This window comes from Mytilus galloprovincialis, chromosome 12 (genome assembly GCF_965363235.1).
Source record: "Mytilus galloprovincialis chromosome 12, xbMytGall1.hap1.1, whole genome shotgun sequence".
Taxonomy (NCBI): domain Eukaryota; kingdom Metazoa; phylum Mollusca; class Bivalvia; order Mytilida; family Mytilidae; genus Mytilus; species Mytilus galloprovincialis.
Window position 1 is genome coordinate 68363323 of NC_134849.1, and position 144179 is coordinate 68507501.

The 144179-nt window shown below is 33.3% G+C and overlaps 1 protein-coding gene and 1 long non-coding RNA gene across 2 annotated transcripts; both read right to left on the reverse strand.

Moving 5' to 3' along the window:
• Positions 1 to 15080: 15080 nt before the first annotated feature.
• Positions 15081 to 90267, reverse strand: LOC143054666 (uncharacterized). The gene is made up of 13 exons (XM_076227687.1): positions 90175 to 90267; positions 89439 to 89546; positions 54454 to 54525; positions 43754 to 43805; positions 32783 to 33025; positions 30527 to 31018; positions 29329 to 29435; positions 23467 to 23920; positions 22258 to 23033; positions 20108 to 20138; positions 16952 to 17223; positions 16474 to 16501; positions 15081 to 15814 (listed from the first exon to the last, which is right to left on the reverse strand). Exons 1-13 carry the CDS (start codon positions 90250 to 90252, stop codon positions 15276 to 15278), a joined length of 3252 nt encoding a protein of 1083 aa, XP_076083802.1. The 5' UTR covers positions 90253 to 90267; the 3' UTR covers positions 15081 to 15275.
• Positions 90268 to 92713: 2446 nt separating this feature from the next.
• LOC143054672 (uncharacterized) lies at positions 92714 to 96586 on the reverse strand. Its single transcript, XR_012971778.1, has 3 exons — positions 96393 to 96586; positions 96122 to 96145; positions 92714 to 92799 (listed from the first exon to the last, which is right to left on the reverse strand). It is a non-coding gene; the product is annotated as an uncharacterized LOC143054672 (long non-coding RNA).
• Between the last annotated feature and the right edge of the window lie 47593 nt (positions 96587 to 144179).

Genomic DNA, 144179 nt, shown 5'->3' on the forward strand with positions numbered 1-144179 from the left:
AGTAAAATATTAACAGACGACAACACAACAGACGCCAATTGATCAGAATAGCACAACTGATGTGCCCAATCAGAAGGAACAGACCCTGTACCACTAAAGGCACTGTATTATGTAAAATGAGTAAATAGTTAACAGATGACACAACGGACACCAGGTGATAAGAATAGATGAACTGAGGTGCCCTGAAAGTACGAGCAGCGCCTGATCCACTAGTGGCACTATCTTGTTTAAAATAAGTAAAATGTTAACAGACGACAACACAACGGACGCCAAGTGATAACAGCTGAACTGAGATGACATATAAAGACGAGTAGCTTTTACTCCACAAGTGGCATATATTATGTTAAATAAGTAAATTGTTAACAGACGACCACACAACGTACGCCAAGTGATTGTCATAGCTGACGTGAGATTCACTGGAAAGACGAGCAGATCCTACTTCAAATTTTAGGAAATGGTTTTACGTTGTATCCAAGTATAATATGTGAAACATTAAATGATTTAAAAGGCGAATTTTCAATTTAAATCAATAATTATGTAGACTTTTGAAGCTAAAACTTTCTATTGCTTTAAATACGTAAATTTAAGATCTGAAAACCATACCAATACAGAAGGACATATTTTTTAAATTATAGCAGTACTTTTGGTTTACAAATTTAACTGGTTATTGCAAACAAGAGGCTCTCAAGAGCCTGAATCGCTCACCTTAATTCTTTTGGTTAAATCTCTCATCAATGATTATTTTGGCTTTTCAATTTATTTAAATGTTTTTTGGATCGTCCTATTTTCTTCAAAAGCCAAAAAAAATAATCATTTTCTCCTATGTTCTATTTTAGCCATAGGATTAGGAGCTATGTTTCTTGACATACAAGGAAATAAAATATAAAATTTATACTAGATACTCTGAAACTCATTTAGCCTAAGTTTGACTGAAATTGATACAGCAGTTTCAAAGGAGAAGATTTTTTAAAGTAAGTCAACATGATGAACAAATTGTGAAAAAAGTCTTTAAAGGGCAATAACTCCTTAAGGGGTCAATTGACAATTTTGGTCAAATTGACTTAATTGAAGATCTTACTTTGCTGAACATTATTGCTGTTTACAGTTTATTTCTATCTATAATTATATTCAAGATAATAAACAAGAACAGCAAAATTTCCTTAAAATTATCAATTCAGGGGCAGCAACCCAACAACAAGTTGTCTGATTCATCTGAAAATTTCAGGGCAGATAGAAATTGACCTGATAAACAATATTACCCAACGTCAGATTTGCTCTAAATGCTTTGGTTTTTGAGTTATAAGCCAAAAACTGCATTTGACCCCTACATGTATGTTCTATTTTTAGCAATGGCGACCATGTTTGTTGATAGATCATAACTTCGGATACAATTTACAAACTAGATATCCTAAGGAACATTCAGTTAAAGTTTGGAAGTATTTGGCCCAGTAGTTTCAGAGGAGAAGATTTTTGTAAAAGATTACTAAGATTTACGAAAAATGGTTAAAAATTGACTATAAAGGGCAATAACTCCTAAAGGGGTCAACTGACCATTTCCGTCATGTTGACTTATTTGTAAATCTTACTTTGCTGAACATTATTGCTGTTTACAGTTTATCTCTATCTATAATAATATTCAAGATAATAACCAAAAACAGCAAAATTTCCTTAAAATTACCAATTCAGGGGCAGCAACCCAACAACAGGTTGTCTGATTCATCTGAAAATTTCAGGGCAGATAGATCTTGACCTGATAAACAATATTACCTATGTCAGATTTGCTCTAAATGCTTTGGTTTTTGAGTTATAAGTCAAAAACTGCATTTGACCCCTATGTTCTATTTTTAGCAATGGCGACCATGTTTGTTGATAGATCAAAACTTCGGATACAATTTATAAATTAGATACCCTAAGGAACATTCAGTTAAAGTTTGAAAGTATTTGGCCCAGTAGTTTCAGAGGAGAAGATTCTTGAAATAGTTTACGACGACAGACGACAGACGACAGACGACGACGGACGCCAAGTGATGGCATAAGCTCAGTTGTCCCTTCGGGACAGGTGAGCTAAAAATGAACTTAAAATATCTGTTATTTTCTCCCTACCCAGATTACCCACATTACTTGTCATGATGTGGATAGCTCAGTGTTATTGAATCTTACGCAATTTGATTTCAAAATTTTCCCCCTCACAGTAGATAGATTATATTTTTAACTGCCTATTTTTTTTCGGAGAGAAATTCTGAAATACTATAGATGCATGGCCTTGCCAGGTCATTTTTTTTTATCGTAACGAAAATATACATCTTTTTCAGTCACATATTGGAGTTTTGTAATTTAAGCTAATCCAAAACTAAGGCAGCCAGTAAAGTCAAAATATGTCGATCTCCTTATTTTCAGACAACAAAAGTCAATACGATCTTTTTTAAGGTCAATCTCGTCTACTTAACAAAATTTCATTAGGCAATATTCATGATATAATGACCAAATTAATAAAGATATTAGGAATCATAATATGTACATAGTATGAAGAAAATTATATATTTTAATATGATTATAAGGTAACTATCAAATATACACATAATTATATCTTAAAACTTATATAAACAGAATAATTTGGTAAAAATCATATATATTTATAATCATATTGTAAAAATCATACTTAAAATTCAATAATAGGTTAAAAATCATATTTACATATAACTGTATGTTAAAACTCATATACAAACATTATCATATGGTAAAAATCATATATACACATAATTGTAGGTTAAAAATCATATATAAACATACTAATACGGTAACAATGCTATATATAAACATTATTATATGGTAAAAATCATATACAATTATAATCATATGGTACAAATCATATTTAAACATAATTATAGGTTAAAAATCATATTTACATTTGGCTTTGTAAGCCATCTCACATGTACAATTTGTGCCTCTTGGACAAGCTTGAAAATCAGTGTCAATTAGCTATTCTTAAAACAAGACATATCCCTTTAAAATTGCAATTAAGTACAAAATTACATTGTGAGCACTATCAAGTGTACAATTTTTCCAAAATTCTTGTGAAATTAATATCAAGGGATTATTTCAGCAATGTCTCGGACAAGTTCGAAAAATCAATGCTGATTGTCTTATTTTACATAAAGTCCCTTGAAAATGTATGGTCACCTTACAATTCATTAATGTCTCGGACAAGTTAGAAAGTCAGAACTATTTTAAAAGGTATGAACCTTTGACATATTAATTATATGAAAAATTCCAAAGTAAACGTACAGTTCTCTAAAAATATCTGTAAAAAGATTGAAAGAACACACATATTGTGTGAGTATGTGACATCTTCATGTACTAAATAATGATTGTTTAACAATAAGCAGGGACAATTCATGCATAAGAAATAAACAAAATCCTTAAATAAAATAAAATAAAAATACCATATAGTCAAACCATATCCTTTGAAAATAAATGGTCACCTTTACTATTCAACTTATTTTTTTTTGGAAAGCGCTCATCATAAACAATATACTTACAATATAGCTGATTGCACATTGGAAGGTTTAAGGCTCAACTTATATCGATTTTTTTAGGAGGAACCATGATACTTACATGTAAAGCTGATTGTATATTGGAAGGTTTAAGGCTCGACTGGTATCAATTTTTTTTAGGAGGAACCAGGATACTTACATGTAAAGCTGATTGTACATTGGAAGGTTTAAGGCTCGACTGGTATCGATTTTTTTTAAGGAGAAACCAGGATATTTACATGTAAAGCTGATTGTACATTGGAGGGTTTTAGGCTCGTCTAGAATCAAATTTGATTGGAGGCTCTAGGATACCTACATGCGTAGTTGATTGTACATTGAATGGTTTAAGGCTCGTCTGGTATCAAATTGATAGGAGGCTCAAGGGTACTTACATGTGTAGCTGTTTGTACATTGGATAGTTTAATGCTCGACTGGTATCAAATTTGATTAGAGGCCCCAGGATTCCTACATGTGTAGCTGATTGTACATTTGATGGTTAAAGACTCGACTAGTATCAAATTTGATTGGAGGCCCAAGGATACTTACATGTAGAGCTGATTGAACATTGGATGCTTTAAGACTCGTCTGGTATCAAATTTGATTGGAGGCCCAGGGTATTAACATGTGCAGCTGTTCGTTCATTGGATTGTTTAAGGCTCAATTAGTATCAAATTTGATTGGAGGTCTCAGGATAATTTATGTGTAGCTGATTGTACATTAAATGGTTTAAGGCTCGATTGGTATCAAATTTGATTGGAGGCTCTAGGATACCTTCATGCGTAGCTGATTGTACATTGAATGGTTTACAGCTCGTTTGGTATCAAATTTGATTGGAGGTCTCAAGATACTTTCATGTATAGCTGTTTGTACATTGAATGATTTTAGGCTGGCGTAGTATACAATTTGATTGGAGACCCTAGGATACTTACGTGTATCAGGTGTATAGCTGTTTGTACATTGAATGGTTTAAGGCTCGTCTGGTATCAAATTTGATTAGAGGTCCTAGGATACTTTCATGTATAGCTGTTTGTACATTGAATGATTTTAGGCTGGCGTAGTATACAATTTGATTAGAGACCCTAGGATACTTACGTGTATCATGTGTATAGCTGTTTGTACATTGAATGGTTTAAGGCTCGTCTGGTATCAAATTTGATTGGAGGCCCCAGGGTACTTACATGTGTAGCTGATTGTACATTTGATGGTTAAAGACTCGACTAGGTTAAAATTTGATTGGAAGCACCAGGGTTCTTTTATGTGTAGCTGTTTGTACATAGGATGATTTAAGACTAGTCTGGTATCAAATTTGATTGGAGGCCTAGGGTATTAACATGTGTAGCTGTTCGTTCATTGGATTGTTTAAGGCTGGATAAGTATCAAATTTGATTGGAGGTCCCAGGATACTTTGATGTGTAGCTGTTTGTACATTGGATGGTTTTAGGCTCGACTGGTATAAAAATTTGATTAGAGGTCCTAGAATACTTTCATGTGTAGCTGTTTGTACATTGAATGGTTTTAGGCTCAACTGGTATCAAATGTGATTGGAGGTCCCAGGATACTTTCATGTGTAGCTGTTTGTACATTGAATGGTTTTAGGCTCATCTAGTATCAAATGTGATTGGAGGCCTAGGGTATTAACAAGTGTAGCTATTTGCACATTGAATGGTTTAAGCTCGACTGGAATCAGATTTGATTGGAGGTCCCAGGATACTTTCATGTGTAGCTGTTTGTACATAGGATGCTTTAAGACTAGTCTGGTATCAAATTTGATTGGAGGCCTAGGGTATTAACATGGGTAGCTGTTCGTTCATTGGATTGTTTAAGGCTCGATTAGTATCAAATTTGATTGGAGGTCCCAGGATACTTTGATGTGTAGCTGTTTGTACATTGAATGGTTTTAGGCTCGACTGGTATAAAATTTGATTAGAGGTCCTAGAATACTTTCATGTGTAGCTGTTTGTACATTGAATGATTTAAGGCTCGCCTAGTATAAAATTTGATTGGAGACCCGAGGATACTTATGTGTATAGCTGTTTGTACATTGAATGATTTTAGGCTCGACTGGTATCATATTTGATTAGAGGTCCTAGGCTACTTTCATGTGTAGCTGTTTGTACATTGAATGGTTTTAAGGCTCAACTGGTATCAAATGTGATTGGAGGTCCCAGGATACTTTCATGTGTAGCTGTTTGTACATTGAATGGTTTTAGGCTCATCTAGTATCAAATGTGATTGGAGGCCTAGGGTATTAACAAGTGTAGCTATTTGCACATTGAATGGTTTAAGCTCGAATGGAATCAGATTTGATTGGAGGTCCCAGGATACTTTCATGTGTAGCTGTTTGTACATTGCATGGTTTTAGGCTAGACCGCTGGTATCAAATTGGATTGGAGGTCCCAGGATTCCTACATGTGTAGCTGATTGTACATTTGATGGTTAAAGACTCGACTAGTATCAAATTGGTAAACCCTCTAATTTGGCATTAAAACTAAAAAGATCATATCACAGGGAACATGTATACTAAGTTTGAAGTCGATTGGACTTCAACTTCATCAAAAACTACCTTGACCAAAAACTTTAACCTGAAGCGGGACAGACGGACGGACGAACGATTGATTGGAGGTCTCAAGATACTTTCATGTATAGCTGTTTGTACATTGAATGATTTTAGGCTGGCGTAGTATACAATTTGATTGGAGACCCTAGGATACTTACGTGTATCATGTGTATAGCTGTTTGTACATTGAATGGTTTAAGGCTCGTCTGGTATCAAATTTGATTAGAGGTCCTAGGATACTTTCATGTATAGCTGTTTGTACATTGAATGATTTTAGGCTGGCGTAGTATACAATTTGATTAGAGACCCTAGGATACTTACGTGTATCATGTGTATAGCTGTTTGTACATTGAATGGTTTAAGGCTCGTCTGGTATCAAATTTGATTGGAGGCCCCAGGGTACTTACATGTGTAGCTGATTGTACATTTGATGGTTAAAGACTCGACTAGGTTAAAATTTGATTGGAAGCACCAGGGTTCTTTTATGTGTAGCTGTTTGTACATAGGATGATTTAAGACTAGTCTGGTATCAAATTTGATTGGAGGCCTAGGGTATTAACATGTGTAGCTGTTCGTTCATTGGATTGTTTAAGGCTGGATAAGTATCAAATTTGATTGGAGGTCCCAGGATACTTTGATGTGAAAAGTAAAATCTTTTTATGAAAATTTGTACAAGAATAAAGACAAGTCAAAGGGAGATAAATTCAATAAACTTAAAGAAGGATTGAAAGATATAAAATTAAAAAAACTAACTGATGATGAGAAAAAAAATCTTGAAGGTGAAATAACAATTGAGGAAGCTGGTTTGATATTGAAAAATATGAAAAATAATAAAACACCAGGATCTGATGGTTTCTCCACAGAGTTCTTTAAATTTTTTTGGAAAGATTTGAAAATTTTTGTTGTAAACTCCTTGAACTACAGTACTGAGATTGGTGAACTATCTGTTACGCAAAAACAAGGAATCATTACATGCCTGCCGAAGGGAAATAAGCTTAGACATTTCTTAAAAAATTGGCGACCTATATCTTTATTAAATACAGTATATAAAATTGGCTCTGGAGTTATAGCAAAACGCTTTAAAACAGTTTTAGATAAACTGATAGATTTCGATCAAACTGGATTTATTAGTGGGAGATATATTGGAGAAAATCTTCGTTTAATTTATGATATTATGCAATTTACTGAGGAAAAAGATATTCCAGGACTTTTGCTGCTCATAGATTTCGAAAAGGCATTTGATTCGATTTCTTGGGAATTTTTAACCAGTGTCTTGAAGTTGTTCAATTTTGGAGAATCAATAATTAATTGGGTTAAAGTTTTTTATAACAATATCAAATCAGCTGTAAACCAGGGAGGAAATCTATCAGAATTTTTTTCTATAGAACGAGGCTGTAGACAAGGGGATCCCTTGTCGCCTTATATTTTTATTCTCTGTGCTGAGATATTAGCATTAAAAATACGAAATAATGATAAGATAAATGGTATTACAATTACGCAAGTTGAGCACAAACTTTCACAATTTGCTGATGACACATCTCTTATTTTAGATGGTAAAGAAGAATCTTTGAATGAAGCATTAAATGAATTAGATTGGTTTGGAAATATATCTGGTTTAAATATTAATTTTTCTAAAACACAAGTTATTTGGATAGGAAATAAAAAGTATAGTAATGAGGTATTATGCCAAAATAGAAACCTTACATGGGGAGAAACATGTTTTAAGGTACTAGGTATAAGCTTTGATGTTAATCTTGATAGAATTGTAAAAATTAATTATGATGAAAAAATTGTACAAATTAAATGTGTAATAAGACAATGGTCAAAACGAAATCTTACTGTTATTGGTAGAATTACTGTAGTAAAGACATTGATATTGCCTATTTTAAATCATTTGTTTATATCCTTACCAAATCCAAGTGATGATATTTTAAAAAATGTTATTCAACTTATGTACAATTTTATATGGAGTTCACCAATTGATAGAATTAAGAGAGATGTTTTACAAAATGATATTGAAGATGGTGGACTCAAAATGATAAATCATAGTGCATTTATTTTAGCACTGAAGTGTACATGGATAAGGAGATTATTTAAAACAGACAACAAATGGCAGAATGTTTTTTTGTCAAATGTTCATGTAGAACTTGAAAAATTTTATGGTTGTGGAAGTGTTTATATCCAAAAATTACAGCAACATATCAAAAACAAATTTTGGCAAGATGTTCTGAAAGCATGGCAACTTCTTAGAGAAAAAGATGAATATGACAGTTGGGAATGCTTTCTTGCTAGTCCAATCTGGCTTAACAATAATATAAAGGTAGCAAATAAACCTATTTTTTATAAAGATTGGTTTGAAAATGGTATAAGATTTATAAATGATATTGTAAATGAAGATGGGACCTTTTTCTCTCATCAAAAGATAGAAGAAATGTATCAGATAAATGTGAATTTCATGAGATATAATAGTATTATATCTGCTATACATCAAGCATCAAAATCATTTGTGGGAAAAAATCACAAATTAGAACTACCTTTAATTCCTTCTGCTATTAAAAGACTTGTTAAAAGTTCAAAAGGATCTAAAGATATGTATATTGTTTTGAATAAAAATGGAAGTGTTCCCACTAGTCAGTTAAGATGGACTGAAATTTTTGGCTTTGATCAAAATCATTGGAAAAAAATTTATAAACTGCCATTTGTTGTCACAAATAATACTAAGTTACAGTGGCTACAGTTTAGATTCAATCATCGAATCTTAGCTACAAACAAATTTCTTCATAAAATTAAGATTTATGATAATCCAAATTGTACATTTTGTAATAGAGAAATTGAAACATTAGAACATTTATTTTGGGAATGTGAACATACACAATTATTATTAGAACAGATTGAAAATTGGTTTCTAACCAATGGAATTAGTGTACTTTTTACAAAAGAAGTTTTTTTGTTTGGTAACACTGCAAAAATATCAAAAGGCAATGCAGAAAATACTCTTTTTCTTACCATAAAGCAATATATTTATAATTCCAGATGTTTAAAAAAAAAACTGACAATAAACTCAGTAAAAGAAAAGATAAAATATGTGTATGCAATGGACAAAAATATTGCTATGAAAAACAAATGTGAACATCAGTTTCTCAGAGAATGGAATGCTTTTGATATATTACTTAGCATGCTTAGTTAAGTATAAAAATGTATATACATGTTATAAATGAAAATGCTGTATTTAAAATAGAATTCAATTTCTAGATGCATTATATTGAAAACTCACCACACTATTCTCTCTCACTCTCTTTCTCTTTCTATCTATCTCTCTCTCCTGACACATGAGCAGTTGAAGTGATAAGATGTGTTTCTGCAAGCTCCATCTAATTATGGATAAATAATGATTTAAACTAATTTTTAAAAATATGGATTTAACATCAACATTCTTTAAGAACATTACATCTTTTCTTGGAGACTTTTCTGGATTTAAAAGTGTTTCAGAGGATTTTGACTTTCTTCAATCAAGTGAGTTATATAACATTGATGACTGTACAGACAGAACTCTGTCCTATGTAATTAACTTTAGAAATAATTTAATATACAACCTTTTTAAAAATATTTTGTTTGGAAACTACTCTGAAGAACAATTTGTGGACAGAGATCAAAATGGACTTGTGCATTCTTTTGACGATAGTGAAGGGAAAGTTGTTCTTCACATGTATGAGTCCACTAACACTCTACACATTCAAGGAAAAGGGTGTATATTTTGGTTCAAAAATACTTTTAAAATTTTTGCAGAAGAACTTTATCATTTTTATAACACACAAAAACTGGATGATTCAAAAATCGTGAAATTTAAAAATGTACATAATGAGGATAATGAAAACATCAGTATTATAAATGGATCTACACAAAATTCCAATGTGTCAGAGACCAATCCTAAGGTTGTGCAGTACATGACATCTGGCTGTGTAGAGACAGAATCAAAATTAGCACACAGCATGACATCAATCAACACAGATACTGTCATCACTTCCACTCCCAGCAGGAAGTCACCTGATACCAATGAACTGTTGTTAGATTTTAATACTTTATCTCCAATTAACATCAATCATCATGAAAGTATTAATCTACAGGAAGAAATATTTGAACTGAAGAAAACAGTTAGCCATCTAATGAATTTGATAAACAATAAACCCATTGTAACTGACAAAGGGACACAAGTTACTACTTGTGATGCTTCTACACAAACTGATGATTTCCAAATACTGGCAAATACAAAACCTAAAACTAGTAGCATTGGAACTCAAATTCATCCTGATTTAAAGGACAGTACCATGCAAACATCCCCTCCAGAGGTGCATTCAAAAAATGTTGAAAGGTGCATTCAATCAACTCCTGATGTTAATAATACGTCTAAATCGTACTCCCAGGAAAACAAGGACAAAAGACTTGTGAATAGATCCCAACAACAGAAAATTAGTAGAAATTTTAATAACAACAACATTCTTGTCATCGGAAGTTCCCTTCTGAAAAGCATAAATACAAGAGACCTGATTAACACCCGTGTATCAACAAACAGAGGTGCAAGAATTATTGATATTATCAATATTGTTAAAGATACTGACATAAGGCAATATCGATCAATCATTGTCCATATTGGTGGGAATGATATAAGCAATGGTGCCCCCCTGGATTTGATCCAAGAGAACTATGAAAGTTTGCTGTACTTGCTCAGATCTAAAGCAGATATGAACACCAACATTATTGTGTCAAGTGTACCCCCAAGACAGGATACAGATGTAGAACCGGTTAACAAAGTTCTAATTGATATGTGTGACTATTTCAATTAACAATATATAGATCATAGCAAATGTTTCTATGATGACTATGGTTATGTCAAAAAAACTTTATATCAAAGAGATGGCATTCATCTTACAAAAATGGGAACAATGGTATTTTTACAAAACATTGATCAATATGTAAAAATTCTTAAACTTTCATCAAACAATGATTACTGTCAATACTGTGGTGAAAGAGGTCATGACCTAACTACATGTAGACATGGTAAACCCGTGTCTTGTTTCTCCTGTAATTCATTTGGTCATAAGAAGAAATTTTGTGATCTGTATTGGAGTTAAAAAATTGGCAAAGAAGATATAGCCATTTCATCTTTGAAATTTATTTCTAAAAAAGAAAAAACTTCCACAAACTACTTTGATGTTTTAAATCAAATTTGTCAAGAATGTAATAATTACACATGTATCTGCCCTAAAAATGGGAGTCTAAATAATCTTTTTAACAAAAGTGAAAAAAACACCAAACTTAAACATTCTTCAAGTAGAATGGACAAATCTATTGGTAATTTTTCTAAAACTAGTATAAGTGATTTGAACAAGATAAATGCAATCATCAGTATGACTAATGCTGGAAATTTTACAGTGAATGACAATCTTTGTGTAGCCGTTACAGAATCTGATAATGTTACTTATGAATCTAATGATGAGGTAATTAATTTGCAATGTACTGATATGAATGTTTTATGCAATCCCCCTGAGGCCTTATCACCTGTTGATCTAAAGCTTCGTTTTTCTTTTGGATTAAGTGTATTATTGATAGCATGTTTATATGCCTTATTTAATAATAATTGTTATGAATTATTACCTAATTTACAAGAAACATCTGAAGAAAAGGATAATGTTTATGACTTTTCTTCAACAAAGGGTATAAAAATATGTTCACATAATGTCAACAGACTTGAACACAAGCTGGATGAAATCAAATACAATTTAATGTTTTCTGAAAATCCTCCTGACATATACTGTTGTTGTGAAACATTTTTGGACATTAACACCCAGGATAATTTTATACAAATTCCTGGGTTCATTTTAAACAGAAAAGATAGACTATTACGAGGTGGAGGTGGTTTGGTTGCTTATTTTTCAGAAAAAGTAACATTTAATAGAAAAGCTGAATTTGAAATAAGTGACATTGAAACAATGTGGTTTGAAATAAAACCAGCTCACAAAAAATCATTTTTATTATGTTCAGTATACAGACCTCCTAATTCACTAATTAATTGGATTGATGAATTTGAAAAAGAAATTACAACTGCTATTAATCATAATTCAGATATTATTTTAGTTGGTGATTTTAATATAGATTTTTTAAAACCTAATAAACAACCACAAAAATGGCTAAGTTTATTAGAAACTTACAACCTCAACCAGATAATTCAAGAGGCAACAAGAGTTACACCTGATTCTAGTACACTGATTGATCATGTTTATGTCACCAATAAAGATTTGATACTAGAATCACATGTTGCTAAATTTTCAATAAGTGATCATTATCCAGTTTGTTTAACTAGAAAAGAAAAAAATTCCACATATATCAAAAAAGATATTCATACTACCATTTCTTACAGAAATTTTAAAAATTTCAATGAGGCTAATTTTCTAAGTGACTTAGCTATTGCACCTTTTGATAAAATTGAACATGAAAGTCACCCAAATACATGTATTCAGATGTGGTATGACATATTTAATGCAGTTCTAGATAAGCATGCACCAATTGTTACTAAACGAGTAAAAAGAGACAGACAACCTGAATGGTTCAATAATGAAATTGCATATGCCAGAAAAATGAGAGAAAAATACCATAAATTAGAAATGTGGTCCGAGTTCAAATTTTGGCGAAACAGGACAAAGCACATAATCGATGAATCAAAAAGAAATTTTTATTCAAAGATGGTAAAAGATTCAAAAGCATCTGTGGAAATGTATTCACAGTCTTAACCCATCCCAACAAGAAAAGCCATATGAACTTTTAAATGAAGATGGTATTAAAACTAATAATATCAGGGACATTTGTAATGTTTTTAATAAGTTTTTTTACATCTTGTGTTGAAAACCTGAGGACTGACAGATGTATGAGCAAAAATAATGATTATGCAAAATTAAATAATTTTGTACAAAAGAAATTTACTAAGTCAGAACAAGTAAAATTTTCAATTCCACCAGTCACAATAAATGGTCTATTTAATGAGATGATCAAACTTGACATTAATAAATCCACCGGATCTGATAACATAGGACCAAAAATTTTAAAATTGAGTGCTCCTTTCATAACTTCATCTTTAACTTACATTTTTAACAGAATAATAGATACAAGTACATTTCCCTGTGTTTTAAAGAATGCAAGAGTAACCCCTGTTTTTAAAGCTGGTGAAAAATTCATGGCAACAAATTATAGACCAATTTCTGTACTTCCAGTTTTATCAAAACTTTTAGAAAAGCATGTTTCAAAACATTTGTTTGACTATCTTAAAAGATTAGATCTTTTACACCCAGCACAGTCTGGGTTTCGACAAGAACACTCTTGCCAAACTGCCCTTATCAATATCATAGATAAATGGATACAGGATATGAATGATGGTAATATCAACTTAGCAGTCTTGTTGGATTTTAAGAAAGCTTTTGATGTAGTAGATCATGATATCCTCTGTAAAAAACTTGAAATTTATGGATTTGATAATACTGCTGTTTCTTTTTTTCAATCGTATTTGAATGAAAGAACTCAACAAGTACAAATTGGTAATGCTCATTCTGAAAAACTTCATATCAAGTATGGTGTTCCCCAAGGCTCCATATTAGGCCCCCTTCTGTTTATATTATACATCAACGACCTTCCTATTTATATGAAAAATTGTTGCACTGATTTATATGCCGATGATTCAACCTTACATCTTTCTGGTAATTGTTATCAAACTCTTCAGTCAAAGGTACAAGAAGATTTACATGGTGTAGAGGCATGGTGCAATGATAACAATATGTTCATCAATAAAAATAAAACAAAATATATGATTATTGGAACGAAGCAAAGAGCAATGCCACATTACAATGAGAGTTGTTTAACTATTAACAATCAAGTGATACAATCTTCCACATGCGAAAGTCTTTTAGGCATTAAAATTGACCCTTCCCTCACATGGACAACCCAAATTGACTTGATCTGCTCAAAAATATCATCTAGACTATATCTACTATTAAAGATTAAAAAATTTCTAAATCTAGACTGCAGAAAATTATTCTATAATGGTTATATCTTGCCACTTATTGATTATTGTTGTATAGTGTGGAGTAGTTGTAGCAGTGAGGGTTTAAAAAGGATATTAAAATTACAAAAGAGGGCTGCTAGATTAATACTAGAAACAGACCCATTCGCTCCTTCTGCACCCTTATTCAAACACTTAAACTGGATGACAGTTGAACAGAGAATAAAATATCATAAGTTAGTGATGACATTTAAGTGTATTAATAATGATGCCCCATCATATCTTACTAACAAGTTTCATTATGTTTCAGACAGAAATCCGTACCCCTTGAGAAATGCTGTTCAAGGAAACCTCATACTCCCTAAACCAAAAACAGAATTATTCAAAAAATCTTTTATGTATTCTGGACCATACTTGTGGAATAATTTGCCAATACCGTTAAGAAATATTACAAATATTAATTCTTTCAAATACAAAATAGCAGATCATTTATTGAAATCAACCTAACTGTATAAATAATATAAAAAACTGATCATGTCATCATGTTTATTTTTTCATCACATTTTATCAAGTTGTATTGAACATTATTATCACACTTGACTTTTTATGCTAATGTATGTATGCAATGTACTAGTATATGTTTGTGTTTTGTTTGATTTTTCATTACGAGGGCCTCAGGGAAGATTAGTTATATAGCTAACTGTGTAACCCTCTTAAAATAAAGTATTGTTGTTGTTGTTGTTGTTGTTGTTCTCCGGTGTTCAAACTGCTTTACTCTTTATTTTATATTTGTATATTTAAAAAAAAAAATAATTGCTTCCTAATAGAAAGATGTATTGATTAGATAATATCTATAGATTTATGTATTATATATTGCTATTATATTTGTGTATATTATGTTGTAAATTGGAAGTTATAAATAATAAAAATAAAAATAAAAAGAAAACATAATGCCCCTCTACTATCGTAGGTGGGGCATAAAAATAACAGGTTATGGATTTGTTGAATGCTTATTAAATAAATAAAATGACAGAGGTGAATGATATCAAAGGGAAATTGTGACTACTTGCTAACAGACCTTGCTAACACATGAAAAAATATGAAACAAATGAAATACAGAAGCTACAACTAAATGCATAACTTATCTTTCAAACAATGCAGCTAATTTACGCACATTACTTTGCTGACTCCGTGGTTTCTGTTCTGATCTGATTTTTGGTTCTCTTAGAAATGAACCCTTTTTTGTCGATTGTTGTGAGACTGTCAGGGTGTCAATATCAATCTGTGACTTTCCCTGATTCTGTGTTTTCTGTTCTGATTTTATTTTTGGTTTCTTTGGAATTGTCCTTTTACTTCTCGACTGTTGTGAAACTATAAGGGTGTGCAGATCAATATTCTTTAAAACCTCTTCTAAACAACGTGCACCTCTCCCAATGTTAACTAAAGCCTGCATAAGGACCCGTATTGTTGGTTTGATTAGTTGGTCTTCTCTCCACTTAAATAATACGACCCTATTCTGTTCTGCTAAGTCAGAAAGATTGTTGCTCTGTATATTTTCTAGGGTAGGAATTGATAGTCCAATTTCAGTGCCAAGTTGGAAAAACACTTGACCAATTAATGGAGCTAATTTATCTAGAATTTCATCCGTTGGAATGAAATCCAAGTAATCTGCTGGAATATCTGAAACATTATTTTATAATTATTTCTTTTTAGAATACTGCAAAGTTCATTGATCTGTGAAGATTTAAATGATATGAAATAAGCAGTACCCTGTTCTTAATGTTTTCATTCTGATAATTAAGCCTATAGCCCAGTAAATAGAAAGATACCGTGTTATTTTTTTAATCAGTTTAATTGAGGTCTGGAGCTTGCATGTCAGAAAATGACAAAGAAGTCCTTTGTCAATCAATGTGTCATTGTCATTTTGATTAGTCTCTTTTGTTACCTTTTCTTAAATCGGACTCGGACTTTTTTGAACTGAGTTTTACTGTGCGTAATGTTTTGTGTTTGGATATTTTACTACATGGTCCAGATGTATAGGGGGATGGTTGACATCTCAAAAAACATATTTGACCTCTTGCATTTTTGCGCCTGAACTTAGTCAGGACCCTCTGTTGTTTGTTAGTATTGTATGATTTTTGAATTAGTTTCTTTTATATATTTCCGAGTTTAGTATGACGTCCATTATTACTGAACTAGTATACATTGTTGTTAAGGGGCCAGCTGAAACCCATCGGTGACCTTCAGCTGTTTTCTGTTCTATGGTCGGGTTGTTGTCTCTTTGATACAATTCCCCATTTTCATTTTTAATTTTATTAAGTGACTGTATTTCTACTTACCTGTTTCTGCTTTGATGATTCTTCTTACCTGCAAACAAAAATTAAATATTTGCTTTTCTGTATTTACAAAAAAAAGATTAAAACCCTATTGACAACAATATTTGATGTTATATATTTACTGAAACACACATAAAAAGTAAATGTATTTCATATATTTTGACATACGTCAGAGTTACGGACACTTTGTTAGCATGTTTGTAAGGCAAGTGCTGAAATCATAAATGCTAGAATACAACTTTCTCTATATTAGTCAGATTGGTTTTTAGCAGCAATTCCACCGTTGTCTTATTCCTATTCATCAATTTCAATATCATACTAGATTTCTGGGAATTCTATAACTCCCAAATTGTGCATTCAATGGCTGACATATTGTTACATACTTCGGGAGCAAGAGGACACATGTCAACAGAAAAGCAGGACAGTTTTTCATTCAAAGACGAAATGAAAGAGTATTTAAAAAAACTATGTACAAACTTACTTGACACAAAACATGGGTCGAGATACCCATGTTGATCAGAGCTTCTGACAAAGTTTTGAAATTGGATTTAGCTTTTATCTCTTTCCACTTTGATAACAGCAAAAATTTGGCAACCTGTATATCTTTAGGATGATTGTATTCGACATCTTTCCATATCCTAAGCATTCCAAGATGTGTAACTAATTCATGCATTTTATTTGATTCGCAGTGGTTTGAAAAACGCAACAGTTCAATATCACTTGGTGTCTTGCTTAAAGCGTCATCACTTAAACCTGAAATACACAATGCAATCATGATCTTAACCTTCAAAAAACATCATTAAAACATAAATTCAGATGATTATATGATGTGCATTACTCAACCAGCTAAACATGAGGAAAAGTGCTTGAAAAAATATGTAAGGGTTCCGCGGAACCTAGTTTCTCTGCTACTTTTGCTGTTAATCACAGACTCGACAAAAATGTGGAAAAACATTAATAAAAATATTCCTCTCAATACTATCTTTTGATTGTAAGAAGCTTCTGTTCAAGTTTGGTAAAAATCTAGAATAGTTTATGAATCTAATAATTGTTTTAAAAACTTTAACTGCAGACAATATAATGTCAACCGGAAGGCAAACTAAGTCCCTTCTAATTAGATACTAGATACTAGCTTTAGAAGATCAACAGGTTTTACAACATATATCACCATCTAAAGTACACAGAGGAGCACTTAAACAAACAGATCAACAGGTTTCACAATACAAGTCACCATTCAAAGTACATAGAGGGACACTTAAACAAACAGGTCAACAGGTTTCACAATACAATTAAGTCACCATTCAAAGTACATAGAGGAGCACTTAAACAAACAGATCAACAGGTTTCACAATACAAGTCACCATTCAAAGTACATAGAGGGACACTTAAACAAACAGATCAACAGGTTTCACAATACAAGTCACCATTCAAAGTACATAGAGAAGCACTTAAACAGATCAACAGGTTTCACAATACAAGTCACAATTTAAAGTACATAGAGGAGCACTTAAACAAACAGATCAACAGGTTTCACAATACAAGTCACCATTCAAAGTACAAAGAGGAGCACTTAAACAAACAGATCAACAGGTTTCACAATACAAGTCACCATTCAAAGTACATAGAGGAGCACTTAAACAAACAGATCAACAGGTTTCACAATACAAGTCACCATTCAAAGTACATAGAGGGACACTTAAACAAACAGATCAACAGGTTTCACAATACAAGTCACCATTCAAAGTACATAGAGGGACACTTAAACAAACAGATTAACAGGTTTCACAATACAAGTCACAATTAAAAGTACATAGAGGAGCACTTACACAAACAGATCAATAGGTTTCACAATACAAGTCACCATTCAAAGTACATAGAGGAGCACTTAAACAAACAGATCAACAGGTTTCACAATACAAGTCACCATTCAAAGTACATAGAAGAGCACTTAAACAAACAGATCAACAGGTTTCACAATACAAGTCACCATTCAAAGTACATAGAGGGACACTTAAACAAACAGTTCAACAGGTTTCACAATACAAGTCACCATTTAAAGTACATAGAGGAGCACTTAAACAAACAGATCAACAGGATTCACAAAACAAGTCACAATTTAAAGTACATAGAGGAGCACTTAAACAAACAGATCAACAGGTTTTACAACATATATCACCATCTAAAGTACATAGAGGAGCACTTAAACAAACAGATCAACAGGTTTCACAATACAAGTCACCATTCAAAGTACATAGAGGAGCACTTAAACAAACAAATCAACAGGTTTCACAATACAAGTCACCATTCAAAGTACATAGAGGAGCACTTAAACAAACAGATCAACAGGTTTCACAATACAAGTCACCATTCAAAGTACATAGAGGGACACTTAAACAAACAGATCAACAGGTTTCACAATACAAGTCACCATTTAAAGTACATAGCGGAGCACTTAAACAAACAGATCAACAGGTTTCACAATACAAGTCACCATTCAAAGTACATAGAGGAGCACTTAAACAAACAGATCAACAGGTTTCACAATACAAATCACAATTAAAAGTACACAGAGGAGCACTTAAACAAACAGATCAACAGGTTTCACAATACAAATCACCATTCAAAGTACATATAGGGACACTTAAACAAACAGATCAACAGGTTTCACAATACAAGTCACAATTTAAAGTACATAGAGGAGCACTTAAACAAACAGATCAACAGGTTTCACAATACAAGTCACCATTCAAAGTACATAGAGGGACACTTAAACAAACAGATCAACAGGTTTCACAATACAAGTCACCATTCAAAGTACATAGAGGAGCACTTAAATAGATCAACAGGTTTCACAATACAAGTCACCATTCAAAGTACATAGAGGGACACTTAAACAAACAGATTAACAGGTTTCACAATACAAGTCACCATTCAAAGTACATAGAGGGACACTTAAACAAACAGATCAACAGGTTTCACAATACAAGTCACCATTCAAAGTACATAGAGGAGCACTTAAACAAACAGATCAACAGGTTTCACAATACAAGTCACAATTAAAAGTACACAGAGGAGCACTTAAACAAACAGATCAACAGGTTTCACAATACAAATCACCATTCAAAGTACATATAGGGACACTTAAACAAACAGATCAACAGGTTTCACAATACAAGTCACAATTTAAAGTACATAGAGGAGCACTTAAACAAACAGATCAACAGGTTTCACAATACAAGTCACCATTCAAAGTACATAGAGGGACACTTAAACAAACAGATCAACAGGTTTCACAATACAAGTCACCATTCAAAGTACATAGAGGAGCACTTAAATAGATCAACAGGTTTCACAATACAAGTCACCATTCAAAGTACATAGAGGGACACTTAAACAAACAGATTAACAGGTTTCACAATACAAGTCACCATTTAAAGTACATAGAGGAGCACTTAAACAAACAGATCAACAGGTTTCACAATACAAGTCACAATTTAAAGTACATAGAGGGACACTTAAACAAACAGTTCAACAGGTTTCACAACACAATTCATAATTAAAAGTCAATAGAGGGACAGATATACACAAACACACGTTTCTACAGATTGGAGTTATTTTGAAGTGTTACAATATTTACCTTGACATTCCTCTTCACACTGTTCTTTTGTCTATAGAAAAATTAATATGAAAATTAATATTTCGAATAAAATATTATAAATATGTTTAAATGCGCATTATATTTAATTTAACTGGTATTAAACAGCCGTCATTTTGAGACAAAAATCAATAATCTTTTGTTCTTCCTTTTTTGTTTATCTTTCATCTGTGTTTCGATCAAGCAAGGTTATACTTACTTTTTGTGTGAAAAACGTTTGATACACGAAGGAATGGACGAAAAGACACACAGATAGATTAATGGACAGAGAAAACTATTACAAATTACTTCTAAAGAGTATTTTTTGGCAGCATAATTCGAACATCATGAATATAAATTGATGCAAAGTCTGCAATATAGAGCTCAACGTTAAACAAGAGGCTCTCAAGAGCCTGAATCGCTCACCTTAATTCTTTTGGTTAAATCTCTCATCAATGATTATTTTGGCTTTTCAATTTATTTAAATGTTTTTTGGATCATCCTATTTTCTTCAAAAGCCAAAAAAATAATCATTTTCTCCTATGTTCTATTTTAGCCATAGGAGCTATGTTTCTTGACATACAAGGAAATAAAATATAAAATTTATACTAGATACTCTGAAACTCATTTAGCCTAAGTTTGGCTGAAATTGATACAGCAGTTTCAAAGGAGAAGATTTTTTAAAGTAAGTCAACATGATGAACAAATTGTGAAAAAAAGTCTTTAAAGGGCAATAACTCCTTAAGGGGTCAATTAACAATTTTGGTCAAATTGACTTAATTGAAGATCTTACTTTGCTGAACATTATTGCTGTTTACAGTTTATTTCTATCTATAATTATATTCAAGATAATAAACAAAAACAGCAAAATTTCCTTAAAATTATCAATTCAGGGGCAGCAACCCAACAACAGGTTGTCTGATTCATCTGAAAATTTCAGGGCAGATAGATCTTGACCTGATAAACAATATTACCCAACGTCAGATTTGCTCTAAATGCTTTGGTTTTTGAGTTATAAGCCAAAACTGCATTTGACCCCTATGTTCTATTTTTAGCAATGGCGACCATGTTTGTTGATAGATCATAACTTCGGATACAATTTACAAACTAGATACCCTAAGGAACATTCAGTTAAAGTTTGGAAGTATTTGGCCCAGTAGTTTCAGAGGAGAAGATTTTTGTAAAAGATTACTAAGATTTACGAAAAATGGTTAAAAATTGACTATAAAGGGCAATAACTCCTAAAGGGGTCAACTGACCATTTCCGTCATGTTGACTTATTTGTAAATCTTACTTTGCTGAACATTATTGCTGTTTACAGTTTATCTCTATCTATAATAATATTCAAGATAATAACCAAAAACAGCAAAATTTCTTTTTAATTACCAATTCAGGGGCAGTAACCCAACAACAGGTTGTCTGATTCATCTGAAAATTTCAGGGCAGATAGATCTTGACCTGATAAACAATATTATCCCACGTCAGATTTGCTCTAAATGCTTTGGTTTTTGAGTTATAAGCCAAAAACTGCATTTGACCCCTATGTTCTATTTTTAGCAATGGCGACCATGTTTGTTGATAGATCAAAACTTCGGATACAATTTATAAATTAGATACCCTAAGGAACATTCAGTTAAAGTTTGAAAGTATTTGGCTCAGTAGTTTCAGAGGAGAAGATTCTTGAAATAGTTTACGACGACAGACGACGGACGACGACGGATGCCAAGTGATGGCATAAGCTCACTTGTCCCTTTGGGGCAGGTGAGCTAAAAAAGGTTGGTTTACAGTTAAACCAGTGTAGAATGATTAGAAAATCAAGAACATAAATTGATACAAAGTCTGCAAGATAATGCTCAAGACTATACAATAATTATATATTAACTATAATACAATTACTTGTTTGACTCTTGGATTCTTATTATATTCTATGATTAATAATTTGATTATGTTTCTCATTTGATTGTTTCCCTGATCATGATTATATTCATTTATTAATGTGTGTTGGCTTATTTATGTTCTTTATTATATTCTATGATTAATGAGTTTTTGATTGTGTTCAATATAATATTCTATGATTAACGTGATTTTAATTTGATTATATTTTTATGTTATTCATTTGTTTATTTACTTTTCGACATATATATAAAACACACCTGATCTTGATTCCAAACACGCCAGTGTCTTCTTTTGTGTGTTTGGTTATGTTTGTCACAAATCCATCCATTGGTCTGCTTGGCTTCTTCTGCATTGATGAAGCATTTTAAATTTGAACATGAATATTCAATGTGAAATGGCGATTGTTGGCTGCGTTTTGCATGGACTGTGGAGTGGTAGAAATCTGAGATTCTTTCCATTGTTACAACCAGGCATTCTTTAACACCTGTAGCTATATCAGGTACGATTAACCCGGAGGAGGTTCTGTGAATGATGTAAAGGAGAATCTTGTTGCCCTCAACGCATACAACGATGTCATGTGATTTGTCAAATGATAAACCAATAAATCCCGAGAACAGGAGTTGTCTCTCTTCATACTGCTTGACGGTCCACATGCTTAGACATGCACTGATCAGACGATTTGGTAGGGCTGGTGGTATAATAGTGCCTTTAAATAAAAACGCTAAGCATATAGCTCTCTCTGGTGTACATTCTTTGTCCATGAAGTTGGTGGTATTTCTCTCTGTAACCATACAGGGAACAAAGAAGTTTTCCACTGGTAACCGACTTCCTGTAGATGTATCATATCTTCGTTGCTCTGCTAGGATATCTAAATAAATCAAGCTGTTAAATATAAACTCTTTGTATGGCAATATTGCACTGAAATCTTTTTGCTCCCAGATTAGGAAGAGGTCTTCCCGTCTTATGGTCCCATATTCTGACATTCTTTTAAAAGTTTCATGAATTTTCTTTTCCTCTGGCCAAAATACTTTATCTGCAAAATATAAAAAACATAAAAAACGCTTTAAAAAGAGGGTTTGATTGCCAATGTAACAACTATCCACCAGAGACCAACCAACTTGAATGCAACTAAGGTTAAATATGTAATTAATCAATGTTCACTTGAAAGCAAATTTAATCTTGTTTTAAGCAAAATATGAAGGATCTCATAACCTTCATAATTTGGAATGACATAAATACCAGTGTCACAAAGGACCTCATAACCTTCATAATTTGCAATGACATGAATACCTGTCACAAATCAAAACCTCCGCGATAAGTATTCACATAAAGGAACTCATAACCTCTTTAATAAGTATGGACATAAATACCTGTCATAAAGGCCCCTAACCTTCATAATAAGTATTGACATAAATACCTATCACAAAGGACTTCATAACCTTCATACTAAGTAGTGATATACATACCTGTCACAAAAGACCTCATAACCTCCACCATGAGTAAGGGGTTGATGATTACGAAATCTTTAAGTTGTGGAGTCTCAAAGTACACTATCTTCCCCAGGGAGTGGTGGAAATTTAGGAAATCTTTGAGTTGGTCTGGGGACAGTACAGACACCTTGCTTATAGCATTCAATTCTTCTACATCCTCTAATGATAAGATTTGTTTTCCTTCTGCCACCAGCTCTGCTATCTCGAGTTCAAGGGGAACACACGCATTGGGCATCTTCTCCCCCCAACAAGGATGTTCAAACGTAAGTTCTGTGATGGCTTTCTTGAGGACTTCAATTTCTGTATCTGTGTTATCCCTTGCATTGACAAATATCCGTTGTGTCAGGACAAGATGGTTTCGTCCCTCGTGGTCCTTGAACAATTCCTCTACTCCATTGTACAACTCCTCACGCCTGGACTCCACATCCTCCTTCAAAGTGATAATTTACGATATGACATTATCAATTTTTAAAATTACATTTTTTTTTTAAAAGTCGATGATAGTAAAGTAAAAAGGGTAAAAAATAAATAAAGAATTTTACAAACAATGCATGTTTTTTTATTTTTTTATAGAATACAGTGGTTTACAAGATAAAAGACAAAACTTGCATCTTACTCCTATGTTCTATTTTAAGCCATGTCGGCAATCTTTTTAAACTAATTGCCGTAATGATGATTGCGGCCAAGTTTGATAAATGTGGACCAGAAGTATTTTCTGTTTTGTATATCTGGCCATATTGATCAGTTTTGCTCATTAAAGTTTCTCTTGATCTGTTACTGTTAATTGATAATAGGCAAAAATAAGAGAAATGTGAAAAAAACTCATCATTAAGGGGGATTTTTCCAATGAGGAGTCCACTGTCGTTTCTGGCCATAGTACCTTATTTGTAGATATAAAAAAGAAGATGTGGTATGAATGCTAATAAGACAACTCTCCACTAGAGACCAAATGATACAGAAATTAACAACTATAGGTCACCGTACGGCCTTAAACAATGAGCAAAGCCCATACCACATAGTCAGCTATAACAGGCCCCGAAATGGCAACGTAAAACAATTCAAACGAGAAAACTAGATGCCTTATTTATGTAAAAAATGAACGAAAAACAAATATGTAACACATAAACAAACGACAACCACTGAATAGCAGGCACCTGACTTGGGATAGGCACATATATACAGAATGTGGCGGGGTTAAACATGATAGTGGGATCCCAACCCTCCCCTAAGATGGGACAGGGGTGTAACAATACAACATAGAGATGAACTATTAAAGTCAGTTGAAAAAGGCTTAACCCATCAGATAGATACAAATACTACAAATACAAGTGGACGTGGCCAGATACTTGTACATCCCAACAACAAAGAGACACCAAGTACGGATCTGAGAGTACTCAAAGCCACTAACAACTAATAAAAAATCATGCATCTAAGACTAAATTATCAATCAATACACATCCAACATCGAATGGATCTAGTTTGAAGACGTCATAAACAGTCAGAGAAAAACAGGACCTTGTGCAATGCCAAGATACAGGCATCGACAGACTGTAGATTCATGAATGTTTATATGTATATAAAATAATAATAAGTTTGCTTTTAATTTACTGATAAACAAGAATGTGTCCAAAGTACACGGATGCCCCACTCGCATTATCATTTCCCATGTTCAATGGACCGTGAAATTGGGTAAAAAATCTAATTTGGCCTTAAAAGTAAATTGATATACCAACAGGGAACATGTGTACTAAGTTTCAAGTTGATTGGACTTTAACTTCATTGAAAACTACCTTGACCAAAAACTTTAACCTGAAACTCACACTTTTAGTTTCTATGTTCAGTGGACCATGAAAATGGGTCAAAAGATTAATTTTGTTTTAAAATAAGAAAGATCATATCATAAGGAACATGTGTACTAAGTTTCAAGTTGATTGGACTTTAGCTTCTTCAAAAACTACCTTGACCAAAAACTTTAACCTGAAATGGGACGGACGGACGCACAGACGGAAGGACGCACACACGTATTAATACCAATAAAAACAATATTCAATGATCTAATTACAGTGTTGAATTGGTAACCTTTTAGAATAAGTTTACCAGGATCGTTTCTATATTTCAGGGCACAGTAAACAACATTTCAGTAAAAATGAGGATGTGCTATCCCGTTTTAAAGTTTTCTACAGGTTCAACCAAACTTTAGAACCAAATCTTTATATTTAGGAAGAATTTAGTAAAGGTTTTAAGTAATTTGTGGTAACGAAATCCCTGACTTAATAGTTTACCAGAAATACTTTGATTACGTCCGTTAAAATAAAAAATGTCACAACAAATACGGGCATAGCGAGCGAGTTGTGAATATAAACACCGTAAGATGGTGCCAAAGGAACATCACCATCCAACTAGAGGCTCTTTACTAGAGGCTCTAAAGAGCCTGTGTCGCTCACTTTGGTCTATGTGAATATTAAAGGAAGCAGATGGATTCATGACAAAATTGTGTTTTGGTGAGGCCAAAAATAAAATATTGTTTGTTTCGCCTCACACGACCGACCCGGTAAAATCAACCCGACCCGAAAATTTTTATTGGCCATTCTTTTCCACTATTTTTTTTTTTGCTATGTTGGTTATTGGTGATATCTTTCTGATGCTGTAGTCAACAAGCGTTGTGTTTTGGTGATACCTTTCCGATGCTGTAGTCAACGAGCGTTTTAAATCAAGGTATTTTTGTATTGAAGCGTCTACATAATTCGGAATCAAGGAAAACAAACAAAATGCTTTGCTACACGATTTGTTTGTGTGCAAGTGTGATCTTTTTTAAAAATAAAAAAAACTGAAGCATCTTTCAACCCACTGATTGCATCTATATTTGCTTTGTGTCTAACCTCTGTTCCTGTTTAAAGGATAAAATCTTAAAGACTTTGAGTAAAAATGGCCCAACTCGTGCTTTAAAATCTTTCTACTTTGTCTTTGAACAGGTTGGGCACAAGTCAGGAAATGTGGGACACATGTATTCCATGCTTTCAGGGAACGTCACTGTTTTCTGGTGTAAAACAAACCCATTTTAAATGGGGTTTTCTTTTTTAATTTTTTGCATGAAAATTACAAAGGGGGACGTTATAACTGCATCAGTAGAATTCGTAAATACTTATTGAAAGTATGTTAGGAAATACAAAACATGAATATAAAGTGAAGCCTTGTTTCTTCTAGAACTCGAAAAAACATACAAATCTTTGTTGAGGAATCAATTGACCAAGCTGCATGATCCAGGTGTAACTGAACATAGGCTGAATTATGTTCACTTCTATTGAAAATTTTTATTCATTGAAATTTAATTCCCAAGTAATTAACATACCTGCATGTATCTTTTGTCATCTCATAATTGATGATCAAGGTATGAATTGGTGAACAAAGAAATTGTTTTGTTGTGAGTTATGTATCAAATTAGACTTGAAATAAGCTTGATTTTTTAACTAAAAAAACACTTGCTACCATTAAGCATTGTTATCACAAGTAGAATGTGTGCTTTTATAGATTTCATTACATTATAAAAATGAATAGGAAAAAAAGGAGGTGCCTGTATACTGTTTTTCTTAACACCAGAAAACTGGAGTGTACACTAAATTAAAATACAGGGAATACCCCACTTGACTTGAGCCTTACCTGTTGAATTTTGTACAAATTCAATATAGAAAACCATATCAAGGAATAAAAAAAAAAAATTTGCCTACCTACCTACCCATACCCTAACAACCTCAGTCGGGAGAGGGGAAACAAAGATATTTTTAATGTTGGCCTGATGGGGATGTGTTTGTACATCTTACTTTACTGAACATTCTTGCTGCTTAAAATTATCTCTATCTATAATGAACTTGGCTCATTAGTTTCAGTGGAAAATGTTAGTAAAAATTAACAAATTTTATGAAAATTGTTAAAAATTGACTATAAAGAACAATAACTCCTAAGGGGGTCAATTGACCATTTCGGTCATGTTGACTTATTTGTAAATCTTACTTTGCAGAACATTATTGTTGTTTACAGTTTATCTCTATCAATAATAATATTCAAGATAATGAACAAAAACAGCAAAAATTCCTTAAAACTAACAATTCAGGGTCAGCAACCCAACAACAGGTTATCCGATTCATCTGAAAATTTCAGGGCAGATAGATCTTGAACTTATAAACAATTTTAACCAATCAGATTTGCTATAAACGCTTTGGGTTTTGAGTTATAAGCCAAAAACTGCATTTTACCCCATGTTCTATTTTTAGCCACGGCGGCCATCTCGGTTTGATGGCCGGGTCACCGGACACATTTTTTTAAACTACTAATCCAAAAGATGATTGTGGCCAAGTTTGGATTAATTTGGCCCAGTAGTTTCAGAGGAAAAGATTTTTGTAAAATATTACTAAGATTTACGAAAAATGATTAAAAATTGACTATAAAGGGCAATAACTCCTAAAGGGGTCAACTGACCATTTCAGTCATGTTGACTTATTTGTAAATCTTACTTTGCTGAACATTATTGCTGTTTATTGTTTATCTCTATCTATAATAATATTCAAGATAATAACCAAAACAACAAAATTTCCTTAAAATTACTAATTCAGGGGCAGCAACCCAACAACGGGTTATCCGATTCATCTGAAAATTTCAGGGCAGATAGATCTTCACCTGTTTAACAATTCTACCCAGTGTCAGATTTGCTCTAAATGCTTTGGTTTTTGAGTTATAAGCCAAAAATTGCATTTTACCCCTATGTTCTATTTTTAGCCATGGCGGCCATCTTGGATGGTTGGCCGGGTCACCAGACACATTTTTTAAACTAAATACCCAATGATGATTGCGGCCAAGTTTGGTTTAATTTGGCCCAGTAGTTTCAAAGGAGAAGATTTTTGTAAAAGTTAACGACGACGACGAAGGAAACAACGGACGACGCCGGACACCAAGTGATTAGAAAAGCTCACTTGGCCTTTTAGGCCAGGTGAGCTAAAAAGGGAAAATAAACAATAGAGAACGAAAATCGTCCCTTTTGACGTAAATTTTAGTGTGGAGTTTCCCGTTTAAAACAGAAATACCTGTATCTCGGAAAGGACAGTTATACTGTTTAAATTTGATTTATTTAAAGTAAGTTCCTTTGGGTAAATTGCGGCAGTATATTGAGAAAATTCTTGATTATTTAACAAAAAATTTCATCAAGATAACGGTAAGTATTGTTCAATTTATTAATTAAATGCATTTGAGACGAGTTTTTACTGAATTTTGTCATAAGCTGTGATTCGTATTTGGCAAAACTTTTAGGAATTTCGGTCCTCAATGCTCAACTTTGTATCGTATTTGGCCTTTTTAACTTTATGGATTCAAGCGTCACTGATGAGTCTTTTGTAGACGGAACCCGCGTCTGATGTAAATAGAAAATGTACAAAAACATGTCTGCTATTAAAGGGGTGCAATTAGTGCCCATAGGAATACCTACAACATGTCAATAAACTTTGTTGCCGAAACGTACATAAATATTATCAAACAGAAAATTAACAGCTTCAATCATCCCATCACACCTCCAGTAAGTATATCTAGCATATTTACCTTTCTTGTTTTAATGATCATTTTACCTTGTTTAGGTATATTTCTATCTATTATACTTTTTAAGATATAAGGCAATAATGCCAAAAAAAAAAGGCAAACAAAATCATCCTTAAAGGGCAACAACTCCATTAATATCGAGTCATCTTATAATTGAAATTGAAATGGTTACAATTAATTAAGAACTACAAATATAACTGGACACGAAAAAAGATCGACTTGATCAGCCTCCTGTTATATCTAAATTATATTACTTACCACTGGTATTTTGTCTTTGTGAGTGGCAACAAATAAGATCTTCGGAATGCCTACATATACCACCTTACAATACGTTAGAATAGAGTTAACCCAATGTTGAAGGAATACTGAAATATAAAAACAATATGAAAAAATTAAATAACAGTTTAATAAAAATAGAAACTGGTATGTCATAATTGATAGTGATAAAAACCAAAGAAAAACATTTTATTAGGGAGCAAATTGACAGATAATTTATTTTTGATGACGGAAATCAATTTGAAATAAAATACACCGACTGTCCGCTGCATAGCACATATTTCACCTTGGCAAGGTCCAGTGGCAGTTTCTTTAAAAATTAACCTTTTTTCGGTTCTTTTTACTTTTTAGGTTAAAAAAATTTAGAAAACACAGACTTGAATGCAAATGTAAAGCTATTTTAGATATATTTAATATTTCAAAGGGGCATGAATGCTTAAAAATAATTAATTGGCACTGATTTTCGAAATTATCTACAATACATTTCTAGTCTATTATTAATATAATTTTGTAATATATATCATTTATTTAGTTTAAAGGTGGTACCCATTACTTTCACTAAAATTAATTTGACTCGTTTAATTTTCATAAAATTTTAACAAAGTATTTACTTTGACCCTCTGACAAAAATATAAAAATTTCAAAATATTTGAACCAATCGTTTTATCAGAAAAATTACACTGGTTGTATAGCAGTTTGACAAACACTAATTTTGATCATTGAGAAGCTGAACATTAGTATTCCCTTAACAACACAACGTAATTAAAACATTTAGTAGATTTTACAGAGTTATCTCCCTGTACTGTTAGGTACCACCTTAATGTTTTTTTTATCACTAGTATTGTTTTTGTACAGCCCTATTTATAATCAATGAATGATTTGTTTCATGAAAATTCGAAATTCAAAGTTTCCCTTGAACAACATAAACATGATCAACACAGATAACAAAGCTACGGTTACTATTCAATGGGACAGTACACTTTGCAAAAATTTAAATCACAGGTAAATTCCAACTGATTATTGGGAAAGCTTTCATTGTCTTCACAATATTAAAGTAAGTATTGGCACAGTAACCTGGAAGCCTTGTTTTTACTGATGATAAAGTAAATGTTTTTTTTAACATAATAAACAATAAATGATGTTCAATATGAGTCTTTGTATTGTAACTAACATACAGTACCTGCTGGGGTTGGTGTCATGTGCTGTCCTGGAAAACACAGAACATCTGGGACTACTTCATGTAATCCTTTGCTTCCATCGAATACCACAAGAAACAAAGCTCTGAACGTCATGAAGGTTTGGTGTGTGGTATAGTAAACATACTGTCCACCAAAGTCCCAAAAAATTAGTCTTCCTACTTTCATCTTGTAGTTTCCACTTTTAAGGACTTTTTCCATTCTCTTTTTTATTTCTTCTTTTGTCATTTTCGATTTCATGTGTGTTTTTAACTCTGGTATTCTCTTGGACACACTGTCAGATATTTGAGGTGACAAAGGTTTGGCTGCTAGGGGCTGTTGGGAGGGACCAGCGGTCATCACTTTACCATCACTTCTAACAAGGTTTGAATCTGGTAAATGTGGTTTCTTTGGTGTTTTTTCTTCTTTTCCTTCATCCTCTTCTATTGAAGTCATCAACACCTTATTGTAAACCACATCTAAAGCGTCATATGTTTCTGTAAAATAGTATATATCACTTGAATAGATAATATTAAAAAAAATTATTTTGGTTTAATAATGTGCTGTTGTTATACTGATATCATCAAAAGACATGCTCAAGGCCAAAAGCATTGAATAATTTTTAGCAAAACCGTAACATATGCCTCAACAGAATAAATAAGGTCCCTATATGTATATGTCCTACTGTCTTTTTAGCAAAGACAAACACTACCATTTTGTCTGTTTTATTCCTGTGTTTTAACTTTGAGCAGGAAATTCAGGAATGAATTTGAAGCTAGAAGCCTCAGGTATGATTTAAGTTCAGTTTAAGAAGAAGAAATATTTAAAAAAAATTACAGACAGAACGGCAGTAGATAAACAGACGATAAACCCCAAGTTTATAGCTAACAAGCATTCTGTGAGTATTGCATGGCAATACATAGTCCCTTACCAGTTTAAAATTCATTGTAACAAAATTCTAACTTGATCTATAACTTGTCATAATGTAAACCATTTAACAAATATCAAGTCAATAAGTCCAAGGACCATTTATTAATCTGCGCTCAAGCATTAGACTGGAAAACACATTAAACTTGATCTGTAACTTGTCATGATAAAACTATATACCAATTAACAAATCAATACTTTCAAGCATGACGAAAATTAGTGCTGAAAACTGATTATTTGAGTGAATTTTGCAAGTCAAAGGACCATAACTTTGCAAAAAATCTTCAGACCGGAACAAAATTCAAACTTGATCTGTAACTTGTCATGATAAAACTATACACCAAATAGCCAATCAATATATTCAAGCATGGAGTAGATAAATGGAGGAATGTACCCATGGGACACAGATGATGCCCCTGCTTGCATATAACGTTAGAAAGGGATATAACTCAAGAACTGTAAAAGTGACGCTACCCAAATTTGTACTTGATCTGAGTTTTATGGTAATAAGCATTGTGCATAAGTTTCATAACATTTGGAGGCAAACTAAAGTTTAACTGAGAACAGACACATATATTTCAGGAATTTTTCCAATTGTAAAAGGGGCACAACTCTAGAACGGTAAAAGTGACGTCACCAAAATTAAAACTTGATCTGTGTTTTGTGGTAATAAGCATTGTGTATATAAAGTTTCATAACATTTGGTTAAGGCCAGCTAAATAAAAGAACACAAATCAATTTTGGGATGTACGCACGTACAGACGGACAAGGGTAAAACTTAATGCACCCTTCACAACGGCTGGGGCATAAAAAGTGTGGAAAACTGATTTGCCAGACTGATCGATGGACAGGCAGACGAACAGAGTGCAACCTGAAGTTCCTTTAGACTCCGTCGGTAGGGTACTAATAAAGAGCTATGCAATGAGTACATTATAGTATATCCTTTTGAACTTGCTGTAAGAATCAAATATTTTATGCAGAAGTTTTTTAATCAGAAGTCTGTATAACGGCCCTGTAGAAAAAAAAATGCACAACAATACCGGTTAAGGCATATAAAAATTGCCAAAAATATGACCATTAACATGATAAATGGACAATATCTCAGAATATAAGACTAGAATTTTGTTTAAATCATAAGAGAAACTACATTCACCAATCCCAACAATAGTGTTATTGAATTCGTATTACCGTTAAATTCGTTCAATAAGCTGCAGGTTTTTTCTATGTCTTTGTCTTTTCAAGTTATAAAGATTCTGAAGCTAATAGAGAGGTGGAAGAAACCAAAGAGGAATTCAAATATAAATGAAAAGTTTTAATGTGGTAGATATTCTTACCTGGATCAATATGAATCCAGCTTCTAGTCTCTACATCAAGGCCACAGCGACCTTCTAGTAGGGAAATCCCATCGGTAGGATGTCTTCCTTCTGGGACGACATCACCAGCTAAGAGCTTCACAAGACTCGATTTTCCGACCGCGAACTGGCCTGTTACCATACAGCGCATGTCATAGGAAACATACGTTCCACTGCCAAGTAACCTGTTTAACATAGTGGACTTTGTCTGTGTGTGGATTGGATCTGTAATTATAACTTTTTCTATAAAAATATCATTAAGTCTAAGTTTAATAAAGATTTGTTAACCAATTTAAAAGTTTGTTTTCAAAATTTTTCATTAACAAATCATTAAAAGTGTATGTCAAACATGGATTGATTGTTGTTTGTGTAACGTCCAGTTATCTATAAGGTCACATGATCCCAAGTGTCTACGACTTAAGGTTTCTGATTTAGAGTGGCCAACCGACTTTGTTTAATTTTCAAAGGGGCATAACATCAACCAAGAAGTCTTTCAATCTTTTCGGTTTAAATAAATCAAAGTCACAGGGTGACGTTCTTGAACAAATTTCACTCATCAGTTTTGGTCTTCCTATGACAGTTAAGGCATTTATTTACTAACAAGATTTTTTGGTTTGGGTTTTGGGCAGATAACTCTGGACTGACAAAATTTTGAGACTCACAGGGTGAGATCCAGATAGGTATTTCCCTTTTGGAAAAGCATAGACCTTATCAATATTAACTTTTAAAGTCAATTCTAATAATCAATGTTAATATATACTGGAATTATTTGGTGAAAATTCTTCAAACTATTGACGATTGACTTGTATTAACCTGACTTTGTATATGCACAATTGAAAACAAGAAGTGGATGGAACCAGGTCTCAAGTGCGTCAAGCCTCAAACTTGTATGACAGTAGTCACAATTGAATTCAAGAAGTGGAAGGAACCAGGTGTCAAGTGTTTCAAGCCTCAAACTTGTATGACAGTAGTCACAATTGAATACAAGAAGTGGAGGGAACCAGTTGTCAACTGTGTCACGCCTCAAACTAATGACAGTAATCACAATTGAATACAAGAAGTGGAGGGAATCAGGTGTCAAGTGTGTCAAGCCTCAAACGTGTATGACAGATGTCACAATTGAATACAAGAAGTGGAGGAAACCAGGTGTCAAGTATGTCAAGCCTCAAACTTGTATGACAGTAGTCACAATTGAATACAAGAAGTGGAGGGAACCAGGTGTCAAGTGTGTCAAGCCTCAAACTTGTATGACAGTAGTCACAATTAAATACAAGAAGTGGAGGGAACCAGGTGTAAAGTGTGTCAAGCCTCAAACTTGTATGGCAGTAGTCACAATTGAATACAAGAAGTGGAGGGAACCAGGTGTCAAGTGTGACACGCCTCAAACATATATGACAGTAATCACAATTGAATACAAGAAGTGGAGGGAACCAGGTGTCAAGTGTGTCAAGCCTCAAACTTGTTTGACAGTAGTCACAATTAAATACAAGAAGTGTAGGGAACCAGGTGTAAAGTGTGTCAAGCCTCAAACTTGTATGGCAGTAGTCACAATTGAATACAAATACAACCAGATGCTCCGCAGGGCGTAGCTTTATACGACCGCAGAGGTTGAACCCTGAACGGTTAGGGCAAGTATGGACACAACATTCAAGCTGGATTCAGCTCTAAATTTGGATTGTGATTAAATAGTTGACACAGCATAGGTTTCTGACACAGAATGAATGTGTTCTAATGAACTTAAAATTTTTGTTTCTCTTAGAGCAATTCACTATGCTGTTGAATATTAATCCTCTCAAAAAAATGTTTGAAGAAATTTTCTTTTTTATTTATGAAATTTCAAATGAGAAAAATTGAACCCAATTTTTTTAATCACATCCCCCTTTCCCTTATTCCAAAACTAATCTCAATTAAAATTTCTAATGGAGTTTGCAACAATAACTACTCATTTAAATACATCATAAAATATTAAGATGTAAAAAAACTGCTTGTTATCACTGAATGGTAAAGATTATTTTAATTTATCAGTTGGTAGTAAAAAGTGAATATACATTGTATATTGTATATAACAAAGATTCAAGTTGATTCTGGACAAAGAAAGATAACTCCAATTAAAAAAAAATCTTGCTATTGCACAATATTTTGCAATTAGATATTTCTTGCTTACTATTCTGGACAAAGAAAGATAACTCTAATTAAAAAAAAAATTTGATATTTCACAATATTGTGCAATTAGATATTTCTTGCCATTGCGCAATACTGTGCAATTGAAAAGACTTGCTATTGCACAATACTTAATATAATAATTTTGGACCCCGATTTGGACCAACTTGAAAACTGGGCCAATAATCAAGAATCTAAGTACATTTTTAGATTCAGCATATCAAAGAACCTAACTGATTCATTTTTTGTCAAAATCAAACTAAGTTTAATTTTGGACCCTTTGGACCTTAATGTAGACCAATTTGAAAACGGGACCAAAAGTTAAGAATCTACATACACAGTCATGACAGTTAGATTCAGCATATCAAAGAACCCCAATTATTCAATTTTGATGAAATCAAACAAAAGTTTAATTTTGGACCCTTTGGGCCCCTTATTATGTTGGGACCAAAACTCCCAAAATCAAACCCAACCTTTCTTTTATGGTCATAAACCTTGTGTTTAAATTTCATAGATTTCTATTTACTTATACTAACGTTATGGTGCGAAAACCAAGAAAAATGCTTATTTGGGTCCCTTTTTGGCCCCTAATTCCTAAACTGTTGGGACCTAAACTCCCAAAATCAATACCAACCTTCCTTTTGTAGTCATTAACATTGTGTTTAAATTTCATTGATTTCTATTTACTAAAAACTAATGTTATTGTGCGAAAACCAAGAATAATGCTTATTTGGGCCCTTTTTTGGCCCCTAATTCCTAAACTGTTGAGACCAAAACTCCCAAAATCAATCCCAACCGTTCTTTTGTGGTCATAAACCTTGTGTCAAAATTTCATAGATTTCTATTAACTTAAACTAAAGTTATAGTGCGAAAACCAAGAAAATGCTTATTTGGGCCCTTTTTGGCCCCTAATTTCTAAAATGATAGGACCAAAACTCCCAAAATCAATACCAACCTTCCTTTTGTGGTCATAAACCTTGTGTTAAAATTTCATACATTTCCATTCACTTTTACTAAAGTTAGAGTGCGAAAACTAAAAGTATTCGGACGCCGGACGACGACGACGACGACGACGACGCCGACGCCAACTTGATAGCAATATACGACGAAAATTTTTTCAAAATTTGCGGTCGTATAAAAATTGAACCCAATTTTTTTAATCACATCCCCCTTTCCCTTATTCCAAAACTAATCTCAATTAAAATTTCTAATGGAGTTTGCAACAATAACTACTCATTTAAATACATCATAAAATATTAAGATGTAAAAAAAACTGCTTGTTATCACTGAATGTTATTTATTATAATTTATCAGTTGGTAGTAAAAAGTGAATATACATTGTATATTGTATATAACAAAGATTTAAGTTGATTCTGGACAAAGAAAGATAACTCCAATTAAAAAAAAATCTTGCTATTGCACAATATTTTGCAATTAAATATTTCTTGCTTACTATTCTGGACAAAGAAAGATAACTCTAATTAAAAAAAAATTTGCTATTTCACAATATTGTGCAATTAGATATTTCTTGCCATTGCGCAATACTGTGCAATTGAAAAGACTTGCTATTGCACAACACTTAATATAATAATTTTAGATCCTGATTTGGACCAACTTGAAAACTGGGCCCATAATAAAAAATCTAAGTACATTTTTGGATTCAGCATATCAAAGAACCCCAAGATTTCAATTTTTGTTGAAATCAGACTAAATTTAATTTTGGACCCTTTGGACTTTAGTGTAGACCAATTTGAAAACAGGACCAAAAATGAAGAATCTACATACACAGTTAGATTTGGTATATCAAAGAACCCCATTTATTCAATTTTTGATGAAATCAAACAAAGTTTAATTTTGGACCCCGATTTGGACCAACTTGAAAACTGGGCCAATAATCAAGAATCTAAGTACATTTTTAGATTCAGCATATCAAAGAACCTAACTGATTCATTTTTTGTCAAAATCAAACTAAGTTTAATTTTGGACCCTTTGGACCTTAATGTAGACCAATTTGAAAACGGGACCAAAAGTTAAGAATCTACATACACAGTCATGACAGTTAGATTCGGCATATCAAAGAACCCCAATTATTCAATTTTGATGAAATCAAACAAAGTTTAATTTTGGACCCTTTGGGCCCCTTATTCTGTTGGGACCAAAACTCCCAAAATCAATACCAACCTTCCTTTTATGGTCATAAACCTTGTGTTTAAATTTCATAGATTTCTATTTACTTATACTAACGTTATGGTGCGAAAACCAAGAAAAATGCTTATTTGGGTCCCTTTTTGGCCCCTAATTCCTAAACTGTTGGGACCTTAACTCCCAAAATCAATACCAACCTTCCTTTTGTAGTCATTAACATTGTGTTTAAATTTCATTGATTTCTATTTACTTAAACTAAAGTTATTGTGCGAAAACCAAGAATAATGCTTATTTGGGCCCTTTTTTGGCCCCTAATTCCTAAACTGTTGAAACCTAAACTCCCAAAATCAATCCCAACCGTTCTTTTGTGGTCATAAACCTTGTGTCAAAATTTCATAGATTTCTATTAACTTAAACTAAAGTTATAGTGCGAAAACCAAGAAAATGCTTATTTGGGCCCTTTTTGGCCCCTAATTCCTAAAATGTTGGGACCAAAACTCCCAAAATCAATACCAACCTTCCTTTTGTGGTCATAAACCTTGTGTTAAAATTTCATAGATTTCCATTCACTTTTACTAAAGTTAGAGTGCGAAAACTAAAAGTATTCGGACGCCGGACGACGACGACGCCGCCGACGCCAACGTGATAGCAATTTACGACGAAAAATTTTTCAAATTTTGCGGTCGTATAAAAAGTGGAGGGAACCAGGTGTCAAGTGTGACACGCCTCAAACATATATGACAGTAATCACAATTGAATACAAGAAGTGGAGGGAACCAGGTGTCAAGTGTATCAAGCCTCAAACTGGTATGACAGTAATCACAATTGAATACAAGAAGTGGAGGAATCCAGGTGTCAAGTGTGTCAAGCCTCAAACTTATATGACAGTAATCACAATTGAATACAAGAAGTGGAGGGAACTGTAGTTTCTGTCACAAAGAACACTCAGATTAAACCTGATACTGGAACACAAATAAACACCATTGAAGGTAAATCATTTATTACATAACCGGAAACTCCGTCTATTGTAGATAAATTTTTGGAAAAGCATAGACCTTATCAATATTAACTTTTATAGTCAATTCTAATAATCAATGTTAAAATATACTGGAATTATTTGGTTAAAACTCTTTAAACTATTGGCGATTGACTTGTATTAACCTGACTTTGTATATGCACAATTGAAAACAAGAAGTGGATGGAACCAGGTGTCAAATGTGTCAAGCCTCAAACTTATATGACAGTAGTCACAATTGAATACAATAAGTGGAGGGAACCAGGTGTCAAGTGTTTCAAGCCTCAAACTTGTATGACAGTAGTCACAATTGAATACAAGAAGTGGAGGGAACCAGGTGTCAAGTGTGTCATGCCTCAAACTAATATGACAGTAATCACAATTGAATACAAGAAGAGTGGAAGGAACCAGTTGTCAAGTGTGTCAAGCCTCAAACTTGTATGACAGAAGTCATAATTAAATACAAGTGGAGGAACCAGGTGTCAAGTGTGTCAAGCCTAAAACTTGTATGACAGTAGTCATAATTGAATACAAGTGGAGGGAACCAGGTGTCAAGTGTGTCAAGCCTCAAACTTGTATGACAGTAATCACAATTGAATACAAGTGGAGGGAACCAGGTGTCAAGTGTGTCAAGCCTCAAACTTGAATGGCAGTAATCACAATTTTACACAAGTGGAGGGAACCAGGTGTCAAGTGTGTCAAGCCTCAAACTTGTATGGCAGTAATCACAATTGAATACAAGAAGTGGAGGGAACCAGGTGTCAAGTGTGTCAAGCCTCAAACTTGTATGACAGTAATCACAATTGAATACAAGAAGTGGAGGGAACCAGGTGTCAAGTGTGTCAAGCCTCAAACTTGTATGACAGTAATCACAATTCAATACAAGAAGTGGAGGGAACCAGGTGTCAAGTGTGTCAAGCCTCAAACTTATATGACAGTAATCACAATTGAATACAAGAAGTGGAGGGAACCAGGTGTCAAGTGTGTCAAGCCTCAAACTTATATGACAGTAATCACAATTGAATAGAAGAAGTGGAGGGAACCAGGTGTCAAGTGTGTCAAGCCTCAAACTTGTATGACAGTAGTCACAATTGAATACAAGAAGTGGAGGGAACCAGGTGTCAAGTGTGTCAAGCCTCAAACTTGTATGGCAGTAATCACAATTTTACACTAAAGTGGAGGGAACCAGGTGTCAAGTGTGTCAAGCCTCAAACTTGTATGACAGTAATCACAATTGAATACAAGAAGTGGAGGGAACCAGGTGTCAAGTGTGTCAAGCCTCAAACTTGTATGACAGTAGTCACAATTGAATACAAGAAGTGGAGGGAACCAGTTGTCAACTGTGTCACGCCTCAAACTAATGACAGTAATCACAATTGAATACAAGAAGTGGAGGGAATCAGGTGTCAAGTGTGTCAAGCCTCAAACTTGTATGACATAAGTCACAATTGAATACAAGAAGTGGAGGAATCCAGGTGTCAAGTGTGTCAAGCCTCAAACTTATATGACAGTAATCACAATTGAATACAAGAAGTGGAGGGAACTGTAGTTTCTGTCACAAAGAACACTCAGATTAAACCTGATACTGGCACACAAATAAACACCATTGAAGGTAAATCATTTATTACATAACCGGAAACTCCGTCTATTGTAGATAAACTTTTGGAAAAGCATAGACCTTATCAATATTAACTTTTATAGTCAATTCTAATAATCAATGTTAAAATATACTGGAATTATTCGGTTAGAACTCTTCAAACTATTGGCGATTGACTTGTATTAACCTGACTTTGTATATGCACAATTGAAAACAAGAAGTGGATGGAACCAGGTGTCAAATGTGTCAAGCCTCAAACTTATATGACAGTAGTCACAATTGAATACAATAAGTGGAGGGAACCAGGTGTCAAGTGTTTCAAGCCTCAAACTTGTATGACAGTAGTCACAATTGAATACAAGAAGTGGAGGGAACCAGGTGTCAAGTGTGTCATGCCTCAAACTAATATGACAGTAATCACAATTGAATACAAGAAGAGTGGAAAGAACCAGTTGTCAAGTGTGTCAAGCCTCAAACTTGTATGACAGAAGTCATAATTAAATACAAGTGGAGGAACCAGGTGTCAAGTGTGTCAAGCCTAAAACTTGTATGACAGTAGTCATAATTGAATACAAGTGGAGGGAACCAGGTGTCAAGTGTGTCAAGCCTCACACTTGTATGACGGTAATCACAATTGAATACAAGTGGAGGGAACCAGGTGTCAAGTGTGTCAAGCCTCAAACTTGAATGGCAGTAATCACAATTTTACACAAGTGGAGGGAACCAGGTGTCAAGTGTGTCAAGCCTCAAACTTGTATGGCAGTAATCACAATTGAATACAAGAAGTGGAGGGAACCAGGTGTCAAGTGTGTCAAGCCTCAAACTTGTATGACAGTAATCACAATTGAATACAAGAAGTGGAGGGAACCAGGTGTCAAGTGTGTCAAGCCTCAAACTTGTATGACAGTAATCACAATTCGATACAAGAAGTGGAGGGAACCAGGTGTCAAGTGTGTCAAGCCTCAAACTTATATGACAGTAATCACAATTGAATACAAGAAGTGGAGGGAACCAGGTGTCAAGTGTGTCAAGCCTCAAACTTATATGACAGTAATCACAATTGAATAGAAGAAGTGGAGGGAACCAGGTGTCAAGTGTGTCAAGCCTCAAACTTGTATGACAGTAGTCACAATTGAATACAAGAAGTGGAGGGAACCAGGTGTCAAGTGTGTCAAGCCTCAAACTTGTATGGCAGTAATCACAATTTTACACTAAAGTGGAGGGAACCAGGTGTCAAGTGTGTCAAGCCTCAAACTTGTATGACAGTAATCACAATTGAATACAAGAAGTGGAGGGAACCAGGTGTCAAGTGTGTCAAGCCTCAAACTTGTATGACAGTAGTCACAATTGAATACAAGAAGTGGAGGGAACCAGTTGTCAACTGTGTCACGCCTCAAACTAATGACAGTAATCACAATTGAATACAAGAAGTGGAGGGAATCAGGTGTCAAGTGTGTCAAGCCTCAAACTTGTATGACATAAGTCACAATTGAATACAAGAAGTGGAGGAATCCAGGTGTCAAGTGTGTCAAGCCTCAAACTTATATGACAGTAATCACAATTGAATACAAGAAGTGGAGGGAACTGTAGTTTCTGTCACAAAGAACACTCAGATTAAACCTGATACTGGCACACAAATAAACACCATTGAAGGTAAATCATTTATTACATAACCGGAAACTCCGTCTATTGTAGATAAACTTTTGGAAAAGCATAGACCTTATCAATATTAACTTTTATAGTCAATTCTAATAATCAATGTTAAAATATACTGGAATTATTCGGTTAAAACTCTTTAAACTATTGGCGATTGACTTGTATTAACCTGACTTTGTATATGCACAATTGAAAACAAGAAGTGGATGGAACCAGGTGTCAAATGTGTCAAGCCTCAAACTTATATGACAGTAGTCACAATTGAATACAATAAGTGGAGGGAACCAGGTGTCAAGTGTTTCAAGCCTCAAACTTGTATGACAGTAGTCACAATTGAATACAAGAAGTGGAGGGAACCAGGTGTCAAGTGTGTCATGCCTCAAACTAATATGACAGTAATCACAATTGAATACAAGAAGAGTGGAAGGAACCAGTTGTCAAGTGTGTCAAGCCTCAAACTTGTATGACAGAAGTCATAATTAAATACAAGTGGAGGAACCAGGTGTCAAGTGTGACAAGCCTAAAACTTGTATGACAGTAGTCATAATTGAATACAAGTGGAGGGAACCAGGTGTCAAGTGTGTCAAGCCTCACACTTGTATGACAGTAATCACAATTGAATACAAGTGGAGGGAACCAGGTGTCAAGTGTGTCAAGCCTCAAACTTGAATGGCAGTAATCACAATTTTACACAAGTGGAGGGAACCAGGTGTCATGTGTGTCAAGCCTCAAACTTGTATGGCAGTAATCACAATTGAATACAAGTGGAGGGAACCAGGTGTCAAGTGTGTCAAGCCTCAAACTTGTATGACAATAATCACAATTGAATACAAGTGGAGGGAACCAGGTGTCAAGTGTGTCAAGCCTCAAACTTGTATGACAGTAATCACAATTGAATACAAGAAGTGGAGGGAACCAGGTGTCAAGTGTGTCAAGCCTCAAACTTATATGACAGTAATCACAATTGAATACAAGAAGTGGAGGGAACCAGGTGTCAAGTGTGTCAAGCCTCAAACTTATATGACAGTAATCACAATTGAATACAAGAAGTGGAGGGAACCAGGTGTCAAGTGTGTCAAGCCTCAAACTTGTATGACAGTAGTCACAATTGAATACAAGAAGTGGAGGGAACCAGGTGTCAAGTGTGTCAAGCCTCAAACTTGTATGGCAGTAATCACAATTTTACACACAAGTGGAGGGAACCAGGTGTCAAGTGTGTCAAGCCTCAAACTTGTATGACAGTAATCACAATTGAATACAAGAAGTGGAGGGAACCAGGTGTCAAGTGTGTCAAGCCTCAAACTTATATGACAGTAATCACAATTGAATACAAGAAGTGAAGGGAACCAGGTGTCAAGGGATATAGTTACGATACTGTTGTCAGGTCATTAAAGATTGCACATTTTGGTGTTAATATTGATTCATTTATAGGGTCTTTGCATCGGAACACATTTTTTATTAATAAACCAGTTGTTGGCATGACACAGGTTATGTTCTTCTCATATATGTGATGATGGTATGATACTAAACCCCTCACGGGGAGGATTGTGCCTGATATTCATATGATGAAGACATAATTTTTCAATCAATTTAATTGAAGTCCGGAGCTGGCATGTCAGTTAACTGCTAGCTATATATACATAGTAGTCTGATGTTATTTATGTATTATTGTCATTTTGTTTATTTTCTTTGGTTACATCTTCTGACAGCAGATTCAGACTTCTCTTGAACTGAATTTTAATGTGCGTATTGTTATGCATTTACTTTTCTGCATTGGCTCTAGGTATAGGGGGAGGGTTGAGATCTCACAAATATGTTTAACCCCGCAGCATTTTTGCGCCTGTCTCAAGTCAGGAGCCTCTGACAGGCCTTTACTAGTCTTGTATTATTTTACTTTTAGTTTCTTGTGTACAATTTGGAGTTTAGTAAGGTGTTCATTATAACTGAACCAGTATATATTTGTTTAGGGGCCAGCTGAAGGACGCCTCCGGGTGCGAGAATTTCTCGTTGCATTGAAGACCTGTTGGTGACCTTCTGCTGTTGTCTGCTCTATGGTCGGGTTGTTGTCTCTTTGGCACATTCCCCATTTCCATTCTCAATCTTATTATCCTATTACTCATGATAAGAAAGAAATTAACATTACAAAAAATGTTGACTTTTTTTTTCAAGTAGTCACTGAACCATGAAAATGAGGTCAAGGACAATGGACAGACAGAAACTTTGTCACATAAGGCATCAATATACAAAGTATGAAGCATCCAGGTCTTCTAGCTTCTAAAATATAAAGCTTTTAAGAAGTTAGCTAACGCTGCCACCGCAAGATCATTATATTTATGTCGAGCTTTCTGTGACAAAAGTCGCAGGCTCCACAATAAATTACCTTCTATCCCTTGTCCAGCAGTCACACCTGAAGATTTCTCTGACATGACAGTCTAAAAAATGAGGAATATGCAATGTTAATATATCTTCTCTCATGTCACTCGTAAAACTATTAAATTTCTAAAATATTTGCCCCGAAAAATAATATACAATAAAAATGTGTCACATTATAAACAGTCGAACCTCATTATGTCGTAGTTGAAGGTAATGGACCAAAGTATTCGACTTATCCGAGGTTCAACTCATCTGAGGTCGAGTGTGTTGTCATAAATTTGGAATGCATGAAATAAGTTATGAGATGTGTGTAAAATAGATACTTTGAACAGTGTGCCTTTTTTTCGATATGACACTTGATGATTGTGTATTCAATCTCCATGTTTTTTGGTCCTTCATCATAAGTAAACATACAAGTACAGACACAAATCATGTACAAATAAAATCAATAGTATACACCAATACATACAAACAAATTTTCTGAGTCCAAGGACCAGAACTCTGCACCAAATCAACAGACCAGAACAAACTCTGAACTTGATCTGTAACTTGTCATGGTACAACTAAATACCAAATATCAAATCAATATCTTAAAGCAAGATAAAATAAAATGATTCGCTGAGCGCAGCCTGATACAACCGCGGAGGTCGAACTGTGAACAGTTCGGGCAAGTTTGGACAAGTTTGGACACAATATTCAAGGTTGATACTGTCTGAATTTGGATTGTGATCAAATTTTTGACATAACATAGGTTTCTGACACAAACAAATGTGGTTAAAGATCTTAAAAATTTTAAATGGGACATTTAATTTTTCTAGAATGGTCTGATATCCAAAATCTAGATTCAGCATATAAAAAAAACACCAAAAATTTTATTTTAGGCCACACCAATTTAATTTCTTGTTCTACGGATTTTAGGACTCCAAAAATTGGGGCGAGAGAGCGATTTGAAAATTTTAATAAAAAAATATTTATTTTGCAAATTTTTGAGGCGAAGCTTGAAAGTATTAAAAGGCGAGTGATTATATTTTTTTTTTGTAAACATAAAATAGTAGGTTTTGACAATATTAAACTTGATTTATCACTTGTACTTTGACATTTCTTTAATTTATGAAGTATTTTTCCCTGTTCACCAATAAATAATTGAATAATAAGATTTGGTATATATATGTGTGCCAATTAATGAGACAATTCTCCATCCAAGTCATAATCAGGTTGGGAACAACCCCTCAATTTTATAAATATCCTTTTTATGAGGGGTCAATATAAGTTACAATATATTTTTTTGTAAATAAAACTTTTTAGAACAAAAGAGCTCACTGGGGCGAAGCTGGGTCCCTTTGAAGTGCACGCCACCCAGGGGGGGGATTGCTCCCCCCCAAGATTTGTTTTTTGGCTAGACGCAAAATGGTGCGTTCTGAGGGCCTAAAATTGGTTTGGTTAGCAAATTATTAAGACTATATTTGATCATTTTTTTATTGAGAAACATCCTGAATATTTTTTCCAAAAATCTGCCCTTTGTATTTTTAGCTGCAACAAAAACGTCCATGGCCTTGTCTAAATTGACCTCAAAATCACGGTGGAACCCAAAGCCGATAATCTGTCATTTCTCATTGTGGAACGGATGTACGTTTTCAAACGTTTCAGTACGCTAAACGACCTTTCAGCTGTAGCACTGAACAAAGGGCACACAGTATTGGTCTTTTGGTCATTAGTTATTTGTTCGACCACGGAAGAAGATATTGTGCATGAAAACGGTTTTCTGAATTCAGAAGTCGAGAATCAAGTTCCGTGATCATATGACCCAGAAACGGATACATTTTTAGTAGAGAAATTCGCCAGTAATCCTTAGGGGTTTCGGCTGGATGGTTAGCACTCGAGGTTTGTCTTCCACACCACCTAGGAACATTTTCATCTATACCAAAAAGCTCTGCTATATCTAGAGTGGTTTGGTATAGCTCGTTCCAAACATTATCATCATTTTGCTCGGAACGCAACATTTCAGTTACGGACTAGTACTGCAGAACTTGATGAATTCTTGAAAGGCTATTTTATTTTATTTTTAATGCATTGACGCCTTAATATTTCGACAGGAAGGTGTCAAAACAGAACAATATGAAGTAGCCTTTCAAAACAATAATTTAAAGAGGGAATTCAGATTTGTATTTACCGTTATCGTAATTTACATATAAAAGAGGGGTGAAAGATACCAAAGGGACAGTCAAACTCATTGAAAATGTTTACTGTAATTCATTAAATTGTTCAGTGTCGGATCCAAAGTTAAGCTTCCGGAGCACCTGAGATCACCCCTAGTTTTTGGTGGGGTTCGTGTTGTTTATTCTTTAGTTTTCTATGTTGTGTCATGTGTACTATTGTTTTTCTGTTTGTCTTTTCATTTTTAGCCATGGCGTTGTCAGTTTAGATTTATGAGTTTGACTGTCCCTTTGGTATCTTTCGTCCCTCTTTTAAGAGATAAAAATGGAACAAAAGTCAATTTGTCATTTTTTTGTCAAAATAATGTACGAAATTTACAACCCTTATCTAAACAAAAACGTGGGTTTACAACCCCTGCAGCCCTATTAGTTCAACGACGCGCATTATATATTTTTTTAATTGAAATGGAGTTAATATACCTTGTCGGAAATTTGAAGGTGTGGACATCTTTCCATTTGTCGGTCAAAAGTTGTAACTTTATATCTTTTCCTAAGGATTTCGAATCTTTCAACAAAGAAATATCTGGATAAGATGGTCCCAGATTTTGTTGTACTGTACATGACACTGATGTAGCAGCTAAGTTCAATCAATCATCGTCAATTTTTGACGTTTCAGGGGTCTAAATTGTCCTGATTTGTTGCTGGTTGTGTTTCTGTATGACTATCACTGTTGGTAGGCGTTTTTGTGAGAGAAAAAAAATGTCTAACGTTTGCCCTTTAGGGTTGTCACGCTTTGAACTAATCATGTTTTATATGCTACTTTTTACGTCGAGTACCAGAAGAAAATTATAGCAAATAAATTAAAAACGATTTCGGTCGGGTTGATTTTACAGACGGAAATATTATTGTGACATTATTAAAATAGTTATACTGTATCGTTTTCTACTTTGATTGGTTAAGTTGAAGGAGTAGGTCCGGTAAGGACCGATTTTGGCCTCAAATTTCAGGTTCATCTGACGAAAGATTTTGACCACTTTTTAAACACTTAAGTGTCTATTTTATTTGAATTAATTAGTTTATGCGAAAGATTTTAACAGATTAAGTCATTAAAAACGATCTGATTCAAGCTCAAATATGAAAAATCTACCTTAAATATGCCGAAAAATGTCACTTTTCAGATGGTTTGTGGTAAAAATGAAAGTGGCCGCATCCGTGTTCATCCTCAACCTTTATATATGTTATGTATTATCATAAAATACAACTTACGTTTCAATATTAAGGATGAACACGAATGCGGCCACTTTCGTTTTACACGAAAACCGTCTAAAATTTAACTAAAATGCTAGAATTATGAGGATTTCAGTAATTTAGCATGACTTAATGGTGCTAGTACCGGATATATGTGCATTGTATTGTTAAAAACAGCCCATATTTATGTAGCAGCTAGGCATTCTACTGTCCAATAAATAACTAAAGGTTTACATTTTAACAATTTTGTAAAACTGCTATATTTTGGAGCCAAAAAGGGGTCTTACTGAACCTACTCCTTTAATATTTTTTAGTCGTTTGTATTTTTATTTTATTTTTCGGCGTAAATTATTTTTTTAGACCCCGCGATGTGCACGCCATGGCGTTACAGCGTATATGGAGCTACGCCCCAGGCTCATATTTTCCCAAAGAACTATATATCTATCGGGTATTAAATGGTCAAAACTTAAACATGCCCACGAATTTTGTAATATTCCTGGACTTAGGCCATGTTAACACATTTACTTTAATATTATTCAAAATAAATAATATCATAAATAATTCTCTTTAAGAATATGGTAATGTTGTTTAAAATTATTTAAATATGATGTATTTCTCCTCTCTTTTAGTTAATTTTTCTAAGTTGTTCAAAGGATTTGTATAGTAACACTATGCAAAATCCTTGGTACAACAGTAAAATGACCCCATATGTGCCTTTCTGAGGGATAATAGCAAATACAGGTCATCTGGTCATAGTACGTACGGCAGAGCTTTGACCCAGACCAAACAGCAAGCTATAAGGAACCCCAAAAATAGAAGTGTACACAATTCGAACAGGAAAACCAACGATCTAATTTATATATATACAAACGGGAAAATACCAAATAATATTTATGAACATCAACGAACGATATCTAACTGCTGAACGACAGGCCCCTGAATCAATCAGGACAGGTGCATAAACATGCAGGGGGTATGGATAGTTTTGTATCGCCATCATATTGCAGTTGAAGGCATTTCTTTCCGAAGTTCTTTGAAGTTTATTTCTAACCAGGAACATATTTTGATAGGGAATCTAAGTAAGGGGAAGAAAACCAATGTTTTGTTCTGTACAGGTATTTTCTTCTGTTTTCTATTTATATCGGAGCACTCCCATTTGGGATAAATGGGTTTCATGCTGAATCAAATATTATCACAGACATTGACACAGTGTACTTGGGTGCTTATATGTTTAAAATCGTTATAAATACATGTTAGATTGTGATTATAAAAACAAGTGCAAATATCTGTTTATAATATTTACAAAAATAAAACGGTGCGGGAAATGGACACGATAACATTTCCGGATGCGGGAAGCGGGAATATAAAAAAAATAAAAAAATTCTGCTTTGAAAAAAATAGGTGCGGGCGGGTCCGTCGAACAAGGAATAAAATTGGTGTGGCCTTAGTTGAAAATAAATTTTGTTTAATTTTGGACCCTTCAAACCTTAATATGTACTACTTTGAAAACAGGGCCCAAAATACAAAATCTCAATGCATAATAAGATTCAGCATATCATACAGCCGCAATAACTCAGTTTTTGATGAAATCAAACAAAGTTTAATTTCAGACCCTTTTGACCTCAATGAAGACCAATTTAAAAATGGGGCACCAATATCCAAAATAGTAATACAAGGTTAGAACCCCAAAAAATTAAAGACTTTTAATTAATCCAATTGAAATTTGTTAAAAGAATGTCTTTATTTTCAATTAAAGATTTCCAGCTATTGTGCAATACTGTGCTATTGTGCAATATTATGCTATTGTGCAATACTGTGTAATTAAGGTGGTACCCAACACTTTAACTAAAATTAATTTGGCTCGTTTAATTTTCTTAAAATTTTTTTTGACAAAGTATTTACCTTGACCCTTTTACAAAAATATAAAAATTTCAAAAAATTTGAACCAACCATTTTATTAAAAAAATTACACTGGTTATATAGCAGTTTGACAAACACTTATTATGATCATTGAGAAGCTTGATATTCCTGTAACAACACAACGTAATTAAAACGTTTAGCTGATTTTACGGAGTTATCCCCCTGTAGAGTTAGGTACCACCTTAAAGATTTTTTGCTATTGCACAAAAATGTGCTATTGTGCAATACTATGCTATTTTGCAATTGAAGATTTCTTGCTACTGCGCAATACTGTGCTTTTGCACAAAACTGTGCAATTAAAGATTTTTTGCTATTGCCCAATACTGTGCTATTGTACTGTGCAAAAAAAAGATTTCTTGCTATTGCGCAATACTGTGATATTGCCCAATATGATGCTATTGCGCAATACTGTGCAATTGAAGATTTCTCCTTGAAAAAAGTTAAAGATTTTAAATTAATCCCATTAAAATTGGTTACAAGATTTGTCTTTATTTTCAATTGAAGTTTTCCTGCTATTCCACAATACTATGCTATTGTGCAATAATACTGTACAATTAAAGATTTCTTGCTATTGCCCAAATACTATGCTATTGTACAATACTGTTCATTCGCGCAATACTGTGATATTATCCAATACTGTGCTACTGCGCAATGGAAGATTTCTTGCTATTGCGCAATACTGTGGTTTTTTTTTGCAATATGGTGCTTTTGAAGATTTCTTCTTGAAAATTTTCAAAAAATTTCAATTTTCAAAAACTTAAAAAAAGTATGAAACCCCCAAACTCATTCCCATCCTTCTCCTTGTGGTATGGAACCTTGTAGTACAATTTTATAGAAAGATCCATATACTAAAACACAAGTTATTATCCGGAAACTACAAAAATTTTTGCTTTTGGCCCCTAATTCTTAAACTGTTTGTACCATAAACCCAAAAATCAATCCCAACCTTCCTTTTGTGGTATTGAACCTTCTGGTAAAATGTCATAGAGAATCATCAATTAAAGTCATAAGAAACGAGTGACCGGTGAAAAATAATGTTCTTCCAACTTAAACCAATGCATACAAACAACATAAACTTAGTCTTCTGTGCTCGAATTTATCATTTTTTTCGTGTAAATTTCGTATAATCGTCAATTTTTTTTTCAATCGGTCAGTGTTGTTGTGAAAATATGGCAGGTAATTAAAGTTCGTGTTTTGAAGCCGAAGTTTAACGATTGTCACCTGTTTGTCAACAATTGACGAAAAATAAACAAAAAAGCATGGAAATTGAGCATGTGTTTAACATGTAAATTCAGATAAAAGTTTATTTTAAGGACATCCATGCGTATTGTGGTCACCGGATTTTAACGAGATGGGTCACACTGAGGTCACCTTGCATACGGAAAATATATCGGGGGAATTGCTTGCTGGAAGGAAGCAATTCAAATAAAGTAAACTTCTTCTAAATATGAATAAATTAAAGAATTTTCTTCAGAAAAAAGTATATGTACCTAAGTTTTACAATGAAAACTATCCATTGAGTTATAAAAAACATATGCATTATTTTTTTTTGATTTGAGGTTTCTTATGACTTTAAACTAAATTTATTGTCTGGAAACCAAATGTGTCTTCGGACGATGCCAACGACAACACCTATGACATCATATAGCATTATATGAACGTATAAAAATGCTGAAAACTGATAACTTTCCTTTATTGTTTAAGTCAAAGGAACATAACTCTGCACAAAACTTCAGACCGGAATAAAATCTGAAATTGTTCTATAATTTGTCACGGTAAACCTTAAACTGTATACCAAAACTTTGACCACTGAACCATGAAAATGAGGTCAAGGTCAGATGACACCTGTCAGCTAGACATGTACACCTTACAATCATTCCATACACCAAATATAGTAGACCTATTGCATATAGTATAAGAAAAACAGACCAAAACACAAAAACTTAACTATAACCACTGAACCATGAAAATGAGGTCAAGGTCAGATGACACCTGCCAGTTGGACATGTACACCTTACAGTCCTTCCATACACCGAATATACAAGACCTATTGCTTATAGTATCTGAGATATGGACTTGACCACCAAAACTTAACCTTGTTCACTGATCCATGAAATGAGGTCGAGGTCAAGTGAAAACTGTCTGACGGGCATGAGGACCTTGCAAGGTACGCACATACCAAATATAGTTATCCAACTACTTATAATAAGAGAGAATTTAACATTACAAAAAATCTTAACTTTTTTTTCAAGTAGTCACTGATCCATGAAAATGAGGTCAAGGACATTGGACATGTGACTGACGGAAAGTTCGTTACATGAGGCATCTATATACAAAGTATGAAGCGTCCAGGTCTTCTACCTTCTACCTTACAATTAGTAAGACCAGTAGCAGCTGTAAACATTTGTAACTCTATATCACTATATGTACCTGTACACATATCTTACAATTAGTAAGACCAGTAGCAGCTGTAAACATTTGTAACTCTATATCACTATATGTACCTGTACACATATCTTACAATTAGTACGACCAGTAGCAGCTGTAAACATTTGTAACTCTATATCACTATATGTACTAGGCCTCGAAAATAACGCTTGTCCGATACCAGAGGGAAAAAAGGTCGGACAAGTAAAAGCTGTATCAAGCTTGTCCGTAAGGACAAGTTCAATTATTTTGCAGAAAATAAGTTTTAATTATCCAACTTTGATGAACATTTTTTCAAAATTTTTTTTTTTTTTTATTTACCATAAAATTAACAAAATCATATTTGATCATAAGTAGAAAAAACTAGATATCATTGAGATGGGAGCCATCTCTGTGGGCCCCGCTGTGAATAATGTGCATTAAAAAATTGTATCTTTACCATAGGGCATGGGTTTGTCAACTGAAATCAAAGTTTTTGACCCTGACCTTTGACCTAGGAAGTTGTAAATAAATTATGACACACCCTTTGGTGTCACAGGAAACGACGTATCTTAATTTGAAAAGATTTCGTCAAAGCTTTTTATTTGGTTTATAAACACAATCTTTACCATAGGACATGGGGTTGTCAACTGAAACCTCAACTGAAATCAAAGTTTTTGACCTTGACCTTTGACCTAGGAAGTTGTAAATAAATTATGACACACCCTTTGGTGTTGGTTTATATACATGTCAAGTATAAACTTTGAAATGATAACGGTTCTCAAGATATAGAGCGGACACGATCTTCACCACAGGACACAGGGTTGTCAACTGAAACCAAAGTTTTTTTACCTTGACCTTTGACCTAGGAAGTTGTACATACATTATGACACGCCCTCTGGTGGTGGTTAATAAACATGTAAAATATAAAGTATGAAATCATAATGGTTCTCTAGATATGGAGCGGACACAAAGTGTTACGGACGGACAGACAGATCACTATAGGGGCCCTAACAAGAGGCTCTCAAGAGCCTGAATCCCTCACCTGGTAAACAATGCCTTATTAACTAAATTAATAAATTAATGTTTGTTGTAAATTAAACAGAGTAACAAAGGCCATATACTATCCTGGAAATACCGTTTAAAGCCTCTTAGGAACCTCTGGAAAGAAATGGGCATGAGTTCGCCCTACACTTGATTAAGATACAGTCTAGGTCAATCTGATGATTCACAATACAATTGCTATTAACAGTTTATCTGTATCTATAATAATATTCAATATAATAACCAAACACTGCAAAATTTCTTTAAAATCATCAATTCAGGGGCATTATACCTGAAAAACCAGTTACCCAATTCGGCTGAAAATTTCAAGACAGGTAGACCTTGACCTAATAAATACTTTAACTTCTTGTCTTATTTGCTCTAAATGCTGGAGTTTTTGAGATATAAGCCAAAAACTGCATTTTACCCTGTGTTCTATTTTTAGCCATGACGGCCATGTTTTTTGACGAAATAGAATATAAAACACAAACTTTATTTTATACACCCTACTGATCATTCAGTTGAAGTTTAATTGAATTTGGTTGAGTAGTTTTAGAGAGAAGATTTTTTAAAGTTAGCAAATATGATGAACAAATTGTGAAAAATTGTCATTAAAGGACAATAACCCCTTAAGGGGTCAATTGACAATTTTGGTCATATTAACTTATTTGTAGATCTTACATTGATCATTTTTGCTGTTTACAGTTTATCTTTATCTATAATAATATTCAAGGTAATGACCAAAAACCGTGAAATTTCCTTAAAATTACCAATTAAGTGGCAGCAACCCAACAATGGGTTGTTTGATTCATCTGAAAATTTCAGGGCTGATAGATCTTGACCTAATGAACATGTTTACCCCATGTCAGATTTGCTCTAAATGCTTTCGTTTTTGAGATATAAGCCAAAAACTGCATTTGACCCCTATGTTCTATTTTTAGCAATGGCGACCATGTTTGTTGATAGCTCAAAACTTCGGATACAATTTATAAACTAGATACCCTAAGGAACATTCAGTTAAAGTTTGGAAGTATTTGGCCTAGTAGTTTCAGAGGAGAAGATTCTTGAAATAGTTTACGACGACAGACGACGGAGGACGCCAAGTGATGGCATAAGCTCACTTTGGCCCTTCGGGCCACGTGAGCTAAAAAACAATACTTGCAATATAGTGACCTTTAGTTGTAAATTTCTGTGTCATTTGGTCTCTTGCTGAGAGTTGTCTCATTGGCAATCAGACCTTATCTTCTTTTTATTGATTGTATTTGAATACACTTTTTTCAACTTAAAAAATATAGGATACAAATGTCAAATGAGTGTACAGGCCCATCAGATGGTGCCTCGTGTGCAGAGTCTGATGAGACTAGCATTGATGAAAACTAGAACCTAAGTCCTGTGACATGATTAGATTCAGTTGTACTTGACTTATATTTTTGAAAAGTATTTCAAAAGAAAAACATCAAATTCTGTTCTATTGTTTCAGTTTGTTTTGTTCCTTTAATCAACTCAAGATGTAAAAAGATTATTTTTAGTAAAAAAAAATTGGACAAGTAACAATTTCATTTGGACAAGTAAGTTTTGGTATGTACTTGTCCTACTGGACAAGTTGAAAAAAAAAGTTATTGTAGAGGCCTGTGTACCTGTACACATATCTTACAATTAGTAAGACCAGTAGCAGCTGTAAACATTTGTTACTCTATATCACTATATGTACCTGTACACATATCTTACAATTAGTAAGACCAATAGCAGCTGTAAACATTTGTTACTCTATATCACTATATGTACCTGTACACATATCTTACTATTAGTAAGACCAGTAGCAGCTGTAAACATTTGTAACTCTATATCACTATATGTAGTACCTGTACACATATCTTACAATTAGTAAGACCAGTAGCAGCTGTAAACATATGTTACTCTATATCACTATATGTACCTGTAAGTATTCCATCACTTCTTCATACTGTCCCCATTTGCTTGTTGCTGCTAGATCATATGGAGTCTTACCCTGAAATACAGACAAATCTTTATATTGCTTTCATCTGATACAAAGAAGCCTTCTGTAACACATATCTTGCAATAAGTAAGACCAGTAGCAGATGAGTGGTGATTTATTTTATCTTAACAGACGCTAACCATATATATATAACTCATAAGATGACATTTAGATTATTTTTCACAATATTGTGAAGACTTTAAATAGGCTTTTAACTCTTTTTTGTCCTATAATTTCCTTAAATCAAGTCTGTTAAGACTGTTTTGGACAAATTAAGACCAATCATAAAAAGTAACGTTCAAAACTGTCAGATTGGGTTAAGATTAGTGTGTCAGAATGATATTAGGAGTTATGCCCCTTTATTATAATACATTGTATTATAAATGCTAAAATAAAAGACGTGTATTATTTTGAATTATTAAACATGAAATCATTCGTTGACTTTTTATTTCTGTTGGTCTTTGTTTAAGGGATTAGAGAATTAATAATATATATTTATATACATACAGTTTTGTTAGTTTGTTTTGTTGTAGAAATAAATTATTCCCAAATAACGGTGTTTCTGATTTCATTTATTTTTTTTATTTTCTGGTGTTAATTTATGCATTTAATTATTCTTTGAAAAAAGTAATTGCAAATTTTAAACGTAACACTAACAAAAGAGTGACAACAACATCTTATAAATTGTATACGTCCAAATCACGTTTCTGGATTTTACTTCATTAGGAACGATCCGAACACAAAATACAAATATTTTATATGTCAGATAATTTATATCGTTAATTTCTTTATCATCTTAAGGCCGCATCAGGGAACCACGTCTCCATTTGAACTAAGCTTCTGAAACTGCTTTTAGGCTGTGAAGTGAGAGTGTCAAAACTATAAATAACATACCATCGGAAAGAGAAGGATGTTGATGTTACAGAATTGAGAGAATGATCGGCTATAAATATGAATAATAGAGAAAATGGAAAAAAATAAAGAATAGAGAATAATAAGGTGCTTGAATATAAAGAATGGTATAATATAGACGAAAAGTATAAAGAATAGAAACAAACGGCCTAAACATTAAAGAATACAGAAATGAAGGACCCCCTCCAGATCCTCATAGATTAAAACAAAATAACCTAATTTTAAGTTCAGCATCGAGTATATGTCTTAGTACATCTGTTTGTAAATGCGCGTATCATTTCTTTCATTTGAATAAAAAACTTATTTAATATAAAATATGTATTTATTTGTTTATTCAGATTGCACTATTATAAATAATTCTTCTTCGTCTTCTCCCTCTAAACTGTAAAAGTAAAGTATGTATGCTTTAATATTTGGTCTATAAAGATTAAGTTCGATGGCACGTGCCAATAATCCAAAGGTAGTAAAATCGACGATCCATAAAATAACGTGCCAATAACAATGGCTATTTCACAGTTATATCATACGTTCACCCGTCATGGTATCATACCTGTACCTCCGTATGTGTAGTATAAGGTTCTAAATCATTTTTTTATAGCTTCTTTCTAACACTATTGACGACATTGTTAAAACTACATGCACATATCACAAAACTGCAAATTTAGTATAGTTAAAAAGATATACATTATTGAAATGCATTTTTTTCTATCAAAAATTACACCCTCTACGCCCCCTCTGAATCTGCCACTGGATATCTAGTTGTTTCATTGAAAAAGAATGAATTTGCACAAGACTTCTTATTTTGCATGCTTTATTGTAAAAACTGCAGCATTCATTTGCGCCAAATAAAACAACCATTTCATGTCAAACTGCCCTCATTAATATTATTGATAAATGGCTACATGAAATGAATAATGGAAATATCAATTTGGCCATCCTTTTGGATTTTAAGAAAGCTTTCGATGGTGTTGATCATGAAATTCTATGTAAAAAACTTCTAATTTATGGCTTCCATGAAGATACTGTTGATTTTTTAAAATCATATTTGAGTGAAAGTACACAGCAAGTCCATATAAATAATCAGTTTTCTGATAAAAAATTTATAACTTTTGGTGTTCCACAGGGCTCAATACCTGGTCCCATTTTGTTTGTTTTGTTCATAAATGACCTTCCATTACACATCAAAAACTGCCATACAGACTTGTATGCTGATGACACAACTATGCATACATCAGGAAAGACTATTGGTGATATGCAATTAAAAGTACAAGATGATCTCCAATGTGTCGAAAAATGGTGTCATGAAAATAGCATGTTCATAAATTCGGATAAGACAAAATGTATCGTTATAGGTACAAGACAAAGGCTGCCTTTAAGGTGGTACCTAACACTACAGGGAGATAACTCTGAAAACTCAGCAGAACGTTTTAATGACGTTGTGTTGTTACGTGAATATTAAGCTTTTCAATGATCAAAATAAGTGTTTGTCAAATTGCTATATAACCAGTGTAATTTTTCTGATTAAACGGTTGGTTCAAATTTTTTATTTTTTTAAATTTTTTTTGTTAAAGGGTCAAAGTAAATACTGCGTCAAAATTTTTTGAAAATTAAACGATCCAAATTAATTTTAGTGAAAGTGTTGGGTACCACCTTAAATCAAGCAGAACCAGTTCTAACTTTTGAGAATAATATTCTTCAAAAATCATCAATTGAAAAACGTTTAGGTGTTAGAATTGACTCTAATCTGTCCTGGACAGGCCATATTAATTACTTATGTTCATCAATTCCATCGAGACTTTTTTAACTCTCTAAAATCAAGAAATTTCTAAATATTGATCTAAGAAAATTATTTTATAATGGTTATATTCTCCCACTAATAGATTATTGTTGTATTATTTGGAGTGGTTGTGCTAAAAATGAGCTAGTTAGAATAATAAAATTGCAGAAAAGGGCTGCAAGACTTATTTTAGATGCTGATCCACTTTCATCATCAGCTCCACTGTTCAAACAGCTTGGATGGATGACAGTAGAGAACAGAATCTCATACCACAAATCAGTTTTGATGCATAAATGCCTTAAGAATGAAGCCCCTGTATATCTCACTGAAAAATTTAAAGAAATGCCAGAAATAAACCAATATCGTTTGAGAAATGCCTCTTGCAAAAATTTACAAGTTCCAAAAGCCAAAACAGAGCTTTATAAGAAATCTTTTATATATTCAAGATCTATTTTATGGAATAACTTACCAATATCCCTGAAAAAATCAACCTCAAGTACAAGCTCATTCAAAAAAGATTTAAAAAATTACTTGATGGAACATTAAGAAGCTGTGCGTTTTTTTATTTGCATAATGATTTTCACACACTTACTCAAACTTATGATATTGTTGATGGCAAAACTATATATGTCATATATGAATTTGTAACTTTTACCTGTTTTGAAAATTGTATATTTCATAACATTTTTTTTTTCACTATTCATGTATGTGTGTCTGTTTGATATTTTGTAATTGTTTGTTATATTTCATTGTATTTCATGAGGGCCTCAGGGAAGATTAGCTTTATAGCTAACTGTGTAACCCTCTTTAAATAAAGAATTATTATTATATTATTATTATTTCATTGCGCAAATATTATATACTTGTTTTCATATGCTTGTTCTTAGTGCACTGAGGAGGTCCTTTCCGGTATTGACAGGTACAAGCAAAGGGCCGTCTTAGTGCACTTATAACAAAATAGTGCACTTAGGACCTGATGGATTGATAGAACTGACACAAAAAACATGACATAAACATACCTGTCAACCTGTGACGATGAAAATGCAGGTCATGACCTGCATTGAAGAATCAAATCTCAGGTCATAACGCGTACGAACTTTTTCGAGCTGAATTTCAGTATTTATGGTACATTTTCTTATAATGTATATCAAAGATACCAAAACATCAATGCATGTTCACTTTGTTAAGTCATTTGAAATCTTATTAAATATTATTTCATTGCACTTTTAAAGATTTTATAAATTTGTGTATCTCAGTCTTATGTGCTTCACTTTTTGAGAAAAAAAACTACAATCATCAAACACTAGAATTTAATGTAATTCTTAAATGTATGAGACTATTGACTATGTAGCTTTTATCCATATTAATTTTCATTTAACAAGGAAATTAGACTATGATAAAATATAGTAATACAGTTAAGGGAAGTATAAATGTAAAAAATAATTTTCAACTTTAAAAAAAAAATTGTATAAAGGTATAAAATAATGAAAAGTTATTTTTCAATATGTATTTGAATTTTATATTTTTATGATTTAATCTTTTTCACCCATAAAACGTAAATATAAGGAATAATTTTGAATGGTGACAAATAAGGGGAAGTAACTCTAGTTCAGTTTGTTCAATGGTGTAATTTATTTACGACCTAAAGCTAAGGTAATTGGTGTTAATTAACAGTGTGTTTGACACCAAAGCTGTCAAGTGAAGCCATGTACTTAATGGGTCACTTAATTTGACAGTTTACATAGCTAGATGAACTTCCTGTTCATGGAAGAATTACGAATTTGCCGGTATTTCAAAGGAATATTACTTATGAAATCAATCTCAAGGCTAAGAAATACGGGTGAAATCGGGTCATTTTCGGAATTCCCGGGTCATTTCAATGTGGTGTTCCGGGTGATCCATCAGAATTTTGAAAATCTCGGGTCACACCCGCAGAATACGGGTCAGTTGACAGGTATGCATAAAAATGGAGACTTTCTTAAATTACTTAATTTCAAATTTTATAATCATATCTTTAGTAATTATAAAGTTATTTAACAGTTGAAGTCAGTATTCTAATGTAACATGTACGTGTAAATAGGTAAATCGTTTCGAGGTGAATATGACACAACTAATAAAATTGAGATAAATTGATGGAAATGGGGAATGTGTCAAGTTCCATTTATTGGCGCAATTCATATTATAAAAAACAAGAACTATCTTTAAAAAAGATATCCGACGTATTTAAATTTGAGTATATGTTTAAAACTATCATTTCGATAACCTTCAGAAGCACAATGACTTAATGATGCAGGACCTCTTTAATTAAATCTCCATCTGAATATAATTACAAGAAGGCGATTGCAGTGCACTGAAAACCTGCATAGTTTGACACAATTTGTCCTTGTTGGCAACGCCCGTTCACTGCCTTCATCTTGTGAAAGACAATGCTGTAATGGGAATTTAATGCATTAAATTGGAGTTTATACATTTTCGTTCATGTCCTCATCATCTGTTACCCTTTCTTATCATGTGTTTAATATTAGCAGAAACTTTGATAAGTTATTTTTGTCTACAGAGATAAGATAAGGATTTGACCAATCACATTACAGATAGGGAAGGGATAGGTGGTCATTTTATAAAGCTTGTTGCAGTTACAGCAGCCATTTTTGTATCTCAGAGATTTAATTTGATTTTACTTCTTTTATATTTGCTATTCGGATTTATATATATACAGTATTCGTATGTTTATTCTCAACTGACACTCGTTCACTAAGTAGAAGTGTTTTCGTTTCCAGTAACACGGATTTACGTTTTAAAACATTCAGAATCAGCAACAAAGGTACTTTAGTTTATGCTGCATTATCTTGTTGAAATAGAACACCGTTTTCTCCAGAATTTGTAACTTTCATTTTTTCTCGTAAAGAGGATTCTAGTTGCGTGGATTATATCCTGATTATTCTAAACCCTACGTTATCATGGGACCAATTCGAAGATCGGGGACAAGGACAAACGTGCATTACGATCCGGAAATGCCTGAAAATTGGACACTAGTTAGACTTAGACAAGAACTAAACACAAGAGGGATAAGAATTCCCCCAAATACGAGAAGAATGGCATTGGTCAGACTTCTCCACGAGTCTTTTATTTAATTGTTTTATCATATAGATCCAATGTACATACATTTATAAGTTACTTTTTTTTGTTTTTTTTACATATTTGATGTATCTTTTCTTGGGGGCTTTCACTCTTTAATTTCGCTCATTTTGGCCAACATAATTTCAGGGAAATTATTTTCCCCCAATTCATTTATACATATTTAAAATTATTAAGTACATTTGTACACCTGCTGGCATCTACCGCAGGATCTATTTTTATTCGCATTAGGTAATCTGCTGGCATCTACCGCAGAATCTATTTTTTATTCGCATTCACCTGCTCGGATCTACCACAGGTTCTCGAAATTAGTTTTGTCTGCTCGGATCTACCACAGGCATAAGTAATTTATATTTTTGTATTTTATGTCTGCTCGGATCTACCACAGGCATAAGTAATATATATTTTTTCGTATGTTTTGTCTGCTCGGATCTACCACAGGCATAACTTATATATATTTTGTGTATGTTATTCTTTAAAAAACTGTAATGAGTAGCCCCCTAGAAAGCCAAATGTTACATCAAGGTATTAATATGTAAATGTTTTACTATTTAGTATGCTGGGTTTTTTTTATGTTATATAAAAATGTTTTAGCTCTTAGTGAGTTTTAGATTTTTGTTCTAATAAATAGTTTAGTTTTATATCTTATCTTAGTTATATACAATTAGTAATTGTAGTTTTGGTATATGTTGGTTTGCCAAGATTATTCAGGACCACAAGCGACGGTACACTCACTATCATACATACTGGTGCCCTTAGTAGTTGGCGGAATGAATATTATGATTTATGTTTTGGTTGTTTTATGCAAGGATCAAGCTATTAGATATGGAAGATTTGGTATGAGAGCCAATGAGACAAATCTTCATAGTATCAAACATACAAACTCTAACAGAATTTTGTTTTAAGTGGGATATTTTTCTTGTCTGGAGAATGATGTATAAATGGGAATTTAATGCATTAAATTGGAGTTTATACATTTTCGTTCATGTCCTCATCATCTGTTACCCTTTCTTATCATGTGTTTAATATTAGCAGAAACTTTGATAAGTTATTTTTGTCTACAGAGATAAGATAAGGATTTGACCAATCACATTACAGATAGGGAAGGGATAGGTGGTCATTTTATAAAGCTTGTTGCAGTTACAGCAGCCATTTTTGTATCTCAGAGATTTAATTTGACCCTCCCGCCATCCCCTTTCGCACAAGTTAAATTGGGGCTACTTGTTCAACAAACAATAAAATTAAGAAACAATATTCACTCAGCACACTAGGCCAACATAATTTCAGGGAAATTATTTTCCCCCAATTCATTTATACATATTTAAAATTATTAAGTACATTTGTACACCTGCTGGCATCTACCGCAGGATCTATTTTTATTCGCATTAGGTAATCTGCTGGCATCTACCGCAGAATCTATTTTTTATTCGCATTCACCTGCTCGGATCTACCACAGGTTCTCGAAATTAGTTTTGTCTGCTCGGATCTACCACAGGCATAAGTAATTTATATTTTTGTATTTTATGTCTGCTCGGATCTACCACAGGCATAAGTAATATATATTTTTTCGTATGTTTTGTCTGCTCGGATCTACCACAGGCATAACTTATATATATTTTGTGTATGTTATTCTTCAAAAACTGTAATGAGTAGCCCCCTAGTAAGAATTGCAGATCAGATTTGGCAATGTGGTCTCAATTTCTTAAAAACTGGAATGGAATATCTTTTTTTATTAATGATGACATTATTAAAGCTGCAGACATTCAACTTTACACAGACGCAACACCTAAATCGTTCGGGGGATTCTATCAGGGAAGTTGGTTTCAAGGCGAATTTACATCAGAACTTTTACATGAGCAAACGTCTATGGCCTTCTTTGAACTGTACCCTATAGTGATGGCCTGTGCTCTATGGGGTCACAATTGGAGTAGAAAACGAATTTTATTTTACTGTGACAATTTAAGTACTGTAGAGATTATCTCCAAAGGAAGATCAAAAATCCAGAGTATAATGAAACTTGTGAGGAAACTAACTTATCTTTCTGCTCTTTATAACTTTGTCATTCATGCACAACATATTGCTGTTACAAATTGTTTACGAGACGTTTTTTTCAAACACAACCAAATCACCCATCATGACAGCATTTTGTCCAATCACAGAAAGGATTTTCGAGCATGTGTATTCTGTTGCCATAGTTAAGCGTCCTTGAGTTCAAAGGGCACAAACCAAAACTATACCGACTACGTCGGAAAAAGAAGAGATGGGCGCGATACAAACCTTTACAATTTGACATATTACACCTGACCGTTTTGACAAACCAGTAAATTCTTCGCCCGGTGATATGCACCTGACACTAATCTTTCTTCAGTAACTTACAATACCCAGCCGTGTCATTTACGTATATTGTACATGTAGATAACACGTGTGATACATGTATATACACCAGAAATACCCATTCAAGTGATTTTTATTTTTAGAAGAACTCATTATCAGGAAACATTAAATATACATACACATACAATTACAATTGAAAAAAAAATGTTAATAATATTGAGTTCAAATGTTGTTTTATTAAATGCACCTAGGTACGTATTTCTAAACTTATGTTGTTTCTTTATTTCATGTATCTTTTTTTTTTTTTTGCTTCAATTACTTTTTTTTCATCTTAATGACTTATTCGTAAATCGAAAAACGCACAAATCTGCATAGAATCATATGGCATTGAATGATTTCTTTAACTCAAAACGAGAAATACATGTACATGTAGATGCCTCTTAAATCTTATTTTTCTCGTTGGGTTGCTTGTCCATTAATTGACGTTTACGCTATATTCTGTAGTTCGGTATTTGTGAAAATCCGCTCATCTATCAATTTCACAATTAATATAATAGTTGCAAGTCATGAACACTGATGTTTAACCAGTTATCAATTTTTTCGTATATGCACAAAGATAAAATAAAATGAAACACTAATAACATTAATAAAGCAGTTTAAATCATGCAGTGAATTTTGAAAATATAGTGTTATTTTAGATTAATATTTTTTCTGTCTTGAATTTAATATGCCATCTTTAAGACTCTTTAAATAAATGTTGGATTTCAGGGTGTTACAAACACTGGCATGATAGGTGAATATATAAATGTTGACACATTTATACATGTTATAATTAGACAATTCCAATGTTTGCAGTCCAAATAAATTACAAATTTAACATATTCTAAAATATTGAGGGTTTTAAATTGCCTTGAATAAATGAACTTAATAACTTAATAACTGCTGGAATGTATATATGTATATCTTTCAGGTCCATCATCATTTAATTATCAGCTCATTTTTTATAATGAAAATTCTACAAGTCCAACATCCCACTGGAATTATATACCTATAAAATACACATGTCCAAATTCCAGTGGGATAATTTAGAATGAAAAAGTACAAATTCCCACTGGAAAATATAGAAATAATCCAGTGGAAATGCCACTGAGATCCCATCGGGATAAACTTCCCATTGGGATTCCACTGACACTCCAAAACATTCCAGTGGGATACCACTGGATTCCCCCCCCCCCCCCCACCGGGATTCCAGTGAATCCCAATGGTATCCCACTGGAATCCCAGGTACATTTTCAGTAGGGTAGTCAACTATGAATAATCCCAAACAACAAATTTTTGATTGATTTGGGTATCTATGGTTTGTCACACTTGCTTATACTAGTATAATCAATATTACGTATTATTTTCAGTTATAGTAGTCTCAGTTTTCAACAATATTTTAACAATATCCTTAAGAATTTTAATTGCTTCAGTCATTCAATATATGCATATATATTTATTTTTTTCATGATTAATATTTTTAGATTGATAATAAAATTGCATCATTTTTAAGCATTTATTTATTTATATTTATTTAACGTGCACACTGATTTGATAAGTGTTTAAACACTTGACGCCATATTGATACATATCATATATGAACATTTCGGAAAAATAAGGTAGATATTTAATCATCAGCTCTCAGGAAGTTTTCTTGTAGGTTAAAAGAAGGGGGACAATAAACCTCTAAGTAGTAAAACTTTAAGATTGGTATTCTTTATATTGTATAACTTTCATATTCTGGCTTTCTCCTCAATTTTTAAATTATATTGAGAAGTCACGTTTTAATGCCAGATCTTTTATCATTTGTTCTGTTAAATCAAAGACATGTAATACATGTATTCTATTATCTGGGATAAATTATTCATAATGATAAAGAAATAAGGGATGATTTAGAAATTGGCATGTTGTGTATACACCTATCTATTGGTGAACACTATATATGTTGCCGACTAGCTGTCCTTATGTGTTTTTTGTTGTTTAATTGCTGTCTCGTTGTCGTTAAACCCACTATAATCTCCTACAGTTTCAATATATATATGTCTTAAGACTTTGCCCAGAGGAAGTAATAGAATAGGTTTGTATATACATTTTAGCGTTTCACTTTTCAATTTTTAACTCCCCAATATTTTATCTTAAACTATTAATTTTGAAGCCGTGTGTTATCTAAACGAAGTCTCAATGGTCACCAAATCACCAGCATCATAAATGCAAGGTAAGTTTTTTTACGTTCTAAAAAAACAAAAATTCTAGATTTTTATTCACATAACTGTATGCTGATTGATGTTTTATTCTTGGGCTGCTGCAGGCCAGACTCTTATTTTCTAAAGAAAATTTTGCATATCCCAAGTCAGGAGCCTCTGGCCTTTGGTAGTCTTGTATTCTTTTAACTTTAGTTTCTTGTGTACAATTTGGAAATTAGTACATCATGGCGTTCATTATCACTGAATTAGTATATATTTGTTTAGGGGTCAGCTGAGGGACGCCTCCGGGTGAGGGAATTTCTCGCTACATTGAAGACCTGTTGGTGACCTTCTGCTGTTGTTTTTTCTATGGTCGGGTTGTTGTCTCTTTGACACATTCCCCATTTCCATTCTCAATTTTATTTGCATAGTACATATACTTATTCGTCTGTAGTGTACAAGCAAGTATAGTACTTACTAAATAGAAATTCTGACAGACCTAAAAGAAGTTTTTAAAAACCTGGGCTATTTGTCCTGTACCCAAGTGTAAATCTTATATATACAATATATACCCTTATTTTATTCTGTATGCTTCTTTGTACATATGTACATGTTTAAGTTCTTTAATATGCTTATGAATAAAAGGAGATGTACATGTAGGGTGTACATTGTACATTTTTTGTGTACATAATCTGACATATATCATGAGACAGCTACAGAAGTTGTTTCTGTTCAACATTTTGTACTACCAGACTAAGGTTCATTCTGTTACTATACTAGTTACAGTCTTTATGCAATATGTAACATTTATAAAGGCCACACCAATTTAATTCTGTGCTTGACAAACCCGCCCGCACCTATATTTTTCAAAACAGGAAAAAATTACTTTTTTTATATTCCCCCTTCCCGCATCTGGTAATGTAATGATGTCCATTTTCCGCATCATTTTCTGTAAATATTATAAAAAGATACTAACACTTGATTTCAAATCACGGGCGCACTACATTTGCGCGCATTTGGGGATTAAAATGTTTTACGTTTGCGCGCAGCTTTTGATTACATTTGCGCGCATTTATCTTACAGGTACACTCAGGTAAAAAGGGGTATATAATAAAATATTAATGATATAAAAATTCATTAAATTTGAAAATATACTTCAATCATATATTGTTCATATCGTATTCTAAGACAACTTGATATAAAGTGTGCATGCTAAATTCTGTTATAACTTAAGGCATACATGTAACTTCATTGCGAATTTTTCAGGGTGAACAAGTACTTTATTATATATTCCTATATCTAAGTACCCCGAATAGTGATCTCTTTAAAATTTGTAAACAATCTAAGTTAGTTTGTAAAGTTTTGTCAAGTAACGAACATTTGAAGTTTTTTTTTTATATAGCAAATCGGATTGATAGAATATAATGCAACCGACTTATCCTGCTTGTATCTAACGTCTACCTCCTCGTGGGTGAGTAGGTGACTTGGACTAGCGGAAAGGATACTTTTATAATAACTTAAAAATAATTGAATAAATTTATAGATAAATAAGAGTTATTGCCTAAGCTTACCTGAGTTGACCTGCCAAATAAATGCGCGCAATTGTAATGAGAAGCTGCGCGCAAACGTAATGATTTTTGCGCGCAAACGTAATGCACCGCAAATCACAGTCTTACCTGTATTTATTGATTTTAAACCAAGTCTCTAAGCACCCCACCACACTGTGTAAACATATTGTGTAAATTATTTTATTAATAATTAAACCAGTATACTAGATCACACCCGTGAAATCGCGGGCATACACAGTTGTAAACTCGTTGTAGGATGAATTTTTGTAAAAGATATTATGTCTGGAGAATTTCATAAAAGGTATCAAAAGCCCCCTCACTTTTGTTCCTAAGTCCGTTATCTGTTTCTTTTCTGTTAAATTCAATTATGTTCATGTCTCTGGCCTCAAACCACAATTATTCTACACCTTTACTACAATGCATTTTCTTTGTAAAAGTCAAATCAAATTATGAAATTAATAATTTGCACCGCTTCAAACATAAAATAAATGTAACTGCTTATAGACCATTATTATTCTAACAAAAATAAATATGCTTCTAGGACAATCCATCAGTGTTTTTTTTTCTTTTGAGAGCCCTATTAACACGCGAATGGGAGGATTTAAATCTTGTATAAATGAGGAAGGCTAATTTGAGGGGTCACGGGTTGGAGGGTCCTCATCCCGAAATCCCGATCTTAAAAACATGAAATCCTGAGGTGCTGAATTTAAAAACATTCATATCCCGACATCCAGAAATTCGAAAAAAAATATTCCCGGACCACGAAAGGATCAATCCCGTAATCCCGAGCTTAAAAACACCCGATCCTGACGTCCCGAAAAAGTCCTGCCTCCCTCAAGTCTCCACCATACTTTCATTTTGGCCAAATCACTACTTTCACTTTCAACAATAAATTTTTATGCTCCATTTAAGGCCATTATGTTTCCTAGTCTGTTGGACCGTTCGTTCGTTCATTCGTACTGTCCGTCCGTCTGTCCGGCTTCAGGTTTATCTTTTTGGTCGAGGTAGTTTTTGATGAAGTTGAAGTTCAATCAACTCGAAACTTAGTAAATAATTATGTTCCCTATGATATAATCTTTCTAATTTTGAATGCAAAATTAGAGATGTTACTCAATTTCACCGTCCACTGAACATAGAAAATGATAGTGCCGATGTTGCATCCTTGTGCTATGAACACATTCTTTTTTCCACATGTTTTAATTATTTCAATATATATGCAGCTGGTATGACCCCTTAAATAGTCATTTCAAAGAAAACAGTAGACAGAATTATACAGAAAGTCTCTATATATCATAGTATAATAATCGTAGCTTACATGTAGATAAATGCAAACCAGATGCTCCGCAGGGCGCAGCTTTATACGACCGCAGAGGTTGAACCCTGAACAGTTGGGTCAAGTATGGACACAACATTCAAGCTGGATTCAGCTCTAAATTTGGATTGTGATTAAATACACTGTGTCTAAACCACACCGGCAAAATTTGTTCGGACTCGATGGTATCTAACATCCGGCACAATGACGGAACATTAATAGACAGAAGAAAGCTAGGTTTCTCCTTATTTTTTTATTTTTTTTTTATGATATCGAAGAATATTTATACATATACAACTATTTTCTATTGTGAGATGCAATATTTTCTACAACCGTTCTATATTAACGGAGAAATAAGTCAAAATGCATGTCAAAATGACGAATTGAGTGAACCTTGCCTCGAAATTGTTTAATTTCTCGTTAAATTGTTCACATTGTACGGAAAGAAAGGTACGGGAAGATAGATATTGACACGGAGATTGCAAATTTAGTTATTATGAGCATCTCCATAATTGTATCTCTGTGTATGGAACGAAAGAAATGGGTCATGTCAAAATGGAACTGGCCGGTTTCGTCAATGTATACAACCCGGTTTCGTCATAGATTTCAAAATGCATAACCCGGTTTGGTCAAATAAAAAAAATCATAATCGCATTACATTATAATTGATTATTTAACTTCAGCGTTCAAAAGGAGTTTTGTGGGTCGTTGGAAAACAAGTTCGTTCACCGGACAACGGCTTATTATTTATATGAGTCTCAGATTCAAATAAATAATAAGCAAAAACTTGAATTCCTACTCTTATAGAACACAAATATTTTAATTTACTTTGCATTCCGAAATTTTTTAACAGCATATTGAGATTAAAGCTCTCTAAATATGCGTTTTCTATATGAGTTATGGGAAAATATGTTGAACATGTTTAAACTTGAAATTAAAGTTTACGGTCTTAAAAATCGAAACACACAATTGATATGTGATTTTCTCGCACAAAAGGATGGACACCTTTATAAGTAAACTTATCATTCTATGTATGTAATCTTTTCTACAATCGTTAAAAATAAATCTTCTTAAGGATAAACGTTGATAATAAGACAACTGTATATTCATGCATAATCGACATAAAACATGAATGTAAGATTACAACTACCATGCATTAAAATATTTTTTTTATCCCTTATTGTAACTATACTGCTATGTCCAAATTAGTATAATAGTCTCAGGTCATTGACAAAATTCAATAATAATTATTTTGTTAACATTACTAAACTAGAGGCTCCAAAGAGCCTGTGTCGCTCACCTTGGTCTATGTGAATATTAAACAAAGGACGCATTTGAATTCATGACAAAATTGTGTTTTGGTGATGGTGATGTGTTTGTATATCTTACTTTACTGAACATTATTGCTGCTTACAATCATTCTATCTATATTGAAGTTTGGCCTAAGAGCTTCAGTGGAAAATGTTAGTTAAAATTTACAAATTTTATGAAAATTGTTAAAAATTGACTATAAAGGGCAATAACTCCTTATGGGGTCAATTGACCATTTAGGTCATGTTGACTTATTTTTAGGTGTTACTTTGCTGTACATTGTTTCCCTTTACAGTTTATCTCTATCTATAATAATATTCAAGATAATAACAAAAAACGGCAAAATTTCCTTAAAATGACTAATTCAGGGGCAGCAACCTAACAGCAGTTTGTCCAATCCATCTGAAAATTTCATGGCAAATAGATCTTGACCTGATTAACAATTTTACTCCCTGTTAGATTTGCTCTAAATGCTTTGGTTTTTGAGTTATAAGCAAAAAACTGCATTTTACCCTTATGTTCTATTTTTAGCCATGGCGGCCATCTTTGTTGGTTGGCGGGGTCACCGGACACAATTTTTAAACTAGATACCCCAATGATGATTATGGCCAAGTTTGGATTAATTTGGCCCAGCAGTTTCAGAGGAGAAGATTTTTGTAAAAGATTACCAAGATTTACGAAAAATGGTTAAAAATTGACTATAAAGGACAATAACTCCTAAAGTGGTCAACTGACCATTTTGGTTATGTTGACTTATTTGTAGATTTTACTTTGCTGAACATTATTGCTGTTTACAGTTTATCTCTATCTATAATAATATTCAAGATAATAACAAAAAACAGCAAAATTTCCCTAAAATTACCACTTCAGGGGCAGCAACCCAACAACAGGTTGTCCGATTCATCTGAAAATTTCAGGGCCGTTAGATCTTGACCTGATGAACATTTTTACCCCACGTCAGATTTGCTCTAAATGCTTTGGTTTTTGAGTTATAAGCCAAAAACTGCATTTTACCCCTATGTTCTATTTTTAGCCGTGGCGGCCATCTTGGTTGGTTGGCGGGGTCACCGGACACAATTTTTAAACTAGATACCCCAATGATGATTATGGCCAAGTTTGGATTAATTTGGCCCAGCAGTTTCAGAGGAGAAGATTTTTGTAAAAGTTAACGACGACGGACGACGACAGACGCCGGACGCCAAGTGATGAGAAAAGCTCACTTGGCCCTTCGGGCCAGGTGAGCTAAAAAACGAGTCTGTACTGTCGCCGTTGTATTATGATGATCGTACACTGACGTTGGTCAATATATTTTGACAATATATACGGACAGACGGATTCAGTTTATTTCAAAGTGGACGTAATTCGAACAACTTTTACATACCGACGAGCTTAGCGAGTCGAACAATATTTTGATTTTTTTTTTGCTTTACAAAATCGTTAAATACAGGAATCAATATAGTTTTGGCAACCAAAAGTCACTTAGGTGGGGTCGGGGCGTGCAACCTATACGTCATCTAGATTCGCCACTTATCTTAAATTATAAAGTGTATACCGAATTAAAATAGTGTAAGAAATAAGAAAACAGGGACACCCGGGAAATCGGATTATGTGAGTTGGATTATGTTTATTATAATAAATGCCGAATATCAAGTTCTTTTTATCGATTTCTGTACATTTTTTTCAAATATATATAAAAGTTATATAGCAAAAATGATAAGGCAGACAAATATACAAATAAATCGACTTGGCCGATACCCTAATAAAACTTATTGACCTTTAATTACAAGTTTTTTTTCATTTCTTTGCGTTTTTACACGCCCGTCCCAATTTTGACAAGACGTATTATTGTATACACCCGTCTGTCCGTCCGTCCGTCCGTCCTTTCATCCGTCCGTTCCTCCATCTATCAGTCATTTGGTCCGTCCGTCTGTCCGTCTATCTCTCCGTCTGTCCAGCACCATAACTTCAGGACAGCTTATCTTAATAAAAAAAAAAACAGATTATTTAAAAATGTCTATCAACATGAAAAGTTCATACAAATTCCAAGCGACAACAACCCGACCATAGAGCATAAAACAGCCGAAGGCCACAATGGGTCTTCAATGAAGGGAGAAACTCCCGCATCCGTTGGCGTCCTTTAGCTGGCCCCTTAATAAATATTTATACTAGTTCAGTGATAGTGGACTTCATAGTAAACTGCGAATACATGTATATTTATTATATTTAAGGGATAATTTTAACTATGATACAAGTTTTGGCACACATCGCGCATTTACTATACAGGCTCTGTCATCGGGCGAGTTAAGGTTTTTTCATCATTTTTTATTATTTGTACTTTTGTTGTACTGTTTGTGTCAGCGACAACACTTTGACTCAGTCCATTCCCGAATCGCACGCTTGTAATTCCATGGTTGTCTTTGGTTGATTATATATATACCATATGCGTTTTGAACATAAAATAGCAGATCATAGATTTCTTGTTTGAATTGTTTTACATTTATAATTTAGGGCCCTGTTATAGCTTGCTTTCATGCAGTTTGTGTTTTTTTTCTCATTGTTTAAGGCATACGCTGACCTAAACTTGATTAATTCAACATAATTTTTGTGTCTAAAAGAAGGTTGTCTCATTGTCAATGTTTATGGGATAAGTGGTTACCGTCACTTCTTCTTAATAAGACCTAGATATAAATGACGTTCATGTTTTGCAAACCAACTTTTATTCACATTGAAAATACAAAACTGTCAGATATTGTTTTCGAAAGTTATCTTGAAGTTTCAATTGAATTTGAACTGTACAAAAAATGAATTTGAACTGTAAAAAAAATGTGAAAAACATGCCTATGAAAATAAATGTGCCTACCAGAAACGGGGAGAAATTACAAAACTCTCTTTAGTGCGCAAGTAACACAGTATATATAGTACTATAGTCGGTTTGGGACTGTTCGTCAATCATGATTGAATGCATAAATGTATCAATAATTGATAGTAAATATTGTGAACTAAGTGTATATAATATAGTATAGTTAATTAAAATTATGGCACAATCAAAACACATCCTTTTATTTTTCATCTTTACATACTAATATTATAAACAAAGAAAATATAATAATGTTACAAAATAATTAGATACCAGTGTTTGCTATTCAGTATTTATATTCCATTTAAAATTAGTTTGAAGTTAAGTGAAATAAGGGATACGCCTTTCATTAGGAAAATGTGTATTATCATAATTAACTATGTCCAAAAGTGTCCGTTTAAAATAGATTTTAACACGCCAAGTTTACTTTACAATAAATATATATTTAAATTCTCGAAAGACAATGTTCAGATCCGTGCCAAAGCTTCTTTTCATAAATTGTTTGTTAAAAAAACCCAAAAAAAACGGGTGATATATATAGACGAAACCGGGTGATTGTGAAATAACAACATTGACGAAACCGGTTTATTTTAATTTGACATGACCCTTTTCTTTCGTTCCATACACATAAATACAATTATTGAGATGCTCATAATAACTAAATTTGCAATCTCCGTGTCAATATCTATCTTCCCGTACCTTTCTTTCCGTATAATGTGAACAATTTAACGAGAAAATAAACAATTTCGAGGCAAGGTTCACTCAATTCGTCATTTTGACATGCATTTTGACTTATTTCTCCGTTAATATAGAACGGTTGTAGAAAATATTGCATCTCACAATAGAAAATAATTGTATATGTATATATATTCTTCGATATCATAAAAAAAATAAAAAAATAAGGAGAAACCTAGCTTTCTTCTGTCTATTAATGTTCTGTCATTGTGCCGGATGTTAGATACCATCGAGTCCGAACAAATTTTGCCGGTGTGGTTTAGACACAGTGAAATAGTTGACACAGCATAGTTTTCTGACACAGAATGAATGTGGTCTAATGAACTTAAAATATTTTTTTTGCCTTTGAGCAATTCACTATGCAGTTGAATATTAATCCTCTCAAAAATATTTTTGAAGAAATTTTCTTTTTTTTTATGAAATCTGAAATGAGACAAGTTTAACCCCCCCCCCCCCCCCCCCCGCCCCCATTTTTTTCACATCCCCCTTTCCCTTTTTCCAAAACTGATCTCAATTCAAATTTCTAATGGAGTTTGCAACAATAACTACTCATTTAAATACAACATAAAATATTAAAATGTAAAATAAAGTACTTGTTATCACTGAATGGTAAAGATTGTTTTAATTTATTAGTTGGTAGTAAAAGTGAATATACATTGTATATTGTATAAAACAATGATTTAAGTTGATTCAACGCAGACGATGACGCAGACGACGACGCTAACATCATACCAATATACCACCAAAAAATTTTCAATTTTTGCGGTCGTATAAAAATAATAGTTGTGGTTCTTGCGATCCAAAAACCATAATATGGAGAACCCTCTGATTGGCTTGTTTATTTTTCATTTTTGTTATTCCTCAATCGATTGATCCATAAACCATATAATATTGAGAACGCTCTGATTGGCTTATTTAATTTTCATTTTTGTTATACATCATACGATTGGATGTAGTTGTGCATGTTTAGAACCGGAAAACCTATCTACAATGTATGACCAAAAGTCAGTCTGATGACGGAATCAATATCCGGACACCCTTTTTATCGTTTTTCTCCCAAAATAACTCAATCTGAATAATCATAAGAATGGATGACAAATGCGACTATGCATGTTACCTATAGGACACAGAGGCATGATGATTAATTTATTATGGAAGGAAGAGAAGCGACACACAAAATGAGGTCTTCTCGTTTAATAGTATAGATATCCCAAGTGGGAGTACATGTACTCCGATATAAATATATAACAGGAAAAAAATGCCTGTACATTGGTTGCCTTCCCCTTACTTACATTCCAGGGGTTACTTAAGGTGGCACAGTAGTATTTGCTTTCCAGAATTTAGGTTGCTCTTTTGTGTACCCTACTTAGGTAAATGTATCTAAACAGTGTGATTGGACAAAAAATATACAGTATCAACTGAACATACTTTCCCAAACTGAGTGATGAATCAGGTGTAGAAAAATATGAAATAATTTTACATACAGATGAAAATGAATTTTTGAGAATATTTTAAAATTTTGTATTCACTGCACCATAAAAGACCTAAAAGTACTAGTGGCCTTAGGTTTTTAAAAATAGCAAAAAAAGTAAACGGTCATGATACATATTCAAATTCATTTCTGAATAGGGCCTAAATTAAAATATTGTTTGTTTGCCCTTTTCCGACCCTATTTTTTGAAACAGGGTAGGTAGGTAGGTAAAATATTTTATTTTTATTTCCCAAAAAATAATTTGACTCGGTACATTTTTTGTCATGGGTAGGTGGGTAGGTATAATATTTTATTTTATAGATACAAAATCTGCAGGATATCATTGTTGTCTGTATTGCATTTGTTTAAGTATGCTTTTACTATGAAGTTTCTGGGATTATTTAATTTAGTATAATAGTCCTAGGAGGTTTTGAAAAAAATATAGAAAGTGAAGTTAATGCATATGCACTGCTACCTTTTTTCTTCAAATATAAAAATAAAGGACTATGTGGCATATTTTCAATGTTTATATGCCTAGAACTTTTTAGAGTTTTAACTTACACTAAAAGTCTTTACTACGTACCCTTACCTCGACCTTAGATTTTCCACATATTTCAATTTGACGGTATATGCATGGTGACCAATCCCAAATCATGTCTCTAGGAGATGAAACATGAGAGATCATATCTGGTAACCAGTATGACTAAAATATTAATTATCTATCTCTCCCTAGCATGGTTTGTGAATCAGCTGTATTTACAATGTGCAACCTATGGCATGTTTTATTCACATACTAACAATTTTATCAAAATTTGAACTTAAACAGGGACTTTCTATACTTATGGAAAGTCCCTGACTTAGAATACCAGAGCCATATCTGTGAAATAAAAAGAAAATTTGATTAGAATATAAAGCCACTGCCCGGTAGTCCATTTCCCGCCATCATCGTTTTGCAACCAGTTAGAAGAGCTAAAACTAAGCATTTGTCTTATTTTACTTTCAACTCTCGAGTGTTTAAATTTTCCTGTGGGCCGGTGTTTCCTATAAAAATGCTACAAGACTTGAAACTCACTTGTCACGTATTTTACATTGCCTTTATAAATGGTCTATAAGGAAAAACTTGGCGATTTTACTGCCAATTATTCTCCCCTTTACAGGCCTTTTGGTTCATGTCAGATATAAATAATATGCCAAAGCTGGTCGAAGGCATCATTATCATCCTGATCTCCTGATCAGCAAAGTCCTCCCTACATAAGATACAACGTCCGTTTACAAAATATTTTGTACACACGTTGATAATTTTGTTTTGGACAAACTTATTCTTAATGAACCCTGCTCTTCAAGTATAAAGACACACAGGGCAATGTTCGTCATGATTTTAAAACTTTCGACATCGATTTCAAACCAATGCTTTGAATCTCTAAATGCACGTGTTCGTGTCAAACGCTCTAGTGATACCAAACGGACTAAACACTGTACGAGGAAGATAAAACCCGAGGATTCCCTTAAAAAAGTTTTGAGCGGTAAATAGAAATATAAGATTTTCGGTAGGAACGAAGAAAAAAAAATAAAATAAAATATTGCCGGGAAATACAAATAAAAGATTTTCAGTCGGAACGAATTCATAGGGTCAGTCGGTAAAGGGCAAACAAACAATATTTTAATTTAGGCCTAGTAAAATGAAAGTACTTCAGTTAACTGTGAATGTAGAATTTTTTGCAGTGTTAGAAAGTGGTGAAAATTATAAAAAGGCTATCATTATCCCTTATGGGCCAGGAAATACTACAACAACAACAACAACACAACAATACTTTATTTTAAGAGGGTTACACAGTTAACTAATCTTCCCTGAGGCCCTCATCATGAGAAATCAAACAAAATGCAAACATATACATTGCATACATTAGTATAAAAAGTCAAGTATGATAATAATGTTTAATACAACTTGATAAAATGTGATGAAAAAAAATAAACATGTTGACATGATCAGTTTTTAATATTATTGATATAGCTAGGTTGATTTCAATAAATGATCTGTTATTTTGTATTTGAAAGAATTAACATTTGTAATATTTCTTAACGGTATTGGCAAATTATTCCACAAGAATGGTCCAGAATCCATAAAAGATTTTTTGAACAATTCTGTTTTTGGTTTAGGGAGTATGAGGTTTCCTTGAACAGCATTTCTCAAGGGGTATGGATTTCTGTCTGAAACATAATGAAACTTGTTAGTAAGATATGATGGGGCCTCATTTTTAATGCACTTAAATGTCATCACTAACTTATGATATTTTATTCTCTGTTCAACTGTCATCCAGTTTAAATGTTTGAATAAGGGTGCAGAAGGAGCGAATGGGTCTGTTTCTAGTATTAATCTAGCAGCCCTCTTTTGTAATTTTAATATCCTTTTTAAACCCTCACTGCTACAACTACTCCACACTATACAACAATAATCAATTAGTGGCAAGATATAACCATTATAGAATAATTTTCTGCAGTCTAGATTTAGAAATTTTTTAATCTTTAATAGTAGATATAGTCTAGATGATATTTTTGAGCAGATCACATCAATTTGGTTTGTCCATGTGAGGGAAGGGTCAATTTTAATGCCTAAAAGACTTGCACATGTGGAAGATTGTATCATTTGATTGTTAATAGTTAAACAACTCTCATTGTAATGTGGCATTGCTCTTTGCTTCGTTCCAATAATCATATATTTTGTTTTATTTTTATTGATGAACATATTGTTATCATTGCACCATTCCTCTACACCATGTAAATCTTCTTGTACCTTTGACTGTAGAGTTTGATAACAATTACCAGAAAGATGTAAAGTTGAATCATCGGCATATAAATCAGTGCAACAATTTTGCATATAAATAGGAAGATCGTTTATGTATAATATAAACAGAAGGGGGCCTAATATGGAGCCTTGGGGGACACCATACTTGGTATAAAGTTTTTCAGAATGAGCATTACCAATTTGTACTTGTTGAGTTCTTTCATTCAAATATGATTTAAAAAAAGAAACAGCAGTATTATCAAATCCATAAATTTCAAGTTTTTTACAGAGAATATCATGATCTACTACATCAAAAGCTTTCTTAAAATCCAACAGGACTGCTAAGTTGATATTACCATCATTCATATCCTGTATCCATTTATCTATGATATTGATAAGGGCAGTTTGGCAAGAGTGTTCTTGTCGAAACCCATACTGTGCTGGGTGTAAAAGATCTAATCTTTTTAGGTAGTCATACAAATGTTTTGAAACATGCTTTTCTAAAAGTTAAATACTACCGGGCCACCTTAAGGGGGATATATATTTTTATACTAAATCAATGAAGGAACTTTTTGTACCTAGGCAATTTGTGTGTTTATCAATACAAAGTTGATTAAGGGCAACTATGATAAAAACAAGCCTTAAATTCCCCCCTGAGAGTAAAAATTGCTGATTCAGCAAATTTTGCCTGATCTGTAGGTAATAATGTAAAAATTTACCTAGAAAGTCGAACTTCATTATTTTTATGTAACTTGCAATACATTTTTAATTATAAATGCTCGCTTTGACTTTTCGCAGTGTCTGACACATGTGCAACCACTGAAATTTGAGAAGCGACATTCTTCGGTTGCATGTACATCCTATTATTTTCACCGAAATAAATAAATTGCATAATTTCTTATTTTTTTCAACACAAGTACAGCTATACTAGTTTTCTTGAGGTTTAATTTGTAGTTCTGATGTAACATGGCACCAGTTGGAGCTTTTGGGGAACCAGTAAGTGGTTAAGGGGTCCTTACTTATTCATTTAGCTCTCATATTGATCTGAAATAGAGATAGAAATAGGGGTTTCTTTACATTGACTAGACATTATTTTTGACAAAGAATGTATTTATGATGTTATATCAGCAAGATTAAATGGTTTATTCATTTTCCATGCAAAAACCATTAGTTGTTAAGATTTTCTGACAGTGAAAAGCACAATAAAGGCAAATTGATTATGTAAGGGGACATAATTTAACTTAATGCATACATGAGAAATAGACAAACAGTCAACTTAGAGATGTATTCTAGTACATGTATTGTCAAACAGATTTTGGAATAATAGTTAACTGCAATCTAAAGACTCTTGTTGTATTACCCTCATAATCTGGAAATGTTTAAAGTAATATAAGGCATGCTGTAAAATGTGGAATGGACTTTAATATCAGTTTTCATGATTTGGTGCTTAAACTGTTTCTTTCAGTCAGATTAACCATAAACAGAGTTGGCAATCCAATAATTCCTCCTGAATCACCATGTTTGATTTCTGTGTTGATTTGAAACATCATATATTTGGGTTCTGTTCACTTCTTAAGTCAAAATGGTAAGATGAAAAAAAGTGAAAATCTGCAAGATGGGGTAGGGATGTAATGTTTCATTTTTTTTGGGTAAGAAATGAGTGCAGACTAGTATTCTTTATTGTAATATGTTCAAAAGTAAGAAGTCTATGCATCATACGTGTCATGACTGGTTTCAAGTTTGTTATGTCTTGGTTAAGGTGGCACGGTAGTATTTGCTTTCCAGAATTTAGGTTGCTCTTTTGTGTACCCTACTTAGGTAAATGTATCTAAACAGTGTGGTTGGACAAAAAATACAGTATCAACTGAACACCTCCGGGTGCGGGAATTTCTCGCTACATTGAAGACCTGTTGGTGACCTTCTGCTGTTGTTTTTTTCTATGGTCGGGTTGTTGTCTCTTTGGCACATTCCCCATTTCCATTCTCAATTTTATACTTTCCCAAACTGAGTGATGAATCAGGTGTAGAAAAATATGAAATAATTTTACATACAGATGAAAATGAATTTTTGAGAATTTTTAAAAATTTTGTATTCACTGCACCATAAAAGACCTAAAAGTACTAGTGGCCTTAGGTTTTTAAAAATAGCAAAAAAAGTAAAAGGTCATGATACATATTCAAATTCATTTCTGAATAGTAAAATGAAAGTACTTCAGTTAACTGTGGCTAGAATGTAGAATTTTTTGCTGTGTTAGAAAGTGGTGAAAATTCTAAAAAGGCTATCATTATCCCTTATGGGCCAGGTAATACTACGGTGCCACCTTTGTTGTTATAGTAAAGAAAAATAGAATAAACCAAGGATTTGTATAGTGCTACTATACAAATCCTTGGAAAAGTTGAGAATTTTTTACTTAAAAAGAGGAGAACTACATCATATTTGAAACAACTTTTCTAAAAGAGGAGTCCACACATTCTGAATAATATAAAAGTAAATGATATGTGTTAACATTAACATGGGGCTTAAATTAAAAGATTTTTTGTTTGCCCTTTACCGACCGACCCTATAAATTCGTTCCGCCTGAAAATCTTTTATTTGTATTTATCAGCAAGATTTTATTTTATTTTATTTTTTCGTTCCTACCAAAAATCTTATATTTGTATTTCCCGCTCAAAACTTTTTTTACCGGAATCCTCGGGTTTTACCTTTATCGTATAACGTCTAGTCCGTTTGGTATCACGTGAGCGTTTGACATGAACACTTGCATTTAGAGTTTCAAAGCATTTGTTTGAAATCGATGTTGAACGCTTTGAAATCGTGATATGATGTACGTTACTCTGTATCTTTAAACTTGAAGAGCAGGGTTCATTTACAAAACTATCAACGTGTGTACAAACTATTTTGTAAACGGACGTTGTATTCTATGTAGGGATGGCCTTTTGCAAGGACGTATAACTAACATACGTCCTTGGCCTTTTTGTGATCCGTAGATCAGGATGATTATGTTAACGATGCCTTTGCCAGTATTGCTATATTCATTGTATCTGACATGAACCAAAGGTGACAAACGCCTTTAAAGTGGAGAATATTTGGAAGTAAAATCACCCAAGTTTTCCAGGAAGCAGGACAAGTCGCCCCACTGGCAAGTCGCCCCACACCTAGTCGCCCCACTTTTTCACCAACTCGCCCCACTTTTTAAAAAATCGCCCCACATGTTAAATAATGTTTAATATTACTCCTGCCTACTCGCCCCACTTAATGGAAAACGGTAATATTTAGATATAAAATTAAAATATAAAAACTCGCCCCACTTAAAAATTTTAGTTTAAGTTTAATTATTTTATTCGTAAGTGGGGCTAGTTTGTAGCCTTTAACTCTATTCATACTTGTACTATTCATAAGTGGGGCTAGTTGACATTCCCGTTACCGAAATATTAATACTCACTTCTTACTGCTATATTAAAAAAAATGGAATAATATAAGAAGTTTCTATAAGGTTTTCAATGGGATAGCAAATAAGTGGGGCGAGTTGGCAGGAGTAATATTTACGGAATTTAACTTATATACAACGGGATAACATCTTTTTCCATAAGTGGGGCGAGTTGGCAGGAGTAATATTTACGGAATTTAACTTATATACAACGGGATAACATCTTTTTCCATAAGTGGGGCGAGTTGGCAGGAGTAATATTTACGGAATTTAACTTATATACAACGGGATAACATCTTTTTCCATAAGTGGGGCGAGTTGGCAGGAGTAATATTTACGGAATTTAACTTATATACAACGGGATAACATCTTTTTCCATAAGTGGGGCGAGTTGGCATTACTACATTCATCCTGGTTAATAATATGATATAAATCTAGATATTATCGTTTTCTTTCAAGTGGGGCGAGTTGGTAGGAGTAATATTCACGGAATAACATCTTTTTTCCATAAGTGGGGCGAGTTGGCATTAATACATTAATCCTGGTTAATAATATATTAATCTAGATATTATCGTTTTCTATAAGTGGGGCGAGTTGGCAGGAGTAATATTTACGGAATTTAAGTTATATACAACGGGATAACATCTTTTTCCATGAGTGGGGCGAGTTGGCTTTACTACATTCATCCTGGTTAATAATATGTTAATCTAGATTTTATCGTTTTCCATTCAGTGGGGCGAGTTTTCAGGAGTAATATTAACGGGATTTAACACATTTCACAAGTGGGGCGATTTTTTAAAAAGTGGGGCGAGTTGGTGATCCAGGTTGGGTCGGTTTTTTTTAAAGTGGGGCGAGTTGGTGAAGAAGTGGGGCGACTAGGAGTGGGGCGACTTGCCAGTGGGGCGACTTGTCATGGATTCGTTTTCCATACATATCATTTATAAATGCAATGTAAAATACGTGACAATTGAGTTTCAAGTCTTGTTGCATTTTTATTGGCAACATAGGCACAACCGAAAATTTAAACACTCTAGGGACTTTTTCTACTAGTAATGTATGTCTGCCTGGGCATATTTTACCAGGACAATATTAACTCTTACAGAAAACCTTTAGGTAGAGGTAAGCGAACAAGGTACGTAGTACAGAATATTAGTGCAAGTTAAAACTCTTCAAAGTTCCAGGCATATAAACGTTGAAAATATATTTTGATATTTGAAAACAAAATAGTAGTGCATATGAATTAACTTCACATTCTACATGATATATTTTTTTCAAAACTTCCTGGGACTATTATACAAATAGTCCCAGAAACTTTTTAGCAAAAGCAAAACAGACAAAAATGACATTATGAAGATTTTGTATCTATAAAATAAAATATTATACCTAGGCTTAAATTAAAATATTGTTTGTTTGCCCTTTACCGACCGACCCTATAAATTCGTTCCGCCTGAAAATCTTTTATTTGTATTTACCAGCACGATTTTATTTTATTGCATTTGTTCGTTCCTACCAAAAATCTTATATTTGTATTTCCCGCTCAAAACATTTTTACCGGAATCCTCGGGTTTTATCTTTAACGTATAAGGTCCGGTCCGTTTGGTATCACCTGAGCGTTTGACATGAACACTTGCATTTAAAGTTTCAATGCATTTGTTTGAAATCGATGTTGAACGCTTCCTGAAAGCATGATATGACGTACAATACTCTGTACCTTTATACTTAAGGGCATACGATACAGTTTTGATCCCGTATTTACAGTTTGATGAAAATTTCCATATAGGCTATTTTTTGCCTGATTAAATCAGATATGTAATAAAAAATATACCTTCATGTGCTAATTTTTGAGTTAAATGAGGTCGAAATTTTGTATATTTGCTCAAAATTCGGATTTGTGGCCGTATTTTCCTTTTCGAAAGAAAGACGTAACTTTTTTGTTTTAAAAGATAAACACAAATTGTTTTTTGTTAAATAATTTGAAATTTCTGTATTTTATAAGTATTCTTAAAAATAATGCATTTTTTATTCAGAAATAACTCATATTTATCAAATGGTCATGAATTGAGAAAAAAACGTATTTTTTTGCTGTATATTTATCCAAATTAAAAAAATTGCACTATTTACAGTTTGATAGAATTTGGTCCACATGATCTCCCTGCAAAATGAAACGAAATGTCGTTTTAAAAAATGGGGGTCCATGCACTCGTTTTCAAATTAAATCAGTTTGAATGATAAAAATCAGTCGAAAAATGCAACTTTTCCCGATATGTCACAGTTTGACGTCGCTTATCTTACCAGTACAAAGTTATCACTTACAGAAAACCTTTAGGTAAGCGTACAAGGTACATAGTACAGAATGTGAGCGCAAGTTCAGACTCTTCAAAATTCCAGGTATATAAACGTTGAAGATATGCGGCACAGGTCTTTATTTTGATATTTGAAAACAAAATAGTAGTGCATATGAATTAGCTTCACATTCTACGTGATATATTTTTTTCAAAACTAATAGTCCCAGAAAACTTATTTGCAAAAACAAAACGGACCAATATGACATTCTGCAGATTTTGTATTTATAAAATAAAATATTATACCTACCTGCCTACCCATGACAAATAATATACCGAGCCAAGTTATTTTAATGGGGAAAAAAATAAAATATTTTACCTACCTACCTACCCTGTTTCAAAACATAGGGTCGGAAAAGGGCAAACAAACAATATTTTAATTTAGGCCTGGTTAAAGTCTCTTTGGCACACATACATGTACATAGACCACATCTAATTATTCATTTATTTCTTGGTGTACAGGGTAAAACACTTCATGAATTAAAGAAATGTCAGAGTACAAGTGTTAAATCAAGTTTTAATATTTTCAAAATCTAATATTTTATGTTTACAAAAAAAAATATAATCGTTCGCCTTTTATCTTTCATGCTTCACCTACATTGTACATGACCTAAAAAATCGCTCGCTCGCCCCAACTTTTGGAGTCCAAAAATCAGTAGAACAAGAAATTAAATTGGTGTGGCCCAAAAAGGAAAATTAATATTATAATTATTCAGCCTACCTTCTGGGTCCACCTTTTCTGGAGGAAATTTATTTGTTTATATAGGTGATCACTGAAGCATGACTGGAGCAGGGCCCTTCTTAGGTAACTAGTCAGTGCAGTGGGCCCCAACTTGGGAAAATTTGTGAGATAGCATCACATGACACTGAAAGACCCTGCGGAACGTGAACACTGGGTTACTATATGGTGTTTAATGCTAATTTGGTATAGGTTTTGAAGTTAGAAGATTCAATGTTCTGAAATGTACCTGTATAATCATTTAAAAAAAATAAGACATAAAATAGATTTGTCGTTTCGGAATCTTATGCATTCTTGGTAATATTTTTAAAAGCGTTCACCAAAAAGTTGTGATTTGCTTAACACATAATAAATATTTGAATTCCATCCAATGATGTGGCTTTATTTTCATTTTGGTCTACGAACAATAAGATTACCATTTACCCCAGGTCTTATATATAGATTTCGGGAAAAGGCGAATTACTTACCTGAAACTTTTGTTTCAAATTGAAGGCTGGAAACAAGCATATAATTTAAATTTGTTTTGGTTTGAATTAAATTAAATTAACTATATAAACTAGAGGCTCTAAAGAGCCTGTGTCGCTCACCTTGGTCTATGTGAACATTAAAGGAAGCAGATGGATTTATGACAAAATTGTGTTTTGGTGATGGTGATGTGTTTGTACATCTTACTTTACTGAACATTCTTGCTGCTTAAAATTATCTCTTATCTATAATGAACTTGGCCAATTAGTTTCAGTGGAAAATGTTCGTAAAAATTTACAAATTTTATGAAAATTATTAAAAATTGACTATAAAGAACAATAACTCCTAAGGGGGTCAATTGACCATTTCGGTCATGTTGACTTATTTGTAAATCTTACTTTGCTGAACATTATTGTTGTTTACAGTTTATCTCTATCAATAATAATATTCAAGATAATGACCAAAAACAGCAAAATTTCCTTAAAACTAACAATTCAGGGTCAGCAACCCAACAACGGGTTGTCCGATTCATCTAAAAATTTCAGAGCAGATAAATGTTGACCTGATAAACAATTTTACCCCATGTCAGATTTGCTCTAAATGCTTTGGTTTTTGAGTTATAAGCCAAAAACTGCATTTTACCCCTATGTTCTATTTTTAGCCATGGCGGCCATCTTGGTTGGATGGCCAGGTCACCGGACACATTTTTCAAACTACTTACCCAAAAGATGATTGTGACCAAGTTTGGATTAATTTGGCCAAGTAGTTTCAGAGGAGAAGTTTTTTGTAAAAGATTACTAAGATTTACGAAAAATGGTTAAAAATTGACTATAAAGGGCAATAACTCCTAAAGGGGTCAACTGACCATTTTAGTCATGTTGACTTATTTGTAAATCTTACTTTGGTGAACATTATTGCTGTTAGGCTTAAATTAAAATATTGTTTGTTTGCCCTTTACCGACCGACCCTATAAATTCGTTCCGCCTGAAAATCTTTTATTTGTGTTTACCAGCAAGATTTTATTTTATTTCATTTTTTGTTCCTACCAAAAATTAATCTTATATTTGTATTTCCCGCTCAAAGCTTTTTTACCGGAATTCTCGGGTTTTATCTTTCCCGTATAAGGTCTAATCTGTTTTGTATCATGTGAGCGTTTGACATGAACGAACACTTGCGTCTGGAGTTTCAAAGCATAAATTTGTTTGAAATGGACGTTGTATTGAAAGCTTTGAAATCATGATTTAACAAACGTTACTCTGTGTCTTTATACTTGAAGAGCTGGGTTCATTCCAAAAAAGTTCCTCCAATACTAAATTATCAATGTGTGTACAAAATATTTTGTAAACAGACTTTGGATGGCTTTTGGTCCGTAGATCAGGATGATTATGTTAACGATGCCTTTGACCAGCATTGATATATTCTGATTTATATCTAACATGAACCAAAGGTCTGTAAAGGGGAGAATATTTGGCAGTAAAATCGCCAAGTTTTTCCATACAGATCATATATGTCTCTCTGTCTCTAATAATGATCTTTTTGTTCCAAGACCAAATACAAATTTTTATAAAAAATCTTTTCATTATTCTGCAACCAAAGTATGGAATAATTTACCACTCGAAATAAAAAAATGTCGTAATGTGGAATTATTCAAGAAACATAGTTATAATCATTTTCTTGAAAATTATATGCAAGTCAACTAATTTGTTTTCCTCTAACAAAACTATATCAAATATTGTCATTTATTACCCTTTGTATATTTCAATGATTGAATTGTGTATATACAAGTAATATATATTGTAAATTAATGTATGAATGTATGAATGTTAACTGTATGCATGTATTTTTGTTTGAGGGCCTCAATGAAAATTAGACTATTTCTAATTGAGTTACCCTCTTTAAATAAAGAATTATTACTATTATATTATTATATAAATGCGATGTAAAAAACGTGACAATTGAGTTTCAAGTCTTGTAGCATTTTTATTGGAAACACAGGCACACACGAAAATTTAAACACTCTAGGGACTTTTTCTACTAGTAATGTACAAAGTATGCATGGTATGTCTACCCGGACATATTTTACCAGGACAAAGTTATCTCTTACAGAAAAACTTTAGGTCCAGGTTAAGCGTACAAGGTACATGTACGTAGTACAGAATATTAGTAAGTTAAAATTCTTGGGACTATTATACTTAAACTTATTAGGCTTTTAGCAAAAGCATACTTAAACAAAAGCAATACAGACAAAAATGATATCATGCAGATTTTGTATCTATAAAATAAAATATTATACCTACCTGCCTACCCATGACAAAAAATGTACCGAGCTTAGTTATTTTTTGGGAAAGAAAAATAAAATATTTTACCTACCTACCTACCCTGTTTCAAGACATAGGGTCGGAAAAGGGCAAACAAACAATATTTTAATTTAGGCCTTATAGTTTATCTCTATCTATAATAATATTCAAGATAATAACCAAAAAGAGCAAAATTTCCTTAAAATTACTAATTCAGGGCCAGCAATCCAACAACGGGTTGTCCAATTCATCTGAAAATTTCAGAGCAGATAGATCTTGAACTGATAAACAATTTTACCCCACGTCAGATTTGCTCTAAATGCTTTGGGTTTTGAGTTATAAGCCAAAAACTGCATTTTACCCCATGTTCTATTTTTAGCCATGGCGGCCATCTTGGTTTGATGGCCGGGTCACCGGACACATTTATTAAACTACTAACCCAAAAGATGATTGTGGCCAAGTTTGGATTAATTTGGCCAAGTAGTTTTTGAAAAATATTACTAAGATTTACGAAAAATGGTTAAAAATTGACTATAAAGGGCAATTACTCCTAAAGGGGTCAACTGACCATTTCAGTCATGTTGACTTATTTGTAAATCTTACTTTGCTGAACATTATTGCTGTTTACTGTTTATCTCTATCTATAATAATATTCAAGATAATGACCAAAAACAGCAAAATTTCCTTAAAATTACTAATTCAGGGGCAGCAACCCAACAACGGGTTGTCCGATTCATCTGAAAATTTCAGAGCAGATAGATCTTCACCTGTTTAACAATTCTACCCCATTCAGATTTGCTCTAAATGCTTTGGTTTTTGAGTTGTAAGCCAAAAACTGCATTTTACCCCTATGTTCTATTTTTAGCCATGACGGCCATCTTAGATGGTTGGCCGGGTCACCAGACACATTTTTTAAACTAGATACCCCAATGATGATTGTGGCCAAGTTTGGTTTAATTTGGTTAAAAGTTAACGACGACGATGGACGACGACGGACGCCGGACGCCAAGTGATGAGAAAAGCTCACTTGGCCTTGTAGGCCAGGTGAGCTAAAAAGAAGATGTGGTATGATTGCAAATAAGACAACTCTCCACAAGAGAACAAAAAGACACACAAATTAACAACTATAGGTCACGATACGGGTATACCCCACCAACACTCTCCTATATCTGTATACCCCATCCACACCCTCCTATATCTGTATACCCCATCCACACTCTCATATATATGTATACCTGATCCACACCCTCCTATATCTGTATATACCATACACACACTCCTTTATCTGTATACCCCATCCACACTCTCCTATATCTGTTTATCCCATCCACACCCTCCTATATCTGTATACCCCATCCACACTCCTATATATCTGTATACCCAATCCAAACCTTCCTATATCTATATATCCCATCCACACTCTCCTATATCTGTATACCCCATCCACACTCTCCTATGTCTGTATACCCCATCCACACCTTCCTATATCTGTATATCCCATCCACACTCTCCATTTTCTGTATACTCCATCCAAACCCTCCTATATCTGTATACCCCATCTTTAACCTCCTATATCTATATACACTATCCACACCCTCCTATATCTGTATACCCCATCCACACTCTCTTATATCTGTATACCCCATCCACAACCTCCTATATCTGTATACCCCATCTTTACCCTCCTATATCTATATACACCATCCACACCCTCCTATATCTGTATATCCCATCCACACTCTCTTATACCTGTATACCCAATCCACACCATCCTATATTTGTATACCCCATCCACACCCTCCTAAATCTGTATACCCCATCCACACCCTCTTATAGCTGTATATCCCATGTACACCCTTCTATAACTGTATACCTCATCCACACCCTCCTATATCTGTATACCCTATGTACACCCTCCTATATCTGTATATCCAATCCACACCCTCAAATATCTGTAAACCCAATATACACCCTCCCATATTTATATACCCAATTTACACCTTCCTATATCTGTATACCCCATCCACACCCTCTTATATCTGTTTACCCCATCCACACCCTCCTATATCTTTATACCCTATCTACACCCTCCTATATCTGTATACCCCATCTACACCGTCCTATATCTGTATACCCCATCAACACTCTCCTTTATCTGTATACCCTATTCACATCCTCCTATATCTGTATACCCCATCCACACCCTACTATATATGTATACCCCATTCACACCCTCCTATATCTGTATACCCCATCCACATCCTCCGATATCTGTAAACCTCATCCACACCCTCTGATATCTGTATACCCCACCAACACCTTCCTATATCTGTATACCCCATCCACACCCTCCTATATCTGTATACCCCAACCACACTCACCTATATCTGTATACTCCATCCACACTCCTATATCTGTATACTCCATCCACACTCTCCTATATCTTAAGACCCCATCCACATCCTCTATATCTGTATACCCCAACCACACTCTCCTATATCTGTATACTCCATCCACACCCTCCGATACCTGTATACCCCATCCACACCCTCCTATATCTGTATACTTCATCCACACTCTCCGATATCTGTATACCCCATCCACATCCTCCGATATCTATATACCCCATCCACACCCTCCTAAATCTGTATACCCCATCCACACCCTCCTATAGCTGTATATCCCATGTACACCCTTCTATATCTGTATACCTCATCAACACCCTCCTATATCTGTATACCCTATGTACACCCTCCTATATATGTAAACCCCATCCACACCCTCCTATATCTCTTTCAAATTATTGCATTAAATAATTTCTTACTGCCAACAATATGAAATGATTAAGTATTTTTTCCTCCTTATTGAATCCATATAAATATTGTCTAGTAGTGTTCAAGTTTGTTTCACCCATCTTAAAGATTATCTGTCATTGCCTACCTTGCATCTGTTTAAATATATAAACACATGGTGAACGAATGTCAATGCAGTGCTTAGACTGTTTTGATATTATCACATAACTTTGTTATAATTGTCATGACAACAGACAGGTGTAAGTTTTGTTTGACAGTTTGTTTGTTTACACAGACTTTAATTACAGCAAACTTCTTAAGTTCAATTCAAATAATCATATGACTTTTAACTATAGCCTTTAAATAGAATCCAACCATATCTTATACATCATTTTAGTGATTCATTACTTAATAGTTGAACACTGGTCATATACTATAAAATATTACCTGATGTGTTGTAACCAAGGGACTTGCACCTCCTTGTTCTACCAGACATCTTGTGATCTGTAGTTGTCCCATATTAGCAGCCCAATGTAAAGCTGTTTCTCCATTGTTCTATAATATAACCAAATAACATGTAAATATAATGTACAATACTTTGTTATTAATATCAATAATATACAACATATCCTACAACTGACATTAAAACTTATCTGATAAACTGGACAATGTTGTGTAATAAATATAAACAAAATATATATCACATGAATCAGTGGTCAAAACTGAATAAAATGACCAGTCACACTTGTATTTATATTCTACATAAACAACAAATAAACATGTTTTGTTGTGAAATGTCAAAACTTCCATAAAACCTGATATTTTAAAAAAAAATAATTTTCAAGAAATGTGTAAAATAATTATATCAATGGATTCAGTAGAACAAAACAAGTAAAATGAGACCCCACTTTATATGATTCTTACAAATATTTGTTCGTTAAAACTGTCTAATTAACAACAGGAATTAGTGTAGATTCAGTATCATCATTCATTTTAATAAAAAATATTTTTTTTAAGAAACATGAAAAGGAGTAATATTTTCTAATTCAGAACAATAATACGAGTAAAATGAGACCCCACTTGATATAATTATTACAAATATTTGTTCATTAAACTTGTCTAATTAACAACATGATTTAGTGTAGATTACTAGTAATGTGATCAGACTAAGTAGATAACATACCTCTGTGATGTCGATCTTACATCCTGTATCAATGAGGAGTCTACAGATCTCCAGGTGTCCTCTCATGGCAACCAACATTAATGCTGTCTCTCCATCTCTCTGGAATAATACAACTGACATCAAAACTTGTCTGATAAACTGAAGAATGTTGTGTAATAAATATAAACAAAATATATATCACATGAATCAGTGGTCAAAACTGAATAAAATGACCAGTCACACTTGTATTTATATTCTATATAAACAACAAATAAACATGTTTTGTTGTGAAATGTCAAAACTTCCATTAAACCTGATATCTCAAAAAAATATTTTTTTCAAGAAATGTGTAAAATAATTATATCAATGGATTCAGTAGAACAAAACAAACAAAATGAGACCCCACTTTATATGATTCTTACAAATATTTGTTCGTTAAAACTGTCTAATTAACAACAGGAATTAGTGTAGATTCAGTATCATCATTCATTTCAATAAAAATATTTTTTTTAAGAAACATGAAAAAAAGTAATATTTTCTAATTCAGAACAATAATACGAGTAAAATGAGACCCCACTTGATATAATTATTACACATATTTGTTCATTAAACCTGTCTAATTAACAACATGATTTAGTGTAGATTAATAGTAATGTAATCAGACTAAGTAGATAACATACTGTTGTGATGTCGATCTTACATCCTGTATCAATGAGGAGTCCACAGATCTCCAGGTGTCCTCCCCTGGCAGCCCACATTAAAGCTGTCGATCCACTATACTTCTGGAATAATACAATTGACATCAAAACTTGTCTGATAAACTGGACAATGGTGTGTAATAAATATAAACAAAATATATATCACATGAATCAGTGGTCAAAACTGAATAAAATGACCAGTCACACTTGTTTTAATATTGTATATAAACAATAAATAAACATGTTTTGTTGTGAAATGTCAAAACTTCAATTAAACCTGATATCTTAAAAAAATATTTTTTTCAAGAAATGTGTAAAATAATTATATCAATGAATTCAGTAGAACAAAACAAGCAAAATGAGACCCCACTTTATATGATTCTTACAAATATTTGTTCATTGAAACTGTCTAATTAACAACAGGAATTAGTGTAGATTCAGTATACTCATTCATTTCAATAAAAATATTTTTTTTAAGAAACATGAAAGGGAGTAATATTTTCTAATTCAGAACAATAATACGAGTAAAATGAGACCCCACTTGATATAATTATTACAAATATTTGTTCATTAAAACTGTCTAATTAACAACATGATTTAGTGTAGATTAATAGTAATGTGATCAGACTAAGTAGATAACATACATCTGTGATGTCGATCTTACATCCTTTATCAATGAGGAGTCTACAGACCTCCAGGTGTCCTCCAATGGCAGCCCTCATTAATGCTGTCCCTCCATCCTCCTGGAATAATACAACTGACATCAAAACTTGTCTGATAAACTGGACAATGTTGTGTAATAAATATAAACTAAATATATATCACATGAATCTGTGGTCAAAACTGAATAAAATGACCAGTCACACTTGTATTTATATTCTACATAAACAACAAATATTATAAACATGTTTTGTTGTGAAATGTCAGGACTTCCATTAAACCTGATATTTAAAAATTTTTTTTTTTTCAAGAAATGTGTAAAATAAATATATCAATGGATTCAGTAGAACAAAACAAGTAAAATGAGACCCCACTTTATATGATTCTTACAAATATTTGTTCATTAAAACTGTCTGATTAACAACAGGAATTAGTGTAGATTCAGTATCATCATTCATTTCAATAAAAATATTTTTTATGCTTATGTACAATCTGTTATGTTCTAAGGTAATTTGTAGTTGTGTGGGTTTTTTTTACTGCTTATGTACAATTTGTTATGTTCTGAAGTAACTTGTAGTTGTGTGTTTTATATTTCTTATGTACAATTTGTTCTGTTCTGAAGTAACTTGTAGTTGTGTGTTTTATACTGCTGGTGTACAATTTGTTATGTTCTAAAGTAATTTGTAGTTGTGTGTTTTATATTGTTGGTGTACAATTTGTTATGTTCTGAAGTAACTTGTGGTTGTGTGTTTTATATTTCTTATGTATAATCTGTTATGTTCTGAAGTAACTTGTAGTTGTGTGTTTTTTTACTGCTTATGTACAATTTGTTATGTTCTGAAGTTTTGTAGTTGTGTGTTTTATACTGCTGATGTACAGTTTGTTCTGTTCTGAAGTAATTTGTAGAACTTTGTTTGTTTTATACTGCTTATGTACAATCTGTCATGTTCTGAAGCAACTTGTTTTTTTATTTTTTATACTTCTGTTATTATAGTTGTAAAGTAAATTGTTGTCGTGTGTTTATGTACAATATTCAACATTTTGAAGTTACTTGTAGTTTTCACTGTTTCACTGAGCTTTAATTTTAAGTAACATGTAGTTTTGTGTCTTTTTTTGTTCATGTACCATAAAATGCTGTATCTTCAAATGATTTTTCTATGAATTATTAAAATAAGGTAGCTTTGAATGTGAATATTTTACTTACATCTCGATAATCGATGTCTGCACCATTCTGTAGACATAATTTTAAGGCTTCAATATCTCCATCTAGAGCAGCTCTAGTAAGTTTCTGTAAGTAAAACATAGAAATTACATTTAATCTTGATAATCAATGTCTGCACCATTCTGTAGACATAATTTTAAGGCTTCTATATCTCTATTCCCAGCAGCTGTAGTAAGTTTCTGTAAGTAAACCGTAATAAAAATATATTGTAATGAATGTCCTTACTGTTAAATTAGGTAATAATTATGTTTTCTTCTGTTTAGCAATTACATAAATCAGTAGTATCCTTCCTTCAAATAACAGACAGAGAGGAATTCTTTTAATAGCATATAATTGTTGGGATTTATGCATTTTATATTATCAAGAAAAACACCAAGAGTGCACACGATGAAATGTCTCGCCTTCTTTACTAATCATTGATATTATGTTGATAGTCCTAAATAAAAAGCTTTATCACAACTGTCACATAAACTTAACATTAACCAAGAAAACTAAACATTGACCAATGAACCATGAAAATGAGGTCAAGGCATGTACAGCTAACAATTCTTCCAAACAACAGATTTAGTTGACCTATTGGTTATAGTTTAAGAAAATCAGACCAAAACATAAAAACTTAACACTGAGCAATGAACCGTGAAAATGAGGTCAAGGTCAAATAAAACCTGTGCGATTGACATATACACCATAAAATATTTCCATACAACAAATAAAGTTGACATATTGCATAAAGTATAAAATAATAAAATATATCTATATAAATTTCTTAAATCAAATATAAATAACCAAATGCAATACTACCTATCACACCCAAGTAAGAGACAAGAAAAATGTTAACCAAATTTAGAATAAGCGAACATTGTCTCTTCATAGAAACTGGACGATATACCAAAATACCACGAAATGAAAGAAAATGTAAAATATGTAATATCTTAGACGATGAATTTCATTTTTTTCTTCAACTGTAAAATAAATAAAAATATAAGAGAAATCTTTCTAAAATATTATATACAAAAATATGTAAATTTTAATACACTTAATTTTACTGATAAACTCGTGATAATACTTAATCCATCAACACCAAATGATGTAAAAGCAGTTGTTTCTTTTATTAAAGAGTCATTAGAACTGAGGAAAGGAGAACAGTAACTGTTTTTATCATATTTCTTATAATACTGTCGAGTTTTCATTATGTTTCATTATGTTTGTTTGTCAATGTATTTGCCACAACCAAAATTGGTTTTTGTAAGTTTTGCAAATAAAGATATATATTAAATAAAAAGACCAAAACTCAAAAACTGAACTTTGACCAGTGAACCATGAAAATGAGGTCAGGGTTAGATGACACCTGCCAGCTAGACATGTACACCTTACAATCATTCCATACACCAAATATGGTAGACCTATTGCATACAGAATAAGAACAAGAGTGTGTCCATAGTACGCGGATGCCCCACTCCCACTATCATTTTCTATGTTCAGTGGACCGTGAAATTGGGGTCAAAACTTTAATTGAGAATTAAAATTAGAAAGATCATATCATAGGGAACATGTGTACTAAGTTTCAAGTTGATGTAACTAACTTCATCAAAAACTACCTTGACCAAAAACTTTAACCTGAACTTTGCACTATCATTTTCTATGTTCAGTGGACCATGAAATTAGGGTCAAAACTATAATTTGGCATTAAAATTAGAAAGATCATATCATGGGGAACATGTGTATTAAGTTTCAAGTTGATTGGACTTCAGCTTCATCAAAAACTATCTCGACCAAACACTTTAACCGGACGGACAAACGGAGGCACAGACCAGAAAACATAATGCCCCTCTACTATCATAGGTGGGGCATAAAAACAGACCAAAACACAAAAACCTTACTGTAACCACTGAACTATTAAAATGAGTTCCAGGTCAGATGACACCTGCCATTTGGACATATACACTTTACAGTTCTTCCATCACTGAATATACTAGATCTATTGCTTATAGTATCTGAGATATGGACCTGATCACCAAAACTTAACCTTGTTCACTGATTCATGAAATGAGGTCGAGGTCAAGTAAAAACTGTCTAACAGGCATGAAGACCTTGCAAGGTACTCACATACCAAATATAGTAATCCTATTACTTATAATAAGAGAGAATTTAACAAAAAATATTTTTTTCAAGTAGTCACTGAACCATGAAAATTGTTAACCTTCAAAAAATTATTTTTTTATAGAATCATGGACTAGATTTGGCATATCCTTGATTTTTCTTTCTTGTAGTATTTTCTGGACTTTGACCTTTGTCCTTTTAAAGATATGTAATACACTTAGTCCTTTAGTTGCCCCTATTTTTTGTCCTTTTTAAGACATGTAGTTGTGTTTTTCATTCAATAAGTCCTTTAATTGCCTTTTAAAGACATGTAGTTGTGTTTCATTCACTTTGCCCCTAGTTACTTTCTCATCCTTTTTCATATCAGCTAGTAGAAATCTCTCTATTAACGTACTTAAAGAGATACATATATAAATGTATGTAGACTGAATAAATGTAGATGTGGGATATAATAAAGCAATGAGAATGTAACCTAACAAGACAAAAGGGTGTTGCATCAGTCAGCTCTTTATACCATAAAATAGATTGGTCGTATTCAACTCTAATGAACTTAACAATGGCAAGGGGAGATAACTTCTGTATTTTATTTTTTTATGTAGAAAAATTGTCCCAATATTTTTTTCAAATAACTCTATAGACCTACTTAGAGTTACAAATAAACAAGGATTCTGAAGGTACTACATAAATAATACACTATCTCCCACTTTAAAAATCTTCCCCCCCCCCTTTCCCACCTCCCTCAAAAGCTGCCCATCCTCAAAAGCTGTCCATCCCCTCCTACATCATGTACTTTCATACTTGAAAAATATTCGCTAAATTTCTTAAACTGCATTTTTGTTTGGGATTCAAATGCTGTTTGTGTCACCAGTGTAATGAGTAGAAATGTTTTTGAGTTCACCTTGCTTTGTCCCAGTTTTGTATTTATTTATTTTTTTGGAATAAGTAGTTTGGTAGTTCACTTAGAATTCTACTAGTTTTATCTCAAGTTATCACATACTTGTATCTAATTGTACACTAAGGCCAAATAAAAAAGTATGTGTGGTTCCAGTTACATCTGAAAATAAGTTAGGGTAGGTAGGCAGGAATTTTTTTTTACATTGAGTCTATGGGAGCAACATTCTGACTTTAACAGTGCTTATTGAAAAATGACAATAAAATCTTTAGGGTAGGCTATTTTTAAGCCGAAAAAGTAGGGACGGTAGGGTTACTGGAACCACACATATATTTTTATTTGGCCTAATGGGGAACAAAACTATAAATGACAAGGAGACTATTAAGTAAATCTTACATCATTCCAACTTTCCATTATAGCCTAAAAATAGAAAAGAATAATTATAGTCAATATATACATTGTACTGTTGAGTTTTAATTGAGGTATTTGTGTTATTGCCAATTGAAACATGATCACTATGAGCGGTAAAATACTGACTTAATATTTTTATCTTTTTATTTCATTCAAATAATATATTATAGCATTGAAACAGTCATTTATTTCAACTTTTCTGCACTATTTAAAGTTAATGAACTGAACTCAAAACCTTAAAAATCTAATCACATACCTAAATGAGGTACAAATGTATTCTACAAGCAGGGTGGGACTTTTTTCATCAAACACCAGAACATCTATAGCACTTTTCCAGATCTAAAAATTTCAAAAGTTTTATTTACCAGCATTAAGACACACATGAAGAACAATATTAAATATCATATTGCAGCTTCTCAAAACATTATCAATAATCAACTAGACCAGTCACATTAAATTCAATCATTTTTTTTTATTCTGTATGTGCCTGTCCAAAGCCAGGACCTATGACGTAGTGGCTGTAGTTAGAAGCTGTGTACCATATTTGTTTTTCCTTCATTGTTGTAGTAGGCTGTTCGTTTTTCTTTTGAAATGTTTCACATTTTATCATACCAAGGCTTTTATAGATGATTATATGGTATGGGTTTTGCTCATTGTTGAAGGCTATTAGACGACCTGTAATTGTTTATATCTTTGTCCTATGGTCTAGGAATAATTGTATCATTGTTAATCATACCACATCTCCTAATTATTATATGGTATGGGTTTTGCTCATTGTTGAAGGCTATTAGACGACCTGTAATTGTTTATATCTTTGTCCTATGGTCTAGGAATAATTGTATCATTGTTAATCATACCACATCTCCTAATTATTATATGGTATGAGTTTTGCACATTGTTGAAGGCTGTTGAACGACCTGTAATTGTTTATTTCTTTGTCCTATGGTCTAGGATTAATTGCTTCATTGTTAATCAGTTAATCATACCACATCTCCTAATTATTATATGGTATGAGTTTTGCTCATTGTGGAAGGCTTTTGAACGACCTGTAATTGTTTATATCTTTGTCCTATGGTCTAGGATTAATTGCTTCATTGTTAATCATACCACAACTCCTTATTTTGAGATCGTTTCAAGATTTGGGTTTTATAAAAAGGTCGGCATTTAAGAAACACATAAAAAATATCAAGTAAGGCCAATTAAAATTAATTGATAGATTTTCATCCCCACCCGCCCCTCGGAAATCTTCCCGCCCCGATTTTTTTTATTTTTGTAAAATATACGATTTCCGGATTTTGTTCATTTCCGTTACCAGTAACCGTCGATAATTTCGTTTCATGTAAAACTTTCTGTTTTAAATTTCGGTTTTCGTATTTCTTAGAGTATTCTTACTGAATGATTATGTCAATATATTCTGCTGATCTATGATGACAACATCATTTACCGAGAATACAGATTGATTACGACAAGGGCGTGAAATATTCGGGTTACGAGTAATACGCTGTGTCAAAGAATGCAAATCGCCGTATGTCACAAATGACACAAATGTTTGTGAGTAAACGAGTAAAACACCTTGGATTTATTTTATTTATACAATGACTTTGTGTCAAGAAATTTGGACTGTGAATGAAACCCAAAAGCGTAAGAATCGTGGAACACATTTGACTGGAATAAAGAAATTGACACAAGCATGAACTTTTTAGATTGCTGACCGTATATTGAGTTCAGAAAATCGACAAACATACGCATTTTTAATTTATTAATTTATAGCAAGCTCTTAGATTTAGATTTAGCCATGCCTTTCGTTTGTAGAAAAACAGCAAACATCCTCTGTCCCAATACCCTCGATAGAGTCATTAAACAACTTTATGTTCTACATTGTAATTATATATAAATATTTGCATCTTGCATATTAAGGACTAACCCTATTATTTCAACACTGTTTGAGTTTTCATTTTATTCTGTACTTATCGTACTCGTGTTGCATACCAATACATTTGCTTCATTTTATTAGGACAACAATTAGAAAGCAAAATACATTTGATGTAGGTAGTCCAACTGAAGAGAGCATTTCTCCACATTTCTGCTGTTTATTATAAAATGGGTTTCAAAAGCGGCAATTACATGTAGAACAGTGGTTGACAATCAGAGATATATATATACGAATTTGAAAAAGCGGCACCAGTATATGGAGTATATGTGTCTCAATTGATACGTTACTCTAGAGCTAGCTCAAAGTACATTGATTTTGTTGAACGAGGACTACTGCTTTCTCAAAAGATGCTAAGACAGGACTATAAATCAATCAAATTTAGTCATCACTCAAGCAATTTTATGGTCGCCATCATGAGCTGGTTGGCCATTATGACAAAAGTGTGTCGGAAATCACATCTTAGTGATATTCTTCCTCAGTCATAACAACCTTCCATCATTACCGAACTGAACAAAGAAATAACATGACGGGTGCCGTATACGGTGCAGGAAATGCTAACCCTTCCAGAGCACTTGATTTCACTCCTGGTTTTTAGTGGAGTTCGTGTTGTTTCCTACTTATTATTTGTAACTTTTGATGTAAATGTCTTTTTGTTTTATGAGTCTTTGGTTACTCCTTGGTTTTGATTGTTATTGTCTTATGCACGATACCTTATGGATGTATTTACATGATATAAGCTTATTATTACACTTGCATATATATGAATAACACATGACAAGGTTTCATATGAAATAAAATTTTAAAAATAAAATCCTCCCACCCGCCCCATTTTTTTCAAAAATTTGGATGAAAATCTGCTAATTAATTTTAGTTGGCCTAACAGTTTCTTAAAACATTATCAATAATCAACTAGACCAGTCACATTAAATTCAATCATTTTTTTTTAATTCTGTATGTGCCTGTCCACAGCCAGGACCTATAACGTAGTGGCTGTAGTTAGAAGCTGTGTACCATATTTGTGTTTCCTTCATTGTTGTAGTAGGCTGTTGATTTTTTCTTTTGAAATGTTTCACATTTTATCATACCAAGGTTTTTTATAGATGATTATATGGTATTGGTTTTGCTCATTGTTGAAGGCTGTTGGACAAACTGTTATTGTTTATATCATTATTCTTTAGTCTAGGGATATGTGTATCATTGTTATTCATCATATGAACTTTCATGAACATTTTCTTTATACAATGAATTTGAATAATTTCAAACTATTGGGTATAAACAGAAAGAAGTTGCACAGTATAAACAACAAGAATGTGTCCTAAGTACACGGATGCCCATTCCGCATTATAATGTTCTATGTTCAGTGGACCGTGAACTGGGAGTAATCTCTAATTTGACATTAAAATTAGAAAGATCATATCATAAGGAACATGTGTACTAAGTTTCAAGTTGATTGGACTTCAAGTTCATCAAAAACTTTAACTTGAAGCAGGACAGACGGACCAACGGACGGAAGATCAGACGAACAGACAGACCCACAGATCAAAAAACATAATGCCCATTAAAAAGGGGCATAAAAATTGCTAACATTCTACAAATCAACATTTTCAAGCTGCTCATCAAATATAAAATTATTCCCTTCCATAGAAGCCAAGAAAAAGAAATTTTCATTGTACAATGAGTGTTGTATAATTTCAAACTATCAACCAATAGGATGTGGCTGTACGACAGATGTGAAAACAGGAAGTGGATGTATGACAGATGCGAAACCAGGAAGTGGATGTATTACAGATGTGAAAACAGGAAGTGGCTGTATGGCAGATGTGAAAACAGGAAGTGACTGTATGGCAGATGTGAAAACAGGAAGTGACTGTATTACAGATGTGAAAAAAAGGAAGTGGCTGTATGGCAGATGTGAAAAAAAGGAAGTGGCTGTATGGCAGATGTGAAAACTACTTACTCTGACTCTGTATTGATTTACCTCATTTTGGAGAAGCAGCAAATATTAATTTTCAAGTCTTTGGTTGAACTGTCCACAGTTCAAACCCACCATCTCCCACACTAATGGTGAACACAATACCACAACACCGTGAAGATCATTGAGGCAGTCTTTATGGATTGATTTGTTTTGTTCTCTTAAAAAAACATATATTATACAATACATACTAATAAATAAATACTGATGAATGTACCTCTGAGGTCAGCCTAATTTATAAGTAACGTTGTGTCGTCATCTAAAGCATCTGTGAAAAATAACTATAAATCATATTTACTTGTTTAAGCCCAATATATATGTAAAATTGAAGTATGACTAAAAAATACTTCATTCTTACTTGTTATGAATGTTTCTTATAAATATATCAATGTGTATGTGTTATCTCCCTGTTCCAATAAAATAAACTTACAGTTATAAGTTATATGGTTCGCTATTGACCCCCTACGGATCCATAGAGAGTTAGTAAAATCCATAGGGGCTGAGGCCGAAGGGGGTAAGTAGTGAACCATATATACAATATAACAAGTTTATCGCACATGGGACTTTTCCTGCTGCGTTTTGTATAAAAATAAACAATGAAATACAACAACATCAATAGATGAGGTCACCATTAAAAATAGACAGACCCATATGAAATTTACTAACCCCATACTATAAGTTATATGGTTCGCTACTGACCCCTTACGGATCCATAGAGGGTTAGTAAAATCCATAGGGGGTGAGGCCGGAGGCCGAGTCCCCTATGAATTTTATTCACCCTCTATGGATCCGTAGGGGGTCAGTAGTTAACCGTATAAAGAATTTATCGGACGCTGGACTTTTTCTGCAGCGTTTTGTTGAAAAATAAACAATGAAACACAACATTAATAGATGACGTCGCCATTATGCGTCATGAACCCCATATGAAACTTACTAACCCCATAGGGTCTCATAGGGGGTCACCATGTGAAGGCATTTAACCAATCACAACGTGATAATTTACCTGTGGTGTGATAAAAAGGTATAATGTGCAATTATTTCCTTAAGTTAAAATGAATAAATCCTAAATTTAATGGCCCGCTTCATGAAAATGAAGACCTTATCATATGAGGTTATTTTTGAATCGTTGACTATATATTGACCTGTACACATCTCAATTCTTGCTTTGTTGGGTTGCTCATTGATATACATCTCACTTTATTTTTTTATAGCACATGTTCAATGCTAATATTTGAAGACAAATAACACTGTAATGATGTTATCACATTCTTTGTGTCTTGTTTACTATAAAAACATTGGTGGTATTTTGAATGTAAAAACTATATGTTGATTATCTCCCCTTATAGAGTTTGAATATTTTACATTATCTCCCCTTATAGTTTTAACATTTTATTTTATCTCTCTTTTTAAAGTTTGGACATTTTACATTATCTCCCCTGATAGAGTTTATTTTACATTATCTCCCCTTATATAGTTTGAATATTTTACATTATCTCCCCTTATAGAGTTTAAACATTTTACCTTATCTCCTCTTATAGAGTTTGAACATTTTACCTTATCTCCCCTTATAAGAGTTTGAACATTTAACCTTATCTCCCCTTATAGAGTTTGAATATTTTACATTATCTCCCCTGATAGTTTAAATACTTTACATTATCTCCCCTTATAGAGTTTGAATATTTCACATTATCTCCCCTTATATTAAACATTTTACCTTATCTCCCCTTATAGAGTTTGAACATTTAACATTATCTCCCCTTACAGAGTTTGAATATTTTACATTATCTCCCCCTATAGTTTGAACATTTTACATTATCTCCCCTTACCATGCTTATAGAGGTTGAACATTTTTCATTATCTCCCCTTATAGAGTTTGAACATTTCACATTATCTCCCCTTATAGAGTTTGATCGTTTCACATTATCTTCCCCTATAGAGTTTGAACATTTTACATTTGAATTCAATAGTAAATGATCCTATATAGTTCACATATATAATGTACACTTACTAATAATAACAACTTGGCTGGACAAGGATCACGTTGACTATAATAACAACTTGACTGGACAAGGATCTAATAAATACAAATAATAGATGTCCAAACTAAAAATATGGCTAAAAAAGAAAAAGAAAAACAACAGTACACAAAACACAAAATTAACTGAGCAACAGGAAACCCATCAACAGTTTGGGGTTATCTCAGGTGCTCCACATGTGGCACTTGTGTTGCTAATTAATAAGTACACACTCAGTGATAGTTTAAAGATAGTTTTCAATGGTTGAATACAATGTTGACCTCTTTCATTGAATGGTTGCTGTCTCATTGACATTAACATCCAATCTGTCATTCCTACACCACAAGTGACATCTTAAAAATACTTACTCTTTAAGTAACTCACATTGTAATGATTGTAATGTTTAGTTTTCACTATTGAACAAATGCACTTCATTTTGTTTAAATTATATCATGTTATTTCTTGTTTCCAATTTATTTAACAAAAGTAGATGAGTGCAAAATGTTAATCCTGTTTAAAAAGAATTAAAAAAAAAAAAAAGAACTGGTGTAATGCTACTTAGAATGAACCAGCTAGCTCTTGATTATCTCCCTTTTAAGAATTTTAACATTTACAATTGAAATATATTTCTGAATTTGGTTCGATAAAATAAATAACTTAACGATCCAATACAATTTGACTATAATATTCACTTACCTTTACTTAGTAATAAATTGACTGGACTTGAATCAAATAAGACGAACAGTAGATCTTTAAACTGAAAATATAAAATAGCTCAATTTCAGTTCTTCACATTTATATAAATATCGGTTGAACCATTTCTGAATATGTATACTTGTGACAAGTAACTTGTCATGAATGAAAAAAGAAGAGGTTTAACCTACCATAGTACCATAGATAGCTCAGTGTAAGAGTTTTAGGACAAATTCATAATAGAATGAAGGCCTGTTATTAGCAAGGCTGTCTAATGGGAGTTATTTTTGTGTCACGTCACTGTATTATTAGACAGGCTCTGTCTAATGGGAGTTATTTTTGTGTCATGTCACTTTAACTGGTATTATGGTACGAATATGGATTTTTGTCATACATGTAGCTAATCCGCTTCAAAAATAAACAATTTAGACAAGTGATTTGGAAATGGAATATGACGCTTTTAATGCAATTAATGCAATAAATGGATGGAACATGAACTAAAGGCAATTTTCATCACGTTCTAATGAAGTTATAAACTTATTTTGCTGATAATCAGAATGTTTTCATGTATGCTCTCGAGCAACAAGTATTGGAAGTGAATGAAAATACTTCATACAAAGTTGTTTGTTTGAAATATACATGAAGCATACAACCAATCTATAAAGTCAATGCTTTCACCTCTTTCCTAAAGAAATAAATCATTTAAGCCTTTGAATTTCATTACTTAAAAATGAAAAATTGCTGTTTCATCAACTTGGTAAAAATGAAAAATTGCTGATGACAAAAGCAACAGAAAGCGATATTGTGAACACCTGGGCGACTGGATATCACTTTTGACGGTTGGCCAAAGCTAAGTGATGGACATGAAAGCGTTTTCTTAGCCCCAGTAGCCTGCTAGCATGAGACCTGCTATAGCTGAGGCAGCCAAATCTTGGTTTCAACACATTGATTCAGAAAAGATTTTAAAGAAAAGTTTACAGAAAACAGATGGACAGACACAACGTCATGTCAAAAGTTTACCTAAACATGTAAAAAGAGTTTCAATAAGGGGAGTTTTTAAATTTGTTGGTTTACAGATCTGCAGACCATAATAATCGGCAAAAACGCAAAAAAAATGATAAAAATCTTCATAAAGGACAATACATGTAACTCCAAAAAAAGGTCATCATCAGACAATTTCAACCCTGTTGCCTTTTTGTAGATCTGGTCTTGCTGATAATTTTTGCTTATTTAAGTTTATATGATTATCTATCTATTATAGTTTTGTTCAGATTTTGGGCATACACACAAAAATTTGGTAAACAATTGTCATTTAAAGGGCAATAACTCCAATAAAGAGTCCTTTGAGCCATGTCAGCCATCTTAATTCGACAAAAAAAATGTAATTTAATCGATTACATTGAAAGTAATCAGACCCATTTCTGGTCGTTAGGCTTTACCTAAATGTTTGCGCCATGACAGAAAATATCTGTAAATCCAAAGTTTATATTTTTGTCACTGAAAATTGATGCCCGGTTTGGGGTATAATACCAATGTAAGAGGGTCCTTCCCAACCTGTAATAGTGAAAATACATGAATGGTACCAGCAGGATTCGAAACCTCAATCTTTGGATCCAAAGGCAGCGCTGTAACCGACTGAGCCAAAGAAGATTTTCCCTAACTCAACTAGTCTACGTTTAAACCTTCAGTTAAGTAAAACAACGCCACTTTAAAGAATGACTTTAATGAATTATAATTTAATTTTGGATGTAACGCGTCTTCTGATTGGCTGACGTTATTTTGTTATGAGCCCATAGGCATAATTTAATCATATGACCGTGACGTCATCAACGTTTTTTCAAGGTTTTCTACGGTTTAAAATAGAATTTAGAATTAAATTATAAGAAAAGACTGTAATATTTTTTCTGTCTATTCCAAATAACATAAAAAATGTGGTTCACACTGTTAAATAACCCGCTACGCGCGTTATTCAGTGTGCACCAATTTTTTTATGTTATTTCTTCATAGACAGAAAAAATATTACAGTCATTCCTTAATTAATAAATAATTTGTTTATTTTAAGTATTTAATTGTAAATTTTCTTGACTCTATATTTGTTTTCTAGTTGTTTCTTGGCGCTAAATTAGTCTTTTTGTTGCTAACTAGTGAGAAAGACTTTTCTAAATACTATTAATCAATAGTTTAAGTAAAGGGGAGACAACTCATGATTTGGTCTATTGATATGACAACTTCTGTGTGATCACAATTTTGAGAAAAAGTAAACACAAGAGTGCACATGCTAAAATGTCTCGCCTGCTGTACTGACTATTGATTTTATGTACAAAGTCTTACTTAACCCTTTCACTGATTGCTGCCCAGACTGAAGCTACTCTGAGACGATGGCTTCCCTGGCTACTATAAGGCCAACTAAAATTAATTAGTAGATTTTCATCCAAATTTTTGAAAAAAATGGGGCGGGTGGGAGGATTTTATTTTTTAAATTTTATTTCATATGAAACCCTCGTCATGAGTTTTTCATACCGCGGGGTATATGCTAGTGGGAAACAAGCTTGTATAATGTATATACATGCTGTATAAGGAATCCTACACTATTTTTCAAACTCTTAAATAACAAGAGGCTGTCACAACGACAGCAAACCGGATTTATTAATATTTATTTGTGTCCTGGCAATATCACAAGAACCATTACTGATGAATGGTGAAAGTGAAAATCGTCAATATCAAATTTGACCTCCATTTTGTCATCAGTATCAACATCTTAAAATTTGAAAAGCTTAGATTGAATGGTTCATGAGTAAATGCAACAACGTGAATGGAAACGCCATTTCACAATCTTTCAAGAACCATAACTCCTGAACAGTAAAAGTCAAAATCGTCATAATTGAACTTGACTTTTAATTTGCCATCAGTAACAACATATAAAAATTTCAAAAGCTTTGGTTGAATGGTTCATGAGAAAATGCACGGACACGACTGGAAACACCATTTTTCAATCTTTCAAGAACCATAACTCCTGAACGGTAAAAGTCAAAATCGTCATTATTGAACTTGACCTCCATTTTGTCATCAGTAACAACATATTAAAATTTGGGAAGCTTAGGTAGAACAGTTCTGACATGCGTAAATGCACGGACACGACTGGAAACTCCATTTTTCAATCTTTCAAGAACCATAACTCCTGAACGGTAAAAGTCAAAATCGCCATTATTGAATTTGACCTCCATTTTGTCATCAGTAACAACATATTAAAATCTGGGAAGCTTAGGTAGAACAGTTCATGCGTAAATGCACGGACACGACTGTAAACTCCATTTTTCAATCTTTCAAGAACCATAACTCCTGAACGGTAAAAGTCAAAATCGCCATTATTGAACTTGACCTTCATTTAGTTGTCAGTAACAACATATTAAAATTTTAAAAGCTTTGGTTGAACGGTTCATGAGTTAATGCACGGACAACATTTGATTCCCGCCCGCCCGCCCGCCCGACCGACCGACCGCCCGCCCGCCCGACCGACCGACCGCCCGCCCGACCGCCCGCCCGCCATACATCCCCAAATCAATAACCGACATTTTTGTCACAAAAATCCGGTTAAAAATCCCTGATTGGCAACCACTGTTATACATGCAATTGCCGCTGTAGAAACCTATTTATAGTAGACATCAAAAAGAAGAGAAATGCTCTCTTCAGTCTTCAGTTAGACTACTAGAATACCTACACCACATGTATTTTGCTTGATAAGCAATGGTTTGTAGTCGTCATAAAATCAATTAAATGTTTTGGTACAATTGTATGCAACACAAGTATTACGAGTACAGAATAAAATGTAAACTCAGTGTTGAAAGAAATTATGATGTAAAACATGAACTTAACCAAAAAATTAGTTGTGGCTTAATGACTAAATTGATGGTAGGGACAGTTACAGAGGGTGTTTGCTGTTTGTCAACAAAAACAAAAGCCATGGGTGAATAAAAGGGTTTGTTTAATTAAAATGCTTGTTTGTTGACATTTTTTCCCCAATATACGGTCATAATTCAAACAAGTTCGTGCTTGTGTCAATTTCTTTAATCCAGTCATGTTTTTGTACCAATTTGTTCTACGATTCTTGCGCTTTGGATACCATTCACAGTCCAAATTTCCTGACACAAAGTCATTGTATAAATAAAGAAAAAAACTTGATTTTCGATTCACTTGTGACTACCGGTGACTACCGCAATTTGCGTTCAAGGACAAGGCGTTTTACTCGTAACTCGAATATTTCATGCCCTTCTCGTTATCAATCTCTATTCTCGGTAGATCATGTTGTCATCATAGAGCAACAGAATATTTCGACTTAATCATTTTCGATGGGATTACTCCGGCAAAGAAATACAGAAAAGAAATTTGAAACAGGAAGTTTCGAATGAAACGAAATTATCGATGGTTCCTGGTAACGGACATGACCAAAATCCGGAAATCGTATTTTTGTTAAATAAAAAAAATCGGGGCGGGACGATTTCAGAGGGGCGGGCGGGGATGAAAATCTAGCAATTAATTTTAATTGGCCTAACTTTAGTGGGAGATCTTCATAATAAATGTCAATAAAAACTTGTTTGTAGTTATTTATGTATTTATTTCTTTCACTAACACTATGTTCACAGTTTTGTTCATGTTTTGATAATTTTTTCTTCATAAAATATTCAAATTTTCAAATTTTCGGCATTATTGAGGTGAAATTCTCAAAATTCTGCTCTTTGACCCCAAATCGTAATTTTTTAGCCCAAAACGGCAAAATTTTGAAAAATTTAACGAGGCTGTACAAATCCTCACACTGAACGATGTCCATTCCAAGTGTTTTGTACATAAAACGACATCTTATGTCAAAAAAGTATACTAGTTTGGCTTCAATTCTTCCATATTCTTTCAAAAAAAATGTTCCCTCATTTCAAATTCTCGTAAATTCCGTAAATTTCCTCTGATTTTGACACGGTTTTCAACAAACGGAAGCGACATGTTTACACTTTCATCCGGGTATTCATCAAAGAAAGATAACTCATGTTTGCACTGTTTTGAGCGGGAAATATAAAAGAGGTATTCCGATCCCGGTAAAACAAGACTCATCGTCAGCTGTCTGAAGCGTGAATCCCGGTAAACTGGGACTCATCGGCGAAAGGGTTAAAGATGAAGGTTTTACTACAAATATCACATAAACTTAACATTTCTAAATAGCAATCATGTCCATGGCAACGAGGTCAAGGTCAGATAATCCAGGCTTCTACAACAGTACATACCAAAATTTACTTGTCCGAATAAAATTGTTACTTGTCCAAATAAAGGGCTGCGCTTTAGTGCATGATACGCCCGTTGCTCTTTTAACTCGTCTTTTATGCTTTAAATGAATTTATATGATCAACTAGAAATATATATACAAATCAAAAGGGATGTTACATTAATATATTCACCAAAGTTTCATAAAATCCCCCTTTTTTAAGTATAAAAATTCATTACTTAAGAAAACGTAAAATCTAAAATTTATAAAAATGGAAAGGGAGCTTATGTCAATAGATATAAACAATTTATCAAAGTTGCATAAAATTTTGTGAAAGTGTTAGTTATTGTCCCAAAATTGGAAAATCCCCCCTTTTTTAAGCATAAAAATTCATAACACGGAAATGTAAAATCTGAAATTTATAAAAATTGAAAGGGAGCTTACATCAATAGATATAAACAATTCACCAAAGTTTCATGGACATTGGTGAAAGCCTTTTTGAGTTATTGTCCGAAGTGTTGAAAATCCCCCTTTTTTTATGAATAAAGCCCCATGAATCCAAAACTTAAAATCTGAAATTTATAAAAATTGAAAGGGAGCTTACATCAATAGATATAAACAATTCACCAAAGTTTCATGGACATTGGTGAAAGCCTTTTTGAGTTATTGTCCGAAGTGTTGAAAATCCCCCTTTTTTTAATGAATAAAGCCCCATAAATCCAAAACTTAAAATCTGAAATTTATAAAAATTGAAAGGGAGCTTACATCAATAGATATAAACAATTCACCACAGTTTCATGGACATTGGTGAAAGCCTTTTTGAGTTATTGTCCGAAGTGTTGAAAATTCCCCTTTTTTTATGAATAAAGCCCCATAAATCCAAAACTTAAAATCTGAAATTTATAAAAATTGAAAGGGAGCTTACATCAATAGATATAAACAATTCATAAAAGTTTCATGGACATTGGTGAAAGCCTTTTTGAGTTATTGTCCGAAGTGTTGAAAATCCCCCCTTTTTTATGAATAAAGCCCCATAAATCCAAAACTTAAAATCTGAAATTAAAAAAAAACGAAAAGGAGCTTACGTCAATAGATATAAACAATTCACTTAAGTTTCATGGAAATTGGTGAGTGTTTTTGAGTTATTGTCCGAAGTGTGGACGACGGACGGACAGACGGACGGACAAACTGATCACTATAGGGCGACCCGCCTGAAGGCGGGGCCCTAATTATTAACAAAAAAACAAGAAAAGAAGATTTGTTTGACATCTTTCCTTTTTAAACTGAAACTAATTGAAACTTTTTATTTCTCAAGACCCCTCAGATTTGCAATCGATAATTTAAAACTGGTTCTTTGTCCAGGGGTTAAAAAATCCACTAGCCCGACGCCCGGGACTACAGTATTTAGGCCTCGGGCAACCAAAACTTGTAACCCAATATGCCCGACGGACTAGTGACAAAAAATTCTTAGCGTTTCTAAAATAGAAAGGGAAAACTCCCCTCATCACTTTTCTATCTTAGCCAATCAGATTCGACTACATCATCGGGGATTCCCAGTATTTGAACTGATTTTGTACTTAAAATAGAACAAATAACTCTGGATGGATCCCGTACTTTCAATATCGATGTATCAGTACAGGGGATATTGTACATTGCTAATGCATCCTGATTGTACCTCCTTCTGAATAATTTATTGCAATATAAATGTGAATTCTTTTGAAAGCAGAAACCTGACTTTTGTCAGATATAACTTTTGAAACATGTGCACATGTTATGGACGCCATTGATTTTGTTTTTGTTTACATACTGTGAAGAGACTCCAGAAACATGAACTAAACATTAACAGTCTTCAGAAAACTTAAACTTGATGCAATAAATCAATCATGATAATCTTCATTGATATTCAAATGAATTCGATTTATAAAGAAATAAAATTTATAACAAATACAATATCAGTTTAGAGACTGTGCTCAGGTTGTAATCTATTTATTTATAGCCCACAATTAGCTTACCTGTGATAAATGTAAATATGGACATTACTGTACTTCGTTTATAAAACAATTATAAAACACCAAAACTATTGATGGTGATATTTATTCACATAAATATTTGAGGTCATTTAATATATTTTAATAAATAGAATTTTAAAACTGAAAACAAATATGAGCATTACATAATTAACCAGCTGATAATTCTTTTACACAAACGTGATGATGTATCTGATAAAAACCCTCCAATCCTTTATATACCCATGTATAGCAGTGGTCAAGACTTGTTAAGTTGTATCATCTCGGGATTTGGTCAACTCATTATTACAGATCAATTAATTGAATATATCTGTTAATGCCAGTAATCGGATGGTTTTTGCTAACATAAGATTTGGGTATCCAATTTGCAAAAATCTACTGTACAATGGATAAAAATTGTTAACTTTATAGAATTCATTGTTATTGCAGGAAACTCTGAATTTGTAAGTCATACTAGGGCTAGCAGGTCAGTTTTGCTGGGCTAGTAGTTTTTCCAACAGGGCTAGTAAAATTCTGCTACCAATTAGCCCTGGGCTAGTGAGCTACAACAAAATTTCTTAACCCCTGTTTGTCAAGTACTTTTAACAGGTAAAAAGCACATTTTTCTCAGAAACCAGTCTGACCGATCCCATTCAACCATGTGCTTTTTAAATAAGGTAACTTTAAGACAGTTTGTCACCAGCTCGGAAATGATTCGGCTCCAAGTTTAATAGACAGTTGGGCACTATAGGAGACATATTTCATAGACATGATTAATATACAGTTTGGCAAGGCAGTAGACATTTCTGGACCAAGACAAATCAGAACTTCTTTTCCTAACTTATTTTGTTGCTTTATAATAATTAATACCAATGTCCATAACGTATCTTTTAAATAAGAAAGTGGAAATTATTTACCATACAAATCAACAAATCATGTTTGATCTTTATGTAGAAAAAACAATACTTGCAATGCAGTGACCTATAGTCAGTGTTCTCCCCAGGCCGTTTTAGCGCTGCAATTTTCAGCGCTATTTCAATTTCCCGCTGTCCTATTGCACTGACCGCGTCGCTATCCCGTTCAACCGCGTCGCTATATTTTTTTTCGTATTTTTTAAAATTTCCCGCTTATTTTTCTTTTCGGATCACGTGATTGACTGGTTAACGATTTTTGAAAGAATTATTTCCGTTGTATTAAAGTAACTCCGCGGGACCAGTCTAATAAATTTTACAAAATGGCGTCGTTGAGAGATCAAAATAAACAAAGATTCTCAGATCTGCAGTGACATCACAACATGTAACTGACCAATCAATGATTAGCATTTTTGTTATGTAAACAATGTTGATAGGTGATGCGGATAAGATTCCTCTAGATTTTCCATAGACTTATTGCAAATTAATTTAATTGATATATATCATAACCAGTTGAATATAGTAATTTTACTCTTTTAATACTGTTAAAGACACTATATACTATCTCCATTTTGATTTTTAACATACTATAACCTCTGGTTAAAAAATAATCGGCAATTTAAATGATCAGTTATCCCCTTCAAATAGATGAAAAATCTAGAGGATTCCGGATTTCATCACCTCCTGACAAATGTAAATGCCAGGATGTCCGGATCTGAGAATTTCAACATTGACATCTATTTAATGAATATATTGAGGCATATATGAATGAAATGAGAAGAAATAAATTGACCGCATTTCCCAACGACATTCACAAACTTGTTTAACGAACTTTGAACAAACACTGATTTTTACAACGATCAAATTGGCTTCAATGAGCTAGTCTTTGAAGTATTAATTATCACCCAATCGAACTAATACCTGTTTAATCAGCAATTCTACAGTAATGAATTTTACCCTTTGAAAACAATGAAGAGGATATGATTAGAAAAACAAACCCCAAGCTGATACTAGACTTGAGAAATTCACTTTCTCGATGTCCAGTTTGGGTGAAGCCAAGTTAAACGTCGTAAGGTTAACAGAACACTGCTACATTTTTTCGCTTTATAAAGATGCCGAAACGTATGAAAGGAATGGACAGTGCTAACAGAGACATATAATACATGTCTCGGGTGCCGAAAAGTCCATTTCTAAATTATATAAGGGAAGTGTTACCCCCTTCTCTGACAACGTTGTCTCGACCATTTTTTGAACCATCTACGATTATATCATTACTTTTTTTGCGTTTACAACCGAACTGTCGAACCTGTATTGCTTGAAAGAAGCATCCCTGTTATCAAGGGATTCATTATAAGCCCGTATTTTACGATTACTTGACCATACATGGCTCTTTTTCAAATGGATAAGGGAATAAAACAAAACGAAAATTTTGTGTAAATATATATAAAATATCGATATTTGTCAACCAATCATCAATATATCTTAATTAAATATTGCTTTAAATTTAATGTAAACAGAGGATGGCTTGGATAAGGAATAGTATTTAATGCTAAAAAAAGACACAGGTGTAAACAGGAAGTTATGTCAGCCAGTAAGGGAGATAATTTGGGAGGGAAAGACCTAAAAGAAGTATTGTCAAATCTTGACAAACTTATCTGGTGGCATGTATTCAAATGTTTATAAAATTATCAAACAAAACCTTTAAAGGTGGTAGTTGTTTCAATTGGCATACATAATGTATTTGATTGGTAATTCACCTTTGAAATAAAAAAATCTCTTTAAAATATTTTTAAAGGATTTCTTTCATATTCATAATTGGAATATTTTAGCCTTTTTTTTAAGCAAGTCTTTGATAAGATTTGAATATTATTAAAAGGGCAATTTCATTTCTTCCTTTGAAATACTATACTCATTTTTATTGAAAAGTTGTACTTTGCTAGAAATGTTAATAAAAGTAAATGTAAAAAATACCAATCTTGTCATTGAAAACTTTCTCACAGAAGCTGACAATGACTTTATTGTTGGTCCTACATGTTCTGCAACATCACCTGTTAGTGATAAGAAATCTTCACATCTAGGCAGTCTGGTATAGACCCACCATGGAAAAGACTTCTCCTTGGGTTTTATAGACAGATGATATGAGGATTATATGTATTTACAATGGAGACAAAAAGACTTTTCTTCTATCATGTCTATATCCAGACAATAACATTAGCAAACAAAGGGGTAACTTCCATGAGCATGATGAGGACATCATTACAAGAGAAAACATCAATAGCATTATATAAGAAAAACACATAACAAATCAATTACAAACCAACCGCGCGCCACGACAAAGTTACTGAGAATTGTCGAAAATCACGTGCTTACCACAGCGCTATCCAAAAATCCTGGGGAGAACACTGCTATAGTTGTTAATTTCTGTGTCATTTGGTCTTTTGTCTCATTGACAATCATACCTCATATTCATTTTATTGATTGCATTTGAATAATTTTTTTCCAACTTTTAAAAAAATAGGATAAAAATCCAATGAGTGTACATTTAGAGGCCAATCAGATGGTGCCTCATGTGAAAAGTATGATGAGACTTTAGCATTGATAAAAACTAAAACCTAAGTCCTGTGACACAACTAAATTCAGTTGTTCATGGCTCATATCTTTTAAAAGCATTTCAAAGGATATAAATCAAATTCTGTTCAATTTTTTTTAATTCATTTTGTTCCTTGAATCAAATTGAAATGCAAAAAAGGTTAATATTAAGATTTTTTTTGGACAAGTTACAATTTCATTCGGACAAGTAAGTTTTGGTATGTACTTGTCCTACTGGACAAGTTGAAAAAAAGTTATTGTAGCGGCCTGGTGAGGTCAAAACAAATTACCCAAATAATCACAGGTACTTCATTTAAAAGTCACAAAATCATAGATAATGATAACATATTTAGCGTAAAAGTTCCGTCCAGCCATGGGAACACAGAAAAAATCTCTGCAAGCAATACATTTCGGATTTTTTTTTATAATGGCCATGCGGCATGCGGGGGAAACTCCGGTGCACTGGTTGACCATGACTACTTATGTTCATCTGCCACATTATTCCCTACATCAAGGAACAGTGATAATTATACTGTTGAATGTGATCACTGTTATTCATGTACAAATGTAGTCAATGGCGAATCCAGCATTTTTCATAAGGGGTGCCCGCTGACGGGGTGCTCCAGTCATGCTTCAGTGATTCCCTATATATAATCAACATTTTTTTCCCAAAAAAAGGGGGACCCTCGCCCCTCTGGATCATATGGTAGCCCACAGACTAATTCAAAACTTAACAAAAGTTTAAAACATAAAAAATTATTAAAATAATTCACAATCTTCTAATTCTGTACTTCCTTCAAATGGCAAACTCTCAACAAATCTTTTCATTGATTATGTCACACCTTATACAGTCCCAGGAGATGGAAACTGTTTAGTTTCCTCTCTCTAAGTTTAATCATAAAAAGAGACTTGAGTCTGAGTAGTACATTTAGAACTGACTACTGTATATATTGTACGCTCCCATATTGTCCAAAATTGGATTTTATGGGAAGATGGAGTTATTATGATAACCCATGAGAATACCATGACTTTGATAGGTATATACAGGGCATGTTACTTGGAAGTATGTGGGCTACATCCTTTAAAATTCAAGCTGCAGCAGTCGCCTGCATATTTTATGCATCAGTTTAAACCTGATCAAAACATTTTCACTCTACCAAGTACTTTATCACTATATCACCATCAGGTTCACATTTCAAATTATTTAGCAATACACACTTATGGTTATATAACATCACAGTACCAAAATTGTGATCAGTAATCAACTTGCACCTATTCAGCAAAAAAAAAACTGCAAAAATCTTGCAAGTTTTTTTCACCTTGTGAAGTTATCTTATCATCTTTTTAAAATGAGCAAATTAAATTTGTTACCAGCATCCTTTTCTTCAAAAAATAATAGTTAAAGCATGGAATAATGTCAAATTGTTCGGAATATTTGAAGAAATAAAACAAAATCTCTGTTTTAAGGATTTGAAATTAACCATACATGTAATGATGTATGGAATTTGGGTACTGACCTCATTACAGTATCATGGATTATTTGGGTGTAATTTCAAACCCATTTTTCAAGGACTCTACATGGACTCAAAATTAAATTGGTGTAACTATATTGTAGCCATTTAGTATAGTCTACAAAACAAGCACAGAATAAACTTTTGTCTGGTACATAAAAAAGTTGGTAAAAAAAATGACAATTTAGGTGCAATTTGGGTATTCTCATGTTAGCAACTTCACAACAGAACTTCAAATTTATTTTCATGACCAAAACAAAAAAAAAGTACAAACCTAAAGGCAATAAAATGCTTTGCCACGCCTGATACGACCACAGATGTATATTTAGCATATAAAAACATTTTTTTTATGTCAGTTGAAATCAAACATATTATAATTTTGGATGCTTTAAACTTCAATATGAACTAATTTGAACCCACATATTTCTATTCAGCAGAAGTCTCTAACTACATATCTCCTTAATTTCATATGATAGCAAGTCCTACAAAAATTATTTAAAATGTGTACATTTAATTTTTTTCTAGCTTCTCTCATGTGAAAGCAGTACCTTTTTGGTCACTATTTATGTGTTGCGTCTAAATAGGAATTGTAACACTTTATAGTGACTGAACAGGTTAAACAAATACTTCTCAAGAAACCGAAAAAGAAGACAACTTGAAACAGCACCAGCCATGCCAGTATGTATGAATAAAAACTCAGATCAGAATAGCATGGACAATATGTTAGTTCTATGTCCTTGTGAATATATTGCATATGTATTGTGAGGAGAGTTATCAATAATTCTGCAGATAATGCAATTTTATCAAGTGTTTTGTACATTTTCTGTTAAATTTTCACACAATCAGTGAAACATTTAAACAGGCTAAACTAAATTTTTATTACTGAAAGTTTCAAACAATGAAAAGTGTTTCATTTACATGTACCAAATAACTCATGTGTTTCTGTGAGAAAAAAAATCAATTTTTGGAATTAAAGGGAAAGAAGATCCTTTTGCAGCGCACTGGCGCATGTCAATTGTGAATATATATATATACTTACCAAATATATTTTCTTTATTATGATACTCACATCAACATTATAAAGAAGTACATATCATAGGAAAAATGCACAAATTACAGATAAAATATTTAAAACACCCTATTTTGAGTGCATCTCCTGCCAAATCAGTATTTGTTGCATCTATATATACTAGATGAGTATAACCAATGTAAATAAGGTAATTTTTGGAAGAAAAACCCAAAATTTTGAAAAAAAATAAAACACCCCCAATAATGTTGTACCATAACCCCAAAATCAATTCTAATCTTCCTTTTGTGTATTGAACCTTCTAGTAAAATTTCATAGAGACCCATTCACTTATACTCAAGTTATTGTCTGGAAACCAAATGTGTCTTCTTGAAAACAACTATGACATGATTAAGCATTACTCGAAAGCAAATTTTTGACATGCTTGTATTTCCCATTTCCATTCTCAATTTTAATTTGCTGTCATATAAAAACTTGAAAAGTAAGCTACATCATGTACATGTAACAAAAAAAATATATGCAAGAAATGACGTAAAACTAACTCTGAATTAGTACATGAAATTGATGTAGAACTTACAAACTGAAGATGATCAACATACAAGTGTATGCTACTCTTCCCTAGAAAAAACAAGAGTGCACACGCTGAAATGTCTCGCCTTCTATACTAATCATTGATATTATGTTGATAGTCCTAAGTATAAAGCTAAGCTTTATAACAATTGTCACATAAACTTAACATTAACCAAGATAACTAAACATAGACCAATGAACCTTGAAAATGAGGTCAAGGTCAGATGAACCATGCCAGGCAGACATGTACAGCTAACAATGCTTCTATACAACATATATAGCTGACCGATTACTTATAGTTTAAGAAAAATAGACCAAAACACAAAACCTTAACACTGTGCAATGAACCGTGAAAATGAGGTCACGGTCAAATAAAACCTGTGCGACTAACATAAAGATCATAAAATATTTCCATACACCAAATATAGTTGACCTATGGCATATAGTATTAGATAAAAAGACCAAAACTCAAAAACTTTACTTTGACCACTGAACCATGAAAATGAGGTCAAGGTCACATGACATCTGCCTGTTAGACATTTACACCTTACAATCGTTCAATACAACAAATATAGTAGACCTATTGCATATAGTATGAGAAAAACAGACCAAAACACAAAAATTTAACTTTGACCACTGAACCATGAAAATGAGGTCAAGGTCACATGACATCTGCCCGATAGACATGTACACCTTACAATCGTTCCATACAACAAATATAGTAGACCTATTGCATATAGTATGAGAAAAACAGACCAAAACGCAAAAATTTAACTATAACCACTGAACCATGAAAATGAGGTCAAGGTCAGATGACACCTGCCAGTTAGAGATGTACACCTTACAGTCCTTCCATACACTGAATATACTAGCCCTATTGCTCATAGTATCTGAGATATGGACTTGACCACCAAAACTTAACCTTGTTCACTGATCCATGAAATGAGGTCGAGGTCAAGTGAAAACTGTCTGACAGACATGAGGACCTTGCAAGGTACGCACATATCAAATATAGTTATCCTATTACTTATAATAAGAGAGAATTCAACATTAAAAAAAATTTGAACTTTTTTTTCAAGTGGTCACTGAACTATGAAAATGAGGTCAAGGACATTGGACATGTGACTGACGGAAACTTCGTAACATGAGGCATCTATATACAAAGTATGAAGCCTCCAGGTCTTCCATCTTCTAAAATATAAAGCTTTTAAGAAGTAAGCTAACACCGCCGCCGCCGCCGGAACACTATCCCTATGTCGAGCTTTCTGCAACAAAAGTTGCAGGCTCGACAAAAAATGAAATATACGAATTTCAAAGATTCTACAACCGTATTTTTGTGTCGTTTCTCGCGTTACTTTTTGCTTCCGAAGAGCATAACGCTGACTGATTTATAGATAATCGTCCAGGGATGATTCCAGGTGTTTACAAATGGGTCCCTTGAATATCAAATTGGGAAATTTTATCCCAATTGGGAATTTTTTATGCATACAATATAAGACGAAATAATATATCATTTTCCTGTAAAAACGGAAAATGAATATTAAGTTAATTTCTTCTGTACACTGATTGAAAAAATTATTGGATTCAGACCAGGGAAGTTGTATTACATGAATACCATTGCATATGATGCACTATCATCTTTACTTTGGTAAACGAGGCCTATTACAAAAAACATATATACCACAAGTACCAGCTAACATAAACCTATGGCAGGCCGTTTAGCTATTTTAAATGTATTTCAAATAGAACTGGCCAATTGTTGAATTAAGAAAAGCAATTACAAAAGTATATATATATATGCTTAATTGATGAGTTATTTAAAGCAATTGAACCAGTGAACTTTAAAATTATTTGGATCATTTTCATATCTTTTGAAACAGTTCCATAATGATGACATTGTATTTCAGGGGGGGAGGGGGTCTCATTTCATGAATGGTCTATCATCAACATTATTTTCAAAAACTCTCAAACTTTTGTCTTTTGCGGAAAAAAGAGCTAAATATAAAATAATTTCTTTTACAAAACAAGTTTTAATCAACATAACCGGCTCTGCTGGGCAATCTGCTTTTACCATTCAAATTCATTCATCAATGTTATATAAAATTTGCTCTTTGCTGAGGTCTGTTTTGACACCAATTTTGACAAAAAGCATATTTTTGATGAACCTACTGAGTGATCTACTTTTACGAGACCACATACTCTCATAACATTTTAACTTCAATTGAATCCGGCCGCTCATTTACCTCATGTTGACATAACTAAATCGTTGTTAATAAAATAGGGGGGGGGGGGGGGCAAGGGGTTTAGCTGTTATGCTGTTATGGGGCATTTTAATTCTTTGCTATCTGTTATTCTGAAAATATATTTGCTGTTAGCTGTTATTGTCTTATTCTTTGTTAGCTGTTATTTGGCTTTTAGTTTTTTTGTTATCTGTTATTGTGATAATGTATTTGCTGTTAACTGTTATTGAAAATTGGAATGTTAGCATTTTTTTGACAGCCAAATTTTCGGTAGACATTGAAGATCATTCATTGGACCTTGGGGTCTTCCACTACTAATATGTTGGTCCCGTATTCGGAGAAGGATTCCATTAACATATACCCATCACAGAAGTGAGGTCCAGGACAATTCCAGTATATCTTATGATTATCCTTTGTAATACATTCCATTTTTTTGGAACATTTATTTAGAAGTATCTAATTTTTTTTTTTGAGGATAATGTTCCTTGTTTCCCGTACGAACATATTAAATTAGAACAATTTTTAATATGACAAAAAGGAAAACATATGGCTAGGAATATCTGACAAGGATCTCAACTAAGGACTAGGTCCTTACAACCAGTTAACCTTTTATATTATATGGTACAGACTCAGCTCTTTTCAAAGCAGAACCAAATACATTGTACAATGAATGTTCCCACCATGTACTGGGTTCCGAAGCTGCACATAACTCGTTACAACAAAGATTCATTTCGTCTTCAAGCCATTGTTCCCCTACTAAACTATGTATTCTACTTGCTAGTAGACTTGTTGACGACGAACGGACAAGAATATACCAAATACATATCTAGATACATAATTCTAAAAACCATGTTCATAGGAAATGGAATTCATTACAAAGGATTATACCCGTAATAAGAAATACTGGATTTGTCAAGGACCCGAATTATTTTAATATTTCATTTACTGTTATCTGTTTTTGACCATTTTAATTCCTTGTTATCTGTTATAAGCCAAATCAATTTGCTGTTTTGCTGTTATTGGGACCCCCCTTGTCCCCCCTCATAAAATGCGATCATAGTCTGGCCTAAAAAAAAAATGTTGTGTTTCTGGTCACCCGACCGACCGTCCTTCAGACCCCCGACTCAAAAGTTTTTAAAGCTGATGTGGGTAAAAAAATTATTTGTATACCTACCGACCGTTTTTTCTGAAAGAAAATAAAAAATTCTAAGTCCCTCGATCTTTTTATCGCCCCAAAAGAAAACAACCCTAATTTTAAACTCGAGGCTTATTTTTAGAATGGAATTGCTGGAAAGTGGAATCTTCTTGGCTAATTATATATGCGGGAGCATGCGCAGTAGTTATATTCGTTTGTCAGTGTTTGAACATGGCAACACAACGCGTCCTTTTCAATGTTCAACGCGGAAAGTGTGACCATTTCGCGGAGGAAAAAATATTTCTAAATTTTACAGAAGGTAACACCTTTTTTGACATTAGCAATGAAATTCATCCAATGTCTAACATCGATGAAAAAAAATACACAACACAAATTTTGTGCTCGGCCACCGGCAAAAATGACTGGACCAAGATTGATGACAATAACACAACTGTTGGAACAATGCAATCTTTTGGAATTAAATTTATCAAATTTTCATGCCAGACCCTTCTTCAAAATGAACCTGATATTAATCCATCTGAAACTGGTCAGCCAATCAACGCTTTAGACATTCTGATGAAAAGCCACAGATGCTTTGCCAAAAGAAAGTGTTCTGCCAGGGAACAGTGTATATAATATATTTGTCTATTTGTAGGTTTGGGATGATGTTTGGTTCATGTTCCTATAAATGAATCTGCCCCACATCTTCTCAATTTCTTTCTCTGACAATTCCTAACTTTTGGTCCTGAAATAGGGGAATTGGGTTTAAAAAGCTAATTTCCTAGGGGAAGTGCTGCCCAATTTTTTTTTAGGTTTGGACTTTTTTTCAGGGGTATTTTAAAAGGGGGTAAACTAAAAGTTATTTCAGGGGGATTTTAAAAGGGGGACACTAAAAGTTATCTCAGGGAGATTTTTAAAGTGGGTAATCAATCTCTTTCTATTAAATCCCAAACTTTTGTCTGGTAACTGGAAATTGAGTTTTATATAACTTAAGCTTATTTCATAATATTATAAAAAAAAAAAAATCCCTACCTACCGTCCCTTCAAAATTTCAAGGGGGTGATCGGAAACACAACATTATTTTTTTTAGGCCTCAGCATTTTTATCTGAATTTTACTATGTTTTGACGACAAACTATGAAAAATTATAGTTGCCGTAATCGGTAACAGAAACTTTTCCGGAAATACCGATTTTTGTTTTATTTTCCTGAATTGGGAATTTATATTGACAAACGTTTTTTTGGGGCCGCTGGCCGATTTAAGGGCCGTTGAGGGGCCCTAAACTATATAGTGGAATCATCCCTGCTTAACTGACACAATTTTAATTGTCCAACCCATTAACTGACTTTATTCCCATATTTTCCCCTAAAACGTGCTATCATTCACGTTATTTTACAATTATGAAATATTTACTAATGCCAATTTTTTTTTTGAACCAAAGTACTATTTTGTGTCCTTTAAAAGATATCTAAAATTGTTTGTTTCGCCTTTTATTAAAAAAAATTGCTATACCTATAAGCATAAATACTGCATACTTGCGCGACGCCTTTTAGTTTTACTGAAAAATGCGCAGACTATGACATTTTTTACAGGTTGAAAATGTTTTATGATATATATCATTTTGTCAGACACTTTTCTTTTTTTGATTTGGTTCTTATAATTTGCCAAAAAATCTGTATATCTAACAGAGTTTAACATTAAATTGTGCATTTTACTCTTAACAGACGTATAACCAACCCGATTAACAGACCAACTGCCCATATAAAAAAAAAAATCCCTACCTACCGTCCCTTCAAAATTTCAAGGGGGTGATCGGAAACACAACATTATTTTTTTTAGGCCTCAGCATTTTTATCTGAATTTTACTATGTTTTGACGACAAACTATTAAAAATTATAGTTGCCGTAATCGGTAACAGAAACTTTTCCGGAAATACCGATTTTTGTTTTATTTTCCTGAATTGGGAATTTATATTGACAAACATTTTTTTGGGGCCGCTGGTCGATTTAAGGGCCGTTGAGGGGCCCTAAACTATATAGTGGAATCATCCCTGTCGTCACTGGCAAATTCGTAACTTTTGCTTTCAAATAACAAAGAACATCGACCAATAAGAATAGTGAGAAGAAAATGTCGAGAACTATAAGTATTTATGTAGCAGATGTAAGAACAGTGGCGTGATTTTTTTGTCCGATTTCGTAACGCAAATTTTAGATGATGTAATCTGCTTTGTTGTAATAGAATTCTTAAAAACAATATGCAAATATGAACTCTCGCGAGATGTTCAAACAGGTAAATCAGAGATGATTTACATTCTTGTTTTGATCTTCGTAATAATTAAGTAAGAAAATGATGTTATCGTTATGCGTTACATTTCACACGAAACAGAAGTCCAGTTATTTATTAAAATTGTTTTTGTCCTTAAGTTCTAATCATTTCCGGTCATACGTGAAACATGTGACTAACATGTGATAATGCCATTACGGCCGGATGTACGAAATACTAGGTCTAAACATTGTTTTTGTTTCCAACGGGATGTTAGCAAACATAATCTGTAGACTTGTTTCGTCTTGTGTAAAAGAGGAAAATACAATTGTCAAAGAGATTGCGCCGGTGGTCTGTTATTTTTCCTATGTGCATAATGTTACATACGATCCTGTGTGAAAATAAATGCCCAATGACTTGACAAAATCGATTTCATATTTGACAGACGTTAGAACACACTTCGTTTCCCGATAATGACGTGAAGAGTCCTTGGAAAAATCAATGGAAATTACGTTTCTTATCATTGAACCAATGCTCGTTGGATTGATTTAACTTCAGCAGTAAATATTACTGGATATTTTAGGTGAATAAATATAATTTAATAAAAAATACATGTTAATATACCGTTACACTTGGAATGTACATAGTTGGCATCTTTGTCACAGTTTTTAATTAATATTTTTTATTCATGTTCTGCAAACACTTATCAGAAACGCAATAAACTTGTCAAAGGAGAAGTAAACTTTTACCATGCATGACTTGAAAGGAAGTACTTTATTGATTTTAGCCCACTAAAGTAGGTTAAAATGTGGAAACCATGTAGATGGTGTACAGGTCACAAGTATCACATTGTGCCTATTTTAAAGATTTTAATTCCAAGTTAAAAGTTTTTTTCTTTACTGGATTTAAAGAATGTTACATTGCCAATGATTTGGAATAAATTGTATATAACTGGAATATCAAAACCAAATATAAATACATTTTTTTGGCTTAAACATCAAGATACAACGATTATGGTATCCTGTATCAATGAAGAAAATATGGAAAATTCTGAATAAATTGTACTATTGTCATGATTGTTTTCAAAACAAGCACATATTTAGGAGTTTTATAATACTGTTACATTTAAGATGGATTTTAAGAAAAAGTATACTGTTCAGATTATTTTAAGCAGATTTTGCAATAAAATAAAACTAAAAAAATGCTTTCGGTTTCTTATGGTTTCCTGTCAGGTTTAAAAAAAACTTTAATATAACATTGAAAATAGATTTTAAATATTAACATGAAGCAAGTAACACTAGTAATGGTGTTTATTTATGCCTTTTGAATTATATTGTGCAAAATAAAGAAAATAAAGATTGGTTTCCTGTTTGGTTTCATGTCACGTAAACGGTGAATCAAAATGTATTAATTTTTTCTCGAAAAACTCAATTGTTCCATTCATACTATTCTAACACCAACACAACCCACAAAATAAAAGTTAAAATTTTAGAACTTATAAAAAAGGATACAAAAAGAAACCAAAGGCCGAATACCAAATTATGGTCCATATCTGGATTCAAAATATTTTTTTTGTCCTATGCTTGAACAGATTTGTTATTCATCAATTTGGGAATCAGAATATTTTTTTCAGGAAAAATACCATAACCCCTCATGCCTTTTCAAGTTCAATGTTCGTTCCCTAAACATTTTCCATCTGAACTTATTATTTTCTTTTAGACATAAACAATATGTTAATGTACTTCTGAACTTGCATGAAATATTTCCCACTGGACGTTCAACAACCAACAACCAGTCAATATATAGGACATTGTCTTAGTATAAAGCTGGCATTTAAGGTAGCGCCTTTCTCATATTATCATTTTTTGAGGTATATGAATTAAAAACTGACATTGATTGTTTACTTAATGAAACTACAGTTCAATGTGGGTAGATATATTCTTGCTAAAGGAATCATTGCCCACGACCAAGGATTTTTTCCCCTCTCTCCCGAAAAACAATATGCTATTAAGTCACCCACTTGATGTTCCATTATAAGGTTTTTTTTTAAAGAGTTAGGTTTTAGGCTAAAGTTTAAAAACAAATGGGAAGAAATGTAATCAATTAATGATTATTTGTGTTAAACAAATCCAATACGTGAACCTGTAAATAGCTGTTTTTTATTCAAATTTGATATTGATAATTATTATTATCTTTACACCTGCTCTGCAAGGTTTTTGTTACGCTTAGGATAGTAAGCATTGGCAATTTTAAGTTGTGTGCTTTGTGCTCTTAAAAGTTTTAGATGGCAACCCTCTTTCGTTAAAAACAAAAACTTATTAAAAACTTTAATCGCTATGAAGATATTTTCCGAAAGTCCCTTTTTATTTTGATGTTATCTTATATTTCAAATTGTGGGTCATGAAAAAAGCCTACAAGTTTAATTGTAAATACATATAATTTGAATTCAACTACATCCTCTTCACCTTGATGACGGAAACCAATTTATTAATAAAGTTATTTATAGCCTAGACAAAACAGCTTAAACCTTGTACTTATCGATAAACAAACAAAATTGAAAACAACAAAAAAACTGACATGATCAAACCTGAAATAACAACTGAATACCCATAGCCTGAATATACGTTTGTTTAACATGACATGTTTAAAGGCCACATTTATGAACTGTTGTACCTTTTTTTTCTGAACACGATTTGTTCATTAACTTTTAAAGGGTGTCTTTTGCATTGAAAAGTTACACTATTGTCTAATGGTATGTATGTACATTCTTATAAACCAGGTGTATTAATAAGCACATATATATCCCAAGTCAGAAGCATGTTGTTTAGTGGTTGTCTTTTTTTGTTGCAGTTCATATTTGCTTTTGTTTCTGGTTTGAAGTTAAATTATATTTGTTTTTCCTGTTTAAATTGTTTTATAACAGTGTTTTTGGTGCCCTTAATAGAATGCTGTCCAATGTGACACAAGTCTTTGTTATGAAGGCTGTATTATGACCTATAATAACTTTGACTACACTGTGCATTCTGTGCCTAACACTTCATGGAGAGTTGCCTCATTGTTATTCCTATCACATTTAAAAAGATATTCCCTCTGATATTTGACAAATGCATTATGCCCATTAGAATAATCTACATGTATAAATTGAACTAAACGGTTTCCTTGTTAATTTCTCATATTGACCAATCTTTTTTCTCTCTTGCTGAATAGTTTTAAACTGTTCATTTGGGGACATTGTGTAGCATACTGATCAGTGAGATGGCTCAAAATCTCCTTACACTATTTTCATGTTCGTACTTCATATATATATATATTAAATCCGAAAATTCATCATCGTGTAAGTGATCGTCTTCAAGAAATAATAATTATTTATTTTTATTTTGACGAATATTTTGAAGAGCCTTAATTACAACAGGAACATATAGTTAGATGATCTGTTCCCTGACCATAACAATATAATAGAATTTTTTTTCTTGTCTCTGTCTACATCTATCATCACTCGGTGTCTATAAATAGACATTTGATGTCTCATCGTTGACCCAGTGAAGTCTGCTAAAATTGCATGCATGATTATTTTAGGGTTATCGATCGTAATCAAAGCGGCACATTTAAATCGTTATGGCATTGCTTGAAGTATTATTTCTTACATCTGCATAGTCAAATGTATTTTTTTTAATATACTTTAGATTTAGATTTCAGTTTTATTTTTGATTTTTTTCTTCATATTTAATATAATATACTTATGAAATTGAGAATGGAAATGGGGAATGTGACAAAGAGACAACAACCCGACCATAGAAAAAAAACAACAGCAGAAGGTCACCAACAGGTCTTCAATGTAGCGAAAAATTCCCGCACCCAGAGGCGTCCTTCAGCTGGCCCCTAAACAAATATATACTAGTTCAGTGATAATGAACGCCATACTAATTGCCAAATTGTACACAAGAAACTAAATTTAAATAATAATACAAGACTAACAAAGACCAGAGGCTCCTGACTTGGGACAGGCGCAACAATGCGGCGGGGTTAAACATGTTTGTGAGATCTCAACCCTCCCCCTATACCTCTAGCCAATGTAGAAAAGTGAACGCATAACAATACGCACATTAAAATTCAGTTCAAGAGAAGTCCGAGTCTGATGTCAGAAGATGTAACCAAAGATTCAAAGAAAATAAACAAAATGACAATTATACATAAATAACAACAGACTACTAGCAGTTAACTGACATGCCAGCTCCAGACTTCAATTAAACTGACTGAAAGATTATGATTTCATCATATGAACATCAGGCACAATACTTCCCGTTAGGGGTTTAGTTTCATACTATCATAACATATATGAGAAGAACATAACCCGTGTCATGCCAACAACTGGTTTTTGAATAAAATTAATGTGTTTAGTTCCGATGCAAAGACCCTATAAGTGAATCAATATTAGGCTTAAATTAAAATATTGTTTGTTTGCCCTTTACCGACCGACCCTATCAATTCGTTCCGCCTGAAAATCTTTTATTTGTATTTAAAGATTTTATTTTATTTTTTCGTTCCTACCAAAAATCTTATATAATTTGTATTTCCCGCTCAAAACTTTTTTACCGGAATCCTCGGGTTTTATCTTTACGTATAAGGTCCAGTCCGTTTGGTATCACCTGAGCGTTTGACATGAACACTTGCATTGAAGTTTCAAAGCATTTGTTTGAAATCGATGTTGAACACTTTCTGAAATCATGATATGAAGTACGTTACTCTGTACCTTTAAACTTAAAGAGCAGGGTTCATTTACAAAAAAGTTCGTTTGATACAAAAGTATTAACGTGTGTACAAACTAATTTGTAAACGGACGTTGTATTCTATGTAGGGATAGCCTTTTGTAATCCGCATATCAGAATGATTATGTTAACGATGCCGCTAAATTATTTATATCTGACATGAACCAAAAGTGACAAAACCCTGTAAAGTGGAGAATATCTGGCAGTAAAATCGCCAAGTTTTCCATACAGATCATTTATAAATGTGATGCAAAATACGTGACAATTGAGTTTTAAGTCTTATAGCATTTTTATTGGAAAAAAAGGCACACACGAAATTTGTAACACTCTAGGGACTTTTTCTACTAGTAATATATGTCTGCCCGGACATTATCTTACCAGTACAAAGTTATCTCTTATATATTTTTTTTTCAAAACTAATAGTCCCAGCGGAAAACTTATTTGCAAAAACAAAACGGACAAAAAAATGACATTATGCAGATTTTGTATCTATAAAATAAAATATTTTACCTACTGCCTACCCATGACAAATAATATACCGAGCCAAGTTATTTTTTTGGGGAAAAAAATTAAATATTTTACCTACCTACCTACCCTGTTTCAAAACATAGGATCGGAAAAGGGCAAACAAACAATATTTTAATTTAGGCCTTAACGCCAAAATATGCAATCTTTAATGACATGACAACAGTATCGTAACTATATCCCTTCTTAATAAGTCTATTCAAAGGTTTTGTTAGTTTTTGAGGTGAATACTGACACCTTTGTGCTTTATAAAGAATATTTCCATAAAAAATTGGATGTGAAATACCTGAACGTACAAGAAATCTGCATGTTGAGCTATATTTACGAATGATGTCCTTATACTTATGCACATTTCAATAACGAAAAGGATTCTGGTACCTATAACAATCTGATTTGTATTTTAATAAAGGAGGTTATATGACTCCTTGTTTTCATAAAAAATATTTAAATACATTTTGTAAAGAAAGTAACTGTATTTCAATGTGCAATTTTAAGAAAATAAAAAAGGAAATGTACTTTTATAATTATTTTAACGTTTTCAATAAACAATATTTTTTTTGTAAAATCCTCGTTTTTTACATCTATTCAAGGACGTCATATATTAGATGATATACGTCCTTGGTGTATCCTAGATGTCAAATTTTAATAAAGTGCAAGAAAGACTTCCTCTTAATTTCAGTATGAAAAAAAACACATAGATAGCATGTACGTATACATCTTCCCTAGACTTAGACTCTTAAATGAAATGCTAGTAAAGATTTTAGTTTTGACAAGTTTCTGAATATAAATGGCCTTCTTTACATGAAATCTTATCTCATAAAATAACACAGCTAGTTTCAACGTTTGACTCTAATTAAAATAATAACGCATATATACAGTCAGGATTCTACTTCGTCAAAATTATCTCCCCATTACGCCAGTTCCTTTTCACAATCGTAGAAATGGAAGCCATTGTAGGGATGACGCGCTGCAAATTTTGCTCTCGGAAACCGATAAATTTGTCCACATTGCACCATTACGATCCTTATATGGGGACGAAGTCCCCTATTACAGTAGAAAATTCAAAAATTCATTGTACTAATGAAACAAAAATCGTTCAATTTTTTTTTGTCGTGTTTTTTAATTTCCGGATCTGCGCAGAACACAGAACTCTACTTCCTACTTCCGGTCTTGTTGTCGTGAGACTTTGAATAGTCTAGTAAAATATAGGAACTCAAGGAACACAATACCAATATTTCATTTTTAATCATTCTATGTCTTTGGTATGAATAAAGGTTAGGCCTTCCGGATGCATTGCGTTTCTTTGTTTACATTGAACAAGATGTCATAACTTAAACCTCATATTATGTCAGTTGTATTTTAAAAGACAAATGTATCAACTAGCTAATGAGCATCAGTTAATGATCTTGTCTGCATTGATTCAAATAAAAACTATTGTCTGATCGGTTGTCAGGTTGAATTTTCGAAAATTCATTAACATTTAAAAAAATTCTAATTAAATATTTCGTGAAAGGGCAGACTAGATTTTTTTAGTGGTTGAAGACTATAAACCCTAGTTTTCACACACAAAAAATATAATTTTTCGAAGATATGCATTTTCATCATCCAACTTGAAAGACTGTCGTCAAGTACTTTAAGTAAAATATAGCTATTTGAACACACCTACCAGTGGCGGATCCAGGGGGGGGGGGGGGGGGGGGGGGGTTCTGGGGGTTGGAACCCCCCTTTTGTTTGAACGATCAATGCATTTGAATGGGGACATGTGGTTGGAACCCCCCTTTGTCCTGGGTTGGGACCCCCCCCTTTTTAAAATGGCTGGATCCGCCCCTGCCTACTCTGTATTTGTGATTCATTAGATAGGTATTTCACTTGACCCATATATTTCATCTTTTAGTACTGTGATATTTTTTTATGTTATAAAGTCAACTTGTAGCTTTGATATATAAAAATAATAGAATCTGAAGCGAGACGATGTATGAAATAGTCTTGCTTTGTACGATATCAAGACAAAATATTCAACACAATGATGTGATTTCCGAGTATTATCACTTAATATTACAGTAGAAAATTCAATTAGAAAAAAAAAAAAAAAAATCGGGAAAATTTCCCGAATTTTTCATAGTACTAATGAACTCAAAATCGTTCAAGTTTTTTTTTGTCGTGTTTTTTAATTTCCGGATCTGCGCAGAACACATAACTCTACTTCCTTCTTCCGGTCTTGTTGTCGTGAGACTTTGATTAGTCTAGTAAAATATAGGAACTCAAGGAACACAATGCCAAATTTCATTTTTAATCATTCTTTGTCTTTGGTATGAATAAACGTTAGGCCTACCTGATGCATTGCGTTTCTTTGTTTACATTGAACATGACGTCATAACTTAAATAACGTCACAAGTATTTCCGTATCTTTTTTTTAACAAATATTTAAAATACAAAAAAAATAATTTAAACAAACTTCGTCCCCATTCACAGGTAATGCCTGCCTCATATTATTAATATCAGTAATACCATGCAATGCTCCTAATTGTACTAACTCACCAAATATACTCTGATACGCTCTGGTTAAGTCTTATAGTGTGTGATAACATTGTGTGAGGGAATTCGACGTTTGATGTACCACTGTTCACTCCAGTGCAATTTATGACAATACCACTGCATCAATCAGAATTATTTTTTTTGCAGTGTTTTAAGAAATGATTTTGCTTTGTTGTCGCGTATTATTTGTGAAACATTCAATGTTTTAAAAAGGCGAATTTTCTTTATAAAGTCAATGATTATGTTGACTTTTGAAGGCCAAACTTTCTACAGCCTTAAATACGCTAATGAAAGATCCAAAAACTATACCAATACATAACGACATGTTTATGAAATTATAACAAATCTATTGGTTAACAAATTTTTACTCGTTATTGCAAAATAATCTTCTTCTCTTCTTCTGATATACAGTTACAGCTTCATTATTATTGAAGATTACGAACTGTTGCATGCGCGGAGTATATGATTAAAAAATATGAACAAAAATTTATCTTTAACTTATTAGAATACTTGGTGATATTTACATGAAAGAAAACAACAAGTGATTAAAAAATATGTACATTGTTATTTATAGAATTAAATTATGTTGTGGAGAACAGTTGGTGTCAACTGATCTCTGTAAATTTCAATGGTTTGACTTGCTACCACAACTTGTGGCAACAAGTTCCATTGAATGATTGTTTGCGGAAAGAATGACCATTTGTAGCTGTCTTTAGAGGTGGATATTTGCCTAATGAACTTAATATATCTGACATTTTCTCCCTACCCAGTTTACCCCTATACATTTTTATGATGTGGACTGGTCATTGTTATTGAATCGTAGGCAATTTGATTGGATTAAGTTGTTATTAGTTTACTTTCAAACTTATTTATGCTTTTCATACATGACTATTGATTAATTAGAACGTGCATGAATGTGTACGGTAACTAAAATGACCTTCAAACTGGACACTGGACGAGTCAATATTATGTTTTATCAATGAAAGTTAAGGTATGAAAGCTAAGAATTGCCACTTATTCGATTTTCACAAAATTTTCGGAATATACAGTTGAAAGGTTATTTTTTAAAAGCCTATTGTGAAGAGTTAAGAGAAAGTTTACAAATAATACGTTTTGTTCCATTAAACAAGTCATTTTCGTAAGAGAAATACCGAAATATATTTTACGCACGACTACGGCAGGTAAAATTATTATTTATCATAATAAAAAAAAAGCATTTTTCAGTCTCATTGGAATATGTTGATTACAATTAACCCCAAACTTAAGAAGTAAGTAACTAAAGTCAAAATATGTCCGATCTGCCTATTTCTGCACATCAAAAGTCAATACGATCGTTTTAAAGTCAATTTCGTCTACCTCACAAAATCTTGTTAGGCACTATAGTACTTGCGTTCTCAATCCCGCCAATACGTCAACTCTCGTTACCTGGTAACTATCCGAGATCTTACCCTGAGTTGGGTAGTTATCAATGGATCATCCCGGGAACCGGACTACGCGGTATATCTAACTACCGTACTGTCTACATAGTAATGTCACGTCCATTATACTATATTACACAACACTCGCCCCAACTTTGAAAAGAGTGAGTTTACTTCCTTTTTGAATATCACTATATTCCTTTAGTCCACCCCGTCTGGTCACACCACGGGGATAAAAAAAATAACCTCCATATATCATATATAGTTTCCAATGTTGATCGACATATTAACAACACACCTATGAGGGGGGATAGGACCTTTATCGGGACTCCGGGATCAGGTGTTTTTAAGCTCGGGATTTCGGGATTGACCCTTTCGGGATTCGGGAATTCTTTTTCTTTTGGATTTCGGGACGTCGGGATTTACTTTATTTAAATTCGGGACCTCGGGATTTCGTGTTTTTAAGCCCGGGATTTCGGGATCAGGACCCCTCCTATCCCCCCTCACCTATATATATATATATATATTCAAAATTCACAATTTCTCCGTTGTCGCTTTGCGGATTCACTTTAAACATGTCAAAACTAGCATATCATTCCTTGATATATATATATATTGTAAACATTTCACTGATGGTCTAATTTCCAATTAAAATTTACAGCTGATTTCCTATGTCCACATGAATCTGATCATGCTATACATCCTATATACACTGCTGACTGAACCTGTCATTTCTTTTAAATTATCTTGCGGTACCAGAGTCCTGGCACCATGGACATTGGAACTTTACCATAGTGTCCGCAAGTGCTGGTGTCAAATCTATACAAGCTCCATGGTACCACTCATCGCAAAAATCACACTGTATCATAAACAGTCCATCATCTGGTTTTCTGCACAAGTCTGGGTTAGTCGCCTTAGTCACATCCTCACCGTCCTGTAGCCGGTGCTGGCACTGTTTTAACCAGGGTGGTACTTCTCTGTCTTTACATGGCTTTAAACGGTCATGATTTATTGTCAGTACAGTTTTTTGTAAGGGAGCTACCATTTGATTTTTATGGGGGGCTAGGATGAAATTTGAAAAAAATAGGCAGGACAGGAGTTTCGAGTAAAAAAAAAAAGGCAGGATGAGACACTTTGCAAAAAAAAAGGCAGGATGACAATTTAGGTAAAAAAAGTCAGGATAAACTAATAAAAAAAAAGGCAGGACCGAATAGAGTGAAAAATAAAAAGGCAGGACAGAGATTACAACAAAAAAAAATGCAGGACAAAATTTTTCATCCCCCCCCCCCCCCATAAAAATCAAATGGTAGCTCCCTAATTTTATCTTGTATACATACGAAGATAATTTAGCACATACAAGTCCTGGACCTTTCCAAGGTGGGTCCAATTTCTTCGCTATATACCTTTAATTTTAGCTGTGTCTAAAACATAAACTACATCTCCTATTTTGTATTCTCTTTCTAGAATACGTACATCATAATCACGTTTCATGGTATTCTGAGTAGTTTTTAGCGTATTGCGCGCTATTTCATGTGCAGATGTTATGGAGTCTCATCACATACTCATCTTGTGACTCATCTGTTTTAGCACTAGGTACACTGTACAATAAATCAACAGGCGAGTTAACCTGTCTCCCAAGCATCAGCATGTTTGGCGTAAAACCAGTACTTCTGTTAACTGACGATCGAACAGCTCCTGCCAACTGTGCCAAATGTTCATCCCAATTGTCTTGTTGTTTAGACACGAAGCAACGGACGGCGTCCATTAAGGTTCTGTTGCAACGTTCTGCTTGTCCGTTTGATGATGGTCTGTACGGAGTAGTTCTCGCTTTGTGCATTTGCAAGATTTCACAGATGGATTGGAAAAGCTTGCTTTCAAAATTGCGTCCTTGGTCTGTGAAAACCTGAAATGGGAATCCAAAACGAGAGAAAAACTCGTTCACTGCAGCTCTTGCCGTATGCTCTGCGGTTTGTGCTGGTAACGGAATACATTCCATCCATTTGGAAAACTGGTCAACCATCATGATAACTAATACATGGGCATTCCTAAATTTCGTCTCTGGCAGTGGTCCTAGAAAATCTAAGTGGACACGCTTCATTGGTGCACCTGCATGAAACTGGGTAAGCGGACATTTCGCCTTTCTGTTTGGCTTCTTGTGTAGATTACATGTACTACATGTTTTAACAAAGTCTCTTATTTTTTGTGTCATACCATACCATTAATATTTTGCCTTAATTCTCAATGTGGTCCTATTCATACCTTGATGACCTGCAGCAGAAATATCATGACATAATGATATCACTTGTTCAACAAGATCTCTAGGTACAACAAGTCTTGGTGTTCTGTCTTTCTTGTCCAAATTTCTCAATATTCCAATCCATTGTCATCTAAATAGAACATATCTTTGTTTATCCAATATTTCTTTGCTGTTGGACTGCATCTGAAAATTGTAGCTTCTGATGGTTCTGTTTTGTCCCTGAGCCATACCAGTATTAACTCCAAGTCTGGGTCTTTAGACTGATAATCTCGTAATTGTTCTGGTGAATAAGTGCTAGATTCTATACCTGTCTCAGTAATGGTCTTTACATTTGGGAGGTCCAAATATGTCGCGTAAACTGACATACCAAGTGGTGTAGTGACTATTTCCACTGAACTGTGACAAACATTTTGGTTCTGGTTGACTGTATCGTGATTTGTACTGTCAAATATTTGTTGCTGGACCTGAGATGTACCTAAATTCTCCTTCACGTGACTAGTCACGTTCTGGTCCGCATCTTGTGATATTGAACTGTCTGGTCTAGCATTATTCTCTATAATCACGTATTGTCCTGTTTCAGTAAATTGTCATCAGAAATCAAAGAACTCGATAGTACTGTGTGTGGTCCTATAGTTTCAAAACTTAAACAGTCCTGATGTAAAGCTAAAGGAATAACATTATCTACGTCTTCTTGAAAACCAAGCCAACTTTGGTGAGCACGAGTACAGTAATCGCATGCTCCACAAGGTAGATTGTGTTTTAGCACGTTTCCAGCTGCTAATCTATTCTGTGGACAGGCTAAATCTGGCAGTCGTGATAATGCGTCCGCATTTTGGTGTCTTTTACCTGGCCTGTGTTTAACTGTCATATGATACTGGCTTAGCTCCTCTAACCATCGAGCTAGTTGTCCTTGTGGCTCTTTAAAGTGCAACAACCATGTTAAACTGCTATGGTCTGTACGGACTATAAACTCTCGTTCTAAAAGGTAATGTCTGTAATATCTGGTGAATTTCACTACTGCAAGCAATTCTTTTCTTGTCGTACAATACCTTTTTTGCTCATGGGTCAATGAAAAACTTCCGTAGGCAACTGGACGCTCTACGCCATCTTGGACTTGTATCAACTCTGCTCCAATTGCGAAATTGGAAGCATCTGTGTCCAAAATAAACGGGTCTTTATTGTTGGGTAACACCAACAAAGGAGTAGTTATCAATGCCTCTACAAGTCTGTCAAAAGCCTCTTGCTCTGAATCTCCCCATTTGTACGGTTTCTTACTGGTCAATTGATACAAAGGGTAGGACAGATCCTCAAAATTCTTTATGAAAGTTCTATGATAATTGGCAAACCCTAGAAATTGTTCAACCTCTCTGGTTGTCGTAGGTACTTTCCATTTCTTAACAACTTCTACATATTCACTACCAATGGCCATGCCATCTCTATTGATTGTTCTGCCTAAAAAGTCTATTTCTTTTTTAAATAAATCACATTTCCTGGGTTTCAATTTCAGCCCATACTCTCTGAAACGTTCAAAAACAGATGTTAAATTCTGTAAATGGTCTTTAAATGTCTTTCCCATTACCAGAATATCGTCTAGAAAGGCAAGTACAACATTCCATGTTAAACCTCGGAGAACGAGATTCATTACTCTTGAATATGTCCCTGGGGCATTGCAAAGACCAAAAACTCATTCGGACAAAGTGGAATAATCCGTATTTAGTGATGAAGGCTGTCTTTTCTTTGTCTGAGTCCTTCACTTTTACCTGATAATACGCACTGTTTGCGTCCAATTTTGAAAACCATTCATTTTCCGCAAGAGTGTCCAAACATTCGTCTATCAGATGAAGCGGGTAGACATCTTTTTTCGTCACGGAATTCAATTTCCTGTAATCTATACACCAGCGCACGTTGCCATCGCGCTTGCGCACAAGTACTGGCGCAGATGCCCATTCTGATATAGATGGTTCTATTATACCTGCATCTAACATTTTCTTTAAATGGCTTTCTTCTTCGTGTGCAAAGCACATGGGTGTTCGTCTTATTCGTTGTTTGATAGGGCGCGCATCACCTGTATCAATCTCATGTTCAATGTGACTAAATGTTCCAAAGTCAAAATCATCTAGTGCGAAAACATCAACAAATTCATGAAGTAAATTCGCAACTTTGGACTGTTGGTCTTTGGTGAGTGTACTGGATTTATCCAATATGTTCTGTAACTGTTCCTGTAGTGTATTGTTATCTCTGGCTATTCCAGTTGTTGCTACTGACGGGGCTGGCCCCGTTTCAACTACATCAGCTTCAATTGCTTCGCCTAAAAGAGTTCCCTTTTGCAAAACTATCTTGTTATTTGTTACATTGAGTAAACTGACACATGGCAAAACACTAGCGTTGTAATAACCACGTGGGATTAACAAATCTATCTCTTTATTAGGTTCAATTCTAAAATCTGTTAACTCGGCCGACAAATCTGACTCTAATTGTACAACTGAATTAGGAGGTATGACTGTCCTATGTGGAACGGTAATTTTAGCAACTCTTGCTATTTTGTTTACAGGCGGTACCAGTCCAACATCTCCATGAACCATAGGTAATGCTTCTCCATTGATGAAAAATACCAATTTTCTGCAATCTAGTATTACTTTTGCTCTAACTAGCTAGAAAATCAAGTCCTAATAGCATGTCATCAATTGGCGCAACATAAATATCTGTCCTATATGTTCTTTCACCAATTTTCAATTCGACTGGTCCCACTACAATGCATCCATGTGCATACCACGCCCTGCTGCCTGCATTGTTTTTCTTTTGATGGGTGGTTTCTTAATGAAAGATTCAAAAACTTTGTAAGAAATTATTGTTACTTCCGCTGCGGTATCTACTACCGAAATTACTGACTTTCCCTGTACCTTTAAAGTGAAACGAAGCATAGATGCTGAACCTAATTGGCAATAGTTCCTCCTAAATGTACAGGATCTTGCATCTGAAGGTCAATTACTTGCTGTACATCATTATCAGGCTGCGTTTTGTGCAATGGTGAATTAGACAAAGTATCTGTAGATGTTGAATTGTCACATGTTTTTAATGGGGTAATCCCCGAAACATGTGTCTTGTTTATATCATTTGAAATAGTGTTCAATGTTAGGCGGTTAGTTTTGCTCTGAGTCAGGGTTCCGCCCTTTAGCCCGACTCTTTCTGGTTTAAAGGATCTGTATAATTATTTCCTGTCGGCGACTGTAATTCAGGACAGTCCCGTTGTATGTGTCCAAACTGATGACAGAAATAGCAAGCCATATTTGCTAATTTCTCAGGCGGTATAGGTCCCCAGCGCCTTCTAAATGGTGATTGACGCTGATTATCTTGCCTATTATCTCTGTTACGCCATTGTTGGCGATTACCTTGCTTGTTGGTTTGCTGGCTAAATAGTTGTGCTGCTGGTTGGACTTCATTTTGAGCAGGAAACTGTTTTGCCTACTGTTGTTTTTGAAACTGCTGTTTAAGGTCTCTTATTTCCTGTTTATGAAATGCTTTCATGGCAGTCATCTTTTCTAGCAATGTTTCCATTTGTTTAGACAATTCGGACTTTGTGTCCGTCTTACCAATAGCATGAACAGCTAAGTCGCTATCATAATCATAACTAGGTTCATCTTGACTTGGTGTTGGGTCACGTCTACCTGTTGGTTTACCAAATATAGCTGTGTGGTTATGTTAAAACCATTTTATCTGATCGATTGCTGCTTCAACAGATGTTGGTCTGGCTGTGGCTCCATGTTGACCAGCTTCTTTATCTGGGCATATTTAAGTCTTAAAAGTTAAACCTTTTCTCAAGTTTGTGAATTACATCAAAATAATCCACGCCCTGGTCCCTGTCGATTAAATTTGCATAGTAATCACCTACTTTGCCATGTAAACACAAACACAATTGGTCTGTTCGTTCCATGGTAGTCAACGAAAAACGATCAGCATACCTCTGAAACTTGGTGTAAAACGTTTTCCAACTTGATGAACCATCATACTTCAGTCCTTTTGGTATTTCTAGGTTCTTTGATTTTGGTTTAGCTGAAGGCATTAATTGCGGTGACTCATGATACTGTTACGGTTTAGGGTATAGGCTGTAGGTTTGTATATACGACTCTTTCGGGCTACTCGGTAAACGATCACTTCTACTTTCGCGTTCGTCGTTTACTGTTAGCCAACGCGTATACAAAGACATTTGATGAACATTGTGTATACTTATATATTGTTATTGTATGTAAATATTGTTAGTAAGGTCTCTGGGAATAATACTAAAGAGTTCGTCTTCACTGTTTGACCACGGGGGGTCCCATGACTGAAAGACTGTTCCCACCTTCCGTTTACCCTTATTTCACACGTTCCCGCTTTATTACCTTGTTATTTTATTAGCGTAAGGCATGAATATTGTAACCGGGGCCCATACATGCTTAGAGTAAGCTTAGATAAGTCCCGTTTGTTCATTTCCCGACTCGACAGAATGTCAACATTCCGATCGCCGCCATTTGCATCACTTTTGACAGCTAGTTCAAAGCCACTAACAACTAATAAAAAAATCATGCAACTAAGACTAAAATATCAATCCGTACACATCCAACATCCAATGGATTTAGTGTAAAGACGTCATAAACAGCCAGAGAAAAACAGGACTTTGAAAATTGAAAACTAATGCAAGAGGTGTTTTTAAAATAAAACACTTCGTAATTGAGAAGAAAATTGTAATTTTGTGTGTTTCTATTAACTTTTAAAATTTTTGTCACTATAGTAAACATTACAGTAAGCATTTATCGCCTTCTCTAACAAAGAGCTTCGATTATTTTGTCATATGCAACTATTACAGTCATACTAACGTTCGATAACTCTGCATGTTACTGGTTCAATTAGGATTATGTAAAATTTACTGGTTACCTGATGAATGATTTAAAGAATATTGAAAAATATATTTATTTCACCTCGGTTTATATCCATTCGAGGTCTTCTTTTATAAATATGAAAATAATATCGCAATGAATTGCATTGATAATCGGACAACACTATAACCTGCATAGGTATTGTCAAAACTTACATCTACATAGATATTGTCAAAATTTATATCGTGATTAGGTGCCATGTTTGTTTTCTTTGATCACGTTGATGTTATGACTTAATTAATAACACGTAATCTAGCTATGTCGAAGGCTATTATTATAGTGATAATAACGTGTCATATCTAATTGCAATATAAACAGTGACATCAAATTGAAGTATGTGCATGGACAAAACAAGTGTCGAACATCCTCCACGTTTTAAAATTATTTGGTCGCCATTTTTCAAAATTTTATAAAAATAACAACAGCATGTTTAAGCTTAATCAAATGGAACCAATATTCTGTTAGATGCTGCTTTAAGGTAAGACAATGACTGAAAACGTGAGCATCCATCAGTTATTTGATTTTCATTGAAAAATCTTACTAATTATATTTTACCACGTCGCCCCACGCTGTCAATGTGGTCGCCATCTTGAAAAATAATACCAGATTTTCTGAAAATAGCCTATTTTCAAATCAATTTGGAAGGGACATAATAGAAAATTAAACTATTCCATATACGCCTTCAAATATTTATGAATATAAGAATAAGCATATAGACCCACAATTATTTCATCTGGGTTTTTTTTAATCGCAATTCAAGGTTAAACACGACAGAAAATCCAATATTTATCGTAGATGTATGATTTAACAGTGTGAACTATCGAGGCAACAAGACAAATTTTCAAAAGCATTTGGAAGGGAGAAGATCAAAATTTAAACTTTTCCAAAAGTAATATTTATATTTCTAAATATATGAGGAATTACTATATAGACCCACACTTTTAGTATCATGAACTTAAAGTAATGTATTTCATCGATTCCAGAAAGCCCCTATGCATTTCAATACATTTTACTTGGGCTTGTTACGGGTGATGCGTGACGTCACAAAAGTCACGTGATGACTGCTATAGTTGGATATGTCTATTTCAACCGGGTTTCTGACTGTATATGTAAGGTAAATATTAGCAGCTTGTAATTGTGTGCAAGGAAGCATTCAAATGCTCATTAAAGTAGCTTGCGTCATTATAAATTTCGCATCATATGTAACATATCTCTGTAGCAACTTAAGATGCTAATGCTTATTCAACAGCTAGGTCAGTTGACAAGCTCTTGCGCATGTATATAAAGGTGGCAATAGAAAGAACAGAAGTATTCCGAATAACATCCGGTGTTTCGAAAGACTACGGACATCGCCCAATATGTACTGCGTAAACCCCTGAGGGTTTACGCAATTAAAAAAAAAAATTAAATTAAAAAAAAAATAAACACCCGACAACCACTTAGTAAGAGGCTTGAATCCTGACTCGTGACATTCACAGTACAGAATGTGGCAGTATTACACATGTTTTTGTATCCCATCCTTATCTGATATAGTGTCGTAACATGTATAGCACAACATGTTTAATGATATTAGACTAAATTTCAAAATCAGTTGAAAGCGCTTAACTTATAATATAAATACAGAGCACAAAAAAAACCCAACTAAAGACACAAAGTACAGATTCAGAGTACTCCAAGTTAATGAAAGTCAGTTAAAGCCAATAACAACTAATAAAAAGAATCATTAACTAAAGCTAAAATATCAATCAGTGAACAGACAACATCCAATAAGACGTTATTAACATGCAGTCGGAGAAATAAATCATGTATCTAAGGTTTAAATATCAATCAGTCGACACATCCAACATCCAATAAGACGTCATTAACATGCAGTCGGAGAAAAAAAATCATGTATCTAAGGTTTAAATATCAATCAGTACACATCCAACATCCAATAAGACGACATTAACAGTCAGAGAAAATAAATAAGAAAGAATAATATAAATATATATAAATAACGACCAGATTTCATGCCGGATCCTCGTCTGCTTATTGTGGTATATATTTTTTTAATTATTTAAAAATCATCTGTGCAATATCAAACACATCTATACGGGTAACTTTACTCATTAAGTATCTGCTTTTTGAGATGGTCCCCTCATAGCCTATAGTAGTTTTCGTATTCAACGTCAGCACAAGAAATCGAATTGAATTTTCTAACACGTCTACTACACGACCGACACTCGGCTAACCGAGAGATTGGTCGGTTAACCTAAATTGAGTATGCGGCTATATTGGCGGTTGGTCTGTTAATCGGGTTGGCTAAAGTCTGATAATCAGGTGTTATCTAAAAAATCATTGCACGTTCAGTATGTTTCATTGTATAACTTTTTAAATATACTTTTATCATAAAAAATATTTATGTCTGACAAAAAAATTCAATGTACTGAATCCAGTGGTGTAATTTTTTTTTTTCTAGCTTCAATAAACGATCTATAAAATGAAAAGGCGGGTTACTCATCAATAAATTTATACACATTTTACACACACAAAATGTACTCAAAATGACACGTTGGTTGAATTTACTTGTATGCAATATTTTGAACGTCAAAAAAAGACAGGCATTTATAGGTGTGTTAACCATGCATATTAATATCATTGTGTGAAAATCTACACGAAAATCTGTATTTTGGTGACATTAATCAATTTTTATTTAAAACCTGGTCTGTTAATGGATCGGATGTATAAAACCCGGTCTGTTAATTGGTCTGTTAAGAGTTATGAATGACAATAAAAGTATAATTTCATTGCTATATGGGGTGTTATCGGATCAAATGGGTAGGCTCAAGACGAGTGGCTAACTGAATATACGGAAATAACACATAAACAATGAATAAAATTGAGAATGGAAATGGGGAATGTGCCAAAGAGACAACAACCCGACCATAGAAAAAAACAACAGCAGAAGGTCACCAACAGGTCTTCAATGTAGCGAGAAATTCCTGCACCCAGAGGCGTCCTTCAGCTGGCCCCTAAACAAATATATACTAGTTCAGTGATAATGAACGCCATACTAATTTCCAAATTGTACACAAGAAACTAAAATTAAAATAATACAAGACTAACAAAGGCCAGAGGCTCCTGACTTGGGACAGGCGCAAAATTGCGGCGGCGTTAAACATGTTTGTGAGATTTCAACTCTCCCCCTATACCTCTAGCCAAACATTAATAAACAGAAACAACACATGAACAACGAACAATTTAGACAATGGAAATTGAAAATTGATAAAAATGGTTTTAAAAAGTGTAATATTAAAGTAATATAAATTTCATCCAAGAATAGTCGCATATATCATGTGGATTTTGTTTAATTGTCATGAATGACACCAATTTGTCATCTACATTGGTAACCAGTATATAAATCAGAGATAAACGTCGTAATGTAACCAAACAACAGAAAGTAAAATATATTGAGATGCTAAAATATAAAGAATAGAGAAAGAATAATGAGTAAAATAAATAAAATCTAGAGAAAAGTGACATACAAATTTAAAGAATACAGAAATAAACAACACCCCCAATCTAGACCCTCATGGTATACACGAGAATCTAGATGGAGACGCATAATATAGAATAATATATAAGGACAGTAGAGAGTGGTGCATTGTCTAAAAAATGAGAGAAAAAATATTATTGTTTAAGAATACAGACATGAAACATCCCTGGGTGTTGCAACAGTAACGGATTGCGATGTTCTCAAATTGGTGATAAATGCTACACGTTTATATGCTACACGTTCCTCTGTACGTATGTAGAAAGGAACTAAACGGAATAAAATGAAGTAAAATTTAAGATAACCAAATATCGCTCCTTCCATATACTTCTTTAGAATGATTTGTAAAAAAAACTTATGATGAAGTTATAGAAGAAAGGAATCAATTGGATGATGCTGACGAATTAGGGTTTAACGTTCAGTGACAAGTAGCATGTGCATAGACACTTTCAGTCGGATTTTAAAACGTGCTACTTTGAACAGACACATAAATTCATGCATATTCTAGTGGCCATATTCACGCTATATTGAAGTGACACACCCTTCAATAAAATGCAAAGAAAATAAAAATAAAAATGCTCTTACTAGAATGATACTGTTGCACCGTATTGTCATTTATTTATACTCAAGAACATCTCATTCTTAACTTTTTCAATGGGAAAATATAAAGGTAGCAAAACTATTGTCGTGGCTAGATAACTCTTAACTGACACAATTTTAATTGTCCAACCCATTAACTGACTTTATTCCCTTATTTCCCCCTAAAACGTGCTATCATTCACGTTATTTTACAATTATGAAATATTTACTAATGCCAATTTTTTTTTTTTAACCAAAGTACTATTTTGTGTCCTTTAAAAGATATCTAAAATTGTTTGTTTCGCCTTTTATTAAAAAAAATTGCTATACGTATAAGCATAAATACTGCATACTTAAAGCTTGCTCGACGCCTTTTAGTTTTACTGAAAACTGCGCAGACTATGACATTTTTTTACAGGTTGAAAATGTTCTATGATATATATATCATTTTGTCAGACACTTTTCTTTTTTTGATTTGGTTCTTATAATTTGCCAAAAAATCTGTATATTTAACAGAGTTTAACATTAAATTGTGCATTTTACTCTTAACAGACGTATAACCAACCCGATTAACAGACCAACCGCCCATATAGCCGCATACTCAATATAGATTAACCCACCAAACTCTCGGTTAGCCGAGTGTCGGCCGTGTACTATAAATGTTCATAAAAAATAATGCAATATGGTGCTTTTACGCACTTAAAAAAAAGGTCATCACCCTGTTTAGGTATTGGATTCTTCGCAAACGTTGTATGGAGTAGTATAGGAGATAAGACATTTGAACAAAAAGGCACAAATGATTGTAATAATCTAATGAAATTAATAAAAGTACTTTTGGTATCATAAACTTTGTCGAATTTTCAATGAAAACAAACTTATTTTGTTCACTCTCCTTCTAAAACTGTTTCTTTAAATACATTTAGAATCAAACAAAATATTTTAACTCTCCACCCCTAGCCTTCTGAAGTGGTTGACGCTACACGGACATAATTTTGAAGAATCTTTTTCACACATTTTTATTTTTATCTACAGTCTAAAGAAATATTAAAGATAGATTCATTACAATTTTCGCATTACAAATTGTAGCTATATTTAAAACATTTTGTTCAACGCCTCACAAGTCTTTGTTAATATGAAACCTACTGAAACAAAGTTAAATGATTTCAAGATTATTACTATGAACACGAAATACTGATCTTAATCTCAATTTTTTTTTATGAAATACTTTGAAAAAGCACGACGTTATTGAGAGAACACCGGTGTAGTTTTTTAGTCTTTTATTAAGTAAGATTATAGATTATTCTGTAAGCTTTGTTATTGTATAGCAACATTATATTCTATACATAAAAATCATGCCATAACAATAGAGTGACTAGAGTACAATATATATTTTTGACTAATTATTTT

Bases quoted from the DNA above. Each gene is read 5' to 3' on its own strand.
- LOC143054666 (XM_076227687.1), bottom strand. From the start codon at position 90,252: ATGTTGGTTGCCATGAGAGGACACCTGGAGATCTGTAGACTCCTCATT. The intron at 17,224-20,107 runs GTAAATATTGTA...TGTGTATTTCAG, and splicing joins GTGTGAAGAGGAATGTCAAG to GTTTAAGTGATGACGCTTTA. The intron at 16,502-16,951 runs GTAAGTTTGTAC...TTTTGTTTGCAG, and splicing joins CGACCCATGTTTTGTGTCAA to GTAAGAAGAATCATCAAAGC.